This window comes from Amblyraja radiata, chromosome 24, assembly GCF_010909765.2.
Source record: "Amblyraja radiata isolate CabotCenter1 chromosome 24, sAmbRad1.1.pri, whole genome shotgun sequence".
Lineage (NCBI taxonomy): Eukaryota > Metazoa > Chordata > Chondrichthyes > Rajiformes > Rajidae > Amblyraja > Amblyraja radiata.
Window position 1 is genome coordinate 6,370,703 of NC_045979.1, and position 144,179 is coordinate 6,514,881.

At 43.6% G+C, this 144,179-nt stretch overlaps 2 protein-coding genes and 2 long non-coding RNA genes across 7 annotated transcripts; 3 read left to right on the plus strand and 1 right to left on the minus strand.

Annotated features, from left to right (window-relative positions):
• Positions 1 to 4,265: 4,265 nt before the first annotated feature.
• LOC116986721 (ras association domain-containing protein 8-like) lies at positions 4,266 to 33,118 on the plus strand. The gene is made up of 4 exons (XM_033042322.1): positions 4,266 to 4,485; positions 11,791 to 12,698; positions 29,766 to 29,892; positions 32,671 to 33,118. The coding sequence occupies exons 1-4, from the start codon at positions 4,383 to 4,385 to the stop codon at positions 32,778 to 32,780; spliced, it is 1,248 nt and encodes a 415-aa protein (XP_032898213.1). The 5' UTR covers positions 4,266 to 4,382; the 3' UTR covers positions 32,781 to 33,118.
• Positions 33,119 to 42,370: 9,252 nt separating this feature from the next.
• Positions 42,371 to 45,808, minus strand: LOC116986722. The gene is made up of 2 exons (XR_004415557.1): positions 45,766 to 45,808; positions 42,371 to 42,554 (listed from the first exon to the last, which is right to left on the minus strand). It is a non-coding gene; the product is annotated as an uncharacterized LOC116986722 (long non-coding RNA).
• A 195-nt stretch (positions 45,809 to 46,003) lies between these two features.
• On the plus strand, positions 46,004 to 94,199 carry bcas2 (BCAS2 pre-mRNA processing factor). Of its 4 annotated transcripts, XM_033042323.1 has the most exons (7): positions 46,004 to 46,155; positions 60,072 to 60,164; positions 71,984 to 72,054; positions 73,765 to 73,926; positions 82,113 to 82,163; positions 83,845 to 83,925; positions 93,677 to 94,199. In XM_033042323.1, the coding sequence occupies exons 1-7, from the start codon at positions 46,063 to 46,065 to the stop codon at positions 93,801 to 93,803; spliced, it is 678 nt and encodes a 225-aa protein (XP_032898214.1). In that variant the 5' UTR covers positions 46,004 to 46,062; the 3' UTR covers positions 93,804 to 94,199. The 4 variants fall into 4 exon arrangements, with proteins under 4 accessions (XP_032898214.1, XP_032898216.1, XP_032898215.1 ...); XM_033042325.1 differs by lacking the exon at positions 83,845 to 83,925 and having other exon boundaries at positions 46,006 to 46,155; XM_033042324.1 differs by lacking the exon at positions 82,113 to 82,163 and having other exon boundaries at positions 46,006 to 46,155.
• Positions 94,200 to 96,085: 1,886 nt separating this feature from the next.
• On the plus strand, positions 96,086 to 102,482 carry LOC116986592. Its single transcript, XR_004415520.1, has 3 exons — positions 96,086 to 96,164; positions 96,969 to 96,972; positions 102,469 to 102,482. It is a non-coding gene; the product is annotated as an uncharacterized LOC116986592 (long non-coding RNA).
• Positions 102,483 to 144,179: the final 41,697 nt, after the last annotated feature.

A 144,179-nucleotide genomic window follows, 5' to 3' on the forward strand; every position in this document is an offset into this window, starting at 1 on the left:
GGAGATGCTGCCTGTCCCGCTGAGTTACTCCAGCATTTTGTTTCCAGCTTGACTTGAATAGGTGTGGTTAGGACTCTGGGGAATGGCCATATTTGGGCAGTTTACCGGGAGAGCCAGGAAGTGCAGTTTCAGGCCATTAAAACCAAATACTGCATCATTTGCCACTATTTGTGGCAGCAACGTGTTGCACTAATTCCTGTCAAAGTAGCAGTACGTTCACTCCTGCAGTGTATTAATTAAATGACTGCTTTGACAGGTACAGCCTCTCTGCTGCTAATACAGTTCCTGAAGGTGCTGGCTCATACTGTGGATGCTGGATTGTGGATTTTTGACCTGACGAAGGGTCTCGACCCAAAACGTCATCCATTCCTTTTCTCCAGGCCCGCTGCGTTACTCCAGCATTTTGTGGCTGTCTGTCACACATTTCATCGGGAGACACAAAAAGCTGGAGTAACGCAGTTTATTTTATCACTCTTTGCACCTTTGCCCGGGTTTATGCTGAAAATGTATTTTAATTGTCAGTTTACCTCATGCCTGACATTTTAATCTATTTCTCTATTCTTTCAACCACCTACTGATCTCTTGAATCCATCGAAAGACACACAGTAAAATATCAGTCCTCCTGAAACAGCAAGACAGAGCAGGGAGGACTCCTAATATTCATTTGCAGACGAAAATCGAAAGGAAGCAATTTTCCATCATTAGCGCTCCTGATGCTAAGCTCTATGTCAGTGGTTACTTCCATGTTAGTGTTTAGCCCAGAGTTCAGATAAAAACAATAGATGATTCCAGTTGTAGATCCTGCAGCTGATGACAGAGCCTGCTCAAACGATTAGAGCCTTTGGATAACCACTATATTACATTTGCAGGTCTTCTTTCACACTCATAATCCCAGCTATTTACAATTTATACCTCATAGAGACAAAAAGCTTTGAGAGTCAAAGGTCAGTCTGCACAAAACAAATCTGCTCTTTCTTTGTTAATCTCTTGACAGCTGGGTAAAAAAAAAGATTTAAATCCAGGATGGTTTTGTCTCCAGCACTGGACAGGAAAAAAAGGGATTTAAATATTGGAGAGAGCCAGAATCCACTGTTGGACATGCATCAATTAGACAATGCGTGTCCGTTGACAAGTTAAGCCCTGACTTCTAAACAAACCCAGTCAAAAGCTGAGGATGCACTTGCATTATTCCATCTGTCCCACCGTGACACCCAGCCCATCGGATGCTCTCATTATTTAGCACAATACAGGGATGGAAGTCTCATTCACTCCCTCTAAAGGCTGCAAATGCTGGGATCCACTGAAAATTGAGGGGAAATTGTGTTGGTTTGTTATTGCTCTGCTTACTGAGAATCAAAGGCAATCTTTGATGTGTGCATTATTCAGGCAAATCAAACCGTACGTAAATATATCGGGTAATGAAAACGAAGAAATAATGGAGTGTAGGAGATATTGTTACAAGTTCAGAGAAAATGCAGATGAACAAAAGTGCAAGTACTGCTGCAAATTGATAAATTGGAAGCACAGGAATTCATCCTTAGCATATGAGATTAGGAGGGAGAGATAGATCAGCCATGATTGGATGACGGAGTAGGCTTGATAGGCCAAATGGCCTAATTCTACTCATGCCCTTATGAGCATATGGCAGATCCATTTGATAACAGCAGAAAATAAGCTGCTTTAGTTTGAGTTTAGTTTTAAAGACACAGCGTAGACTTCAGCTCCCCAAGTCCGCAACCAGCAATCACTCATATCTAGTTCCATCCTACACATTAGGGACAATTTACACAAGCCAATTAACCTACAAACCTTCACGTCTTTGAAATGTGGGAGGAAACCAGAGCACCCGTAGAAAGCCCACACGGTCACAGGGAGAATGTACAAACTCCATACAGACTGCACCTGCAGTCGGGATCAATCGCGGGAGTCTGGCACTGTAAGGTAGCAACTCTACCGCTGCGCCACTGTGCATGTTCTTGAATCAGATGGTCCAGGTTTTTAAGCTTTTGCAACTCCTGCCCAACGGGAAAGAGGATAAGACAGAATGGTGGAGAGCTGAATGGTCCTTGGTTGTGTTGGTTGTTTTCGCAAGGCAGTGTGAAGTGTAGATGGTGACGATGGGAGGGGTGTGGGTTGGGGGGTCGAGACTGATTTACACGATGGACTGGGCTATATTCACAACTCACTGCAGCCTTGGGCAGAGCAGTTATACTAATGTGTGATGCACCCCGATAGAGTGCGTTCTATGGAATAGATGAGTGTTTTGACCGTTGCATCAGATGAATGAACAATTATCTAATGATTTAGTGGAACAGTTTCAAGAGGCTGTCTCGCCGTCTCTCTGATTGTTTTGATTATAAGTCAGGGACGAGCTGCTGCTGTAATTAGTTTTTTTAATTTAATCTGTCTTTGCTGAAAGATGGACGTCTCTAAAAGAGGATCTGTATGGCTGATGAGATTTCAGATTAGAGAGAGGACACTTTTTGTCTGAGATGTCTGCTTAATTCCTGCACAGGACATGTGGAGAAGGCAGACAGTGTCAGCACAGACCTGCAGTTCATTAATTCCCTGACAGGGAGGGGAGCTGGGGCAGAGTTAAAGAATAATGACTCTCTTTGGAGATTTGCAGTAACCTTTAGACCTGTTCAGTCCTCCATACAGGTCTTCAGGGATCTAATCATCCATTGCCACCTGACACCATGTTGATTTTAACCCACATATTGCTGAACAAACATGAATTGGCACGGTTACCTTTTAATTTAGAGATTCGTTTAGAGATACAGCGCGGAAACAGGCCCTTCGGCCCACCGAGTCCGCGCCGACCAGCGATCCCTGCACTTTAACACTATCCCACACACTAGGGACAATTTTACATTTATACCAAGTCAATTAACCTACAAACCTGTACGTCTTTGGAGTGTGGGAGGAAACCGAAGATCTCGGAGAAAACCCATGCAGGTCACGGGGAGAAGGTACAAACTCCGTACAGAGAGCACCTGTAGTAAGGATCGAACCCAGGTCTCAGGATCTGTAAGGCAGTAACTCTACCACTGTGCCACCATGCCATCCCGAACCTCGTGAGTAAATCGGGCGTTGCCGAATAAACAGCAACTCTGGAACTACACAGGGAATAAATATCCTTTAACGCAACAAATAAATAGAAACTATGCACAGTAAAACTCCTATAATCCATTTTCCAATCATTCGGAAATCCCAATGGGGGTCGGCATCCGGCTCATAGTTTGCTGATACATGTTCCCTTCCGCTCACAAAGGTCCAAGGTGGACAGATTAACAGTGTTGTACTGGACTTCATATGTCAAGTCACCATCAGTTATCAGCTTGGCAACAATAGTTAGGTCATGTGAAACCTTACATATACAATCCCATACAGTTACACTGCATAGCTGTGTGGAATCAATAGCTCATCAGCAGGGAGGCATCAATACATTTACGGGAGCAGTAACATTGCAGCAAGTTATCTTCAGCACCACCAGAGGCGAGAAATACTTGCATGCAATTATGAAAACAACTCCTGCTGTGTGATTGAAAACCAGTTTCATCCAGAGTGCTGCAAATTTGTGCCCAGTTAGGTCTTAGTGTCCAGCAGGAACTTTGACCCCTGACCCTTCAGCGGCATTTGCATTTGCCCCAGTGTGGAGATGTGCCTCTAATGACATGGGCAGTGATGCCGCAGACAACATTTACCTCCAGAGAGATTTTTGACCTTCATTGACCTAATAAAATGATCGATGGATAACTTCAAAAACAATCTGATTTGACCAGCCCCTTCCACTTTCAGGATTAACATTCTGTATCCCCATGGTGACCTATGACCTCGAGTCCCTCCCCAGGCTGTAAATGTCAAAGACTAGAGGGCATTGCTGTAAGGCGCGAGGGAGAAAGTTTAAAGGAGCTATACGGGGTAAGTCTTCACACAGAGTCTGGTGTGTGCCTGGAACTTGCTGCCTGGGGAGGTAGTGAAAGCAGATATGATAGTGGTGTTTAAAAGGCTTTTAGATGGCCACATGGATATTCAGGGATTAGAGGGATATGAATGACATGCAGCAGAAGTGATTACATTGAATAGGCATCATGTTCGGCATGGACATGTTGGGCTGAAGGGCATGTTCCTTTGCTGTGTTGTTCTGTGTCCTGTGTTTTATTAGATGTAAGGTGTGTGTTCGATTATTGAAAGCAACAGAACGCTGTCCCATCTCCAGCAGCTCGAACTCTGACCTCGCCTGTCTTTTCATCCCCCAGATTTGACTTCACACTGTGAGGCATCGTATACACGGACTGAAGATCTTCATGAAGGTCTGACGTTGGGTGTTCGTTCCCTCCACCCTCTCCCCGTCCCACGGCCGGCTGGACCTTTGGAGCATGGAGCTGAAGGTGTGGGTGGACGGGGTTCAGCGAGTGGTCTGTGGCGTCAGTGAGAAGACCACGTGCCAGGAGGTGGTCATTGCTCTGGCTCAGGCAATGGGTAAGGAGAAAGCATTCCCACCTGGTACCGTGAGATACCACGGTGGCGCAGCGGTAGAGTTACTGCCTTACAGTGCTCACAGCGCCAGAAGCACGGGTTCTAACCCGACCACGGGTGCTTGTCTGTACGGACTTTGTACGTTCTCCCCGTGACCTGCGTGGGTTTTCTACGACATCTTCGGTTGCCCGTGACCTGCGTGGGTTTTCTACGACATCTTCGGTTGCCTCCCACACTCCAAAGACGTATGGGTTTGTAGGTTAATTGGCTTAGTATAAATGTAAAAATTGTCCCTAGTGTGTGTAGAATAGTGTTAATATACGGGGATCGCTGGTCGGCATGGATCTAATGGGCCGAAGGGCCTGTTTCAGCGCTGTATCTCTAAACTGTATTAACAAAATAGAGAGAGTACAGAGGAGATTTACTAGAATGTTGCCTGGGTTTCAGCACCTAAGTTAGAGAAAAGTTGAATAAGATAGGTCTTTATTCTTTGGAGCGCAGAAGGTTAAGGGGGGGCTTGATAGAGGTCTTTAAAATTATGAGAGGGATAGACAGAGTTGACGTGGATAAGCTTTTTCCATTGAGAATAGGGAAGATTCAAACAAGAGGACATGATTTGAGAATTAAGGGACAAAAGTTTAGGGGTAACATGAGGGGGAACTTCTTTACTCAGAGAGTGGTAGCGGTGTGGAATTAGCTTCCAGTGGAAGCGGTGGAGGCAGTTTCGATTTTATCATTTAAAAATGAATTGGATAGGTATATGGACGGGAAAGGAAGGGAGGGTTATGGTCTGAGTGCAGGTAGATAGGACTAGGTGAGAATAAGTGTTCGGCACGGACTAGAAGGGCCGAGATGGCCTGTTTCCGTGCTGTAATTGTTATATGGTTATATGGTAAACTAAACTACATTAAACTAAACAAACAAGAAGCTGAACAGCAAACATATCGGATAGCCCTCATCAGGAGAGGCTACAGGCGGGTGGCGTGGGAAGTGTAGCTGGGGGGTTAATTGTAGCCAGAAATGATGGCCCTGTTGTATTCACTGTGGATTTAACTCCTGTCTGCTTTGAGTTATGCATGGGGTGAGATCGAACATGGTATACAATCCAGGGTGGGACACAGAGAATTCTCAGACTGCACCAAACATTACTCACCCTGATTCCATTTTATGCTCCGCACATTCACATCCACTCCCCCACATTCATCCACTCACCTACATACTTAAAGCAATTTACAGTAAAACAACTACAATGCGAGACTTGGTGGAATCAGCACATGAGAGTCAATTCAAGATTCAAGAGAGTTTAATTGTGATTTGTACCAGCAATGGAACAATGAAATTCTTACTAGCTCAATAGACATCATATTTAGCTCGGGCAGCTTACAACCAGTGGTATGAATATTGATTTCTCCTCTCTCTCCGTGCCATCCCCCACCCTAGTCGGCCTGCTGCTTTCATTGTTCGTATCCCTCTGTTATCACCTCATCCACAGCCAAATGTGAACCATTCTTCATCATCGGCGCTGGCACTAATTTGTTCTGTATCTTTTCTGACCTCTAGTTTCCCTCTCCCATGACTCTGTCTGAAGAAGGGTCTCGACCCGAATCGTCACCCATTCCTTTTAGTTTCTATCTTTGCCCCCTCACCCCTCTTTCTTCCCCTGCCCCTCTTCTGTGCCCCACCTGGATTCGTACCTATTTCTCCTCTCCCCCTCTCCCTACATTCCTTCCTCTGGCTTCACAATTCGCAACTCCTCAATCCTTTTGTCTCACACCTGTTTTTTTTTCTAGTCTGGCCTTCTGGAAATGTCAGCTATCCATTTCTCCAGAGATGCTGCCTGACCCGTGGAGTTGCACCATCACTTTGTGTCTTTTTTTTGCAAATCAGCATCTGCAGTTCCCTGTTTATACATTTCTAGTCACTTTGATGGCAAAATCAAATGGCCATTTACCAGAAGGTAAATATAAGCAGGCTCTCTTGGGCTGCAGAATGGTTCTGCAGAGCCAAAACAATCATGGACTATCATTAAAATGGCACGTATCCCAAGTGTACTTACATGGCTCACACGACTCAGAAATAAGGACAGTAAATACTGGAAACACCCAGCGGGTCAGACAGCATCTTAGGTGGTAAAATGGCAGTTAACTTTTCAGGTTAAAGAAGGCCCGGATGTTGGATCTTCTGCATGAAATGCCCTCTCTTTTCCTCTTTCCCACAGGTGCTGCCTGATCTGTTGAGCGAGTCCGACACTTTCGGCTTCTATTTAGATTTCCGCAGTCTGCGGTATTTTTGAGTTTAACTGCGGGCAATTTGTGGTTGTAGAGTATGTTTGTGGGAAAGGAATTTTTCACACATCCAGTGGTATGAATATTGATTTCTCTAACATATATGTGTTACCCATATGTGAGAACATTGGCTGCGAGTCTATGTGTTGAGGAGCATTCCAAACATGATGATGATGATACTTTATTGTCACCTGTACCTGACGAGATGCAGTGAAATTCTTGGTTTTTGCATAAACAGTGGACGAAAGAGTCGCCACAAAGGCACCGACAAAGTTACAAAAAGTACTCACCCTCCTTCATCACCCACAATGGTCCCCCTTAGCTCTCGGCTCCCTCTCCACGCCGGGTCCCCCCTTGTTCTTGGGCCTCCCCCACCCCCACGCTGGGTTCCCCCATTGTTATTCGCGCCCCCCCCCCCATGCCGGGACCCCATTGTTCTCGGTGACCCACCACCATGCTGGCGCTTTAGCTCAAGCAGTCTATTACTCTGCCTTTGGCCATCTCCCTGAAAGGGGGCATTGGCTTCCTTCTCCTTCAGCACCGGGTAGACTGGGCAACAGTGGTTCACCAATTTCCCCAGCTCCAACCATGTTACGGGAGTATCAGATGAGAAAGCTGCTTCTATTGGCCGAGTGGAAGTGGACTTGGAAATGGTGAACAAAAACAGTTTTGTCAAGACCCTGCCCCCTAACACATCAAAATACATCTAACCCTCTGCCTGCATGGAGTCGATGCAGGCAGAAATAGAATAATTAAATGATACCCCAAGTGAGCATCTTTGTGGCACAGCAGTTAGTGCTGCTGCCTCACTGCTCCGGGGGGGGGGGGGGGGGGGGGGGGGGGGGGGGGGTCAAGGAAAGAGCGTTCACATCGCGGCCCTGTTTTCACCAATCTTCACTGTAGTGACAGATTTTAATATAATTTCAAGGGGGGGGGGGGGGCAGAATTGTTACTTAAAACGGGAGCATTCAATGGTCATACCATTGGGTTGTAAGCGACCCAACTGGAATATGAGGTGCTGTTCCTTGCCTGTGCCCTCACCCTGCCAATGGAGGGGGCAAGAGAGAAGATGTTGTTGGTAGAGAGGGATGCAAGGGGGAATGGGACTGGGTTTGCTCCCCTTTCACCTGCCCTGCAATTCTTTGAGGAGTTTGACTTTATTAGAAGACAAAACTGAAGTGGGTGTTTAATTAGCAGCAGGTCTAATCTGTTCCTCTAGTTGAGGGGACACCTTGGAGCCTCACGCTCTTAAACATGCCTCCACTTGCTGGCAGATAGAGACATGGTACGTCAGCAAACCATGAAGAGGGAACTTAATGCCATGTTGCCAATCTAATGTCGCTATGACTAGATAAGGTGGCATGGGCTCCCTCTGCTGGAACCAACAGCCACTGCAACTCACACGATCCCTGGTGCATCTTGGAGTGCAGTAACCCATTAGGAAATTAATTGTGCATATCACCACTTATTACGAATTACAGTCAGCATTAATGAGGAACAGAAAGGTTTGTGGACCATTATGGCATTCTGTTGACCATTTAATGTCAGTGTTTATTTTGAATGGGACCTTTCATCTGCTAATATGAAGGACCAAGTGAATCCTATATCTGCTTGTGGTGCTTGCCTTTTAGGTTATTCCTAAAATAATGTGTGGCAGAGCTGGAAATTCATAAAGGAAATGTTCACAATAGCAATCAAATCGATTACTCCCAAATGTCTTAACTCTGACATATCTGATATATATATAAATGACTTGTATGTAAACGTTGATGGGTTGCTTAGTAAGTTTGCAGATGACACCAAGATTGCTTGGGGTGCGGACTCTGAGGAAGGTTTTCAAAGTATACAGTGTAGGTCGGCTACAGAAATGGGCAGAGAAATAGCAGATGATGTTTAAACCGAGAAAGTGTGAGGTGTTGCACTTTGGGAGGACAACTGTAAAGGGAAAATATACCATTGATGGCATGACCCTTATCAGCATTGTCGTACAGAGGGATCTTGCGGTCCTTATATCCTGGAAAGTGACAACACAAGCAGATAGAGTGGTAAATGAGGCACAATGTATGTGCGTCTTCATTGGTTGGAGCATTGATTATAAGAGTCAGGAAGTCATGGTGCAGCTTTATAGGACTTTGGTTAGGCTGCATTTGGAGTATTGTGTGCAGTTCTGGTCATCACATTACAGGAAGGATGTGGAGACATGGGAAAGAGTGTGGAGGCAGAGGAGGTTTTCCAGAATGATGCCTGGATTAGGATGCATTGGCTACAGGGGATAGGTTGGACAGATTTAGATTGTTTTCTCTGGAACATCGGAGGTTGTGGAGAGACCTGATAGAAGTATGTGAAATTATGAGAGACAGAGATGGGGTAGACAGTCAGAACCTAACCCCAGGATGGAAATATCAAATACTCAAGGGCATAACTTTAAGGTGAGAGGGAAAAGTGTAAAGGAGATGTGTAGAGAGAGTTTTTTTAACTGAGGATGGTGTGTACCTGGTGCAGACCAATACGATAATGGCGGCAGATAATATAGTGGCATTTAAGAGAATTTTAGATTGGTCTTAGCATCCTGTTCAGCACAGACTCTGTGGGACGAAGGGCCTGTTATGTACAGTATTTTTCTATGTTTTAAGTCTATGCTCCCAAACAATGAGCACGAAAAAGCAGGGGCATTCACTGGCTTAAACAAGGTTAGATTCACCTGTGTTTTTGTTTCATTGACATACAACAAATCCCATATCACAATTTTACACACAAAGAGTCTCCTGAATGCCACCATCAACCCTTTTCCTAGCCAGCACCATTAAACTTACTATCCGAGATATTTATTTCTCAGCGAGTTTCACGGGTGTGAGTTCAAGATTCTCCTCAGACATAATAAAACAACTCAGATGGTGGAAACAGAAATAAAACCAGAACATTTTTTGAAATATTTCGCAGATCTGATGAAATAAAGTTAACACTTCAGGTTGAAGAATCTTTGCCAGAACATGTGCAGGAAGGAAATTCAGTTGCTGGTTTTCACCGAAGATAGACACAAAATGCTGGAGTAACTCAGCGGGACATACAGAACCAATGTTTTCAGGTTGAAGACCTCCCCTATCATCAGAACTCAGTGTTCTCATCAAACAGAATGTTCTGGCATGAAGGAATAGGAGACATTTTGGGCCGAGACCTTTCTTCAGACTTTATGTCAGAACATTCTGTCTGATGAGAACACTGAGTTCTGATGATAGGGGAGGTCTTCAACCTGAAAACATCGGTTCTGTTTCTCTTCCCACAGACGCCGCCTGCCCTGCTGAGTATTTCTAGCATTTTCTGACTTTACCACACCTGATGTTTGACACAGGGTACTGAGGGCAAACTGCACTACACCCAGATGGAATGTTAAATAAGATCCCAGCCACTCCCTTAGCTGACCATAACCATTCCCACGGCGACTTATTGAACTTATTAAATTTTGATTATTATACTTTTGCGTTTACAGGCCTGTTATGCTGCTGCGAGTAAGAATTTAGTTGTTCCACCCTTTGGTACACATGACTATTAAACACTCGTGACTCTGAGGAAAAACAGCGTAGTTTTCTCTGATATCTTGGTCAGTGCTACCCCTCACTAAATCATAGACCAGATTTATCTCACTGCTGTGGCCAGGGTCTTGCATTATAGAAAAGAGTAACTTTCAAAGCTGAGCACATCTCCACAGTGCCTCACTTTCCATGAACCATATTGGGTCATCTCAGCATTGCAATAGGTGCTTCAACAATAAAACTCCAATATTCCACTATCCGGTTGTTCGGGCCCTGATGATTCAGCAACTACCCACCCTGCTTCTCATCCTATCTCTTTGGTGACCCTCGAACTTTGCTGGCTTTACCTTGCACTAAACGTTATTCCCTTATCATGTTTCAATACACTGTAAATGGATCGATTGTAATCATTTATTGTCTTTCTACTAACTGGTTAGCACACAACAAAAGCATTTCACTGTACCTCGGTAAACGTGACAATAAACTAAACTAAAGTAAACTTTCCCTCAAAAGTCACCTGGTTTTGTTTTCCCCACCTCCTTGAGAATTTCCTGGCTTCATGTCCCCCATTCCAATGAAGCTTACCAGATCCACTGGAAAATGTATTATTCTGCTGCCGAATGTCTTTTAAAAGCGTGAATTAAAAGAGTGTCGGAATTGGAATTGGAATAATTCCTATGCAGAAAATCTGCTGGTTCAGCAACAGTATATGCTGAGCACGCTGGATTAATGGAGTTTTACTGTGAATGCAACAATGCTCTTCCCTGTGGTCTTTTGGAAGATTTGCCTCCAGGAGGAACATCCCACCGTCCTCTGGGAAGGGGACTCCACGGTTCTCTTTTTATTTTTTATTTTTTTATTATAAAAAAAAACAAAATGCTTTTACTCCACGGTTCTCTGGGAGCCGGCTGCCTGCCCCTTTTCCGGGGTACGTTTATGTCTGGGTGGTTTTAGAGAGGGACTACACCCTGTTCATGTCACTCTGGGGGATTTCTGGGAACACTAGGGGTGGAATACATCCTTAATAAGGGTGAGGAAATAGTTGTTTAATAGTATATTTGATATTGAAGAATATTTGTATTATGGTGGTGGGTTTTGTTTTGAATGATTTCATATTAAATAGTTTTGTAAATATTTGAATAAATCTGATTTTGGTTAAAAAAAAAAAGGTCCTGTGGGAGGGGTATCCCATGGTCCTGTGGGAGGGGTATCCCATGGTCCTGTGGGAGGGGTATCCCATGGTCCTGTGGGGGAGGTATCCCATGGTCCTGTGGGAGGGGTATCCCATGGTCCTGTGGGAGGGGTATCCCATGGTCCTGTGGGAGGGGTATCCCATGGTCCTGTGGGAGGGGTATCCCATGGTCCTGTGGGGGAGGTATCCCATGGTCCTGTGGGAGGGGTATCCCATGGTCCTGTGGGGGGGGGGGTATCCCATGGTCCTGTGGGAGGGGTATCCCACCATGATATCAACAGTTTTCCACTCTTATAAACAGGTCGCACTGGACGCTACATACTGAAGGAAAAGTGGAGAGACGTAGAAAGGCATTTGACGCCAGATGAGAAGCTCTTGCCATCGCTCAGTAAGTGGGGCCAGCAGGCCAAGGATGTCCAGCTGATTCTCAATCGCACTGGCCCCTCTCTTGGCCTGCGACCCGCTCCAGAGAAGGCCCAAGGGCCCGAGAGAAACATCCACCGCCAGAGTCTCCCGACGCTGGCACAGCTGTGGAATAAAAGCGACAGACGCAGCCACTTGAAAGAAGCCAAGAGAAAGTCCCTGAACTTTGCTGAAGGGGCCCGGGAGTGGCTGGAGTCCTTCGGGAAGGGCAAGGAGGCCAAGGCCAACATCAAAGATGCGGAGACTGGGAAGGAGGCCTCAGGTGTTGCTCAGTCCCCTAGAGAGGACTTGAATCAGCTGCTCCACGATCAAAAGGAGAAGCTGCAGAGCCTCCAAGCTGAGCTAGAGTCGACTGAGGCGGAGATCAGGCAACTGGCGGAGGAGGATGGCCATCCCGAGGTGAACAAGCAGATCATCAGCCTCCAGGATCTGGTCGGCACGAAGAACACCGAGGCAGAGGAAGTGGAGTTCTGGGAGAACGAGCTAAAAGCTGAGCAGCTCCATGGGGAAGAGCTGAAGGAGCAGATGGAGGAGGTGAGGATGAAGCTGGCGGAATGCGAGGAGAAACTGAGGCACTGCCTGCTGGAGGCGCAGGTCCTGGAGGCCGGCACTCAGGCTGCCCAGTCCCAGAGGGAACGGCAACAGGTCAAATCCAGCCCTGGCCTGAGGGACAAGGTTGTTAAAGCGAAGGAGGAGATAACGGCAAAATGCCAGGAGGCCGATCAGCTGGAGGAGAACTCGAGGCTGGTGGAGGCGGCCATTGGGAAGGTGGAAGATGTAATTCAGGTCAGTCTGTGCAAGGCTGTGGGGCAGGGGCAGTGCCAGTGACCTGCCTGTGTTTGTGTGGCTCACACTGCCATAGCAATTCCCCAAACAACCATGGCAGGGATTTCTTCTGGTCGGACTTTCCATTTTGTCTTTGTGCAGTATTACAGGGAGGACCATCCCTCAGTATATTCTCCATGGTAACAGTGTTAGAGAATTCTTGCCTTCTTCTCCTAAAGATGTGTGTTCATGGATACCAGGTCCTTGTTATCAGTGAGGTATGGACTTCCTGCAGATAACAAAACAGCATGGCTACCACTGATATCCTCACCTTTGTACCTGACATATACCCCCAAATATGAAATATAGAGCTTTAAAAGCTTTAACCGTCATCAATAAACACAATTAAAAAAACGTTATATAAAACTATCAAAGCTAACACTCTACTTACATTGAATATATGGAATTTGCACAGAAACGTAGAAAAAAGGTGCAGGTGTAGGCCATTCGGCCCTTCGAGCCAGCACCGCCATTCAACATGATCATGGCTGATCATCCAGAATCAGTACCCCGTTCCTGCTTTCTCCCCATATCCCTTGATTCCATTAGCCCTAAGAGCCACATCCAACTCTCTTTCCAGTGAATTGGCCTCCACTGCCTACTGTGGCTGAGAATTCCACAGATTCACAACTCTCTGGGTGAAAATGTTTTTCCTTATCTCTGTCCTAAATGGCCTACCCCTTATTCTTAAACTGTGACCCCTGGTTCCCCAACATCTGGAACATTTTTCCTGCATCTATCCTGTCCAATCCCTTAATAATTTTATATGTTTCTATAAGATACCCTCTCATCCTTCTAAATTCCAGTGAATAAAAGCCCAGTCGACCCATTCTTTTACAAGCAGGGTGGGGTTTTGAAACTACAAAGTGATGCCGTGACAACAATGACAACCCTTTATTAGAAGTGAACAGAGGAGGGAGCTAGCTACTTGATACAGGTGGTCTAGAAACTGATCACATTTATACAGACAGTGGCTAGAATTGGGGGAGTCCAGAACCAGGGGCCACAGTCTAAGAATAAGGAGTAAGCCATTTAGGCCGGAGACGAGGAAACACTTTTTCTCACAGTGAGTGGTGAGTCTGTGGAATTCTCTGCCTCAGAGGACGGTGGAGGCGGGTTCTCTGGATGCTTTCAAGAGAGAGCTAGGTAGGGTCTTAAAAATAGCGGAGTCAGGGGATATGGGGAGAAGGCAGGAACGGGGTATTGATTGGGGATGATCAGCCATGATCACATTGAATGGCGGTGCTGGCTCGAAGGGCCGAATGGCCTACTCCTGCACCTATTGTCCATTGTCTATAGATGCTCATTGTGTAGGTGTATGGAACCATACTTGTGGGACAATGAGAGATGGGACATGGGGCTAATCTTGCAAGTGTGTTGGTTCTGTGGGTTTCCCACAACACCCTCAAGATATGCAGGTTGCCTAGTTATTTGGCCACTATAAATTGTCCCGAGTGCACAGGAGAGTGGTAGAATCTGGGGGAATGGTTGGGGATGTGGGGGAGAATAAATAGAATCGGTGTTGGCGTGGTCTAAATAGGCACAGAGTCAGTGGATTGATGATCCTGTTTCTGTGCTGTCTGACCTTAAACCAATTGGATCAGGAGTGTGCAGTAAATACAAGCCAGTTCACCCCTAGTGCCTACCTGTTCCCCCTTCAGTTCAGCTCCCTGGGTCTGATTCAGTTGCCATTTGATTTCCCGTCCACCCCTCTCTGACCCAGAGGTGGCAACACCTCTGCCCCCAATTCAGAACAACCAGCTCAGGGTGATTCATGACTGAAACTGCAGTCACACTACTCTCTCTGCCTACATAAACTCTGCCCACTTCCACAGGCAAAGTCCCAGGTGAGGACGGCTTCTGTAGTCTATTTATCCAGTGCAATGAAATATAGATTATTTTGTTCTCTGGATGTGATTCCTTGTGCTTTATATGCTGCAATATAGTTGAGGGCTAAGTTTAAACATTGGTCTCTTTCCCTTCCAAACCCCACTCTATAACCATGTGCCCAACCATGTTATCAAAACTGAACCTGTGTACTTCAAACTGATACACAATTATTCCATAGTAATTAAGAGCTTGTATAATGTAACCATTGATTTTGCAACAGTCTGTATTACTCTTCGTTCATGGCAAGTTTCTTGCTAATGATCCTTTAAGTTTTAATAAAGCTGTGTTTTAATTTTCAAATAATCAAAACATCAATTCCTTCCAAAATCTTTCAAGATGTTATTGTTTAGATTGGATCCTCTCTGCGGGTTCTTCACTAATAAACGAAATTCTCCTAAAACAAAATGGTTCACCGAGGGAACCTTCTTCTATTTATGTTGTGACTGTGCCCTATTCTGGCATTTCCAGACGCTGTCCAAGGTGTTTATTCCTTCTGCAGCAGTCTGCTGATTGTTCTTAATGGGGCATCAAGACAAAGCCTACTTCATTCATCCTCCCATAAATGCTTTTCATCAAATTGGAAGCCCTTATTTTCTCCCTCCCTGTCTTAATGTCATGTTTTGCCTTCCATTTCCCTCTGTTTTGCTCTTTGTACATCTCTCCATTCAGGGCAGGTTAGTGAGTAAGCAACTATCTTCCTCATCATGCTGTTTGAGAGATGCCATGGGACATCCACAATTAGACAAAGGGATCACTGTTTCAAAGTAACGTGGTCACCCATTTAAGACATGTGATGAAGCACACATGTTTCTCCGAAAGAGTTGTGGAACGTTGGAACTCTTTAGCACAAAGGTGGTGGATGCAGTTATTTAATATTTTTGAAGCATAAGCGGCTAAGCAAGGGGGTGAAAGATGGGAATGCAGAACTGAAAATATAAGCAGATTAATCATGGTCTGACCAAATGTCGAAAGCATAAGAGACATCTGGACACCTGGTGGCGCTGTTGCTAGCTGCCTCCGCCCACGGTCTGGCTGTATTTTTTTATTTTGTTATGTTTAGAGTATGTTTCAGGTTTTGTTCGGTATTTTATGTGGGGGGAAGCGGGTAGGGTAAGGGGGAAACTGTCCTTCAGCGCCTTCCTGGTGAGGATGCGGCTATTATCCGAGTCGCGTCTTCGCCCCCCCCCCCCTCCTCGCGGCCTACCAACTAGATTGGCACGGCCTTTCCTGCTGGGACCGGACCAGAGGTTCAGCAGCGGCGGCGAGGCGCTGAAAACATCGCGGAGCGGGCAAGGCCTTCCTGGGATCGCCACTTTGAGCACCGGAGTGCTGGGCTGCTGCTCCAACATCGCGGAACTGTGAGTGCGGAGCTCCCAACGCGGGCGGCGCTGACTTTAACATCGCAGAATCCTGGGTCCCTTTGCCGAGGGTCGCCAGCGCGAATCTCCGCCTGTGGACATCGGGAGCCGGGGACTCTGGTGGAAGGTGTCCGACGAGAGGTTCCGGGCGAGAGGGCCTGAACATCTTGCCGCCCGTAGCGGTGACTACGGGATGCTCGGGAGGCCCCGACCATGGGTGAACATTGGGGAACATCGGCGAGAAGGTTGACTGGACTTTGGTTCCTTCCCTCACAGTGGGGAACTTTGCTGCTGCTGTGGGGATGTTTGTGTTGTGGACTACTGTGTTCTGTGTTTTGTGCTTTTTTTATTTATTATTTTTTTTGTATGACTGTAAGGGAAAAATAATTTTGTTGTCTCTTCATTGAAGACAATGACAATAATTAAATCAAATCAAATCTGCCCCTTTTGAGTCAGAGCGCTGTACAACACCGAAGCTGGCCCTTCCACCCAAGTCCTCCATGCCAATCAAGATGTGTACCTGAGCTATTCCCATCTGCCTGCATTTGACCCCTCTAAACCTTTACTATCCATAAGCATGTCAAACTGTTTTTGTTAAATGTTGATAGAGAGATGCACCTTGGACAGGTCCTCAAGTCCACACCAACCATCATCACTAACATACACTATTCCCATATTACTCCCATTTCTAATTCCACCACATTCTCATCAACTCCTCTCAGGATCGACAGTTGATCTACACCAAAGGTAATTTACAGAGGCCAAAGGGAAATAGAATGGCCATTGGAATTCTCTAATCAGGCAGATGTGGCCTCAGGTTAACATGCCGTTCAAAGGAACAAGAAATAGCAAGTGAAGGGCATCCACATCCGAGTGTGGGAAGGAATGAGTATAGAAGTTGAGAGGTCATGTTGCAGTTGTATAAGACCTTGGTGGGACCGTATTTAGAGTATTGTGTTCAGTTATGGGCACCATGTTATGGGAAAGATATTGTCAAGCTTGAAAGGGTTCGTAGAAGATTTACGAGGATGTTGCCAGGACTAGAGGGTGTGAGCTATAGGGAGAGGTTGAATAGGCTGGGTGACTATTCCTTGGAGCACAGGAGGATGAGGGGGTGATCTTATAGAGGTGTATAAAATTATGAGAGGAATAAATCGGATAGATGCACAGAGTCTCTTGCCCAGACTAGGAGGATCGAGGACATAGGTTTATGGTGAAAGGGAAAATATTTAATAGGAATCTGAGGGGTAACTTTTTCACACAAAGGGTGATGGGTGTATGGAACAAGCTGCCAGCAGAGGTAGTTGAGGCTGGGACTATCCCAACATTTAAGAAACAGTTAGACAGGTACATGGACAGGCCACATTTGTCCATGGAATATTGAGCAAACGCAGGCAGGTGGGACTAGTGTAGCTAGGACATGTTGGCCAGTGTGGGCAAGTTGGGCCGAAGGGCCTGTTTCCAAACTGTATCGCCCTATGACTCTCTGACCTCAGTGCATCAGGGCACATTTCTATGAATGTGCTGAACCACAGAGAATGACAGCAATGAAGCGTGTTTGAACCAATTCCTTCTCTCCAGAGATGCTGCCTGTCCCGCATAGTTACTCCAGCATTTTGTGGCTATCAAAGCTGACACTTCAGCAAACTCCAAAAGTCAGGCCCTGTCATTCAATGCAGTCCATTACTTGTGTTTTTTTTTAACATTTGCAAATTCGAAGCTGTCCTGAAAATCCCATAAAATGAGACTTCATTTTGCAGCACAAACTTATTGATCAGAAATTCCCATATTGTCTACTTTAATACATCCTAAAAATAGTAATAATTGATTCTGGTGCAGAAGGCGTCCACGGACTGCACTCAGCACTGATATGATAATGTTTTAAGATCATCTTTTGTCATCATCCACTCTCTGTTCAGTTTTATCTTCATGTGCGGTGTTATTGATTGCTTCACAATGTTCCCATATTTCTCACAAGAGAAACTAGAGGAGGTTATTTGGTCCAACAAGTATATGCCCTCCTTGTTATGGATGTTTGGGTAACAAACAATTGCCCTTATAGAATCACAAATCAGTAACCAAAAATTTAAGATATGAAATGAAATTTGCTCTTATGGGATTTGTGAGAAAAAAAGTAAATGAATAAATACAAAATATATTTTTTCAACTATCAGTTCTTGATGCATGCGCAGATTATATAGCTTCACGTTAAAGTAAAATGGCAAAATGGACTATTTTCTTGGAATGCAACCACATACCCCCACAACCCCATAACACTTGCACAGTCAGAGAGCCATGTTCCAGTTGAAATATGTGCAGTTGCCTGCCTTTTTGTTGAGGTTGATGGGAAAGTTAATTTTGGACTACCTAATGTTGATGAGGAGCTGAGAGAACAGTCTTGTAGTCCAGGAGTTGCGTGCCAAGCTTCCTCCAAAACCAAATGAACCGGCCATTCTTATGGGCGGCAGAGATCCGGGTTCAATCCCGACTACTGGTGCTGTCTACATGAAGTTTGTACGGTCTCCCCATAACCTGCGTGGGTTTTCTCCAGGATCTCCGGTTTCCTCCCTTACTCCAAAGACATATAGGTTTGTAGGTGAATTAGCTTGGTATAAATGTACATTGTCCCTGATGTGTGTAGGACAGTGTTAGTGTGTGTGGATCATCGGTCATCGTGGACTAAGTGAGCTGAGGAACCTGTTTCCATGCCGTATCTCTAAACTAAACTCATGTTGTTGGTTATTCTTGTGCAAGTTTGCCAATGTTAAGGGCCTGTCCCACATTGTGTTTTTTTCGGCGGCTGCCAGCATCATATCAGTGTCGCCAAAAGATTTTGAACATTTCAAAATCCAGCGGCGACAAAAAAAATGTTAAGACACTTGAAAAAACATTGCGCGTCATATGTCATCACGCCGCGTCACTGCCGCATCACGCCGCGAATTTTTCGGTGACCTGATACGTCAGTCGCTGAATAAATCGCCAAGTGGGACAGGCCCTTAAGGACAGTTTCTGTTCTTCAAATTGGCACAATGGCTGTGAGCTTTGTGATGTCAGCTACTCTTGGAGGATACTGCAGAAACATGTAATTACTTTCATCAGATTCAGTAAAAACAATTGTGATGAACAAGCTCACACTGCTTTCCCCATGTTTCACAAACTTGCAACATTTCCAGCAAGTCCGTCGGTCATCCAGCCATTCCAAATCTTGGTTCCCCTTCCCCGTCAGGGGATGAAGTGAACACAATGTCCTGTAGATCTCTGTACTCTTTACCTGACTGGAATAATGTTATTAATCAGCTGCCTGATGTCAGAATAAATGAGTCGGCACTGATTGTTCATTATACGCAACCTTTCAAAATGAAGGGTTACATCAAAGGTTTCTTCCATGTTATAAGGAGCCCAGTAACAGACCTGTCATTAGCCCATGAAATGAGATTCTTTAGTATTATATATTTATACATCGTAATGGGGGAAAGTTAACTTTCAGATCCAATGCATGATTTACAAAGGAGATTAAAGGACAGCTGATTAGGTCTAAGCTGGTGTGTTCAGCTCCTCATTACATTAAAGGCCCTATTCACAGCTGTGATCACTGGAATTTGGGGCCATTTTCACAGTTAGTTAAATAATAATGTAATCAGACCATTATTATGAAGATGATGAACAATCACTGCAACAGTTGAGGCCAAGGCTTCGTTCTGAATTCAGATAAAGCTGTACGCACTTGCCAGTCCCTTTCTCTTCTACCATTAATGCTTCTCTAAACTCTACTATTCAGATATTGGTAATACCCTGTATGGGAAGGAGGTACAGATGCTGGTTTACATTGAATATAGACACCAAATGCTGGAGTAACTCAGCGGGCCAGGCAACATCTCTCGAGAAAAGGAGTAAGTGACGTTTTGGGTCGAGACTCTTCTTCTGAAATACTCTGCTCCACTGGTGCAACTCCACTGAGCAGCACGATAGAGTTGCTGCCTTACTGCGCCAAAAGCCTGGGTTCAATCCTGACTATGGGTGCTTGTCTGTTTGTACTTTCTCCCTGTGACCAGCGTGGGTTTTTTCCGGGATCTCCGGTGTCCTCCCACATTCCAAAGATGTACAGGTTAATTGGGATAGTACGATTGTAAATTGTCCGTAATGTGTGTAGGATAGTGTGTGGGGATTGGTGGTCGGTGCGGACTCGGTGGGCCGAAGGGCCTATGTCTGTGCTGTATCTCTAAACTAAACTCATCAACAGCCTACACTTGCCATGCAATGCCTTCTAGCCCAGAATGAATACAGATGGACAAACATAGCCCATACCCACCAAAGACTTCCTTGAATCCGGAAGTGGCGGCGCTGGTAAACGGCTGCGGCTCGCCTGCAGTCCGTTTGTCTTTACTTTTTTATGTTGTTTTTTTTCGTTTTATCTAGTTAGTTTTTGTTTTTTTAGGTTGTGTTTATGTGGGGGGGGGGGGGGTGGGGGGTTGAAACGGGGCTTGCTGTCTCTCTCTTCGGGGGAATACGACTTTTTTATCGTATCCCCCTTCTCTGCCTCCGTCTGCGCTGAGGCCTGATGGCGGAGCTGGCGGCCTCGAGACTCCGGAAGCAGAGCCAGTCAGGACTTGCACTGGGCTCGCTCCCGTGAGGGCGGCCCAGCCCGAGGGTGGAACGGAACTCCCGTCGGAGTGGCCCAGCTCAAGGGTGGAACGGAACTCCCGGCGGAGTGGCCCAGCTCAAGGGTGGAACGGCGCTCCCGTCGGAGTGGCCCAGCTCGAGGGAGGAACGGCACTCACGTGAGGGCGATCCGGCTCGGCGCTGGAACGGTGCTCCAGTGGCTGGGACGGCGTTCTGGCGGCTATGACCTGAGTCCGGGGTTGAGCCGCGGGCCAGTGGCTGCGTCCGTTGGACTGGGGGGCGGCAGCTTCGACCACCCCGGGCCGCGGTGTTTGAGCCGGCCCGTTGCGGGGTTCGGTGAGCCGCGGGACTGTTGTACCATCGCCCGGTGGGGAATCGCCTCAGCGCAGAGGGAGAAGAGGAGGGAAGACACTGCAGCCCTAAGAATTTTGCCTCCACCACAGTGAGGAAGTGCTTGGAGGATACACTGTGGTGGATGTTAATTTGTGTTTAGTGTTGTTATTATTGTATGATTGTATGTATGACTGCAGGCACGAAATTTCGTTCAGACCGTAAGGTCTGAATGACAATAAAGGCATTCAATTCAATTCAATTCAATTCAATTCAATTCAAATTCAAAAGTCGAGAGGGCTCCCAACAATGCCTTCAATGGCACTTCCTGATACACTACCTCAGTCTGCTCTGAAGGTCTTTGACTGTTTGCATAAAAATAAAGTAAAATAGAGTAACTCAAATTATTGCTTATCATTTTACCCAGAGTGGGGATCACACATTGAAAAGAGTGGGGCTGTGGTCAATAAACATGCCCTCACTGGTATAAACCTGAGCGGCAGGATATGGAACTGGGTTGCACAGTGGCACAGCTGGTAGACTGCTCCAGGGTTTGTAGGTCCCCTCTGTACCCATGTTGGCTTCCTCCAGCTGCTCTTTTTCTCCCACATCCCAAAGGTGTGCAGATTGGTGGGCTAATTGTCCACTGTATATCACACTGAGCGTGTAAATGAATAGTGATGAGAAGGTGGGGAGAATATGATGGACTAGTGATGAATTTGAGTAAATGGATGGTAAATGACAGACTCAGTGAGCTGGAGAACCCATTTCCGTGCTGTACGAGTCTGTAACTCTGAAGCTACTGTACCATTGCTGACTTGGGCAATAAGTCATGCACTAGCCACCCAGCTCATCCTTAACAGTTACGTCTGGCTGAGTTTGAGTGGAAGGCTGAGATGGCCAACGCGCATAGAGCTCATGGTGGGCATTTGTACTGCGGTCTATGGACTGTAACCTTATTTCTTTCCCTCTGCTTCCTCACTGTGTTCATATAAATATCAACAGCTGGCATTTATGTTCTTTCAATGTTTCAATGTTATGAAATGACATAAGATCACAGCGTATACTACTGCTGGCTTATCCTTCTTTGTTGCCGGATATCCATTATCCATAATTATAAAGACATCCCTTAAGTGCCTCACACAAGGATAATCAGACAGAAGTTTGACCCAAGATAGACACAATATGATGGAGTAACTCAGCAGGTCAGATAGCATATCTGGATAAACGGAATTTGTGACTCTTCGGGTCGAGACCCTTCATCAGATTGTTTGATCGACCAACATGTTTACACAATCCTGACCAAGTCAAAAGAGGAGAGAGGACAATGATTTGGTTAAAGAGGTGAATTTTAACAAGCTTCTGAACAGAAAAGCAAGAGATCAGCAGAGAAATTCTAGTGAGTGATTTTTGAAACTTCCTATACTAGGCTGTGGTAATGGATACACATGAGGCCAGATTTGGAGGTAAATACCTCTTCTCAGCGATCTGTAAAGCTCATGGTAGTTGGAAACAATACAAATTTGTGAAACATTGCGAGGCAGTGTGAGCTATAATGTTAGAGAAATCCATCTTAAACACATTAATAGTCGATAGACACAAAATATTGGAGGAACTCAGCGGGACAGGCAGCATCTCAGGAGAGAACGAATGGGTGAAGTTTTGGGTCGAGACCCTTCTTCAGTCTGAGAGTCTGCAGAAGGGTCTCGAACAATTCCTTCTCTCCAGAAATGCTGCCTGTCCCGCTGAGTTACTCCAGCATTTTGTGTCTATCTTCGGTTTAAACCAGCATCTGCAGTTCCTTCCTTAAACACATTAACAGTGAGGGGAAAATTCACCATTTACTGGGTGCAAACAAGGTGATACTCACCTCCCAACATTCACTTCTAATGAAGGTCAATAGAATTAAATTTACCAAGTGTAAATGGTGGCAGATATTGCCACACTCATTCAGCGCTATTAACAAAAGATTAATATTTTTCTCTTAAGATCTTAAACGACAATTCTATTCAGCCTGCAATCAACAGACCTACAAATTGTATACTATGGTGATGTTTATTTTAAATATAGTGTAACTAGGACCTTGGATTGTCTTGTTACATGCTTGCAAATTCCCGTAGAGAGCAAAAATAAGACAACCAGTCAAATGTTAGCACAATTCTGCAGTTATATTTACTAAGATTTTACATAAATATTGAACATAACAAGAACACAAGAAATAGGTCACTCTGTCCCCCACATGCTCTGACATTCAATAAGATCATGGGCAATATTTTACTTCAAGTATCATTCTCCTCAAGTCTCTTGTTTGTTGTAACATGAGAACACTGCGTTGAATTTATTCAACTGAGCCTCTTGGGTAGAGAAGCCCCAAAATTCATTATGAATGAACGAATGAACACTTTATTGTCACATATGACAAGTCACAGTGAAATTATTTGCTTATGTATCACCACATTAAGGGCACTAACAGATATAGGAATATTTTTTATTTTCTCTATCCTGAATGACTGACTTTTTATATTAAGACCAGACACCTCACCAGATGGAAGATCCATTTCACATCTATTCCATCGAGTCTTGCAAGAATATTGTACATTTTAATGAGATCCCACGTTAGACTTCTAACCTCAAGAGAATTTTATCTCTTTCTGCTTAATGTCTCACACTACAGACCCACCATCCTATGAATCAACCTTGTAAATCTTGGCTGCATTCCCTTTTTTGCAATATACCTTTCTGTAAACATGGAAAACAAATTCCAGGTGCAGTAGCAGTAGGACTCTAAATAATTGGAGCAAAATGTACTCAAATCCTCTTGAGTCTGCAGAAGGGTCTCGACCCATTCCTTCTCTCCAGAGATGCTGCCTGACCCGCTGACTTACTCCAGCATTTTGTGTCTATCTTCGGTTTAAACCAGCATCTGCAGTTCCTTCCTTAAACGCATTAACAGTGAGGGGAAAATTCACCATTTACTGGGTGCAAACAAGGTGATACTCACCTCCCAACATTCACTTCTAATGAACGTCAATAGAACTAAATTTACCAAGTGTAAATTGCAGCAATAACACATTTGTACACAATATTCCAGGTGCAGCAGCAGTAGGATTCTAAATAATTGGAGCAAAATGTACTCAAATCCTCTTGAGGAAGTCTGACTGAATGTTATTGCCTTCCATCACAGTGATCACTGTGGTGGATGTTTATGTTAGTTTCTATAATTCTTTTAATTGTGTTGTGCTCTTTTAATTGTATGGCTGCATGGTAACTCAAATATCACTGTATCTTAATTGGTGACAATAAATGTGAATTTGAATTTGAATTTGATTGAATGCAAGGTGGCGCAGCAGTAGAGTTGCTGCCTTACAGTGCCAGAGACCTGGATTCAATCCTGACTACGGGAGCTGTCTGTATGAAGTTTGTACATTCTCCCCTGTGAGCTGCGTGGATTTTCTCCGGGTGCTCCGGTTTCCCCCCCACCTGCCAAAGACGTACAGGTTTACAGGCTAATTAGTTTTGGGAAAAGATTGTAAATTGTCCCTAGAGCAGCGTTTCTCAACCTTTTTACCCTTGTGGAACCCATTTTAATAATTTTCATCTCTCAGAGAACCCCTACATAAAACTTATTCTATATCTTTATTCATCTCTTTCTTTCTCTTTCATAAACTTAAAGTTCATAAGGCAAACATAATATATTTTTCTGATAACTGGTTTAAGCAAAAAATAACGCACATTTTTCACGTTTATTGACGATGCAAAAAAAAATTGAAATCAAACTGCTTGTTCAAAACTGAAGCAAAACATAAACTTTTCATAAACTAACAAAAACATACATAAACTTTTGATAAACTAACAAAAATACGCATAAACATACTTACATTTTAAAAATTCATATAACATCCCTAAATGATGGGTAAAAATTATTAAATAACGTGGGTGAATGAGGGACGGTACCTGCACACCAGGTAGCACAGACAGGACTGATGGAGACCGTGCATGTGTCTGTACTCGAGTGAGTCACTTGATGATACACAAATCCGTCACGTACGGCTCCTGTCCACTGACCACTGAAGGCCATTTCAAACTGGCGACGTATAGACGTTGCTAAATATGCTAAATAGGCGTAGTTAAATATGCCGTACGTGTATAATAAAATTATGAACATGAAATTAAACACAAAAATGACTCAAAAATGCATTTACATATGATTAGCCTATTTATCACTATTTGTCTCGGAACCCCTAGCGACCACTCGCGGAATCCTGGCGTTCCGGGGAACCCCGGTTGAGCAACGTTGCCCTAGAGTGTAGGAAGGTGTTATTGTACAGGGATTACTGGTCGGCGCAGACTCTGTGGGCCGAAAGGCCTATTTCCACGCTGTAAACTGTAACTATATATGGGATACATTTTGTTAAAGGCTGACAATATGATCTATCAAGAGTTTGTTTCCAATCATTCCTCAGGGCACTAAACAACTTCCTGGTGTATGAAACCTTGGCAGTTAATTGTTGACTTGTTTGTGGACTGCTAGGACATTAGCTTACCGGAACTGTTCTGGATTCCTTGGGAATTAAAGATTAAATTCCCAGATACTGCTGTCTGCAACTCAGGGGAATATTTTACAACATATATATTTGGATTCTGATTTTTTTCACACATGCAAATTGATTGAGTTTATTTGAAGGCTGAAGGTCATTGAGATGACAACTCAATAGAGAATTATGTCATTGAGCCTGAATTAAATAATTACACCTCAGTAAAAGAATCTGCTATGTGGTGTCTCAGGTCAATATTTAGCAAGATTAGTACCTTTAAAAACTCAGTGGTGTCATTATTTGCTGTGCTAGTTATTATAGTACTTCATCATATGAGTCTATCTAGGTATCTCAATGAGTAGCATGTGCTGTGGTGGGATTACTTGCAGAGAATTAAAATTAATTAGGCTAATGCATGAATGAAGCCTGAATGATGGGATGTCCGTGCACCAGTCTCCCACAGCAGCTGACAAACCCCAGACCAAACTCTCCAGACTTATTAAAAGTGCATATTTAGGGATATGTATATCCTGATTTCCATGGAAAGGAAAATCAGCTGGTGTAAAGCAGCCTGGCAATTTGGGCAATTGCATTCCATTAATAATGTATTTGCAGATGCTGTCTTACCAACGAAGGACACAGTATGCTGGAGTGACTCAGCGGGTCAAGCAGCATCTCTGGAGAACATGGGTAGGTGATGTTTGGGGTCGGGGCCCTTCTTCCTGCTGCTGAAGACTGAAGAAGGGTCCCCTCCTGAGACCTCACCTATCTATGTTCTCCAGAGAGGCTGCTTGACCCACTGAATTACTCCAGCGATTTGTGGCATTCCCTTTGATCTTGGATAGACCTCGTAAATCATGACTGCCTTCACTACCCTATCACCAGGAATGTTCTCCATAAGAAGATTCCAATGGAAAACTAGATTGGAAAGAATCAAGTATTGTCCTTTCAGTTCTGTAATGTAGAAACAAAACCAGGATATGGAGCCTCCCGGGCTGATTTACCAACCAACAACCACATTCACATTCTTTGTTCGAAATGTCGTGGCTTCTTCAATCTTATTCAGTTTCTAAGCTCCAAGTAGCCTTGATATTCATAGCTCTGTGGAGGGAGTCCTACATTTTCACTAATCTTTATGTGAAGAAGTGCAGTGCAATTTTCATTCTGAGTGGCCTGCCTCTAATATGACTTTATTCGCTTGTTCCTGATTTAAGAAATGTGCCAGGTGGAGCTCAGTGGATGCACTCTCATGTCTTTGCAGAACCCTGTGAATACAAGCTCGCCATGATAGCATGAGCAAAATTGGTTTGAAACTGAGGAAGTTCTACGCTACTGGAGGAGCAGATTTTTGTGGGGGACAGTGGAGGGGAAATGGGGGAGGGGTTAAGGGATGGGGGAAGGTGGAAGGGAAAAGGGAGAGGGGATAGAGGGAATGGAGGTGGAAAGGGGTGGGGAAGAGGGGGAGGGGAAAGGAAGGGGGAGGGGGAAGAAGATAAAGGTTTAGAATGAAATCCTGTGTGCTGATTTAGAATTAATAGAACATACATCCTATATATTTCAAAGTGGTGAAGGGAATTCTCTCAATATCATGAGCAATATTTATACCTCAGTCAGTTTCAGGTCATTGTTAGTGTGAGTTTGCTGTATAAAATGGGCTGTTTTGTTTCTGTTACAGTAATGTTCATACTTTAGCTGAACAAAAGTTTGTGAAGGCTACAAGATTGTGTGAGAGCCACACAAGACTTCCTTTCATTTACTTTCCCAGCAAACAAAATAATTTCCCCACATCTGCTCTAACAGATCTTATAACATTGTGTACAATTCAACCAACATACTCTTTCCATTTGTAAAATGTAAGGAAGTAAATTGTGATGTATATGTAATATAAATGCCAGTGCCCCTAATATAAATGCTTGTGCCTCGTGATTGAGGTCACGTGACCTTCGAGAGGTTTTCGTGGGTTGTTCAGATTAAAGCTTACTTACAAGATGTCGGACGTGTTGTCTTTGTGCTAGTCACAACAGGGCCTTACGTGGTCTCAAACTTTACATGGTGTCAGAAGTGGGATACAAACTTAAGTAAAGAATGGCAGGACTCAAGCCTCCGGGGCCACGCTCCATGCAAGGAAACTTGGCCAAGAATTATAAGGACTGGATAAGGGCATTCCAGCTCTACAAGGCGGCAACAGAACTAACAAATAAACCAGATAAAATTCGCTGTGCTAAATTCTTCCACGTAGCCGGGCCGGCAGCTCAGGAGATTTATGAGACCTTTGAGTTTGCCCAGGAAGAAACTGACAAAATACAACCGCTGAAGAATAAGTTTCAGACATACTGTGAACCAAAAAAGAACTTAACTGCCTCAAGATATGTCTTTAAATACACGTAATCAGCGGCGAGGGGAGACCTTCTCCAGCTACCTGACTGCAGTGAAGTCTTTAGCCAAAGATTGCGAGTTTGGCATTATCCATGACTCATTGCTGTGAGAAAGAATTGTCTGCGGCATCACCAGCCAGCCACTCCAGGAAAAACTACTACAATGCAATGATTTAACACTGGAAAAATGCAGTGACATGTGTCTGATAGCTGAAGCAGCAGCTGAACAGATGAAGCAGATTGCCCCAACCGCCATCGACACCGAAGAGACTGTTGATTACGTGAAATGGGACAGTGCCAGTCGGCCATGGGGCCGAGGCAGGGATTCGCGACCCAGACAACCACAGACAGAAATCAGTGATTCTGGTAAGGATACCATCTGCCGCTCATGCACCCGCAGGCATAAAGACAACTACTGCCCTGCTCAGTACATGAGATGTTATACATGCGGAGAGATTGGACATCTTTCCAGATCCCCCGACTGCCCGGTAAATAGAGCGCCCAACAGCCGCCCACGTCCCCGACAATATGACCGACTAATCAGACAAAAGGCCGGGGACTGGAGCCGTGACGTCCGCGACGTTGAGTTCCAGATGAACACTTCACTGCTGCCTGAGGCAGTGAACGACGATGTTGATGTCTTCTACATTGACACCGTGACTGATGCTGTGATTGAGTCAATGCATGAATGGGGACAGTTGTGCAGCATACTTCAATGAGAAGGCAAGCGCCGAGCCGCTGCCACGCCTGGAGCAACAACAACAGGTTTCATGCCAAACCAACCGAGTGGCAACGTGGCCGTATTGCAAGAGAAAACCTGTCCCCTCAGAGCTACGTCATCTCTACACCGGGCGGTACTGAGTTCTGAAGAAACAGGAAGGACATAGACCTGCGCACGAAGCAGCTGAGCCATGCCCTGGCAACACGCAGCAGACAAGTGCGAACACTCTCCCACAAGGAGGAACCCCTCTCCCAGAAGGAGCTAGTCTCCCAGATTCAAGAGAACTATCACAGCCCGCATCACAAGGTTCTGTGGTGGGGGAATCGGCTCAAAGCGAGCCAAGCCACACTCGCACACAACAGAAATACGACACAGAACGAGTTGGAAATACGACTTGCACGAGAAGTGGGCGATTGTCAAAACCCCCAACTTGACTTGTTATGTAAAATTGTTGGGCAATTATTTTATAGTTTTGTAGTATGAAGAGCATTGTGTTATTTGGGGTACTTTATCCACATTAAATTGATTAAAGGTTCAAGTTATTAGTTTTGACCAACGTTGAAGGGGGAGATGTTAGGTAATTTAAGGGAAGGGGGAGAATTGTAATTAAAGTAAAGGGGGAGATGTGATGTATATGTAATATAAATGCCAGTGCCCTTTAATATAAATGCCTGTGCCTCGTGATTGAGGTCAGGTGACCTTCGAGAAGTTTCCGTAGGTTGTTCAGATTAAAGCTTACTTACAAGATGTCGGGCGTGTTATCTTTGTGCTAGTCATAACAGGGCCTTACGTGGTCTCATATTTTACAAAATTATCTGTAATCTTTGTGTTAAAAACACTGAGTCCTGCTACCATTCTGGTGATGAGAGACTTTGCTCACCCTATTCATTCTGGCACAGTGGCCCAGTGCTAGCTACAGTCTTACAGTGCTAGAGACCCGGGTTCGTTCCTGAACACGGGTGCTGTCTGTACGGAGTTTGTATGTTCTGCGTGACCTGCTTGGGTTTTCTCCGAGATATTTGGTTTGCTCCCACACTCCAAAGATGTATAGGTTTGTAGGTTAATTGGCTTGGTATAAATGTAAAATTGTCCCTAGTGAGCGCGGCGATTGCTGGTCGGTGTGGACTCGATGAGCCAAAGAGCCTGTTTCCTCGCTGTATCACTAAACTAAACTAACAACTTATTTTTCCCTCATGCAGAGGAAACACTGTGAACTGGAAGATCTGACCAAAGAGCTCCGCCAGGCAAACCTCCTCCAGTTCATTCAGCGGACAGGCACTAAGATCAGCATCCTCCCTGCACAGGAGGGATGTACTGAGGTCATAGGTGAGTGCGAACAGGAGAAATTGGATCAAGAGAATGCCTTACTGACTGTCAAACTTACCCATCATTTAATAATCCTGCCTCATCCATTTTGATTCCCAAATGGTGCACCCGCCAATTTATGGAAAGGTCAAAATCTAATCTCTCAGTCTTGAAAATACTCAACAGCTAAAATCCATTCTGCTGGAAATAGAGAATTCCACAGATTTACAAACCTTTGTGGAGATGGTGTTCTCATCTCACTGTTAAATGGCAGATTTTTAAAACATCTATTCCCCCTCTATTTTTTGCGGGGAAAGTTTCTTTATGCGGTGGGTGTTAGGTATCTGGAACATGCTGCTGGGAATGATGGTGCAAGCAGCAACAATGGTGGAGTTTGAGAGGCTTTTTAATACGTGCATTGATTATGCAGGTAATGGATCATGAGCAGGCAGATGGGATTAGTTTAATTTGGCGTCCTGTTTGGCACAGACATTGTGGGCTGAAGGGCCTGTTCTTGTGCTGTACTGTTCTATGTTCTAGTTTTGAATTCTTCAGCTGGAGGAAACAATTCCTCTCAGAATCTCATGTGTCTCATTGAAACCACATGGGTTTACTACATTTACTTTGAAGCATATCGTCAGCCACTGATCCATCGTGTCTGCGATGCACTCACATCGATGTCAGGAAATCCTTCCACCGAGATGGAGATCAAAGTTGAAGGCGCATTAAAATCCTATACAATTTCAGCAAGACTTCCTCACTTTTACAGTATACCCAAAACACCTTGCAATAAAAGCTCTAATGTCCCAAACATTTCCATTTGTCTTCCTAATTTCTTGCAAATTAACATTCTGTGAACCAGATTAGCAAGATCACCCTGTGGGACATTTATAAGTGTCCCACCATTCAAGAAATAAATTATTTCAACCAAAGAGATTCATTTTTCACACACTATACCATGTGCTCATTCACATTAGCCATACACGTTCTCTTGCAGGCTTTTTTTTTTTCAGTCAGTTTAGTTTATTGTCATGTGTACCAAGCTACAGTGAAAGGTTTTTGCTGTGTGCTGTCCAGTCAGCAGAAAGACAATACATGATTCCAGTCAAGCCATTTACAGTGTATAGATGCATGATAAGGGAATAACGTTTAGTGCAAGGTAAAGCCAGCAAAGTCTGATCAAGGATTACCCGACGGTCACCAAAGATAGTTGTTCAGCACTGCTCTCTGGTTGAGGTAGGATGATTAAGTTGACTGATAAAAGCTGGGAAGAAACTGTCCCTGAATCTGGAGGTGTGCGTTTTCACATTCTATACCCTTTGCCTGATGGGAAAGGGGAGGAGTGGCCATGGTGCCTTTGTATCCTCCGATTTGACTGAACTAAGAGCATAATTAGCACATCCTGGTAACATGTTTTTCAATAATTATTATTCTAATTGGTCTGGGTCACACATTTGTTTGTTCACTTGGATCCCAAAAATGAATTTGGAAATGAATTTGGAAATCCTGCAGAGAGCACGTTTCCACACAAATCCTGATAGGAAGCACATGGGAAAATAAAAGCCTGTGAAATGTGTGAATCATTCGATTTCCACTTACAGTAAAATCTGGCCTGTTGTGAATATTTACAGTGCATTATTATAGGTTGCACTTCTTTAGGTTGTAATCGTAGGCCCGCCTCGGTCATGACTGACCATGGGTGATGCATCCTAGTTGTTGGCTGCTTGCTCCAAACCTTGGCTGGAGCAGCGTCGTTTGTGGCTGAAGAGACCAATGCGGGAGTGACAGTCTCTGTGGCAAAGGTCACATTTGTGTGTGGTCTCTGGTTTGTTGAAGTTGCTGCGCTCCTCTCTACGTGCCCGCTTGTCTGCCGCTGCTTTCAACAGTTTCTCTTCCCCCGTTTTGAGATGTTGGTTCAGGGTACCTCTCCACTGTAATAGATTTCTAGTATCTCAGACAAATCTTTACTTTACATCATTAAGTCTCGACACATGATCCAATATTCCTGAAGTTCAGCCTCTTTGATGTACATGCCAGGTTAATGCATCAATTCACAAGAGTTTTGTACAAAGAAGTACAAGTAAGTACAATGGGAGTTCAAAAAGGACATGGACATATTTCTATCTCCATGGTGATTTGAGACCTGGCTTGGACCTGGCTGTAATGATCCAATCAATAAGGTTGGTTTAAATAGCTATTTAAAGTTGTCTTTTGTTCAAATTACAGTTCAGAATTAAGGAAATATAGTCAGAGTGATACAGTATGGAAACAGGCCCTTCACCCCAACTTGCCCACACTGGCCAACATGTCCCAGCTCCACTCGTCCCACCTGCCCGCGGCGTTTGGTCACATCCCTCCAAATGTGTCCTATCCATGTACCTGTCTAACTGTTTCTTAAATGTTGGGATAGTCCCTGCTTCAACTACCTCCCCTGGCAGCTTGTTCCATACACCCACAACCCTTTGTGCAAAAATGTTACCCCACAGATTCCCATAAAATCTTTTCCCCTTCACCTTAAACCTATGTTCGCTGGTCCTCGATTCACTTACTCTGGGCAAGTGACTCTGGGCCCACCTGATCTATTCCTCTCATGATTTTCCATCAATATCACCCCTCATCCTCCTGCGCTCCAAGGAATAGAGTCCCGCCTGCTCAACCTCTCCCTATAGCTCAGACCCTCCAGCCCTGGCAACATCCTTGTAAACATTCTCTGTACCTTCTCTTTTAATTCTTTGATGACTCGTTTCTTGTATGAATGTAGGGTGTATTTTTATCTACCTTTGTTCTCTTCTTCCACAGATCCTCATTTCCATCTTGACTCCCTCAAGCGTGACATGCTTCCTGCCAAAACCAAGGATCTTCAGAGCTCATTGATCTCCACTTTTAACCAAGAAGGGATTTATGTATAACTCTTTCATCTTACAATGATTTTGATTCTTTTACGTACAGCAGGGGGTCACTCCAACATGCATGCCTTGTTCTAACAGCTTTAGCTCTGATGATGTTAATTGGTGTTAGATAAGAATACATCATTGAAGCTCTGAAGGTTTGAGAAAGGGACTTGCTTTCGTCTGAGTATGAAATGCGCTTCAAGGCTCGCATCACAAGAAGGCAACCTGTATCCTGTTGTATCATGGATTTTGATCTGGGACGTAGATTTGCAACTGAAATTCTGACAATAACAGCATATACATAGATAGATATATAGATATGATGATGAAAATGATGCTGAACATAGCATGTATATATTGAAGGTACACAAAAATGCTGGAGAAACTCAGCGGGTGCAGCAGCATCTATGGAGCGAAGGAGATAGGCAACGTTTCAGGCCGAAATTTGTGTACCTTCGATTTTCCAGCATTTGCAGTTCCTTCTTAAACACAATGTATATATTGAAACCAGCCCATTGTGAAGCACCAGCAAGACTATCCGAATTGTGCATTGAAATGAACTATTTGTGTACACCATGCTGAACAATTCATTTAATACCTATGGCACAGCATGTGGTAGGGTACACATCATTCTGACACCATTTTATAATTCATAACGTTCTGGACATGAAGTGTACTTGGTTCACTCCAGTGCACTTGAATATGTAATTGGAACCAAGAACAGCATTATATTGTTGTGGAAACAATATATTCAGTAGCTGTTTATATAGAGATCTGATATCGAGACTGTGACTAATAGGATGCATATTATACTTGAATCTCCATAAGTCTGACAATGTAATTAACAAACAAATTGTCAAATCCACTGCAGTGCAATGAGATCTTGTTTATGTATATGGATCAGTGCTGAGGTTGCATCAAATTTTATTCAGCACAGTAGATGTAGCATTGAAAATACTGTACATTAAGTAAATTTAGAAAATGTTACAAATACGGGAGTGCTGAGTGATTACAGTTAAAGCATTTATTTTTTCATAAATAAATTCCTAAGTTTTCCAACAGCAGGAGAGCGCTTAGTGTTATTGGCCCAGAAAGTACACGAATAAGCTTGTGAACATAAAGAAAGAAGCTCTATCATTACTGACAGGAATTAAGAATTATTTCTACCGTAATGAATATGTTCATAAGTGGAAGGAGCAGAATTAGGCCATTTGGCCCATCAGGTCTACTCTGCCATTCAATCATGGATGATTTATCTCTCCCTCTTAACCCCATTCTCCTGCCTTCTCCCCCATAACCCCTGACACCTGTACTAATCAAGAATCTATCTATCTCTCCCTTAAAAATATCCATTGATTTGACCTCCACAGCCGTCTGTGGCAATGAATTCCACAGATTCACCACCCTCTGACTAAAGAAAGTCCTCCTCATCTCCTTCCTAAAGGAACGTCCTTTAATTATCAGGTTATGATCTCTGGTCCTAGATTCTCCCGCAGATGAAAACTAGTGGAATAGGATGAAAAAATCCAGCTTTAGGTCAGCTAGTGCTACAGATTATATACAGTTCACTTCCATATATTCAACTGATTGCCCAGTTGATAGACTGATTCTTAAAACTAGTGTACTATATTATCAATCCAGGCTGCAAATGTGGAGGGAAATTTACAGCCAACGTTTTGGGTCTAGACCCTTTGTCTAGACTGAACGAGTAGAGGGAAAATATAAAAAGGTGGATGGAGGGGGGTGGTGGAAGGGGAGAGAGCAGGCAAGCTATAATAGGTTAATACAGGTGAGGAGGGTTTGATTAGCAAATAGCAGTTAGGTGGAATGAACAGTTTACAAAGAATTGACACAAATGCTGGAGCAACTCAGCGGGTTTTCTGAAGAAGGGTGTCGACTCGAAATGTCACCCATTCATTCTCTTCAGAAATGCTGCCTGCTCCGCTGAGTTACTCCAGCATTTTGTGTGTATCTTCGGGGTAAGCCTGCATCCACAGTTCCTTCCTACACAGTTTACAGAAGATCCTCCCCCCAACTGACAGTTATAATTGTTATCTCCACCCTTCCATCCCCCACCTGCCAAACAGGAGTCAGCAACCCCACCGACTAATCGACTCCAAACATTCATTAGCATCTCTACGAAGTGGTTAGAACTGATCTACCCTTCCACTCACTCTCCGCAGGGCCTCGCTGTTAATGCAGGGATACACCTTGATAGATTATCTGCAATGTCCAATGTGGATCAAGAGTTAAAAGTCAAGAGTGTTTAATTGTCATATCTACCAGAAACTGAATGATGGAATTCCTATTTGCAGTAGCATCACAGTTCTATAAACACAATTTATAGATAACATAAGTTCAATTAAAAAAACCCAATATTAGTGGTGTTTAAGAGGCTTTTAGATAGGCACATGGAAGTGCAGGGAATGGAGAGATATGGATCATGTACAGACAGATGAGATCAGATACTGCATCTCCACAATCTTTGAAGGAAGTAGAGGCATTGATAGGGTCTCTTTAGCTTTGCATCAGTGTACTGGACCAAAGGTACATCTTCAGAGATATGCACACCTAGGTACTTGAAGATATTGATTCTCTCTACTGCCTCCCTGTCAATGAAGACAAGTTCATGGATCATCAGCCTCGCTCTTCCTCAGACGACATCCAGCTCATTGGTTTTACTAACGTCAGGAGCAAGGCGGTTGTTCTAGCACTATCCAATCAGACTACTCTCTCCTATACTCCAATTCATCATTACCCGTCATTCGTTTAACAACGATTGTGTCATCAATGAAATAAAAGATGGCGTGTTTCTGCACTCTGGTATTTTTTACAGTAATACACCAATGCCACCTTTCACTTGGAGATGCAAGTAACTGGAATCTTGAGCAACAATAAAGTGCTGGGGGAACTCAACAGGCCAGGCAAATGTAGAGGGAAATGAACAGATGTTTTGGGCCGGGACCCTTCTTCAGACTCAAAATGTCATCTATCCACTTCCCTCCACAGATGTTGCCTAACCCACAAAATGCCTCTAGAATTTTGTTTTTTGCTCCACCTATCATTTACCAGCTCTTGTCCCACACCATCCCCTCACCTTCTTCTACTAGATATCTCTCCTCTACTCCAAAGATAGACACAAAAAGCTGGAGTAACTCAGTGGATCAAATAGCATCTCCGGAGAAAAGGAATAGGTGACGTTTCGGGTCGAGATCCTTCTTCATAAATCTCCTCTACTCTAGTATTGAAGAAGGGTCCTGATCAGAAACATTGTCCATCTCCTTCCATAGATCCTGTCTGACCTGCTGAGTTCCTTCAGCAGCTTGTTTATTCATCTAACTAATATGTTTCCCTTTCACTTGTCTTCTGTCTGATCTGGTCTTGTACTGTGGATCTTGAGGACTCTAACTAATATGAATCAAACTAGCAAGGCCATATAAATTGCAGCAGGGATTCAGCACTTTCAAAGCCAGTGCAATATTAAAGGCTCCCTAGCACCCAGGCAGGAGAATCAGAGAACGAAACAGTAATATGAAGGATTGTTTCTTATTGATGTATATATGGATTAATCCTGACTCCAATCCATGCAAATTTAGTGATACTGAAACCACATTACCTCACCAAATTGTGTAGTATGGACTTGCTTGAACATTTGTGGAAATATTAAGGAACACCATCTCATCTTTCAAGTAAAATATTATATATTTAAAACCCATTATTCTTTAACTAGATAACGGTATCTAATGATCAGTAGACACAAAAAGCTGCAGTAACTCAGCGGGTCAGACAGCATCTCTGGAGAAAAGGAACAGGTGACATTTCGGGTCGCGACCCTTCTTCGGACTCCACAGAAGGGGATCAGTGAGAGAGGGTGTTGTAGAACTCTCGTCGGAGAGAGGAGGAGAACTTCTTCAAAGTAGGAATATCTTGAGGAGATTTCATCCCTATCCCATAGCAGTCTGTAGATTAAGCACCCGCCTTCAATGGCATAGTTTAGCCACATTCATAGTCTCCTCATGACTATTATGCGCATCCCACAAGCATTCTGAACAGTAAAAAAAAAGATCTTCGCAATTAATCCTGAATGGTGCATACATTATTTTGACGTTCGGAACAGTACAAAGCACAGGGCTGAAAATTATATACAGCACCTTAAACTGGTCACATATAGCAGGTGCAGTGGTATCAACACATGCTCAGTTGATAATTGTCAGTAGCATTTAAAAAACAGTGATGGCCCTAGATCTTTGCTGAATAACAACCTGCTGCTGTTCAGTTTCAGTGAAATGCATTGAGCACCCTCATTTGCAGTTCTTCAAAGGCATACATTCATTTGGGGTGCGGCTGATTGACAGATTGCTGCATAATCACTGAAGTCTACTGAAAGCTAGTGGAGTTAACATGTGTGACAGTAGTGTCTTTCATTGACAGCAGAGAAGCAGTAGGATTCAGTGAAACTGTTGTCCAAGCCTCAAAACACAGCAATGTTCAAATGTTTGAAACAAATCTTATCTGAAGAAACCATTTGTTTCTAGGAATGACAGTTTACTTTGGAAAACTGCAGTATGTGTTTACCAGAATATTCACCATGGCAAAAAGTTAAATTAATGGGTCGGGTTGCACAGGCTAGGCATATTTTTATTTGACTAGTCTAAAAGGGCTTATTTGAAGTTTTCTGCAGATCCAATTTGATAAGGTAAATACATAGAAAACAAAATTGGGATTTATAATTTGTTGTTAGGCATGGGCATTAACATTTTTTGTAGAGTTGGGACTTTAAATGGCATTGAAACAAATCAACCCATGATTTAAAAGGATGTTGGAACACAGTGAAAGAGCTCAAAGTTTATTCCTGCTTCAGCATTGCTGCCTTAGTTCTATTGTACCTTTTTTCCACTGCAGAACTGGGTTCTTATTGTCCTCTAAGTTTCACCTTCCAGATAAGAAATGTCCTCCTGTAAGTCATTTAAAATATTCATCTCCACATCCATGCCTGTTTTCAGTCATGGTATCATTCAAACCTGTGTCTGAAATAAACTAGTGGGATGCAGCATATGGAGTAAGCGTATAGCCAAAACGTAAACGTATTTTTTTCTAGAGATTAAAATAATTCCTGTAAGCGAACAGTCCGAGTTGAATTGAAACCTTTCTTTTGAGCTTCAACCTCCAGAATGCCTGCTAATGGCATGGCCTTATTCTTGCTGTAAGCTGCCGAGAACACTGTAAGTTCTTACTCTCTGCAGCTAATTAGAGACAGAAAGGGACCCGAAGGTTGCCAAAACCTGACATGAAATTGACAGTGCACTTGGTGCATGTCTGCTGGGATCAATTTGAAGCAATCCAATGCAAATTGACGGTCAAATTTTCACTGAATAATATGCCCTGAATCACTATGCCTGGCAGACATTCTGATCCTAGCAGCACACAATGTCATATGGTCCACAATAAAATATATCCTCTGGGCTCTGGGAATTCCTTTCCCTCAAGGTAGCCGTGCAAATGAGGCATTCAATTGTATCCCACGTTGTGAATTTGAACCAAGAAAAAGATATAAGACATGATGATGTACATGCTCTGAGTATTGAATAGCTATTCAGTACTAGGCCAGCACTAGGTTAACGCAGAAACACACTTACATATATATAGATGTCCAGCTTCTCATATCTGCCTCTTATCATTTCATCATTTACAATTTAATGTTTACCAAATTTAATAATTTTTCCAGCCTTCAGCTTCCATTATGTGTGTTAAATAGGACATGATTTAACATGACTATTGCACCATCTCCCTTGAGGCTACTCAGCTGGCCATTGAACCAGCGTGGGGAGGAGAATGACCCCTCATCAAGGCTGCTACAGATCTCTTTCTCAACCAACACTCCCAATTATTTTTCTGTTGTCCGCACAGTAAAAGGAAGAAGGTCTGAATCCTGGCTGGTTACTTTGTTTTCTAGCCCAGCAGCACTCTTACCAATGAGATAGAAGATTCTGGAATCAAGTTTTTGATTTCAGAAATGTACTTTATTCATAACATTCTCAGAACATAACCACGCTACGTACATTACATCAGCGTGACAAAGATTTTCCTGCACAAACATTCCCGAGTAAATAATTGTTAAGCAACTTTACACAGGTCCCTGCCCCTTTGTGTATGCTGATGGTAGCACCTTAAATCGGGCTCTTAAGGAGGGTGTACCAAGTTTCAGCAACCCAGCACATCCCTCAATACATTGTTGTAGAATATGCCAGTCTGCAACCTTTGGTTGCTGGTTGCAGACAACCCCTTGCTCTGTTTCAGGCTGAATATTTTATCAGTAGCTTGTGATGTTCATCTTGGTAATTGTCCCAGGGAATAACCCTGTAGAACTCATAGCCCCGTATTATACACTTGTTCACGATGAAACTCCATTAGACATATGAGCAAAATTAGGCCATTTTGCCTATCGAGACAACTCCGCCATTCGATCATGGCCGATTTATTTATCCCTCTCAACACTCTCCTGCCTTTTCCCTGTAATCTTTGACGCCCTTACCAATGAAGAACATATCAATCAAAGACAGACACAAAAAGCTGGAGCAACTCAGTGGGTCAGACAGCATCTCTGGAGTAAAGGAATAGGTGATGTTTCGGGTCGAGACCCTTCTTCAGACTGAGAGTCGGGGGAAAGGGAAACGAGAGATGTTGACGGTACTTTGGAAAATGAATGGAAGATATGCAAAAAGCAATGATAAAATGAAGGAAAGGTAGAGAACCTATCAATCTCTGCTTTAATAATAGCCAATGTCTTGTCCTCCTCAGCGATCTGTGGTAATGAATTCCACAGATTCACTATCCTGATCCTTTGGCTAAAGCAACTCCTCATCTTCATTAGTTTAGAATAGGGTAGTTTAGTTTATTATTGCCATGAGTACCAAGGTGCAGTGAAAAGGGTTTGTTTGCGTGCTATCCAATCAAAGAAAAGACTATTCATGATTTAAATCAAATCAGCCAGTGTTCGGATAAAGGATACAATATTTAGTGCAAGAAAAGTCAGATTAAAGATAGTTCAAATGTCTCCAATGAAGTAGTGGGGAAATCAGGACCGCACTCTAGCTGATGAGAGGACCCATTGCTGCCTGATGTTGGAACAGTTGGAAAATGACTGTACCTAAATCTGCGGCTGTGCATTTTAAAACTTCTGTACCTCTTGCTTGATGGGAGGGGGAGATGAGGGAGTGACTGGGGTAAGGTTGGTCCTTGATTGTGCTGGGGGCCTTGCCGAGGCAGCGTGAAGTGTAGATGGAGTCAATGGAAGGGAGATTGGTTTGCGTGATGGTCTGGGTTAGGTTTTTAGTTTAGTTTAGAGATACCGCGCAGAAACAGGCCCTTCGGCCCACTGGGTCTGCGCCGACTATCGACCCTTGCACATTAACACTATCCTACACCCACTAGGGACAATTTTTACATTTACCAAGCCAATTAACCTGTACGTCTTTGGAGTGTGGGAGGAAATCGAAGATTTCGGAGAAAACCCAAACAGATCACGGGGCGAACATACAAATTCCGTACAGACAGCACCCGTACTCAGGATCGAAACCGGATCACCAGTGCTGCATTCGCTGTAAGGCAGCAACTCTACCGTTGCGCCACCGTGACTGCAATTCTCCGTAATTTCTTGGTCTTGGATGGAGCTGAAACTATTCTGTAATGCATCTCGATAAAATGTTTTTTTTGACGCATCTGCAGATGTTCTTGAGGGTTGTTGCAGACAAGCCGAACTTCCTAAGTCTTCCAAGGAAATAGAGGTGTTGGTATGCTTTGTTGGCCTAGGCTTTGATGTGGCTGGTACAGGACAAATTGCTGGTGATATTTATTCCAAAGGACTTGAAGCTTTCGACCGTCTCTAGTTCGGCGCCATTAATGTATACTGCGGTGTGTGTACTGCTACTCTTCCTGAAGTCAATGAAGGAACTATAAATGCTGGTTTACATCGAAGGTAGACACAAAATGCTGGAGTAACTCAGGTCAGGCATCTCTGGAGAAAAGGAATGTGACATTTCGGGTTAAGACCAGTCTTCAACTCCAAAAATAATCTCCCATCTACCTTATAAAATGAGATGGACTTGCACTTATTTGGCCCAATCCCTTTTGAATGCACAAATATCACTCCAAACCTTTCCTACTTCATTTAAAACATTATTTTAATTTTAAAAACTTTTACATTTCATTTTATCTGCTTTTAAGGTGTGGCATTGAATGAGCAGTAAATAACTTCATGAACCCACCCTTGAATGGTCAGCAGATTCCTCTTTCACACCAATACTGGAAGTCATTCCGTTGTTTCATTGTGCGCATTGATGGCTACAGGATGTATGGCACTGGGGAGATGGCAGAGATATTTAGCTGCAAACAATGAGATCCAGAATGATGAAGTAGACAGACAAAGAGAGATGTTTCATAACAGGGGTCATTGGGATAGGCCCATGTCGAAATTAAGCACCAAGAGAAAGAACTAGTAGATTAATTTCTGCACACCAAGTTTAATGACATGTTGTAGGGGGTGCCGTCGAGTATGGCTGCCCTGCCAACAGCTGTTAGTCCTTTCACCCTTTTTTTTCCTTTTTAGTGAGTTAAAAAGTGTTTGTTTTGGAGGTCTAGTCTTTTATGTGGGGGTTGGGGGAGAAGGGGGAAACTGTTTTTCTCAGTCCCTATCTGGTCGGAGATGCGGCTTTTCTCCGAGCCGTATCTTCGCCCCTTCCTCGCGGCCTACCAACGGGACTGGAGCGGCGTTTCCTGCCGGGACAGGCCAGGACTTCAGCTTCGGCACAGCGCTGAAACACCATCATGGAGCGGGCGATGTCTTACCCGGGTGGCCGTGCGGTGGGCTCCAGAGTGCTGAGAGCGCCGACTCCAACATCGCGGAGTTGCGGTCTGTGGAGCGTCCAGCTGCCGGGCGGTGCTGAACTTTAAACACCGCGGAGCCTGGGATCTCTCGCCGAGATTGCCAGTGTTGGAGCTCCTACCAGTGCGGCCCGTGGACTTCGGGAGCCGCGGTCTCCGGGTGGGAAGCGGCCGTTCCAGACACTCCAAGCTGCTGAGAGGGTTCTGCCGACGCCGGAGTTCCATCATCCGGCGAGAAGGGCCTGAAGCATCGGGCTGCCGTAGCGGCGACTCCGGAGGCCTCAATAGGCCCGACCATGGGTGAACAGGGGATAGGACTGGACTTTGCTGCCTTCCCTCACAGTGGGAATCATTGTGGGGGGATGTTTTTATGTTTATTGTTAAATTCTTTAATGTTGTGTCTAATTTTTATTGGTGTGCTGCAAATGGCAAGTCAAATTTCATCACACCAATTGGTGATAATAAATGTCCTTTGTAATGCAGGAGAGAGTATAATGACCTCACTGGTTTGGTCAAATTAAGAATGGAATCACCCATTACTACTTACATTGTCAGCACAGCTCCCTCACACGAAGCCCGAGCACTCACATGCGCACGTATACTTACAGCTATTTTATTATGGCATACCATTACAATGCACTTATAAGCAGTGCATCTTTGTTTAAATTATCCAGAGAGGCATTGTGAGGGGCTGTGGATGGGAAATGTAATTCCACCTGACATATACATTAATCTACCATAAAAGTGTATTTCACATGGTGAGACATCAGTGGACTGCAACCAAGCCAGGGGAATGGAATAGGCATAAAGACGTAGAGATTCAGCAAGTAAACAGGCCCTTTAGCCCATTGAGCCTGCATCGACCACTGACCAAAAAGCAAACTGCCAGAGGAACAGCGGGTCAGGTAATATCTGTGGAAGGAAAAGAACAGACAATGTTTAGGGACCCTTCTGCACACTGATGGAATGGGAGAAGTGGATGGAGGGCGTTTCAAGTTGGGAATGAATCAATTAATACTTTATTGTCACAGTGAAATTCTTGGCTTGCATGCCCAAGGTATGCAAATAGTCATGACACAAAGGGCACTTACAAAGTTGCAATGTATCCCCCGCGCCAGGTCCCCCTTCTCTCCCCCCCCCCACCCCTCGGCGGCCCCCCCACGGAGGGTCCACCATTGTTCTTCCACTCAGCAGAGGCTTCCTCACTCCCATGTGGTCCGTCGGTCGGCGCCATCATCGAGTGCCACACCGACTTCATCACTATTGCCGCTGGGTCCTCTCTGGACGCCTCAGTGGCGCCAACCCAGGCCCCAGCTGCTGGCTCCGACCCACGAAGCGCCAGCCTTGGTTTCTCCGTAGCCTGCCGGGAGGCAACTTCAGACAAATGGAGTGAGGGAAATGGACATGTGATGTTTTGGGTCAGGACACTTTTTCAACAATGATGCTGCCTGACCTGCTGAGTTCCTCCAGCAGTTTGTTTTTTGCTCAAGATTCCAGCACCTGCAGTTTCTTATATTTACAACTATCGTCCGTCTATTTTAAACAAATCCTACAATAATTCAAATTTTCTCTCCAGATTCTCAACTCCTTCCAGATTCTACCAAGTGTTTGACAGCACTGTTTTGAAAGTTGAGGGGGGACCTCATTGAAACTTACAGAATAATGAAAGGCATACAGTGGACGTGGAAAGGATGTTTCCACTGGTGGTGGGTCTAGGATCAGCAGTCATATCCTCAGAATTATAGGGCGCTCTTTTAGAAAGGAGGTGAGGAGGAACTTCTTTAGTCAGAGTGTAGTTAATCGGTGGAACTCATTGCCAGAGGGCTGTGGAGGCCAAATCAGTGGGTGTTTTTAATGCAGAGATAGATACATTCTTGATTAGAATGGGTGTCAAGAGTTATGGGGAGAAGGCAGGAAAATGGGTTAGGAGTCAGAGATCAACCATGATTGAATGGCAGAGTAAACTCAATGGGCCGAATGGCCTAATTCTACTCCTATAACTTGTGAACTACTACGGGATGCAGAGGGAAATAGCAGCACTCAGGTGAAACTCTTAAAGTCACATGGCGAACATATAAATTCCAGTGACAGCACTCGAGGTCAGGATTGAACCTAGGTATCTGGCTCATTGAGGCAGCAGCACTGTTAGCCTGACCACTATAAATAGTCTACAGAAGATGTCTGTTGTGACTAAGAATTTAGTCTGCCAGTAAATCTGTGAAAGATATCACTGAGAACCATGTCCAACCTTTCTCAAAGATTTGCACAGAGTTTGGAGCTCAGTTTTCCTATTTGGGAAATGGTGTGTATCTGCATTCCTGGAAGTTATGGGCCCAATCGTAATTTAACAGGAAATGACAGAGATATCAACCTCCACAGCGTTGGTGGAGGCCACCTAATATTGGTTATTATGTTGAACAGAAGCTCACATAAATGCCATCCATAGCCTCCCTGTTTCTATTCAGGCAAATGGTCTGCCATTTTGGATTTGACTATTGGCATGGACCTCAATGGCAGCATTGGGATCTAATCTCCCACTGTGAAGGTCATTTGATGTCCTTGCCCTAAGAGTGCAGAACAAAATTGTCTCTTGTTCAGAGTGACATCTCCCAGCAGTGTTGGCCCCAAGACTGATTCTGTTAATGTTGAAAATAGTCTATAATATGGATGTAAAATTAATGATACCATAGTTGGTCCTTTATTAATTTTGTGTGTTATGATACATTTCATTTAAGCTTTATTCGTTACATTTATGTTATACTAGGTACCGAGATGGCCACCGACAATAGGAAAGCCAAGAAGGGAACAGAGTGGGGAATGGAGTATATGAACAATTTCTTCAATGGAGTATATGAACAACACAAAGAGGTGGCATTGCAACTTGGCCAAGATCAATACAATCTCAATACAAATTCCAAGGGTCACGAGCAAATCTACTGGGCAAAAAGCTGAGAGGATTGGACTCGCTATTGTTGACAGGCCAACTGGATCCATCCATTGAACAATTGTCTGAGCTGCTATGTAAACAGTCAAATTACACATGTGCTTACCTTAAGCACATGTCCACATCATCTAGCATCCATTTACACTCATCCTATCCTAATCCCATTTTAATTATCCCCATTAATTTCCCACAGATTTTACCACTCACCCACAGTGGCCAATTAACATTCCAATATGCATTATTTTGGAATGTGGGAGGAAACGGATATGCCTTGGTGAAACCCATGTAGTTACAGGAAGGACATGTAAACTCCACATCGAAAGCATCGGAGGTCAGGATTGAATCTACTAAATGCGGCCTCCAGTTTGCCACTTGGTGAACAGTCAGTCTATTTTTAAGTTTCACACCGTCTTTGACTCCAGCTTAATGTTATTGGTGACACTTAAGTCACGCAAATACCCCCCAGGTATACCTTCAAGTCACGCAAACACCCCCCAGACACGAGGCAAGCAGCAATACAGTACTGATACAGTGCATGGGTATTTGAAGCGAAATGTTACACAGCCTCAGAAGGTACACAAAATTGCTGGGGAAACTCAGCGGGTGCAGCAGCATCTATGGAGCGAAGGAAATAGGCGACGTTTCGGGCCGAAACCCTTCTTCAGACCCTTCCCATCTCCCCCCCATGTCTGCCTGCCGCAAAGACCGCTCCCTCCGCAACTCCCTCGTCAATTCTTCCCTTCCCTCCCGCACCACCCCCTCCCCGGGCACTTTCCGTTGCAGGAGACTGTTACACAGCCTCTCTGGTCGATGTAGATGCAATCGATACCCGGACACTATTTTGAAAGCGAGAAGGGGACTTGTTATTGCTGTGTAGGTAGGGAAGCTGCTGATTTACACCGAAGATGGACACAAAATGCTGGAGTAACTCAGTGGGACATGCAGCATCTCTGGAGAGAAGGAATGGGTGATGTTTGGGGTCCAGACCCTTCTTCAGACTGATGTCTTCTACATCTTCTTGCTGCGCTGTCCTGTCCCATCCTCAAAACCCCACACTAATGTTGACACCATATCTACATGGTCACGCCGCTCGCTGTGCGGCCACGATGTCGAACTGTTCACATGTTGTGGGGCGGTTTGGGACATTTAGGAGCCGTTGGTGTGTGGGCTAACACTCACAGTTTGAAGACGCCGCCGCCATTACGCGCTACTTTGAGCAGGCGCATTGTGACCCGTTGTCGTGCGGCCGCAGCCACTGCGCATGCGCTCTGGAGCCTGGGGCCGGTTACGCGTCACTCCGTTTACCGGGCCAGCGGCGGTTGGAAGTGCGCGCAGACGCAGTGTGACTCGTTGTCGTGCGACCGCATGCGCTTTGAAGCCGTCTGCGGCGGTTGGAAGTGCGCGCAGGCGCGGTGGTTCAAAGAGCGCACTGCCGCGTGAATGCGCGCAGGCGCGGTGCGCTGATCGCGGATCAAGATGGCGGGTCCTCTTGCAGTCGCCGGTGATGTTGTGGTGGACGCGCTGCCCTACTTTGATCAGGGTTACGACGCTCCGGGTGTCCGGGAAGCGGTGAGTGTCGGAGCGGGGAAATATGGATTTGGATGATCGATGGGATGTGCGGGCCAAGTAAACCCACTGGGGTTGTGATGGAGTGAGTCTGGGAGAGGGACAAGGTGGTCAACCGGTACTGTCAGTGGCGCTGGAACTGGCCGGAGCAGGTGTGTGAGTGAGGCCAGAGGAAAGGACCGTACGAACAGGGTGTTCACGAATGGCGTTAAAAAGCCACAAGAGGTTATCCTTTAATTCGGGTGGTTTTTCCCATTTCCTAATTCCTACATGTGATTGAATTACCACCTTGTGGAGAAGTTTCGTCTCTCAATCTCTCTCCACAGGTGCTGCCTGGCCCGCTGAGTTTCTCCAACACTTTGTTTATTGCTCTAGGTTCCATCATTTACAGTCTCGTGTGTCAAGAGAGTCAAGAGTTTAATTGCCATAGGTACTGGCAATGGAACAATTCTGACTTGCTGCAGTTTAACAGGGCCATTAATGCCAATGACATACAAATAAACCTACAATATTCAATAATATAATACATTAATAATGTAATTCTAGGTAACCAGACCATAATAGCGCAAAACTCAAGTTTGTAGTACAACGAAAAAGTCCTTAGAAGATCATAGTCGCTAAGGTAGTGGTTAGTGTTGTGAGAGTCTGGTGGTTGCTGGCAAGAAGCTGTTCTTGAATGTGGATGTTAAGGCTCCTGTACCTGCTTCCTGATGGTAGTAAAGAGATGAGCGTGTGCCCATTGGGGTATAGGCCTTTGGTATTGGCTTCCTTTTTGAGGCAGGGCCTCCTGTAGATTCCTTTGATGGTGGGTGGATCGGAGAGATCGGTTAATGACTAGCAATCTCTACTGCCTCCATCATTCCTTGCCTTTTGAGTTACCAAACCAGATTGTGATGCAGCCAGTCATGATGCTCTCCACCCTGCACCTGTAGAAGTTTGATAGAGCATTCAGCGACATACCAAATCTCCTATGGGAGTAGATATGTTGATGAGCACATTGTCATTGCATATGGTGGACATTTAAAAATAAATTTGTAAATGAGGTGAATCAAACAAACAATCTTTATTCTGTAGATGGACACAAAAAGCTGGAATATCTCTGGATCAAACAGCATTGTTATGTAATGAGACCCATACACAGGAGTAACAACTCGTAGTCTTTATTGTAACACAAGCGGAGGAAACATTACATGTGATCGTCTTCGTAGTCAGCATCAAGTCTGATCGTGAGATGGTGAAATGCTGTTATCAATAGTCCAGGGTAGGGATGAAGATCCGGACTGGACTACATATGGAATGTGCAGCATGCGTGATATGTGTGGTGATAGATATAGTAAAGGCAGACTAATATGGTTAATCTACATCCTTCCTCTTAAGGAATTAACCCATAATAAAATAGATATAATAATCACATGCGAAATATATGGACCACTGATTACATGTGTTTAGCATTAGTAAGCTGAAGGGAATAACACCAAAGGCAGTTCAAACGTAATCCTGGTACTTTGGGTTAGGCTTGCAGGAGCGACTTGCATGTGTACGGTACAGTCCTGTATTTCCTCCCTTCACCGGAGATGAGATCGGTGGTAGAACAGGAGCAGGAGAATGAAGCAGCATCGCCGGCAACGAAACCGGAGACCTTGGCGGGGGTCGAGGTGGCGGGTCGTAGGCGAGACGATCGGATCAGGAGTGGCAGGCAACGGTGGTATGGTCGGGCCGGAGCCGTTGGATGGGGATGGAAGTATGCTTGTGCGGTCGGGATGGTACGGAGGTGGTGGTGGGTCATTCACAGGCAGGATGTGCTGCCTATTATGTCTGTAGATGCCGCCGTCGGCATTGACCAGATATGAACGTGGTTCGGGAGCAGTTCCAGATATTACACCGAGGCGGTCGTGACCCTTTTCTGTTTGCAGACGGACTACTTGTCCCTTGGCTAGTAGTGGAAGTAGTCTGCTCGTTTTGTCATACCATCTTTTTTGAACGTCGTGTTTTTGTTATTGCTTGGGCTGGATTTCGGATGATGTGCGAACGTGCTGTTCTAATGTCTGTTTTGCCACAGGTAGTGTGGCTCGGGTCTGTCTTGACATCAGGCGCTGAGCGGGTGAACCCAGTACAGGGTCACGGGAGATGTTAAGCAAGTCTAGGAAAATGTCAGATCCTGCTCTGTGGATCGTTCCATCACTGTTTGGCGCACCTTACAGCATGTTCAGCCAGCCAGTTTGACTGGGTATTCGGGGCTACTGATGCTCTGACGAAAGTCCCAGCGTTTAGCAAAGTCTTTGAATACTGGCTGATAAATTGACTGTCATTGTCGGAAAGTAGTTGATAGAGAGCCCCGTGGACAGAGAAGTGGCGTGCCAGCCTCTGGACTACCGCTGCAGAGGTGGGGCTACGGAATAGATCAATTTCAAACCATCCAGAGTACGAGTCGACTAAGACCAATACAATACAATACAATACAATTTATTGTCATTTGAGCCTCAGTGAGGCTCAAACGAAATTCCGTTTCCACAGCCATACAAACAAAGACAATTTCCTATAGACATACACACAATTTAATTCACACAAACATCCATCACAGTGAACCCACTGTGATGGAAGGCTAAGTCTTTTCTCTCCCCTGTTCTCCATTTCTCTCCCGATGTCCAAGCCCCAGGCGGGCGATGATAAGTCCCACGGCCATTTTAGGCCGTGCCGGGCGATTTACGGCCCCGCTCCCGGTCTAAAAGTCACAGTGTTGGAGCCCCCGGCGGGCGCTGTAATGTCCCACGGCCATGAAGCCTTGCCGGGCGATGTACGTCCCCACTCCGGGTCGTTCCAACCGCGCGACGCGGGCTGGAGAAGTCGCGTTGCTGGAGCTCCGGGAAGTCTCTCCACCCGGACCCGCGAGCTCCCGATATCACAGTCCACCGGACCTGCGGCTGCGTTGCTGGAGCCTCCGAGCCCCAGGAGTCGAGTCGCAGCAGCGAGTCACCACCGCTCCCCACGCTCCGAGGCCGGCCGGTGAGTAGTCCGCAGCTCCGCAGTCTCCCGAGCCCCCGGGTCGTTCAGGTTGGAGGCCGCTCCATGGTGCTAGGCCCCAACGACAACGGAGACCCGACAGGAAAAAGGTCGGGTCTCCCGGACAGGGAAGAGATTTTAATCAGTTTCCCCCGCCCCCCACATATACACATTTAAAACCAGTATTAAAAAAACACCAACACTACATTTAACTAGACAAAAAATTAAAAAAAGACAGACAGGCTGTAGGGGCCGCTGCAACGGGTTAGTCGCGCCGCCAACTTTCTTACCAAGTATTGTTTACCATGCCAATCAAAAATGTCAGTTGCCACAGTGGACCATGGGAGGCCAGGAACCGGGTGTGGGAGAAGTGGTTGCTCTGGTTGGTGTAGTGCCAAACTGTTGCACACCGCACAGGACTCTACCTTGTCACGTATATAATCAGTCATTCCAGGCTAGAAAAACATGATTTTCGCTCTTAGAATAGTGGCCGCTGTGGCTGGGTCTCCCCCATGGACGGCATCAAAGTATTTTTTGTGTAGGGAGGCAAGAACTACAGCTTTGTGGCCCTTTACGATAATACCATCTTGTAGTACTAGTCGTCACAAATGGAGAAGAAGGGCCGAATTGGAGTGGTAGTCTGTATTGCTTCTCCGGCCACCCATGCTGTATGACAGAGGAGAGTAATCGTAAGGTATCGTCAGCAGCAGTCTGGGCTGCCAGGTCTTCCAAACAGGATGAAAGAACATAGGAGACCATCATGACAATGAAGCTGTCATCATCTGTTGGTGGTTTCTTGCAGGTCTTAAGTGGAGCTCGCGACAGGGTGTCAGCCAATTGCATGTCTTTGCCACGTTTGTAAATCAGAGCAATGTCATACTTCTGTAGCTGTAACATCATACATTGGAGATGTGCTGGAGCAACGTGTATCGGTTTGTTCAGAATGCTGATCAGTGGTTGATGGTCAGTTTCAATTGTGACTGTTTTTCCAAAGATAAAGTCATTGAATTTCTTGCAGTAGAAGACCACGCAAGCAGCTCCTTTTCAATCTGAGCGCTTATGTTGTTCCTTGTCAGTCATATTGCGAGAAGCATAGGCAACAGGCCGGTTGGTGTCGCCGTTGTTTTGGAGGCAGGCTGGGAGGCAGCGCAAGTTAGTGCAACAGGCAGCTTAACATCGAAGTAAGTGAGGGTGGGGGCACAAGACATCTGTTGTTTAAGAGTGTCGAACGCCCTCTGCTATTGAGACCCAGTCTGATGGATGAACAACAGGAGCAATCACACCTAGAGTCTCCATCCTGTTGAGTTATTTTTGGACGCGATCCCGCAGAGCATGGGGAACACGGTGGGAAGGACCTCTGGGTCAGTCGTGATTGTGCACTTGATGGGAAGCTTGCCAAGCTAGTCGTTGAAGAGATCTCCGTATTGTGAGAGAAACTGTTCAGTGGAGCCATGTGCGGAAGACAGTAGATGAACCTCTGTACCCAAGGTGACCAAGCCTAGGTCATAGAAACATAGAAAATAGGTGTAGGAGGAGGCCATTCGGCCCTTCGAGCCAGCACCGCCATTCATTGTGAAGATGGCTGATCGTCCCCAATCAATAACCCGTGCCTGCCTTCCCCCCATATCCCTTGATTCCACTAGCCGCTAGAGCTCAATCATTACAGGCATCAGTGCCTAGCAGAGAAGTCACTTTCTCTTGGACAATAAAGAAGCTCAGATTACATACACGTGACGCTAGATGGCACTGTAACTCGACTCTTCCAACAGGGTGAACCGCACCACCCCCCCCCCCCCCCCCCCCCCCATAAGGGAGTAACGTAGCAGCAGTTTGTTTGATGAATTGAGCATTCCGCATCCTCTGGAGCTCACATGAGGTTAGAACGTTGCAACTAGTTCCAGTATCGAGTTTAGCAATAACATTCGCTCCATTAATGAGGAGGGTGACCATGAGATCTCGGTGTTTGCAAGACAACTCCGACAAGGAATGTATGTTCATACTCAGTCCATCGATAGCAGGCAGCACATCCTTGTTAGGCAGAGGGATTGCTGTTGGAGTTACGTGGGAAGGTTCTGGCTGTAGCAGGTGTACAGATTGTTTTGTCTCTACTCTGTTCCCACACGAGCGACAGCAGCGGATGAAGTGATTTCTGCATTTACAGTAATGGCAAATTTTTCCATAGGCAGAGAACTGTTCACAAATGCCAACATGTGAACCTCCACAGTTCCCACATCTATCTATCTATCTATCTATCTATCTATCTATCTATCTATCTATCTATCTATCTATCTATCCTATTACTAAAACTCTCATCTTGACCACTTCCAATCTGCGTTGTTTTTTAATTTGCGCAAAAACGGTACCCAATATAGCTAGGATTATTTCGCCGCCGTACTCACTGTTCTCCTCTGCTCCAAGCGCACCAAGTTTTGTTCCAATCGGTGGAAGATTACAAAATTTATGAAGGTTTAAAAAATCGTGAGATCAGCAGATTGGTCTTCTCGCCTGTCAGTCGCCATGAACGTAACACCCCTTCCAGCACCTGCTGGAGAATAAAACCACGGAGGCGGGGCTAAGTCCGTGAACACGTACAGAAGCCGCCGGTCCAGAGGTGCCGCGTATAAAGCTGAAGCAGCAGAGTGAGGGCTGTTTTCTGTGGGCAGGGGCGGGCTGTGTTTGCGGGCGGTGTTTCGCCCTTTCCAGAGTGAGGTCTGCATCACGGATAAATTCATCTTGCACATAATCTCTATAATTATAAAACTCTGATCTTGGATGTGTATTAATTTATTTGTGTATTTGTTTGTTAGTCTGTGATTCACATCTCCTCGAAAACACGACATGCTAACGGTGAAAATTTTACATATTCCGATCGAGATTTACGCCATGACGTCAAAAATTGCCTTATCTGAAAATTTGATTCATTAATTCTTGAGTTATTTATTTAAATTGTTCACAAATCTGAAATATTTAAAAAAGTTTCCGCTGGGACGATCTGAACACCCGTGGGATTTACCTGGGCTAGAGCCTAATGGAATCGGCATGCACGTCGAATGGCTTCAGTACAAGCCAAATTGAGGAGAATAAATACACAAATGTCTGGCATTGCATTCCCATGATGTGCTTCACAGATATATACGGTGAAGTCCTCTTCGAAGATGCTCCCACGCTCCGCGAGGTCGCCATCAAACACAAGCAGTTCAGGCTTACGAAACGTAGCAGCCATAGCGAAATAACAAACAGAATGGAAAAAACAAACTGGAACCAAACTAGGCGAGTAAGGGGTCCAAACTTTCTGACACCATGTTGTGTAATGAGACCCATACACAGGAGTAACAACTCATAGTCCTTATTGTATCACAAGCGGAGGAAACACTACATGTTATCGTTTCCATAGTCAGCATCAAGTCTGACTGTGAGATGCTGAAGTACTGTTATCAATAGTAGGGATGAAGATCCAGACTTTACATCGGGAGCCTGGGATCTCGCGATGAGATCGCCAGTTGAGCTCCATTCGGCGCGGCCTTGTCGACCCCGGAAGCCACGGTCTCGAGTAGGGAGGCGGCCGTTCCAGGGTTCCCATGCCGCTGAGAGGACGCTCCCGACGCCGGAACATCATCACCCGGCGAGGACGGCCTGGAACATCGGGCCTCCGTAGAGGCAACTGTGGAGGCCTCAATAGGCCCGACTATGGGTGGACATTGGGGATGGGACTGGACGTTGTGCCTTCCCCCATAATGGGAACCATTGTGGGGGGATGTTTTTATGTTAAAGCTATTTATTATTGTTATGTTTGTATTCTTTCTTATGTGCTGCATTGGCAAAAGGAATTTCACTACATCTAGGTGTATGTGACAATAAATCAACCTTTGAACCTTTGGACTGGACTACATATGGAATGTGCAGCATGCATAATATGTGTGGTGATAGATATAGTAAAGGCAGACTAATATGGTTAATCTACAAGCATCTCTGGAGAAAAGAAGTAGGTGACATTTCAGGTCGAAACCTTTCTTCAGAGTGAATAGGTTTTACCTAAAATTCAGAGAGTCAAGTCAAGTCAAGTTTATTCGTCACATACACATACGAGATGTGCAGTGAAATGAAAAGTGGCAATGCTCGCGGACTTTATGCAAAAAGACAGACAAACAACCAAACAAACTACAAATGGAACAGACTCACATATTCTTTTACATATTAAATATTGTGGGCGGAAGGAAAAAAGGTGAAAAAACAGCAATTAAAAAAAAAAAAGCAGTAGAGTGGTATAGTAAAAGTTAGTCCCTGGTGAGATAGGAGTTTACAGTCCTAATGGCCTCTGGGAAGAAACTCCTCAACCTCTCCGTTCTCACAGCATGGCAACGGAGGTTTTTGCCTGACCGTAGCAGCTGGAACAGTCCGTTGCAGGGATGGAAGGGGTCTCCCATGATTTTATTGGCTCTGGTACAGTGATCTTAATATAACAGCTGAAACTGAAACACTCTTCCCTTGCTCTGTACTCTATGAAAGGAGCGGAACCATGTGTATACATATGACTATCTCTGCAGTCAATCTGCCAGGATTCAACAAGGTGTGATCTAGAGCTGAGTTTTCTATTGCCCCCTGTTGTTGCTCTGGCCTCATAAAATAGTACTTTTATAAGTTGTCTTCTCCTTTTCCTGTGGTGTTTGTGTCAACTATTTGAAACAGTTTCTAAAATTAAAATGTTATCATTTTGTTGCATTTCCAGGTGATTACATATTTTCAGTAGGTGCAATGAGTTCATTGCTGTTGTTGGACATTCTTTCTCGAGTGAGACCATGACATATAGATTATAGTAATAATATAGATTATATAATTATACTATAATCTATATTATAATATATATGGTGAAGTTCTCTTCGAAGACTATTATAATATAGATTATTATGTTGCAATGTGGTGGTTGATTCGACCAATCTAGGCTCAAAGGTTCCTTTCACACAGGTGACAGGTGTAGGCTTTCACAAGTAGCATCAGTGGCTCTTGATTTTTAAAATGATCTTTTACTCTTTGCTTCCCAGGATTTTGTGTCTATTTCCAGCAGGATAGAATCCAGTTCTGTTTCAGCTGGCTGGGAAAATCTGAAACAAGATTTTGCAAATTGGAATGAAGGGATATGAATCAATGATTAGATCAGAGAGATGGGATAGACATAAGGAGATTAATAAAATGGAACATGCTTTTATTTAAAGCCCTTGAGCCTGTTCAGCAGCTCTTAGATTGGTCTTGAGCTTCATTCACCTAATTTAATAGACAGTTCATTTCTGATATTTTGATTCTAAGTGTAAACCCCCAATCCCTAGCCTGCATTTGGATTATTTCCATGGATTAAAAATGAGTCAGAGGAATAGATGGCAGAGGCATAACTACAAATATTTAATAAGATCATACAGGAAAAATTGGGGGATCACTTGGAAGCTGTGGGTGGATGGAGGAATAAAGGGATTAAGTACAAAGTAAAAGCTGCACCAAAGGTTGTAAGACGGACACCGACAAGACTAAGGGGCTAGAGATGGACTTTAGGTGGAGAGGAATACCCTTGTCCCCTGTCTCCATCAATGGTATGGATGTGCAGTTTACCAGGGAGTACAAATACCTTGGAGTGTCCCTGGACAGTGAACTGCACTGGTCCAGGAAGGCTAGAGGCCCTGTACAAGAAGGGACAGAGCAAACTGTACTTTTTGAGAAGGCTCAGCTCCTTCAACGTCTGCAGTAAGATGCTGCCGAGGTTCTACCAATCATTTGTAGCCAGTGCCATCTTCTTTGTTGTTGTGTGCTGGGGCAGCAGGGCGAAGGCCGCAGGCTGCAGTAGGACTGGCTCCATCCTGGGGGCGGAGTTGGATTAATGAGAGGCGGTCTTAGAGTGAAGGATGCTCCTCAAAGTGTGGAGCAGCTTGGATAATACAGCTCACCCCCTCCATGACACACTGATCAACCTGAGGAGTACCTTCCGCAACAGACTGGTTCCAGCAAGATGTAGGACAGAACGCCACAGGAGATCCTTCTTCCCTGTGGCTATCAAACTGTACAACTCCTCCCCCTTCTGTCGTGGGGTAGACTGACCCGCCCCCAATCTTTGCACATCCACAATCCTTCCCACTCGTCACTTTAATTTTATGTTTCATGTATTTTGTGTTTTATGACAGTTGGCAGATCAATTTCCTTCCTGAGATAAATAAAGTTCTACCGTAAATAAAGTATCACGTTTAGTTAGACCATAAAGGAATCCTGTCACTTGATTTGTAGGATTGCATCAAAAAATAGGAAAGTCATATTATACATGTATAAGACCATGGCAAGGCTACACTGGGTCTCTTAAGAGGAAAATAAACCTAACTCATTATCTGATCGGGGTCTTTTGAAATATTGATAGAGTGCGGAAAGAGAGAATGTTTCCATTTGTAGGAGATGGTGGGGGGTGAAGGACAATTAAACACTGCCAGTATAAATAGGTGTGAAGAAACTGAATAGGGAATTCATAAGAAACTTACTTACCCAGAATTGTGGAGCTTGCTACAATGATGACTGGGTGAAGAGAATAGCATGGGCATATTTTAAGAGGATACTGGACAAACATAGAAGAGAGACAAAAGTGGCTTGTGCTGATAGGTTTAGTTGAGGAAAGGCCAGAGGAGGCTTAAGTAGAGCATAAACACCAGTGTGGGACGACGGAGTCTGGAGCCTGGGTCAGGAGGGGACCCGGAGACGTTGGGAGGGGCCCCGGTGGCGATAGTGAAGAGGACGGTGCGGCGGTCGATGAGGGCACGGACCGACGGATGAGGGCAGACCACGTGGGAGTGAGGACGCCGCTGCCGGGGGGAGGAACAAAGGAGGATCCGGCTTGGGGGAACCGCACGGAGGGGGAAGAACCATGGAGGACCCGGCGCGGGGGTGCTTAGTAACTTTGTAAGCACCCTTTATGCGGCGACTATTGCACACCATGGGTATGCAAGCAAAGAATTCTACTGTACAATAAAGTGTTCATTCATTCAACTTTCCCTATTTACCTTATAGCTGTGCCCTCTAGTGATGGACATTTCCATCCTGGGGGAAAAAAAAGGTTCTGATTGTCTACCCTATCTATGCCTCTCAAAATTGTATATACATCTATCAAATCTCCCCTCAACCATTGACCTTCCAGAGAAAATGATCCGTCTATCCACCCTCTGGAAGAAATTAATTTAGAGGGAAATTAAAGGAAAATGAAAAGCGGAGACTTTGCAGGTTTGCTTCAAGAGACTTTATTGCATCATGGAGAGATGGCGGCAGTTAACAGCTCACCAGTTCTCTGACTTCACAGCAGAATTAGCTGACAGTTATACAGTGCAGTAAACAACTTTTTACTATTGTTAGATACTACTCTACGGAAAATGCTATCAACTATATGGGTACCAATTATTTATTTTTGTTTGTGTCAATCTTATTCAACAAGTTCAACATGGTTAATACAAGTCAAACACAATACAAGGACATCTTGGCATTATTCTATCTCATCTTTTATGCGGCCCGCGTCACCATCCCTTCTCCAAACCAATCAAAAGCCCCCCCATTTACAGTAACATTTCTATGCTACTAGCGGTAGGGGGTGCGGGTGATCCACTGTAACTTCTCACAAAGGAAAAACAAACCTTATCTCCTCTAATATTTCATGTTTACATTTACCATCCACACTTCAACACATTCCCAGACAAGAGGTAGTATATTTAATCTTACTTTGCTGATTCCCACGAACCTCTTCTGCACCTGGTCAAGCGAGAGCTGCCTATTGTCACATCCAAGCACCCTTTTGTTAGCTTGTTCAATTCCAATCAAAATTAAGTAAGGAAAGATATTAATATTTTCTTCCACACTCTCCCGGTAGTTGAAATCCTTCAAACCAGGTAGCATTCTGGTAAACCCCCTCTTCAAAACTCGACATCTTTCTTGTAATGGGGCAACCAGAACTACAAGCAATACTCTCAATGCTGCCTAACCAATGTTCTTTCGACATAAATTGCTGTATAACAACCCCAAGGAAACCACAATGAACATCAACAAAGAAATGTGTACATAGCCTTTTATAACTTTACCAAAGCTTTGATTCTGAATCTGGAGGCAGTTTGGAGGATCATCCTCAGATTGACTGCCCTCAAAAATTTGTTTCCATGTTTGCTGCATGATCTCATTTGAACTATCTCCAATTCGAGCCAGGCAAATGGGGATGCGATTTAAAAATAAAGTATCTAGAAATTTCTCATAGAGAGGTGAACCTCAAGAATTTGTTGTCCCAGAGAGTTGTGCTTGGTCATTGGAAATATTTAAAGTGTAAATTGGATAAAGTTTTGATCAGGGGATTAAGAACAATGGCAATCTGGCACAAAGAACAATTGAGGCCTCGGATACGTCAACTATGGTCATATATTAAATTGCAGGGAGGCTTGAGGAACCAGGTGACACCCCACCCCTTCCCGACTCCTATTTTCTCACTTTCTTGTGTTATGATGGAATGTAAGGCATGTTTCTGACCAGTGAGTCTACTGCAGACGCACTCTCTGTGCAGGGTGCAAGAAGGGTCTTGACCCGAAATGTCACCCATACCTTCTATCCAGACGCTGTCTGTCCTGCTGAGTTACTCCAGTGTTTTGTGTCTATCTTTGGTGTAAACCAGCATCTGCAGTTCTCTTCCTACAACACTGCGTCATGGTTGTGTTATTGTTCCAACGCATTTTGTCAGCTTTGAAAAGGTTAAATGTTTTTAAATATATAAAAGATACATGGTGGAAGACTTGACTAGGTTGTAGCTTGTATTCCAAGAGAGAGAGTCAAGCCCATGCTTGTTTCAGGCTGGGGTATATTGAGGCAATGACCGAGGCCGTTGAAATTTCTTGGCCCGAAAGTATCATCTGATAAGAGACAGATGCCTTTGAAATGTCTTGGAAGTACCAACTGATAAGATGCCTTTGAAATGTGTCTACTAATTGGTAAGAGACAAGCTCAGACGTGCCATGTGGTCAGATTCAGATTCAGATTCAATTTTGGTGGTGATGTGTATTGACTGTATCCTTGAACATGACTAACATCTTTGGAATGTGACTAAGTGACAACACAGTATAAAACACCATGCAAAACTTTGTTCATTGAAGTGGGAGCACACGGGGAAGTCAAGTGTCTTTTGCTTACTTGACTGGTGTTTCCCCGTCACTTCCGCTGGCCAATGATCAGTAAAGCTTGAGTTGGTCAACCTAACATTTTTGTGAGTTGTCTGTTTATTAAGAAGTGAACCTTATCAGCTTCATGGCACAATATTTTTCCAAATATTATATTCTAATCAGTATTACAAATGGGGAACTACTCAAACTACATCACCTCAACTCCAGAGCCAGGGTCACACTAACTGTGTTCACCTAAAGGCATTACAGTTGCTTTGACATTTAATGATGTGCATTTAAACAGTAAATCAATAGATGTTTGAAGATAAAAAGCAAAACGTTAATTTCAAACTCAAATTATAAACATTGTCTTATTATAGTCATCTGGATATAATTTTGGAAGTTTTATCCAAAATCTGTGCAAAGTTGTTCTGTGCTCATGAGATCATTATGGCTAGATTGTAATAATAAAAAAACAGTTGAAATCAGTGTGCACTTATCCTTGTTATAATTTTAGAAACGACAAAAATAGCAGCCTAATTCCAATTATAATAACTTCAACATAAAATGGAATAACTGGAAACATAATAAATCTAAGCTAAAGTGTAATAATGTCCAGCCAGATATTTTGACATTTGTGATTATGTATGCAATTATACTGTACCTTCTGTTTAAATAAAGCAGAATATCTTTTCTGTGTCTTGGTTTTCCCAGGCGTTGAATTTAGTATTAGTGATGGTAGAAGTTTTACTCTCCAAAAGAGCAGACTGTCTTTGTGCTTGAAATTGTCTTTGTACCAGGACCAACCCCAGATTTATTTTTTTATGAACTAAGGGATTTTTTTGTGAATTGAATTGGAAAATATCTTCTATGCAATTTACAGCAGAACAGTTAGTTCATGTCATCATGTCATTCATGTCATCACTATCTCTGGAAACTAAAATTGGTTTCAATTAAGAAGGCAAAATCTCACTCTCAGTGCACTCGATGTCCTAAACCACCAGGGAAGCAACTGCTTGTCCATGTTTGTTTAAGAAAGAACTGCAGATGCTGGAAAAATCGAAGATAGACAAAAATGTTGGAGAAACTCAGCGGGTGAGGCAGCATCTATGGAGCGAACGAATAGGCGACGTTTCGGGTCGAGACCCTCCTTCCTACTCAATAGGCAACGTTTCGGGTCGAGACCCTTCTTCAAACCCTTCTTCAGAGTCTATTCCTTTGCTCCATAGATGCTGCCTCACCCGCTGAGTTTCTCCGGCATTTTTGTTTACCTTCGCTTGTCCACGTTTAATCTGCTCTAATGGCCAAACTATATTTCATAGATACAAAGGGGAAGAAAAAGCTACAACTGCGACAATCTGAAATATATAACAGTATTGAAAATTGTTGAAAATGCATTGGGGATCCATTGTCATTTGTAAAGAGAAAAGATAGTTTAGTCTTTGGGCATAGATCATTTGTAATAGTTTTTTTTAAAATCCCATTTACTCCAATGTCCCTTATCCGGTAACTCCCACTCACAAATACCCAAATAAAAATCTTGGGTAGAGCTGCCACTTCCTGAAATGAACAAACTTGGCACGGGCAAGAAATTTGCTCCATTGAATAGAGTGAATAATTGTGTCTTGGGTTGCATACATTTGATTTCAGCTTTGTTCTGTGTGTTAATTTAATCATCAGTCTACTATAACATTATACTATTGCATTCCTGTTAGAATTGTCGGGGAGTGTCCATAATATTCAGAATCTCATTGTTTTATTCATATCTTTCAGGCAGCTGCTCTTGTGGAAGAAGAGACCAGACGTTACCGACCCACAAAGAATTACCTGAGTTATTTGCCTACTCCTGACTATTCAGCATTTGAAGTGAGTCTGAGTAATACAGCACGGAAATGGGTCCTTTGGCCTAACTAGTCCATGTGACCAAGATATGCATCTAAGTTAGTTCAATCACCTGCATTTGACCTGCATCTTAAACTCTCCTATCCATGTACCCTGTCCAGATGTCTTTTAAACGTTGTTATTGTACCTATCTCAACCGCTTTCTCTGACAGCTCAACATCCTGTGAAGAAGTTGCCAATCTGATTCTTTTAAATCTTCCCCCGCTCACCTTAAAATTATGCCCTCTGGTTTTTGATTTCCCCTACCCTGGAGGAAAAAGACTGCAGTCATCTTATCTATGCCCCTCTAATAAGGTCACCCCTCAGTCGCCTATGCTTCAAGGAATAAAATTCTATCTTGTCCAACCTTTGCCCTAAAACGCAAGCTCTCAAGTCTCGACAATATTTATGTAAATCTGCACTTTATCCATAATGATGTCTTTCTTATAGCAAGGTAACCAAAACTGTACACTGCTCCAAATGCGCCATACCAACATCTTGTACAACTATGGCATTTTATCACAACTCCTATGATCAGTGCCCGAACTGATGAAGAAGGCCAGTATGTCAAATGCCATCTTCACCACAATATCTAACTGTGATGCCACTTTCAGGGAACTACATACTTGTTCCCTCTTCTTCAACACTCACCAGGGTCCTACCATTTACTGTGAAAGTCCAACTCATGTATAACTTCCCAAAATGCAACACCTCGCACTTATCTGAACTGAACATCATTTGTCATTCCTCAGCCCACTTACCCTACTGATGAAATATCTTCAATACCACTTATTTTATAATTTCATCTGCAAACTTACTAACCATGCCATGTGCATTATCATGCAATAATTTACACAAGCAATGCACCGAGTACCAATCCCTGTAACACACCACTTGTCACAGACCTCCAGTCTGGAAAAACAACCTTCTATCTTCACCCTCTGCTTGCTAATGCCAAGCCAATCATGTATCTAGTTAGTTACCTCTTCTTGTATCCCATGCAATGTAACCTTCCAGACTAGCCTACCATAAGGGACCTTGTCAAAGGCCTTGCAAAATTCCAAATAGACAACATCCAACACCCTGCCCTCATCAGTCCTCTTGGTTAGCTCTTCAAAAAACTCAAATCAATTTGTGAATCATGATTTACCATGAACAAAGCCATGCTGACTATCTGTGATCATTCCTTGTCTATCCAAATGTTGGTAGATTCTGTCTCTCAGAATCCCCTCCAGTATGTTATCTACCACTGATGTCAGACTCACCTGCCTGTAGCTCCCTGGCTTCTTAAGTAAATGTAGAACATTAGCCACCCCTCAGTCTTCCAGTATGTCGCCTGTGGCTAAAGCTGTTCCAGATATCTCCGAAGGGCCTCTGCAATTTCCTGCGTAGCTTCCCACCAGGTCAGACGATGGACATGGTTGGGAGTCGCAAAGTTATCCACATTAATGTGCTTCAAAACTGCCAATACCACCTCTTTGGCAATAGGTATATAGTCCCAAAGTTTACACCTCGTTTGCCTCTAATCCTTAGTTCTCATTATCTTCATAGTAAAAACTGGTGCGAAATATTCATTGTAAATCTCGCCCATCTTCTGTGGCTCCACACAGTTTTAAAGGGCCCTGTTCTCTCCCTAGCCACCCTTTTATTCTTAATATATACTTGATGAATCTCTTGGATCTTTTTATCTTGCTTGCAAGATCCATCTCATGGTTTTTCCCTCCTTATTTCCCTCTTATGAGTGCTCTTGTATGTTTATACTTGTCGAAGGACTCGCTGATCCTGGCTGTCTAAAGTTGATGTTTGCTTCCTTTTTCTGACCAGAGCCTAATATTTCTTGTCATCCAGGGTTCCTTAAACTTGCCAACATTGTCCTTTACCCTCACAGGAACATGTTGTCCCTGAACTCTTGCTATTGCACTTTTGAAAGTTTCCCACTTACTAGACAATCCTTAATCTGCAACAGTCTCATCCTAGCGATCTCTGCAAGTTTCACCTGAGGAGGCGCTGTCCTGTACGGCTGCCTGTCCTGCAGCTGTCCGTTTTTTTCACTTATTTTTTATTATTTTTAGTACGTTAAAGTGTGTAGTCGGGGGGTCTAATCTTTTTATGTGTGGGGGGTGGTGGGGGGAAGGGGGAAACTGCTTTTTCAAGTCCCTACCTGGTCGGAGAGGCTGCCTTCCTCCGAGCAGCACCTTTGACCTGTCCTCGCGGCCTACCAGCGGGTCCTGGAGCGACGTTTCCTGAGGGGACCTGGCCAGAACCTCGGCTTTGGCGGCGGCACAGCGCTGGAGCGCTATTGCGGAGCGGGCGATGCCTTTCCTGGGTCGCCGCGCTGGAACTCCAGTATGCTGGGACCGCCGATGAAAACATTGTGGAGCCGCGGTTCTGTGGAGCGGCCAGCTGTGGCGCTGAACTTTACATCCCGGAGCCTGGGATCTCTCGCCGAGATCGCCAGTGTGTGGAGCTCCGTTAAACGCGGTCTGTTGGCTTGTAAGCCGCGGTCTCCGGTAAGAAGGTGGCCGTTCCTGGCACCCCAAGTCGCTGGGGGTTCTCCCGACGCCGGAGCACCATCACCCGGCGAGAACATCGGGCGTCGTGGCGGCGACTGTGGAGGCCTCAATAGGCCCGACTGGGTGGACAAGAGGATGGGGACTGGACTTTGTGCCTTCCCCCACAGTGGGAACCAACTGTGGGGGGATGTTTTTGTGTTTTGGTGTTGAACTTCTTGAATGCTATGTTGTATTTTTATTAGTGTGCTGCAAGGACATCTGAATTTCCCCTGAATAAGGGGATTAATAAAGTAAATCTAATCTAATCTAAGTTCCCACCTTGTAACTCCAAAATTTGCATTGCCCCAATTTAGAACTTTAGCTTGTGGACTTGTGCTAACTTTTTCAATACTGTTCAAAAACTAATAGAATTATTCTCACTGATCTGAAACTCCAGCCCGAGTGACAATGCAGTCACTCACCACCCTTGTTCTGAAGATGATGTCCCGTGTTGTGCCCTCTCTTCTGTACATATATTGATTAAAGAAACATCCTTAGAGTCATAGAGAGCGAGTTATAGTGTGATACAGTGTAGTAACAGGCCCTTCGGCCCAACTTGCCCACACTGGCCAACATGTCCCAGCTACACTAGTCCCACCTGCTTGGTCCATATCCCTCCAAATCTCTCCTATTCATGTACCTGTCTGTTTCTTAAATGGTGGGATAATCCAAGCCTCAACTACCTCATCTGGCAGCTTGTTCCATACACCCACCACCCTTTGTTTGAAAAAGTTACCCCTCAGATTTCTATTAAATCTTTTCCCCTTCACCTTGAACCTGTCCTCTGGTCCTCAATTCGCCCACTTTGGGCAAGAGACTCTGTGTATCTATCCGATCTATTCCACTCATGATTTTGTACACCTCTATAAGATCACCCCTCATCCTCCTGCGCTCCAAGGCCAGCCTACTGAACCTAGCTCACAATCTCTAGTCCTGGCAACATCCTCGTAAATCTTCTCTGAACCTTTACAAGCTTGACGATATCTTTCCTATAACATGATGCCCAGAACTGAACACAATATTCTAGATGCGGTCTCACCAACGTCTTATACAACTGCAACATGACCTCCCAACTTCTATACTCTATGCTCTGGCTGATGAAGGCCAATGTACCAAAAGCCTTTTTGACCACTTTATCTACCCCTCTGGAAACCAGTACCTTCGGCCCGCAACACCCATACTAGCGCAACAGAACCCCCCCCCCCACACTCTTCTCCTTATCGAGTCCACACACAAGATTAGAAGTTGTTCAGCCAGAGCTGAACACACTTCTCAGCATCTGCACAATGGTGTCTGTCTTGTGCGTCTTGTGCGTGGTGGTGGAAAGATTGGTTGAAACAGGGCCGAGACGTGAACGCTCTTTCCTTGACCCCCCCCCCCCACTGGCGAGCAATATTGGAATTGGTGGAGAGGTGGAATATTGCGTTGGTGACCAGTCCTCCCGTGTGATGCTGGGACCCAACAGGTCCCACTTAGTCTAGTTATTATTAGAGCTAACTGCGACCCCCCCCCCTACACATTTGCTCCTCTATACTGTCTGCTGACTATAGGGATGGGACCAATAATACGGTCCCATCAAAGATCATCTTCTTGTTTCTAAGTTTTACCAATATAACTATTTGGATAATTCCCTCGACTATTTTCTCCAAGCACTGTTATGTCCTCCCTCATCAAAAGACAATATCTCTCCTGTACAGCCAAGGCCTATAGCGTCTTCAGTTTAGAAAGCGGAGCTGCTAGTCCTGCCTTTCACTCAGCCGTGTTTCTGCTATGGCTATGACACCTTTGTCCCCTGAACCAATCCATCCTCTGACTTTGTCCTCCTTGCCTGTTAAGCCTCTTGTATTGAAATACATGCTGTATACACAATTGGTCTTTCTTCTGTCTTGTCTACTAAAAGTTGAGTATTAGATTTACCCCCAATTATTTATCTGCTTCCTTTCTCCCCAGGGATCCATCCCCCGCCAAACTAGTTTAAACCCTCCTGATTGTTTGTAGCAAATCCCCCTCCCAGGATATCATCTATCTCCAGTTCAGTTTTTTAAGTTTAATTTATTATTATCACTTGCACCAAGGTACACAACAAAAAAAATGGTTTGCTTGTTATCCAGTCAAAGAAAAGACTGTATATGAATAAAATCAAGCCATCCACAGTGCACGGATAAAGGGTACAGCATTTTGTGCAAGATAAAGTCTGATTAAGGAATGTTCAAATGTCTCCTTGAGATAGAGGGACATCAGGACCACACTCTAGCTGACGAGAAGACTGTTTGGTTGCTTGATAACAGTAGGGAAGCAACTGTCCCTGAATCTGGAAGTATTGCGGATTCAAACTACTGTACATCTTGTCTGATGGGAGAGGAGACGAAGGGGAGTGGCCGGGGTGAGACTACTCCTTGATTATGCTGGCAGTCTTGCTGAGACAGCATGAAGTATAGATGGAGTCAATGTGAGGAAGTTTGGTTTGCGTGATGGTATGGACGACGTCCACAATTCTCCGCAATTTCTTGTGATCTTGTTCCCAAACCAGGCCGTGATGTGTCCAGATAAAATGTTTTCTATGGTGCATCTTTAGAAGTTGGTGTGGGTTGTTGGGGTTAGGCTAAACATCCTAAGCCTTCTAAGGAAGTAGGGATGTTGGCATGCTTTCTTGGCCATAGCTTAAAATCAGATGTAACCGCACGTAAGCTGGGGAGCGCCTGTATTCCCTGAGGTCCAGTCCCCCTCCACTTTCTCTGCCACTTACATTTGTTTTTCTCTTCCAGTTTTGAGGAAGAGTAAATAGTAATTCTGTTTCTCTTTCCATTGACCTGCTGAGTGTTTGCAGCACTTTTTGATTTTTAGTTTTCTAGTGTCAGCAGTTTTTTTTAATTTAAATTTGAGCCTTGCCATGTTTCATGAATGATGATACACTAATGACCAGAAAGTGGTGATTTGTGCCTTTGATTGAGGAATATATTTTAGCTAGGACATTGCAGATAACTTGACTTCTCTTTGACATCATGCCAGAGGGCATTTTATTTCCATCCACTTGGGTGAATCTTGGCCACTCCACCAATAGATGGCGTCACCGACATTGTCATTCCCTCAGTTAAACAATGATTGCCAACCTTAATTTTATTACTCTAGTCTCTGGGGTGGAAGCATTTAATCTATTTCCCTCAGCAGTGCATACTACGCGCTTATTTGATTTTCGTCCTACTTTAAATGGTATCTCTATTAGCAGAAATTTGCTTCCATTCCAATCAAACATTATTTGCTTGTCCCTAGTATTTCAAATTCCCCACAGATCTGTTGCCATCTGCAATTAGAGTGGTTCTATGCCCACAGGTTATGATGTTTATGAGCATCGTTGGATTTTGCATAAACGTAGGTATAATGGAAGTTTAGTTCTTAAAATAAATATGATGTGTACCAATTTTAATATTGTGGTTTTATTACCACATGTATCCAGATACAGTGAAAAGCTTTTGTTTGGCAAATATCCATACTATACATAGTACAATCAGGGAGGGACAATGGCACAGCGGTAGAGTTAGTACCGCAATTCAGATTCAGATTCAGAAAACTTTATTGTCTGTCGCAACAGAAAATCCTCTTTGACGTGGCTCCACATACAAACATACGGGAGCAGCGCGCCGCGAGTCGCTCACAGAGTAGCGTCCCGCCCCTTGGGTTGTCTGTACAGAGTTTGTACGTTCTCCCTGTGACCGCGTGGGTTTACTTCGGTTGCTTCGGTTTCCTCCCACATTCCAAAGACGTGCAGGTTTGTAGGTTAAACGGATTCTGTAAATTGGCACTAGTGTGTAGAACTAGTGTGAATGGGTGATTGTTGGTTGGTACGGACTCGGTGGGCCGAAGGGCCTGTTTCCACAAGATCTCTAAACCTAATCAAGCCATATGCAAGTACAAGCAGTGGTGCAAAGGGTGAAATACCAGAATGCTACAACATTGTAGCAATACAGTTACACAGATAGTCCAATGTCTGCAATGCAGTTGGTTAGGAGAGAGATTGGGCCTATGCGTATGGGAGGATTGTTCATTTGTCTGATAAGAGGGGAAATGCTGTTCCAGAATCTGGTGGTACATGCTTTCATGTTTTTGTATCTTCTGGCAGAGGGAAGAAGAGGGAATGACCAGGGTGAAAAAGGTCCTTGATTGTATTGACTGCATTGCTGAGGCAGCTTGAGGTGTAGATGGTGTTGAGAGGTGAGAGTCTGGTCTGTATGATGGACCGAACAACATCCATGCCTCTGCAATTTCAACAGAGTCAAGTCAAGAGTGCTTTATTGTCATATGTCCCAGATGGGACAATGAAATTCTTACTTGCTGCAGCACAACAGAATATGTGAATATGTAAACATGGTACATTACGAGGTAAGAGGAAAAAAAAGAAAAAGTTCAATAAATAACAAATATAGTGCAATAATAATAGTCTTTTGAGTTCAGAGCTCAGAGCTTATTTGTTGTTGTGTTTAATAGCCTGATGGCTGTAGGGAAGAAGCTGTTCCTGAACCTGGACGATGCAGTTTTCAGGCTCCTGTACCTTCTTCCTGATGGCAATGGTGAAACAAGTGTGTGGCCAGGATGGTATGAGCCTTTTTGAGGCAGTGACTACAATAGAACCCTTCGATGGTGGGGAGGTTAAAGCCGGTGATGGACTGGGCAATGGTCACAACTTTTTGTTGTCTTTTTCGCTCCTGGACGTTCAAGTTGCCGAACCAGGCAACCAGTCAGAATGCTCTCTACCGTGCACCTGTAGAAGTTTAGGAGAATCTTCTTCGACATGCCGAATCTCCGTAATCATCTCAGGAAATAGAGTCGTTGATGTGCCTTCTTTATAATTGCATCGGTGTGCTGGGTCCAGGAGAGATCTTCGGAAATATGCACACCCAGGAATTTGAAGTATTTGACCCTCTCCACCATTGTCCCATTGATGTGAACAGGATTGTGGGTCCTCATCCTTCCCATATCAAAGTCCACAATCAGTTCCTTGGTCTTACTGATGTTGCGAGCCAGGTTGTTGTGCTGGCACCATTTGGTCAGTCAGACGATCTCACTTCTATACTCTTGACTCGTCCCCATCTGTGATTCGTCCAACAACAGTGGTGTCGTCGGCGAACTTGATGATGGAGTTTGCACTATGTCCGGCTACGCAGTCATGGGTATAGAGTGATTAAAGCAGGGGGCTGAGCACGCAGCCATGAGGTGCTCCAGTACTAATTGTTACTGAGGATGACGTGTTTCCGCCAATTCGAACACTGTGGTCTGAGGATGAGGAAGTCGAGGATCCAATTGCAGAGGGAAGCGCAGAGACCCAGTTCCGTGAACTTGGTAAACAGCTTTTTTTTGGTATCAAAAAATTATTTATTTAAATTCAATACGTTACAAAAACCAAAAAAACAAAACCGTGGTGACATACCCTCCACCATGTTACAAAAGCATCAAACAACTATTTTACAAATATTCTAATAACTACTATACAACCCCGGTAAAGGGGCAAGCATCTGGCTCAGGCAAAGCCCTCTTCCGCCTGGCGCCGTGACTCGCGGATGGCCAGCTTGGCCAGGCCTAGGAATGAATGAATGAATGAATGAATACGTTTATTGTCATTGCACAATACTGTGCAACGAAATTCCATTACATCTCCTCCGGTTAAAAAAATACAAACACGACAACCATTAACACATATGTACACTTATTAGTAAAAAATAAATAGATATTTTAAAAGAATTTAAAAGAATTTGGCGGCATATTTCTTGGAATTACATTTTGCTTCCCCAGCATTCTCTGTTGCAACCCAACCAGGACATCTTCAGCCCTGCCTACTCCCTAAATCCTGTCACCAGTCCTTCGGTCACTGGCAGCAGAGCCACTCCTCTCCTTGCGGACCCTGGGTGCTCCTTGCCCTCCGGACCCTGGCTACAAGGGACCCTCTACTGGTCCCTCTACCCTCAACAGGAATGACGCTGCTCTTGGTCTTGTCGTCCTTCTCCAGGTCGTCCAAGAAGGACCTGAGCTGACGCCGGTCGTTCCCCTTCAACCCCTTGCCCCTCCCCCTCCTTCTGAGGATGAGGTTCAGTGAGCTGGTGAGCCGGTGTAGGTTTGGCCACTGGAGGGAGGCAAGTCTGGGCCGATGTTGGGCTCCTTCAGTGGCCTGGATGAACTCGCAGATTTCCTCCACTGGAATGGATGGAGTGGCGTCGAGGGGAGCGAGAACATCCACCCCCCCCCCTCCTCTCACCCCCCCTCCTCTCACCCCCCCCCTCCTCTCACCCCCCCTCCTCTCACCCCCCCTCCTCTCTCACCCCCCTCCTCTCTCACCCCCCCCTCTCTCTCCCCCTCCTCTCTCACCCCAGCCTCCTACTCCCCCTCCCCCTCTCCCCCCCCTCTCCCCCCTCCCCCCTCTGTTCTCTGCCCCTCTTCTCTCTCTCTCTCCCTCTCCCCTTCTCTCTCTCTCTCCCTCCCTCTCCCTCTCCCTCCCCCTCCCTCCCTCTCTCCCCCTCTCTCCCTCTCTCTCCCCCCTCTCTCCCTCTCCCTCTCTGCTTCTCTCCCCCTCTCTCGCCGTGTAGGGTGGGGTTGGGGTAAAAGGAGCGAATTAATAATATTAATATAATATCATGGGGGATGGTTAGTGTGTGTGGGGGGTGGAGTTGGTTAGTGTGTGTGTGGGCTGGTTAGTGTGTGTGTGACACCCCAGGCCACCCCCCCCCCCCCCCCCCCGCAACGGGTCCCACTTGGTCTAGTAACTAAAAATCTGATCTTGTATGTGTATTTATTTGTTTGTGTGGAATCACATCTTCACAAAAAAATCTACTCGGTAACGATAACATTTTTACATATTCCGTAGACATTTTTCCTGTCGAATCCAAAATCTACTATGAAAATGTCATGCTTTATTTCTTGACATTACTGAAAATGCTTAAAAATACTTTGAATTTGATGTGGTTTTTACTGTTAAAATCATTCCTCACAGCTTCCAACACACTTCGATACGAAGTTGCAAGACAGGAACACTGGCAGGAACACTCTGAACTTTTCAGCTCAATGGCATCTCACAGCAAGTGCACCCGACATTTGCAACAATGTTGCCATCATAGCTGCTGGCAGGACAGGAGGGGGAGGGTCAATTTGTGTTGCAATTGGGGAGGTGCAATTGGGATTATTTTTTCAACTCCAGTGCTGGGGTAGGCTCACGAGCTATGATCTTGGCTGAGGAGTGCTTGAATCTTACCTTCGGCAACGGGTTGAGTTGGAGTGCTACGGTTAGGAGACGGGTGCGTTGGGGGAGCAGACCCCAACGGGTCTGCACTTGGTCTAGTAGGTTATAGAAGTGTGATGCCAAGTAGCAATTTTTCAGTGGAATGTATTGGACTGCAGTTTTGAAAGCTATTTTTGTCTTATTCTCCTTATAGATTTGAACAAAAATATTTTGCCTTCCTGGTTATTAGCAACCCCACATCTCCTACAATCTTCCTCGTTTACTGCATATATTTCTGTGCCTTTTCCAAAGGAGAAAGATATGTTATGGTAGCAGCTCTGTTGTTCAAATTTAAAACAATCTCTGACCCACCATAACCTGTTCCCATTCTGGGCCTTAATTTTTCTGTCTCTGGCTAAAATCCATTACTGTGTGGTTTCCACTCTGCCTACCAATTGATCATCTCATGTTCTCCCTTAGTGCCTTTGTGCATATGCATTAGAAAAAGGTTTGTGTAGGAAGGCACTGCAGATCCTGCTTTACACCGAAGATAGAAACAAATTGCTGGAGTAACAGCAGGACAGGCAGCATCTCTAGAGAGTAGGAATGGGTGAGAGTCAGGTGAGAGGGAAACGAGATATTATCTGAATGGTGGCCGACTAGGAAAAGGGGAGATGCAGCGAGACCTGGGTGTCATGGTACACCAGTCATTGAAAGTGGGCATGCAGGTGCAGCAGGCAGTGAAGAAAGCGAATGGTATGTTAGCTTTCATAGCAAAAGGATTTGAGTATAGGAGCAGGGAGGTTCTGCTGCAGTTGTACAGGGTCTTGGTGAGACCACACCTGGAGTATTGCGTACAGTTTTGGTCTCCAAATCTGAGGAAGGACATTATTGCCATAGAGGGAGTGCAGAGAAGGTTCACCAGACTGATTCCTGGGATGTCAGGACTGTCTTATGAAGAAAGACTGGATAGACTTGGTTTATACTCTCTAGAATTTAGGAGATTGAGAGGGGATCTTATAGAAACTTACAAAATTCTTAAGGGGTTGGACAGGCTAGATGCAGGAAGATTGCTCCCGATGTTGGGGAAGTCCAGGGCAAGGGGTCACAGCTTAAGGATAAGGGGGAAATCCTTTAAAACCGAGATGAGAAGAACTTTTTTCACACAGAGAGTGGTGAATCTCTGGAACTCCCTGCCACAGAGGGTAGTCGAGGCCAGTTCATTGGCTATATTTAAGAGGGAGTTAGATGTGGCCCTTGTGGCTAAGGGGATCAGAGGGTATGGAGAGAAGGCAGGTACGGGATACTGAGTTGGATGATCAGCCATGATCATATTGAATGGCGGTGCAGGCTCGAAGGGCCGAATGGCCTACTCCTGCACCTAATTTCTATGTTTCTATGTTTCTATATGGAAGGGTAAGGTGTGAAAATTACATATCAAAGCAGACTGATCAAGGAAATGTAGAATGTTAAAAAAGTTAACAGTGGTTTGACATTGCTGTATGGTTATGGAGCAAACGTTTTAATTGTGGTGATCTATAATATATTAGATGGCTGAAGTAAATTAACCCAGTTAAGAAGAGGTTGTGTGGTTCTGTCATTGTTTGCCTGTGGGCCAGGATGAGCACGTATCTGTTGCAGTTAGTAACTCCAGTTTAAAAAGCAATAATTTAATCGTTAATCAAATAAATGTAATTTGAGTAATCTGATATTTTGAACAATCCATAGGAGACAGATAACTCACTGTTATATCTGCCCTTTTGCTTAAGATACATTTAAAATCATGCTGATTCAAGATGGGCAAAAGGGAAACATCTTCAGGTTGTGTATAGGAATCAAAATAGTAAAAATCCTGATTTGATATTTTACTAATGTACCAGCTCTTGCAAATTATGTGATATAACAACAAACTGGAATAGTAACAAACCAATGGTTAATTCTGCCATTTTATCATGTATGACTGATATATAACACCATAGGAAAATAGTTTTGAATAGAATAGTTATGCATGTCATAAAAGATAATCAATTTTATTTAACTTCCTTTTATAGACTGAGATCATGAGGAATGAATTTGAACGACTTGCAGCTCGCCAGCCAATGGAACTGCTTAGTATGAAGAGGTGAGTGAACAACAGACCTAAACAAAGCACGTTACTAAAGTGTGAACTTGTACCATCGAGAACAATAACTGAGAATGATTTGAAGAAGTTCATTCACATGGAATTGAATTCTGATCAGAAGAGTCTGTGAAATCCATACTTCACCCTATGATCTCTAAAGTGTGAATGATTGGATGAATAAGCGGATAACATCTTTTTGTGCAAAATGAGGCCATTTTAGCTTCCCGTGTGCCAGCTCTTTGAAACATTTGCCAATCAGTTGCATTTTCCAGCTCTTATGGCAAAGCCAAGCCTAGTGTCCCCTTTTGAATTACTTTGATCACCAGTCAGTGGATTCCAAATCCTCTTAATTCACTGAAGAAATATTATCTTCTCACTTCAGGCTCTTTTCCCCATTAAATGGTAATGAGCCTTCTGTCTGGAGAAACAAGTGCTTATGTATTCTTTCAAAGCTTTTCATGCTTTTGATACCCTCAGCTCGTGCTGTTATCTTCTCTATTACAAGAAAAATCTCAACTTCACTTTGAGTAATAAATGTCCTGGAGCCTTGATACTATTGTAATAGATCTCCCTTGTACCCTTTCCAAGGCTTTGATATCTTTACCAAAATGGTGCCTGGAACTGGAGGCACTGCCTCAGCTGAAGCCTGTGATTTTTAAATGTTTTGGTATCTGGGTGCTTGATCAACCTGTGTTTTAGACCAAAGCTAGATACTAAAGAAATTTGCTGCAATTGTATTAATTTTGTCCAGTCAGCCAACTGTTACCTTTGGTGTAAAGTTTTCAGTTCTTGGTTTAAAGAAACGGCTGATTAAAATAAAATTATAGGAGCAACAATACTTAAGCTGCCGATCTGAATTTTAAAGTGAAAAAATTGTGTTAACAACTTGATTTACATATTAACACATATTCTTTCTGTTCTCTTCAAGTCTCACTCTCTAACTTAAACATACTTGTTTTCTCTCGATTCTAGTTTTTTTTAATGTGTTTTATTAGAAGCAATTGTACAAGGAGAAAGTAATCGACATAACAGTTATACAATTTTCGTACTGCTTCAGTTTTAACATTTTATAAACTAATAACTAAATTGGAAAAAGAGAAAAAGGAAAAAAGGGAAAGAAAGAAGAAAAGAAAGAGAAAGAATTTCGAGAAAGACACAAAAAAGAAAGAAGGAAAACCCCAGAACTAACGAAGAAGTGAAAGAAGCGGAGATATCCCTTCCATATGCCCGCTCACCCAACCCTAGCGTCGGTTTTGAGTTTGTGTTCAACCATTGTGTTGTTGAAGAAATTCAATAAAAGGAGACCATATTTTGAAAAATTGATCTGGTTTGTCACTCAAGAAGCCTTATTTTTTCTAGATGTAGTGTCTCAGTCATTTCTGTGATCCACATCTTCACTGTGGGGACTGTTATCTTTTTCCAGAATTTAAGTATACGTTTTTTCTCGATTCTAGTTTTGATGAAGGGTCTTTGACTTGAAATGTTAACTGTGTTTCTGTCACCAGAATGGGATTTGATTTGGTGGGTACTTCATTATATCATAAAATGTATATTTGGTGGTATACATTTTAATGTATACACTCAAGGGGAATTGACACTTGCGAGATATGTCAGCAGCAACTGAAAATGTCCAGTATTCAGTGACGAGGAAGAAAACAGACAAAGAAAAGAAACCTTTACAGTCATTGTATTTTTTTAATTGTTTTACAGGTACGAACTGCCTGCTCCATCTTCGGGACAGAAGAATGATATCACTGCTTGGCAGGAATCTGTGAATAACTCCATGGCACAACTTGAACACCAGGCGGTGAGAATCGAGAATCTGGAGCTGATGTCACAGCATGGGTCAAATGCATGGAAAGTCTATAATGAGTACGTATGTTTGATTGGAATAGAGTAGCACATACCATAGAAAATGTAGCGCAGAAGAAATCCACTTAGCCTGTCTTGCCTGTAGTGGAATTTTAGGATCTCAGCTTTAATTCTATTAATCTAAGTAGCAATACAAATGTTTCTTGTCTACTTGTAATATAATTATTTTTTTTACTTTCTAAAACGTCATTGATTTGTGAATGCCCAATTCCCTACTTGCCCCTCCAAGAATTCTAAACTAGCTATTCACTACATGTTATCCTGCAGCATTAGGAAGATATCTGACAGTCGAAGACATTGCCTGTAAGTAAATCCCCCAATATTGTGATCAGAAACTCCAGTGCTGATCAGAAATAATACCCGCGTGGACCCTGAAGTTCCCAACTGTGAGTCAGCTCAATTTGGTCTACTGAATGTCATTGGGAGTGATGGTCATTGCCTCATGTGAGGTGTAAATTTTAGTTGCTGTACACAAACCCAAGCATGAATGTTATTCAGATCAGACTCCATTCATTAACAAACTTCCCCATATTCTGAGGAACTGTGAAGGGAACTGAAATCTCTGCAATTATTAGCAAGCATCCGCACATTTCACCTTGTGGTACCGGAACCCTGAAGCTGATTGGGGGCTGGGAAATGTTGTTACTGGGTAGTTTATGTAAACAATTACAGTGCCTGCAAACAATGCTGATTTGAGTATGAGGTAGGGTTTTTGTTAAAATTGTTAAAATTGCTGCTTTGATCTTAATTGTTAAAATTGCTGCTTTGTGCAAAGGTGTATCAAATTTACCAGGAAGGACAAGAGATTGAATCCCTGTGCTCATTGAGTTGGTCTATCTCTTATGAATAGCTGCAGTGTTATTACATTTAAAAACACACAATGCAGGAGCAACTCGGTGGGTCAGGCAGCATCTCTGGAGAACATGGATAGGTGACGTTTCAGGTTGCGACCCTTCCCCAGACTGGACTCCAGCACCTTAGTGTCTTTCATCTTGTAAACGAGCAACTACAGTTCCTTTTTTCTATGTGTCATTACCTTTAGTGACAGTAGCAAATCCCATTTTTGTAAAAGGTAAGAATGGTCAGTCAGGATTTTGAACAGAATGAAAGAGCTGTGTAGAAAACACGTCCGCTTATAAGGTCTGAAGAAGGGTCTCGACCCGAAACGTCACCTATTCCATCGCTCCATAGATGCTGCCTCACCCGCTGAGTTTCTCCAGCATTTTTGTCTACCTTCTGCTTATAAGATAGCATGTTTGGCATAATTGGAGAAAGTTTTGGTGAAACCTATATTAATCCAGTGCGTACATTTGTAAGAAGGAAATTGGAGTCAAGTTAAAATACATTAATTGAATCAAGTTGTACAGCAAGGAAAATCTCCTTCAGCCTAACTTGTCTGACCAGGATGCCTATCTTAAATTAATCCTATTTGCCTGCATTTGGCCCTTATCCCGGCAAACCGTTTTAATCCATGTACCTGTCCAAATATGTTTTCAACGTTATAAATGTACCTGTCCCTGCCATCTCCCAGGCAGCTTGTTCTATGTACCCATCACCCTCTGTGGAAAAACCTGACCCTTGGATCACCTTTTAAATCTTTCTCCTCTTATCTTGAATCTATGCTCTCTAGTTTTGGCCTCTCCTGCCCTGGGAAAAAGACTGATTACCCTATCCATGCCCCACTCTGTCCATAATTTTATAAATCCCCAGGCCACCCCTTGCCATCCTCTGCTTCAAGGTAAACAGACCCACCCTATCCATTTCCTGCTTATAAGTTACGCCCTCAGTCCCGGCAGAAGTCTTGTGTGTCTTTTATGCACTCTCTCTAGCTCAATCGTGACTTTGATATGGCGACCAGAACGGCACACTATAGTCTAACCAGCATTTTGTGCAAGTGCAACAAGCCATCTTAATTCTGGTAATCACTACCCAGCTGTAATCTTAGATGGTTTTGGAGTCATTTGAAAATCATGTCACCAGAATTCTCATCTAATTTGTTAACACATATGATAAACAGAAGGGGATTCCGCGCTAATCTCTGCAGCACACCACTTACACAGGCCTTCTATCTGAAAAGTTGAATTATCACTGTCTACTATCACAAAGCCAATTTTGTACTTACCCTGGATCGCATGTGTCGCATCTGGACCTGCCTACCATGCAAGAAACACATCATTATTCTGCCTGAAAGCATATGCCTGTCTTTTTTATTTTATTCCCACCTTCCAGAAACGGTTGTTTTACATGATGCATCCATTTATTTATACTGCTTTGAATTAGTTCTACACTGGAGGGCAAACCACATCATGTGACTGTCCTGTCAGTCTAGGCATGTTATGGTTCCAATCACTATAATTCACCATTTCATTCCTGTTCCAATTTGTCTTTGTCTTTCTTGCATGGTTTCCACAAAGCTCAATACAGGTTTGAGGAACAGACTCGATTGTTCCAGACTGAATAATTGAGCACATGATAAGAAGCACTTCTATTTTCTTTGCCGATTCCCTTTATGCTCCTTTGGTAATTTTGATCAGTATTTTATATTTGTTGGCATGTCTCCAGTGTCTCTAATAAACTTCTACAGAAGCACCATAGAAAACCTACTGTCGGGTTACTTCGTAGCTCTTGCCAAGACCGTAAGAAATTGCAGAGTTGTAGATGTAGCCCAGTCCGTTACTCAGACCAGACTTCCCACCGTCGACTCCATCTATACTTCACGCAGCATCAGAAAAGCAGCCAACGTAATCAAAGACTTATCAAACACCGGTCATTCCTTCTGGCCGCTCCCATCCAGCAGAAGGTACAGAAGCTTGAAAGCTGACGCCACCAGACTCGGGAACAGCTTCTTTCCCACCATTGTCAGGCTTCTGAACGGCCCTTCTATAAGCATAGATAGTGTTCGATTTACTTGTACCCGATTGAGGACATCGGACTTTCTCTAAGAAACCAATACAATATTGAGAACTACAGTGCATTCAGAAAGTATTCAGACCCCTTCACTTTTTCCACATTTTGTTATGTTACAGCCTTATTTTTTAATTTTATATCATCAATCTCCCCACAATACCCAAGAATGAAGAAGCGAAAACAGGTGTTTGGAAATTTTTGCAAAGTAATTAAAAAGAAACAACTGAAATATCACATTTACGTAAGTATTCAGACCCTTTGCTATGACAGTCAAAACTGGGTGCATCCTGTTTCCATTGATTATTCTTGAGATGTTTCTACAACTTGATTGGAGTCCACCAGTGCTAAATTAAATAGATTGTACATGATTTGGAAAGGCACAGACCTGTCTATATAAGGTCTCACAGTTGACAGTCAGAGCAAAAACCAAGCCATGAAGCCGAAGGAAATGTCTGTAGACCTCCGAGACGGGATTGTGTCGAGACACAGATCTGGGGAAGGGTGTAAAACAATTTCTGCAGCCTTGCAGGTCAAGAATAGCACAGTGGCCTCCGTCATTCTTAAATGCAAGAAATTTGGAACCACCAGGACTCTTCATAGAGCTGGCCGCCCGGCCAAACTGAGTAATCAGGGGAGAAGGGCCTTGGTCAGGGAGGTGACCAAGAACCCGATGGTCACTCTGACAGAGCTCCAAAGTTCCTTTGTGGAGATGGGAGAACCTTCCAGAAGGACAACTGTATCTGCAGCACTCCGCCAATCAGGCCTTTATGTTAGAGTGGCCAGACGGAAGCTACTCCTCAGTAAAAGGCACATGACAGCCCGCTTGGAGTTTGCCAAAAGGCACCTATAGGACTCTCAGACCATGAGAAACAAGATTCTCTGGTCTGATGAAACCAACATTGAACTCTTTGGCCTAAATGCCAAGCGTCACGAATGGAGAAAACCAGGCACCACTCATCACCTGGCCAATAACATACCTACGGTGAAGCATGGTGGTGGCAGCATCATGCTGTGGGGGTGTTTTTCAGCGGTAGGAACTGGGAGATTAGTCAGGAGCGAGGGAAAGATGAATGGAGCAAAGTACAGAGAGATCCTGATGAAACCCTGCCCCAGAGTGTTCTGGACCTCAGACTGGGGCAGAGGTTCGCCTTCAAACAGGACAACGAACCTAAGCACACAGCCAAGACAACGCAGGAGTGGCTTCGTGACAAGTCTGTGAATGTCCTAGAGTGGCCCAGCCAGAGCACAGACTTGAACCCGATCAAACATCTCTGGAGGGACCTGAAAATAGCTGTGCATCGATGCTCTCCATCCAACCTGACCGAGCTTGAGAGGATCTGCAGAGAAGAATGGGAGAAATTACCCAAATACAGGTGTGCCAAGCTAGTAGTGTCATACCTAAGAAGGCTTGAGGCTGTAAACGCTGCCGAAGGTGCCTCAATAAAGTGCTGAGTAAAGGGTCTGAATACTTATGCAAATGTGATATTTCCGTTATTTATTTTTAATTACTTTGCAAAAATTTCTAATCACCTGTTTTTGCTTATTTATTATGGGGTATTGTGTGTAGATGGATGATAAAAAAAAAGAATTTAATCCATTTTAGAATAAGGCTGTAACGTAACAAAATATGGAAGAAGGGGTCTAAATACTTTGCGAATGCACTGTATATTCTGCACTCTGTATCTTCCCCATTGCCTTACCTATTGCACTTGAGTTTGAACTGATTGTGCCTATGTAATTGATAAAAAAAACATCTATTGATGCTCCTGAACTAATCATCAGCGATGTAACCTGGGGTCATTGGGTATTTCGGGTCTTTCAACATCAGACACCCCTACCCAGGCGACCCAGCTGCGGTTGATCAGACCACGACTTGTGTTCAGGTGGCATTCGCTCCTCCCCATGGACCTCTTCTCCTGATCCAGAGCCATCTAGAGGCCTTCTCCGCTGCCTCTGTTGTGTTCTTGATGGCTCTTCTCCTCTCCATTCCGTTGATGCCCAGCGCACTCAAGGCTTTGTAGAGCGCTTGCCCTGCAAAACCTCTGCAGCCAACCTCGATGGGCATACACCTTGCCTTTCAACCCTGCTTACGGCAGTCTACGACCAGCTCTGTATGGTATGTCTTATCTGTTTGGATAGCATGCAAAATAAGGCTTTTCACTGTACCTCGATACATGTGTCAATAATAAACCTAAACCTATTGTGAGATTTTTGCACAAACATTCCCTTTGTCGTTCAAACAGTCTGGCTGTCAACTGTGTCAGAGATCTTTTGTTTTCTTTGCCCTTCCCTTTTTCTGCATCTCAGCGTGTTTACCCGTCAACTACCTAGTCATGACAAAACCTTGACCTGAAACATGCTCTTCAAGTGCTTTCAGACCTGCTGAGCACTTCCTGTTTGTGTTTTGGAAGGAAAAAAAATGTCCATGGACAAATCTGCAGTATTTCTTTACAGCCATAGTTCCGATTCAAGTTGAAGTTAGAAACATTCTTAGATGTGCCCATTTATATTTACTCAAAATAAAAACAATGGGACATATATGCAGGAATATATAATGATTAAATGAGGACGAGAGATGGCAGATACTGACATCAGAAGCAAAAAATCTTCGGGGTTGAGCGACCTGTGAGGAAGTGTAACAAAATTGTCAACTCTTTGTCTCGAGATTCTGCATCAGGACTGGGAGTGGACAGGGAAGCTTGCCAGTGTAAAGAGGGGAGGGGTCAGATGGCTCAGTAAGTGACTGAACGGGCAGATGAAGCCCAGTGGGGAAGGGGTGAAGTCAGAAGATAGGCAGGAGAGTGAAAGGTGGAGGAAAGAACTGCAGATGCTGGTTTAGATCAAAGGCAGACACAAAATGCTGGAGTAACTCAGCAGGACAGGCAGCATCTCTGGAGAGAAGGAATGGGTGACGTTTTGGGTCAAGGCCCTTCTTCTGAAGAGGGATTTTCTGAAGAAGGGTCTCTTCTGAAGAAGGATCTCGACCCGAAACGTCAACCATTCCTTCTCTCCAGAGATGCTGCCTGTCCCGCTGAGTTACTCCAGCATTTTGTGTCTGCCTTCGAGTGAAAGGTGGAAGCAGGCAAGGAGGGGAAACAAGGTAGATGGGAGGGTGAAGGTGGAAACAGCTGCTGAAGGTTGATAAGTGGGGACGCAAAATTTACCAGTGCTAGAATTTGATACGGTGAAACTGGGAACAGTTAAGGGAGAGAGATAAAGGGCAAGAAGATCTGGTGGGAGACGTGTTGTGTAGTAGGTAAATGGATTTGGGTTGGGGTGAGGAGTGGGCGTGTATAAAAATGGGTGATTGGGTGGGACATGGGAAGCAGCAAATGTGGGAGGACCAAATTTGGATCGGAAATGACAAAGAGGGGGGAATACAATCGAGATTCTTGTTGAATTGCCATACGTACCAACAATAGAACAATGAAATTCTTACTCGCTACAACTTAACAAGTCTGTATATGCAATAGCACATACATAAATATATAATAATATAATAAACTAATAATCGTAAAATTATGTAACCATAATAGTGCAAAACCTAAGTCAACAGTGCAAGCAAAGACATGGTCAATAGAAGATCATAGTTGCAGAGGTTAATCTTGTTTAGTGTTCAAGAGCATAAGGGTTGCTGGGAAGAAGTTGTTGTTGAAAATGGTGGTCAGTTTTCGGGCTCCTGTCCCACATTGGAGGTAAGGATTACCTGAAATGTGAAAATTCAACGTTCATGCCATTTGGGTTATGGACTACCCAGGTGGAATGTGAGGTGTTGTTCCTCTATATGCATTGAGCCCCACCCTGGTTGTGGAGAAGGCTGAGGTCGGACAGATCAATATGAGGAGTTGAAATGGCATGGAACTGGAGCTCTGACTGGCTATTATAGATAGAGCATGGGTGCTTTGCAAACTGCTCATCTAGTTCTTGCCCTTGTCGAGGAGGCCACATCAGTTCCAAATGCAATAGACAAGTAGACAGTAATATTGTCTGCGGAGGGCGCTCAGCATCGCCAAGGACTGCTCTCACCCCAACCATGGACTGTTTACCCTCCTACCATCCGGGAGGCGCTACAGGTCTCTCCGTTGCTGAACCAGCAGGTCCAGGAACAGCTTCTTCCCGGCGGGTGTCACTCTACTCAACAACGTACCTCGGTGACTGGCAATCACCCCCCCACCCCCCGGACACTTATTATCACTTATTATTATTTATTCAAATCATTTGCTATGTCGCTCTTCCAGGGAGATGCTAAATGCATTTCGTTGTCTCTGTACTGTACACTGATAATGACAATTAAAATTGAATCTGAATCTGAAGGTTGGTGGAGCCGTACATGAATATTTGCCTCAACTGGAAGAGCTATTCGGATCCCTGAATGCAGATGAAAGAGGAAACATAGTGGGGAATGTTGCAACTCCTACAGTTGCAGGGGAAAGTGCTAGTTGTTAGGAAGAGGTAGGTGGGGTGCGATGAGTGGACCAGGTAGTCACGGAGAATGCAGTAATATTGAGTTCCTAACGCTGAAATGTGTTTGGGATGATGTCTCTATTTAGAATCATTCCAGTTCCTTGTAAATTCCACTTAAGTTAAAGATCCTTAACTTGACTTTAGTATGATTTTAATAAAACATTTTTAATAAAACATTTGAGGAGTTAAAATGAATGCATGCAGCAACGTTTTTGAGCTCGAGTATGGTACAAAGTGCAGTAAAACTGCAACAATCTAGCATTCTTGGGACTTTAGTGCTTAAACTATCTGATTTTCTGGGCTATTGGTACTTATTCTTATAATACACTTCTAATTCACTTTATTATTAGATGTTATACAACATGGAAACAAGGCTCTGGTAAGTGGAAATGAACATGGGAACTGGTGTTTGCTGAGTTGAAAGGGAGCCAATGTACCAATTATTATCTAGTAAGTCAGTGCCTAGCCATTTGGGAATGCAGAATAGTCAGACAGCACCATAAACATAACCATACTTGATTGAGACTCTTGGTGCCAATGATTTGAATGAGGTTTCAATAGCAGATAAGCAGAAGCAGGGTTGAGCAATAATATGAAAGTGGAACAAGGTTGTCTTTCTGATAGAGAGTATATATAGAGGTCATAAACTTTGTACCCTCAAACAATTCCCAAGGAAAGAGAGTTAGTACCCAAGGTGAAAGAGAATTCTGGACATTTCTGTTTGCCTAATTCGTAACTAATTAGTTGGTAATCAAACAATTACTTTGCATAGTCTTAAGTTTCTTCTTTCCCTTCCTTTCTTCCATTCTTATTAGCAATCTGGTACAGATGATTGAAAATGCTCAGAAGGAACTGCAGAAGCTCAGGTGAGTATTTTGAGCTGTGCTGATTTGTGTGTGGTTGCTGCTTCTGTGCACCTGTGTGATTTATCAGTCCTCTTCATTTCTGCAATGAAGGGGATGGTGAATGACTCTTTGCCCTTGGGTAATGGAAATAAGAGATTTACAGTCTTGCAAGGGTGGATCTCTTCTATCCATAACGCAATCTTTGGCATGTGCATATTTTTGAACTGGCTGCAGGCATTTGATTGCAGATGCTTGCAGGATAAACCACAGAATCATATAGGATTAAATTGTTTTATAACCATCATATTTAATCTTAATGATATTGTGAAATGCTATCGCATTTGGTGTTTAAAGTCCTTCAGAATGTTCTGCTGCATCTGCTTCTTGGGTGTATTGCATGAAACTTTGTCGTCTGTTCCTTGGAAAAATGATTGTGATAATGCCTTGCTTTAGGAGTGTTCAACACATTGTTGTGTTATATCTGGAGTTCTAAGTCTCCCTGTAGCTAAGCCCCAAACTGTTTGTTTGTTCATTGCTGACAAAATTGCTTGGAAAGTTGAAATTATAATTAAGAAAGGCGTTGTGAGGGATGGTACCAAACAGAACAACAATGCATTTAAACATCTTTGCAAACCTGCCTGTATGGTACTATATTTGTACGGCATGTTTGGTTTTGAATGTGAATTGTGAAATGTATTGAATACATAACTTTGAGCTTTTCTGCTCGATTTCCTTTATAGCTAAGGGACTAAGGGAAAATAATTGTTCGGCACGGACTTGTAGGGCCGAGTTGGCCTGTTTCCGTGCTGTAATTGTTATATGGTTATATAGCTGTATAAAGTAAATCCTTTAATTCAGCATGGCAAATAAACTCTTTGTTGACCAGAACAAAATGTTGAAACTTGGACTCTCTATCCTGAATCTCATCAGTTGAACTGAATTTCAAACAATTAAGTAGATGCTGCTGAACCTGTTTGTAGGTGTGACTGATTCATCAGGAGTGAGGAAGTGCTTTCACCTGAAGGGCTGATTTTTGATTATTTTTCTCTAAGATGGTATGATGTCTAGTCTGCAAGCTGCATGCATTTCTTGGCATATTTCCTAAAGCCCTTATGCCCTCAGTATCTGTGGGAAGATTTTTTTTTAAGTACAAGGTTTTATGAAATTATTTATGGCAGTGACCTCATAAAGGAGTGCTTAAACTTTTTTCCTTCCATCGTGTACACAAACTTTTTTTCCCACTTCAGTACTGAAGGTGTAAGAAGGAACTAGAGACGCTGATTAAACCGAAGATAAACACAAAATGTGGGAGTAAAGGATAGGCAGCATCTCTGGAGAGAAGGAATGGGTGACGTTCCTGCCAAACGTCACCCATTCCTTCTCTCCAGTGATGCTGCTTGTCCTGCTGAGTTACTCCAGCTTTTTGTGTCTATCTTCAGTACTGAAGGTGTTGTCTTTAGCATGAAGTATTGTAGGTCATGTCCAGAGTCTTGCCAGCTTGGCCACAGGTCACATTTGAGCATAAATGCTGAGTGTCACCAACCTGTACCTGGTATAAGGGAAGAAACAGGCCAGCTTCATGCACAAGCACTTGAAAATCCTCTTTGATTTTCAGCTTTTTTTTGAGGAACATTTTTCTTTAATCTACATTACCAATTTCCTAATTGTGTGTACATCTAATGTGCAATTCTGTTTGATTCAGAAAACAAATTCAAGACCTTAACTGGCTGAGGAAAAACGACCAGCTTGCTGCTGGCTGTAAACTTCGAGAAATGGAATCCAAGTGAGTGAAATAATGTTGGAATGTAGAATTTGCTGTACACGTTGATAGGGTGATGAGTAGTTTTGGCAGCCTGATGCGTCTTAACATATTTTTGCAAGTTTACTTATTTCGTGGTTCGAAAGCTGCCAGTAGGAAAGCTAATCCCTACACCAGATTTGAATATGATCAATTGATTCAGGGAACAATTATTGTGCACACCCCTTTCATACAGCAGACAGATATTGTGCCATGTATGGAGCTGAAGAATGAATTCCTCAAACATAACAAGACTATTAACTATAAATATGCAAAACAAGATATAAATAACCTTTTTTTTTAAACCGCCACAAGAAGTCCTTTTTCCCCTGTGGCTATCAAACTGTACAACTCCTCCCCCTTCTGTCGTGGGGCAGACTGACCCCAGAATACACTGAATGTGGGATCAGTGTTGATCACAAAGTAAGAAGATAGTATCATCACTCATGCAGCTGGCCAGGTCTTTAGAGATACCATGCCATATTTGCATTAGATGGTGAAAGATAACATGCAGTGAATGGTAGGGGGGTGGGGGGGTTCCTAATTTATCTTGACTTAAATTTGACCAGTTGCAGATCTATCTGTCAGTGTCAGTACTTGACATGAGCTGTGCATTTCTTGTAACAAGTTCTGCCTTAACATGAAGGTTGAGATCCACCGCCACATGCTAAATGCGATAGATTTGGTACATTTCCTGCAGTCACAAATCTGGGCATGCATGAGGTGCTGTGGACCACTGGCATGGTCTGCAATGTTATAGCTCTGCAAGTCCTTCATTCTGCTATTGCTGTTAAACCAGTCCTGGATCAATGCTGAGTACACGTCCCATGGCAGGATCAGTACCTTCTGTATCTAATGTTGAGATGCCAACTTGGAGCAATTACAATACAGGACTTCAAATATGCTCAACAGCAGCAGAAACATCCTGCTACAGACAAGGTTATGTAATTCCCCCCCCCACACACACACACACACATCAAATCAGAGCTTGCTGCAATCCTTGCACAACTATCTCAAATGCATGGAGAGAAGTGGACAGTTAAATGAATAATTCAAGCATAAGGCCCCACAAAAAAGCAGGAGATGAGGATGAAGAATTTGCAATCCTTTCCCAGGCAATTTCCTTTTTAAAGGCCAAACTTCTGTGTTCTATTTTAGTTGGTTTGTTTCATTTGCTGAATTTTGTGAGCCTGGAGATTAAGAGGGGGCTGCGTTTAATGCAGTCTGGCTGCTGGTGGACGGAATACTAGGTCTGAAGGATTTAAGTAAGTGTGCCATCCTAGTACATGTCTATATCCAGAGTTCCTAGAGAAACTGCTGGTAAACTGGGATCTTGAAATTCCACCACTGGTAAAATGAGGAATCCAGTGTGGATGCCTTGGAATGGCAAAAATTGAAAATCTACAAGGATGTTTGAGTGGAGCGATTGGACTTACAGTACTGTGCATAGTCAATCCAGACATCTCCAACCGCAGTGCAGCTTCTGATAAAACTGCAATAGTCACAATGAATAGCTGTGTTTTTAATATGAGAATAATTATGTTTTTTTTGTTTACATGTGGTCCTGCTATGCAAGTCTGCATCCCATATAAAATAACTTTGGCAGGCTGAATAAAACGGCTTAATGCGAGAAATATCTGTTTACTCTGAGTGTTGGTGTGCAGTGGCTATATTCATCTTCAGCTGACAAATAGTATTACATTTGGAATGCTCTGGGTAATGTAAATTGAAAACTTGACATCCTTGAGGATTAGTACTTGAGTAATTGCAGAGAAAAAAAGGTGGTGATGTATACAATGGTGAAAGAAAGATATTCTGATGTTGTTTTTTCAAAATGTTCTTTTTCCAAAAAGTGTGTTTTATTTATTTTGGAAGCCAATGCAGAAATATGTGGTAGAAGTCACGTTTATGAAAAAGGAAGTCAAATCCACAAGATGGTTCAATTAGATGGTCACGGAATTACCAGTGTGGAATGAATGGTGCAAGAGCCATGTGCACAGAGAACCAGCAATGAACGTGCAGTGCAGCTGCAGTGAAATGGCAGATTCCAGTGCATAGTGCAGTGATGGGATTAATTGAAAGGTCAGAGCAAGTTAAATGGTTCCAGGATGGAAAGGAGGAAAGAGGTTAGATAGATTAAAACAAACTGCGAGGACTGCTGATTCGAATGAAACTAGGGGAAAGGAAACTAAAAGATCAAAAGCAACAAAGAGACAGTTAGATTAGTAGGCTGGGTGTCACGGACAAGATGGTTAAATGAAAGAATTAGGATAATAGATGTTTGGATCAAGAGGAACTGGTGGTTGATGATAAATGAAGAGGTGTGGAGGAATAGTATATGAGTGTGGAGGAATATAATTATAAATGAGAGGAAAGGATAGATTAAAAGGAAGAGAGTGGACAGGTAAAGGAAAAAGGAATCATTGAGAGGATAGTTAGCCTGACAAGATGGGAGGCAGAACAATGGACAGGCCAAATTTCCAAATAATAGAGCTGATCAATGAAATGGGGGAACAGTGGATAGTTAGACCATTGGATGGAAAAGGAACAAGAGGATCTAATTAAATCAAAACTTGGACAGAAGATGGAGGCACAGGAGACTGCCGATACAGGAACCTAGAGCAGAGAAAGGAGAGCTGATGGAGGAACATCATGGCCTCTGTGGAGGAGAATGGGCATTCATTATTTTGGGTCTAATCCCCATCTCCGCATTCTTTTTTTTTTTTGACCAAAGATATTTGGGTTGTAAGAAACTGGGAGAGGAGTACTAACAGTTGGATTTGAATGGGATACAGATTGTACAATTGAAAGGCTGTGGACAATTCAATATAATGAAGATGTATAACATCTGAAATTATAGACTAGTGGAAGAATGCAGCATGTTTGGCTGATTTCAGGCCAGTGACCTTTCATTATAATTGGATAGATTAGATGAAAACGTTTTTACATTTCAGGAAAGTTGGACCTGGGTGTAGGAGAGAGCAGAAGCTATATGATGGGGTGGAGAATGAGCGAAGAGGAACAGGCTAGGATACAGTGGTTGCATTAAAAGGATCAAGGGCACAGGCAAGGATATGTACTCCAGCTTTTTGTATCTATCACATGCAAGGATAGTTGGATTACAAGAAACCTGGCCAGATCAAGTTTTTATTATTGAAATGAAAAGGGTTCTGATTGGACTATAGTGGAAACGTGGAATCTTGATGAACAGAGGAAGTTCATCATAGATAGTTAATGTTTGGGTTATTGGAAAATAAGGAATGCGAGGTTGGTTGGAGTATTGACAAAGGTTGATGGGGATGAAAGCAATTTGAGTAGGTGACTCCAGTGGTTTTTTAAATTTCAGGAGATATGAGAAACATGACAGAAAAGTGTCATTTATTTGGTTGAAACGAACTAGCTAAATATAGAAAAAATACTATCTCCAAGATAACCTTTGCTCTAAATTTCTTAATGAGCTGTTTTCTGATGTATGGCCTTTGTGCATCTGGCTACGTTGATCGGTTCTAGCCAACTAATCGATCCTTGTAAGATAAGGTTGTGCCAAGTTGGACAACAAACGTCAAAAGGTTAATTCTGCATTGAAGGTATATCAAATAGTAAATCATGTTTATATTATTTCTCAATGATTCTTGTATTATAACCCACGTGAAAAATAATGCTTGCATGCCATCTCCCACCACCTCAACAACCAAAAGCTAGGTTATCTACATAGTATTTGTGCGTGGTTCAACATCAAATAATTTGTTTGCTAATTATCACATGTCTTGTAATGTCTTGCTACAGTAAAGGTGGTAATAAATGAGAATTATTATTGTGCAATTTTGTAACTGGATCCAAATGGCTAAGTTACATAAACTGTGTAGATAAATTTTGGAGCTTTTGTCTAAATCCTTCAAATTCCTCTCTCAATGTACGGTTGTTGTCCTGCACAATGATGCAAACTTTAGATAAGGCATTGATTTGGACAACATTAAAATACTGTTTTCTCATGAATCAGATGCCCTTTTCTGTCAGGTGGTAATCAAAAGATTAAGGTTGATCTACTGTTTAGTTCAGTTTATTGTCACGTGTGCTGAGGTACAGTGAAAAGCTTTTGTTGTGTGCTAACCAGTCTTATTTACCTGCTTCCGCACCTTATTTTGACCTGTCTCTTTTGTGCTTACTAACTTTTTGTGATGCAATTCTGTGGATAACATTTACTCTGTTGTAACATACCCAAATTGTTTTTCAGGCTGGTAAATATAGGCAGTCTACTCAAGCTTTCTGGACTGCACAGTGAACCAGTAGCTGCTGCCATATGTTCTTTCCAAAGCAGCCAAATTTAGTCCATTGTAGAAATGGTATACATGATATCTATTGTGTTGAAGTCAAACTAATTCAGAGCTTAGCAAATGACCACCGAACCCCTTTTTTTCATTTGTGTAAGAATAATTTCCTAACAATATTTGAAAAGCACATTGCGTGTGGGTATAAAAAGCACGAGGGCTTGGTTTAAGGTGAGAGAGGAAGAAGTTTTAAAGTGGATCTGGGGGGAAATATTTGTACATGGTTGTTATTTGGAATGCACAGTCAGAGGTGATGGTGGAATAGAAAACATTTATAATGTTTAATAGGCATTTAGAAAATTAAATAGGCAAGCAAAGGTGGGTAAATGGGACTAGTAAAGATGGGCCAAATGGTCAGTGTAGACATTGTGGGCTGAGGGGCCATTTCTGTGCTGTATGACTGACACAATTATAAGGAGAAGTGTAAAATGATACCTACCCCATCACAATTATACCTCTTGAAATCCTTTGTCTTCTTGTGTGTACCTAGTTGCTTTTATTAATTCACTCATTCTGATTATGTGTTGCTGCAAAGGCTAGTGTTTTGGTTCTCGCCTACGCAACAGTGGTGATGGGCCACCTTCTTGAACTCTTGCAGTCTTTGTGATATGTAGAGTGTTACAGAACTTTGCCCATGTTGCAGTGAACACTTTCAAATAGGGATGATTCATGATTAGCGGCTCCCATGGGGCCAGCAGTCCATCCAGGTGATGGGGATTTAGATGGTGCCGTCTTACAAACCTCGGAGTTGCTACCATGCACTGTGTAAATAAAGATGCAGGTTGACTGCAGGAGTTGGTCATATAATGCCATAAGCCTGGTCCTGCAGTCAGTGAGGCCACAGCTGAACCGACCATTCACCTCTATTCCACTTGCGTACAGGATCCCCTTTATTTTCTTCTTTTCTCTATAGTCCAAAATTCTTGCTTTTTAATCCTAAATCAATGCCCTGACTAAACTTGCCTTTCTCTCAAGCTCGCTGCAATTAATTCTATGTTTAAACAGAATCACCTCAGCTTTTAAAACGGCAATGAACGTAGACCCATTGTGCTCAGTCCTTTCTCATCGGCCAACCCCTTCATCCCATTAACTTTTGCTGTACTGCCTTAGTTCAAGTGTATCCTTCATTCAAAGGGATCAAATACCACAGTTGTGCATTAGCGATTGTCTCACTGTATAACTTTAGTGAAAGTCTCCTACTCTTAACTTCATCTAACATCGTTCCCCTCTGCCACTTGGCATATTGAGATCACATACCAACTTTCCTTCTCGGATGAGAACACCCGGATTTGTCCAAACACCATAATTAATTAACATCACATTCTTTCAATACAATTCTATTTCTCACACTAATGTGGAATACATTGAATTAATTTACATTGTCTACTTTGTATTAATTTACCATCCTTTTAACCACTATTTAAAATGCCTAAATCCCTCTGCACTGTATTCTTCATGGAATGTATTTTTGCGCTTATTGTTACAGTGTCTGCAAACATATGCTGGTCTTTTCAGGCAAGTCGTTAATACATAGAATATAGTTGAAATCCCAGCATTTACCCCGGAGTCATCACCTCTAGTTCAACTTGGCAGCTTGAAAATTGTATTTTATCCCTACTGTCTATTTTATGCCTGGTGATCAATTATGTAGCACTGCGAATGTGTACACTCTGCCATCAAGGTGAACCAGTGCTGGAGGAGATTCAGTATTTAGCTGGGTGGATGGGGTGTTATTTAAACTTTGTCCTGAGGTTACGTGAGTCTAATGGGTGCTACAATGAATGTGGAAGTTTCTCCACTTGCTGTGATGCTTTTGATTTTCATCTTAGATATGGTGGAAAGCCTTTGGGAAAAATTAGCAAAGTAATTGCTCATTAGGATATTTACAACATTTGATTTGCATTTGTCATGCATATTGTAATTATGAGGACAGTTTAAGCTATTGGGAAGGATTTTTTTTGCAGAAAATAACCTCTGGAATATTCTCCATGTGTACAACCTACATGATTGTGTTGTCATTATTCTGATCATTTTGAATATAAATGGAATCTGACTTATTGAGCAAAATATTAACTACAAATAGTGCTTGGTCTGCCAAGGCCTGCTGGATCCTGACCATTTTAACTCCCCATTCCCATATTGACTTTTCAGTCCTGGGCCTCCTGCATTGCCAGAGTGAGGCAAAGTGGAGGAACCACTTTGAAGCTTACAAACCAACGATATGAACATTGAATTCTCCAATGTTAGGTAACTATATAATTCTATGCTTCACAATTAGCATCCTTTCAATTTTTTTGTCTCACACCTTCTGTCTTGTCATCTCTAACTTTTGTCCAATTTAAAAGCCCCCCTCGCTTGTATCAAATTATTACCTGCTTTGTCACTTTTAGCTTGCTTTCTTCCCCCCCCCCCCCCCACTCCCCCCAAATCTGTTTAAAGAAGGGTCCCAACCCAAACATCACCCATCCATGTTCTCCAAAGATCCTGCCTGACCTGCTGAGTTCCTCCAGCCACTTTGTCTTCTGTTAGTTGAGTGTTTTGGTTAAGGGATGCAAGGTATATATTGTTTGTTGTTCCTATACAGGGTGGTATCTGTAAGCAGACATAAGCTCCATGTGCTAATTTCTAACATTTCTGTCAAAAAGTTTGTTTTTGCGCAAGGTGAGGAAATGGTGTAAAGGAGCTAATTTGATAGGAAAACACATAATTACAAGACTCCTGATCAATTACCAAAAGATGATTTGAGTATTTTTGCTGCATCCTGCCTGTGGTTGTGGCACAGCAGAAATGCATTTTTTAGCTGCAAAACAATGTCCGCACAGTTCAATTGTGCATGCTACAACTCGGCACAATGGACCAGCTGAGTCTTTGCCTTGTTCATTGGCACATTGGCAGTTAAGGTAGTACTTTTCCAGAGTTCTGTCTGATATATTCCAGCAGAGCTTCACCTGGACAATACATGGGAGTGATATCAGTCAACTCATCTGCTTAACTTATGCATTGTTTCCCAGTGGTACTGCAGTTTGCATAATTTAGTACATTTGGATGTTGGGGAATGTTGAAAAAGATAAATGAAAATGGGAAATAAAAACATGCTTCACATGTTGAACTATAAACCTAACTAAAAAAAGACCTTGGAACTTGTTACTGAAGGATCTGCTGAAGGAAAAAGAGCTTAGACGTTTGCAAACTAAAAACAAATTGAATCCAACAGTTAAAGGAGAATGTTTGAAAGGCTGTGATAAGTGGGTGGAACGAGTGTATAACCATCAGTCTGCATCTTGCATTTTCAGATGACTTATTTGGCTAAGTACTTTCCTTGTGATGTGAAGGGTCTCGGCTTTTTACAGCATTTGTTAAAGGAGAGGCTTGTTGTCTATTGTTGCTAGTTTGTTTTTTTAAGTTTATCAGCTCCCAGATGCTCACTGGCAATTGGTAGTGTGTGATAAAGGTCAGTTGCATTTCACAGGTCCTAACTTTCCGTCCTGTTCTTTTCTGTTCTAACCAGATAGGCCCAGTGCTAAGAACCGCACATTGGGAAAGAGTGGAAAAATTCAGACAAGGTCCCATCTTTAGGGAAATAGATATAATTATGTAGGAAGGAATTGCAGATGCTGGTTTAAACCAAAGATAGACACAGAAAGCTGGAGTAACTCAGTGGGTCAGACAGCATCTCTGGCTAAAGGAATAGGTCGAGACCCTTTTTTCAGACTGAGAGTCTGGGGAAAGGGAAACAAGAGATATAGAACAAATGAATGAAAGATATACAAAAAAAGTAACAATGATAAAGGAAGCAGGCCATTGTTAGCTGTGGGCCAGGTGAAAATGAGTTACAGACAATTACATTCACCAGGACGACTGGGAAACTAGTGCAATGACCAGGGTGGGGGAGGGACGGAAAGGGGGAGGATGCAAAGGTTTCCTGAAGTTAGGGAAATCAATGTTCATACCGCTGGGTTGTAATAGCCTACGCGAAAGATGAGGTGCTGTTCCTCCAATTTGCATTTGATCGCACACTGACAAAAGGAGGAGGCCCAGAACTGAAAGGTCAGTGTGGGAATGGGAAGGGCAATTAAAGTGTTTGGCAATTGGGAGAGCAGGTAGGCCCAGGCGGACCGAGCGAAGGTGTTCAGCGACACAATCACCCAGTCTACGTTTGGTCTCGCCGATGTATAAGAGTCCACACCTGGAATAACGGTTACAGTAGATACTATTATTGAGTTGGCTGTGGCCAATTATAATAATAATCATCACCATGGTCATTAACTTGTGTGGAAATGTTGCAGTCTAGTAAATGAGCCAAGCGTTGAGTACAGGTAGTTCTGCTATAACGCGTGCTTTCATAACGGAAGTTGGATAAACATGATTGATGAATTTGGGGATCTCTTTGTTGCAAGCTGAATTGGTTATCACACGATTTGGATCAGGAACTAGAGAACCACTTCAGTTACTTTTGAAATTTACAAGCAGAAAACAAAGCTGTCTTGGAGAGAATAAAGTCTAAGAAAATCACTTTCTACATAACATCCCTGTAGTATTCAGACACCATTGTCTCTTAAAGCAGCTGCTACTTTCACCCTGGGTGGCCATAGAAATTGAAAAGGATCACTTCTATTGATTCTTGTGCACAGATATTCTATTAAACAATGTGCCCTACAGCTCTAGTATTTTTAGCTTTCTGTAACAAATATAAATGTACCTATTAAACAAACCTTTAGTTTTGAAAATCCTGTGGGGGAAATAACTTTATTATAGTGAGTCTGAAACTCTAACCCCTAACCTTCATTTTCCCCATTGACACAATTGGTTTTGTAATTAGTTTAGTTTAAAGGTACAGCATGGAGGCAGCTTCTTTGCCCACCGAGCCCGTGCTGACCAGCGATCCCCGTACAATAGCACTACACTCAAGGGACAATTTACAATCTTTTACCGAAGCCAATCAACCTACAAAACCTGTACGTCTTTGGAATGTGGGAGAAAAACCGGAGCACCCGGAGAAAACCCACACAGGTCACGGGGAGAACGTACAAACTACGTACAGAGAGCACCTGAAGTTAGGGTTGAACCCAGGTCTCTGGCGCTGTAAGACAGTAACTACTGCTGTGCCACGGTACAGCCCTAACTGGTTTTGTAATGGTAGTGAAAATAACATGAGGTTGCTTTGGGCTGCAATTATTCCAGTATAGCAGAACTACCTGTTTTTTTAAACAAATATTTGAAAACGTTCATTTGGTTTTGCATGTATTGAGAATGTCTGATGCAAATACTGGGAATTAAAGTGAGCCATGGTGTGTTTTCTGAGCAGATACATTAATCGTCTAAGCAAATGAGCGATCAGTCTTTATCCCAACAGTAACAATAAATCTAATTTTCAAGATTAAACAGCTCTCTTCACTCTTCTGTTCCAGCTGGGTAGCGTTAGTTAGCAAGAACTACGAGATTGAGAGAGCGATTGTCCAGCTCGAAGGTGAAATAAAGAAGATGAAACAACAGCAAGGGGATGAGAACAAAGAAAATATTCGACAGGACTTCTGATGATCAATGGAGTACTGACTGCATATTGTTCAGTGCTTGTCTTCAAAGTGAATTATTGTTCCCATTTATACAATAGTCATGGTAATCATGTAAATGGGATTTGGTTTTTGTTGTATTTCATGTGTGTTTTAAACTGAGTAGAACAGTATTCTTAAGCTCAATTTTGAAGTGGCCCAAAAAACACTTTATTTTCTGTCTTCTCCCCATGTGTTAGATAATTGCCTGTTGTGTACTTGCAGCAATTTGGGTTGTTTATCCTTTTTGACCAACACACCAACTGTGGTTTCCAAAACAGTCTACTTCTCAGGATTAATTATCTGTCGTAAAATGTTAATAGAATTTGTATTACATTTTTATAGTTGAATATTTGCAAATAAAATGCTGAACGTGTTGAGAGCTCAGAGTGCTTGTTATTGCTATCTAAACAGGTTAAATACCTGATTATTCACAAACTGCCATCAGTCTGGGAAAAGTCATTGGGTGTCCTTTCATCAAAATGTATTTGGAGAGCATTGGTGAAACTTGCTCCAGAACATCCTGTCTACCTACATGAGTTTGCTAAGAGCAAATACATGTGTGACATTCATTTTGTGTAAGGATATGCTTCTGTGTTAGATAAACATTTAGCTTGGGAGCTGCTGAGCAAATATCATGTGGGGTGGCTGAGGTATTTTGGATGTCAACTTTAGTCTTGGCTGGGTATGCACATGGGGTGGCAATGCCTCACTCTGAGAGTGGACAGGGAACACTGCCTGCAATTGCCCTCTCCCTGGTACTAGTTTCAGTGCCAGGATCAGATGGTGACATTTGGCCATGAGGGGGTGGATAAATGACTCGGCTGAGATTGGAGTGGTTTTTGGGTGGAGACTCATCTGATTCAGTGTCAGGACTGGTGTTCTGCAAAATATTTAGGCTGGAACAGGTCTGTATGGGGAGAAAAATACAAGGTCTCAGACTGGGTTCAGGGTTGAATTTACTGTGGGCACTTTGGGTTTAAATCTGGGTTTTAATCATGCACCAAACAGAGCTCAGCAAAAGTGTTTCAGATTGCCTCATAGAAATTGTGCCCCACTGATCTAAGGGATCATTTAGTCTGGGATGAAGAGGAACCACTGAGGTTTGCTTATTTTTGGAATTCCGTACCACTGAGAGCTGGAGGTTGTGATGGATTTTGAAGTAATTAGGAGTTGTGAGGATCATGCAGAACTGTGACGTTGATCAAATGTGCTTATTGAACAGCTGAGTATGCTCAACGGATGATACTGCCTACTCTTACCTCCACTGTCCTCCTGCATGAAGCAGCATTTAGTAATTTCTTCTAAACAAAAAACAAAATAACCATCCCAAAAAAGTGCAGACCCAAAACAATCCTGGGAATGGAATTGGAATCATTAGAGGTGGTCTTGGAGGGGAGGATGCTCCTCAAACTTCAGACCATCTTGGACAATACAGCTCACCCACTCCCTAACACACTGGTCAACCTAAGGATAACCTTCAGCAACAGACTGGTTCCACCAAGATGAAGCACAAGAGCCTGCACAAGAGATCCTGTTTCCCTTTGGCCATCAAACTGTACAACTCCTCTCCTGTCGTGGGGTAGACTGATCCCAACCCCCAACCCCCACCCCCACCCCTCTCCTCACTAGTCTGCACATCCCCATGTTGGCAGACCAATTTTTTGCCTGGGATAAATAAAGTTCTATTTTATTACGCGTTGACTGTGCCCTAATTTATTTCAAATAATTCAAAAGGATGGGCAAGACTATTCTTTTGAAATCGATGCCGACTTTATTTTCAGTTTTCAGATTTTCTTTCTTTGAATACCAATTTCATTATTCCTACTGCTAACGGTAAACTAATTGGTTTTCACATCCCTCGTCTCATTTATTCAGTACTGGAAACACATTAGGTGTCCATAAATAAAATTATTATTATTATTATTAATCTGCCAATCTTTTGCCACAAGTCCCTTTCCTATCCATTTTAACTTCTATATAGTAGTGCCTTTGCTCTCTTCTGTTTCCTTTTAAGAAAACAGTCCACACAAATCATGGGCATCATCTGATCATCAGATCATTATGAGCATAATCTGTGTCTGATTAGGTTATTCATGATCTTTCACATTTCATTATTCAATCCCTCAATATCACATTTGATATCTAAGTCATGCCTACCTTATCAATCTGCTTGTGAAAAGAAGAGATTGGTTCACATTTGCATGCAGTATATTTCTCTCAATTGCCCTGTCTCTATCCAAATGTTTCTTTTGTTTTGTGGTCTGTGTGAAAGAGCTAATAGTCAAATCTAAGATGGAGTCGTTCTTCTATAAAAGCATGATCTAGTAGACAAAAGAATGGCTTGGTGCCAAGTCTGAATGACTTTGTAAATTATATGGAACACAAATGGAGGGCAGGTTGTCTTTTCCATAAAGGCATTAAAATGGCAGCATGCAGTAATAACATGTGCTTCATTCAAGGTCATAAAGAAGACAAGATTGAAAAAAATAGCTGACGCTCCAGAGATAAGTAATAACTTGTTATTGGATGAGCTTGATTTGGACCCAGCTTTCCTATATTGTGAAAGGCTACAGAATTTTTCAGTCATGCCATATTCAGACTTGGTAGGAGTGTTTTACTGATTAAAAAATGTATAATTGTGCTAACTTTCCTTTGTTCAGTGAGTGGAGCCCGAGAAGCACTGTGCAACGTTTGTGCTCATTGTAGATCTTTGCCACTCCCGTCTGATGAATCAATTAAAGATTGCCATGGTTTACCATTAACAGTTTTTGTTGCTATCTGCTTTTTAAGAAAGGAACTTTGACATTTGGCATAGTAGGCAGATGACTGAGTAAGAGGGTGTAGTTGACCGGGATTTGAAGGGGAGAAAACTGAGCTCTAGTCGGACCCTTTGCGTCTGGCCTCCTGAAGAAGCTGCCGGTAAAAAAAACTCTTCAGTCTGAGGTTGGTCTGGTTCCAGACAAGATCCTTAGAAGCAGACAGCGATGGCAAGACCACTTGTGTAAAGGATTGCCTTGTGTATTAGAAATGTATAAAGGATTGGGCACAGCAGACTAAAGAGGTTTTGTCACAATTAAAGGATTGGACACGGCAGACTATAAAGTCTTTGTCACTAATGTGTATTGGAAAGACAAGGTGTCTTGAAAAGAAGTGTATTGAAAAGACAATGTGTCTTGAAGAGACAGTGTTTTGAAAAGACCGTTGTGAATTTGTTACCAGAGAGAGTAGCCAGATTGGACTTTACAGACTGCAAAGGTTTGTTACAAATAAAGGATTGGGCTTAACAGGCTGAAAAAGTTTGTTACAATTTGTGTACTAAGAAGTGATGTGGAAGCTTGGATAGACATGGAAATAATTTGGATATGAGTGACGGAAAGACGGCTGTACAACATGTGTTATTTGTTTCATAAGAACAACAAGGATTATAGAATATTGAATTATAAATTGACCAAACATTTGAGTAATGTGTCTTGGCCAGTAGGAGGCACATGGAATGTGGAGACTATTGAAGGCAGAGAGAGAGAGTGAAGCAGAAAGAAATGGGTGGAGATGCGAGATAGTGGTTGGATGAATTACGCCTGTAAAAGAGAAATTGAATTGTGGAATAAAGACAGAGCTATTAAAAGAATGGAAAGAACTTCAGATGGAATGCCAGTGGGCAGAGTAATAGGAGATAAGGGCTAAGGCAGAGAAAGAAAGCGCTGATAAGAGTTCGGAGAACAATGCCGGTACCAGTAAGTCCTCTCGAGGTCCTATCGAGATCCTATGTCTGCAATGGCGACCCTATCTTTAGAAGAAGGGGGAGGTGGCCAATCATAGCTCAGACCACTCCTATTTTGAACATTAGCCTGCCTACCATTACATTAAACTACTCCCTTTGTTCATTTTAAATTCTCACTACAACAGAAGACTACTTTTGTAGACCTTCCCGGTCCCAGTTCACAAAATCTGCCAGGGGAATTTTCTAGCTTGATAATTCTCCAAATTGGTCCCCACAGAAACAAAGATTCTTTTAAACAGAACGGCTTTTGTCAGATAAGGGATGGGAATGTAAACTTAATACAGAGAGACGTCTCTAATGTTTTGCACGATTTTTTTGGAATGAGGGAGGTTGCGCCACTTTGGCTAACTCCTCTCGGATTAAATTTGTGTACCCGATGTGTATTTTGCCTGTTTTTTGCACTAATTTCGTTTCAATGTTCGAAGGTTAGTATTTGTTAAAACTGAAAAGCTATTTCAAAAATATTCTAGGAAGTTCTTTCAAGTTGTCACTCATCCAAGTACTGGCTCTTATCTGATTACACAGATCTCCATGTTCTTTCGAGTTGTCACTCATCCAAGTTCTGTCTCTTATCTAACTAGAGAGTTCAGTGTTCTTTTCAAGGCTATGCTGCCAAGATACTGGCAGCTTAATTTTCCTGTGTTCAGGATTTTTATTAATGCCATTTTTATACTTTTTAGTTTCACCATGTAGAAATTACAGTAGTGTTTACATAGTGCCCCCATTTCAGGGTACCATAATGTTTGGGATACAGCAATGTCATGTAAATGAAAGTAGTCATGTTTAGTATTTTGTTGCATATCCTTTGTATGCAATGACTGCTTCATGGACATCACCAGTTGCTGGTGTCTTCTCTGGTGATGATCTGCCAGGCCTGTATTGCAGCCATGCAGCTTATGCTTGATTTGGGGACTAGTCCCCTTCAGTTTTCTCTTCAGCATATAAAAGGTATGCTCAATTGGGTTCAGATTGGGTGATTGACTTGGCCACTCAAGAATTGACCATCTATTAGCTTTGAAAAACTCCTTTGTTGCTTTAGCAGTATGTCACAATGAAGAAGGGTTTCGGCCCGAAACGTTGCCTATTTCCTTCGCTCCATAGATGCTGCTGCACCCGCTGAGTTTCTCCAGCTTTTTTGTGTACCTGTTTGGAATCATTGTCTTGCTGTAGACTGAATCGTCGGCCAATGAGTTTTGAGGCATTTGTTTGAACTTGAGCAGATAGGATGTGTCTATACACTTCAGAATTCATTATGCTACTACCATCAGCAGTTGTATCATCAATGAAGATAAGTGAGTCAGTACCTTCAGCAGCCATACATGCCCAGGCCATAACACCCCCACCACTGTGTTTCACAGATGAGATGGTATGCTTTGGATCTTGGGCAGTTCCTTCTCTCCCCCATACTTTGCTCTTGCCAGCACTCTGATATAAATTAATCTTCGTCTCATTTGTCCACGTCCTTTTTCCAGAATTGTGGTTGCTCTTTTAAGTGCTTCTTGGCAAACTGTAATCTGGCCATCCTATTTTTGCAGCTAACCAGTGGTTTGCATCCTGCCATTTAGCCTCTGTATTTCCATTGATGAAGTGTTTTGTGAACAGTGGTCATTGACAAATACACACCTGACTCCTGAAGAATGTTTCTGATCTGTCGGGACAGGTGTTTGGGGATTTTTCGTTATTATAGAGAGTCATCAGCTGTAGAGGTCTTCCTAGGCCTGCCAATCCCTTTGTGATTAGTAAGCTCACCAGTACTCTCTTTCTTCTTAATGATGTTCCAAACAGTTGATTTTGGTAAGCCTAAGGTTTGGCTGATGTCTCTAACAGTTTCATTCGTGTTTCCCAGTCTCGTAATGGCTAATTTGACTTTCATTGGCACAACTGTGGTCATCTTGTTGATAAACAGCAATAAAAGTTTCCATAGGTGATGGAAAGACTGGAGGAAAGACTAGATGCTGAGAATGCTCTTATACCTGCATTAAGGAGGCATTTAAACACACCTAAGCAATTACAAACGCCTGTGAAGCCATGTGTCCCCAACATTATGGTGCCCTGAAATGGGGGGACTATGTATAAACACAGCTGTAATTTCTACATAGTGAAACCAAAATGGCCTTTAATAAAATCTGACAATGTGCACTTTAACCATTTGTGATTTTTTCTATTACAAATCTCAAATTGTGGAGTACAGAAGCAAATAAATAAATGATGGGTCTTTGTCCCAAACATTATGGAGGGCACTGTAAGTAGCGGTTGACAAGTTAATGGCAACAGTTAGAGCGATAATGCAAAGGAGATAAAATGTTGCAGAAGAGAGCTCAGCAGGTGAGGCTGTGAGAATGGAGAACAAAAAATGGAGCCAATATCACAGACTGATTGATCATGGGACTTGTTGACCTCTCGCAACCTGTGCTCCTATGCTGCTCCATCAGTTGTCAGGCTGGCTAGATAACCCAGCTCTGACTCGCATTCAAGGTAAGGTTCAGCATCCCTCACCCCGACAACAGGATAAAGTCGGAAGAAAGATCTCGACCCGAAAAGCCACACATTCCTTCCATCCAGTGATGCTGCCTGTCCCTGAGTTACTCTAGCTTTTTGTGTCTGTCTTCAGGATAAAAGACAAATTGCTCCTCACTTCTTGATGTCGCTTGGAGGGCTGTACATGTGTACGGACACTGGCCGAGAGTAAAGTCTATGCTGGAGGGGCTGATGTAGAGGGAATCTCTTTCAGTGCTCTACTTCCCCTGACCCCTAGGGTTGACAGTGGAAATCAGCTGACAGCAATTCATAGAAACATAGAAATTAGGTGCAGGAGTAGGCCATTCGGCCCTTCGAGCCTGCACCGCAATTCAATATGATCATGGCTGATCATCCAACTCAGTATCCCGTACCTGCCTTCTCTCCATACCCTCTGATCCCCTTAGCCACAAGGGCCACATCTAACTCCCTCTTAAATATAGCCAATGAACTAGCCTCGACTACCCTCTGTGGCAGAGAGTTCCAGAGATTCACCACTCTCTGTGTGAAAAAAGTTCTTCTCATCTCGGTTTTAAAGGATTTCCCCCTTATCCTTAAGCTGTAACCCCTTGTCCTGGACTTCCCCAACATCGGGAGCAATCTTCCTGCATCTAGCCTGTCCAACCCCTTAAGAATTTTATAAGTTTCTATAAGATCCCCTCTCAATCTCCTAAATTCTAGAGAGTATAAACCAAGTCTATCCAGTCTTTCTTCATAAGACAGTCCTGACATCCCAGGAATCAGTCTGGTGAACCTTCTCTGCACTCCCTCTATGGCAATAATGTCCTTCCTCAGATTTGGAGACCAAAACTGTACGCAATACTCCAGGTGTGGTCTCACCAAGACCCTGTACAACTGCAGTAGAACCTCCCTGCTCCTATACTCAAATCCTTTTGCTATGAAAGCTAACATACCATTCGCTTTCTTCACTGCCTGCTGCACCTGCATGCCTACTTTCAATGACTGGTGTACCATGACACCCAGGTCTCGCTGCATCTCCCCTTTTCCTAGTCGGCCACCATTTAGATAATAGTCTGCTTTCCTGTTTTTGCCACCAAAATGGATAACCTCACATTTATCCACATTATACTGCATCTGCCAAACATTTGCCCACTCACCCAGCCTATCCAAGTCACCTTGCAGTCTCCTAGCATCCTCCTCACAGCTAACACTGCCCCCCAGCTTAGTGTCATCCGCAAACTTGGAGATATTGCCTTCAATTCCCTCATCCAGATCATTAATATATATTGTAAATAGCTGGGGTCCCAGCACTGAGCCTTGCGGTACCCCACTAGTCACTGCCTGCCATTGTGAAAAGGACCCGTTTACTCCTACTCTTTGCTTCCTGTTTGCCAGCCAGTTCTCTATCCACATCAATACTAATAATAATAATGGATGGGATTTATATAGCGCCTTTCTAATACTCAAGGCGCTTTACATCGCATTATTCATTCACTCCTCAGTCACACTCGGTGGTGGTAAGCTACTTCTGTAGCCACAGCTGCCCTGGGGCAGACTGACGGAAGCGTGGCTGCCAATCTGCGCCTACGGCCCCTCCGACCACCACCAATCACTCACACACATTCACACACATTCACACACAGGCAAAGGTGGGTGAAGTGTCTTGCCCAAGGACACAACGACAGTATGCACTCCAAGCGGGATTCGAACCGGCTACCTTCCGGTTGCCAGCCGAACACTTAGCCCATTGTGCCATCTGTCGCCCACTGAAAACTGAAATACTGAACCCCCAATGCCGTGTGCTTTAAGTTTGTATACTAATCTCTTATGTGGGACCTTGTCGAAAGCCTTCTGGAAGTCCAGATACACCACATCCACTGGTTTTCCCCTATCCACGCTACTAGTTACATCCTCGAAAAATTCTATAAGATTCGTCAGACATGATTTACCTTTTGTAAATCCATGCTGACTTTGTCCAATGATTTCACCACTTTCCAAATGTGCTGCTATCCCATCTTTAATAACTGACTCTAGCAGTTTCCCCACTACCGATGTTAGACTAACTGGTCTGTAATTACCCGTTTTCTCTCTCCCTCCCTTCTTAAAAAGTGGGGTTACGTTTGCTACCCACCAATCCTCAGGAACTACTCCAGAATCTAAAGAGTTTTGAAAGATTATTACTAATGCATCCACTATTTCTGGAGCTACTTCCTTAAGTACTCTGAGATGCAGCCTATCTGGCCCTGGGGATTTATCGGCCTTTAATCCATTCAATTTACCCAACACCACTTCCCGGCTAACCTGGATTTCACTCAATTCCTCCAACTCCTTTGACCCTGCTATTTCCGGCAGATTATTTATGTCTTCCTTAGTGAAGACGGAACCAAAGTAGTTATTCAATTGGTCCGCCATATCCTTGTTCCCCATGATCAACTCACCTGTTTCTGACTGCAAAGGACCTACATTTGTTTTAACTAATCTCTTTCTTTTCACATATCTATAAAAACTTTTGCAGTCAGTTTTTATGTTCCCTGCCAGTTTTCTTTCATAATCTATTTTTCCTTTCCTAATTAAGTCCTTTATCCTCCTCTGCTGGTCTCTGAATTTCTCCCAGTCCTCCGGTAGGCTGCTTTTTCTGGCTAATTTGTACGCATCATCCTTCGCTTTGATACTATCCCTGATTTCCCTTGTTATCCACGGATGTACTACCTTCCCTGATTTATTCTTTTGCCAAACTGGGATGAACAATTTTTGTAGTTCATCCATGCAGTCTTTAAATGTCTTCCATTGCATATCCACCGTCAACCCTTTTAGAATTAATTGCCAGTCAATCTTGGCCAATTCACGTCTCATACCCTCAAAGTTACCTTTCTTTAAGTTCAGAACCATTGTTTCTGAATTAACAATGTCACTCTCCATCCTAATGAAGAACTCAACCATATTATGGTCACTCTTGCCCAAGGGGGCACGTACAACAAGACTGCTAACTAACCCTTCCTCATTACTCAATACCCAGTCTAAAATAGCCTGCTCTCTCGTTGGTTCCTCTACATGTTGATTTAGATAACTATCCCGCATACATTCCAAGAAATCCTCTTCCTCAGCACCCCTGCCAATTTGATTCACCCAATCTATATGTAGATTGAAGTCACCCATTATAATGGTTTTGCCTTTGTCGCACGCATTTCTAATTTCCTGTTTGATACCATCTCCAACTTCACTACTACTGTTAGGTGGCCTGTACACAACACCCACCAGCGTTTTCTGCCCCTTAGTGTTTCGCAGCTCTACCCATACCGATTCCACATCCTCCAAACTAATGTCCTTCCTTTCCATTGCGTTAATCTCCTCTCTAATCAGCAACGCTACCCCACCTCCTTTTTCTTTCTCTCTATCCCTCCCTCTATTCGAGACTGAATCTCAGCAAGATCGACCCTTTGAGGAGATGAAAGGTGGAAAACTGGCATGGCAACAAAAAAGCTTGGACCTGACAAGATGGAGCATAGCTGTGATCTTTTGATCTAATTTCTCTTTTAAGACTGAGTGGCTTAAACAGGAACCTGCAGATTCCCCATGGCAACCTAACTGGACAAGGCCCTCCTGTTGTGAATGAGAGCATGCCATTAAATTGTCTGAATCGACTCCCCTCAGTGATCAAGAGCCAATCTGCAAACTTGTACCATCAGTGCCAATGCGAGGTGAAAGATGTCCTGGGCACTCAGCATGTTCCCAGTGAAGAAGCAGCAGGAAGCATTACAGAGGCATACAGTAAACACGCATGCAGACACGTCTCCGATTAAAAATCCACTGCTCACAAAATTCAGTGTCAAATGCACACGTTAAGCATTCACTCAATGATTGATGTCCTTCCTGCATAGCAAGTATCCTGAACACTTTGAGAATTACGAATGGTTTGTGGGGAATGCCTTTATGATTAGGCCAAACGGAAAGTGGAGGAAACTCAACAAAAATGTTAGGATTTACAGTAATTTATTTATAATAACAGCAACTTTTATTGATATAAGGGCTTTAGCAAAAGCTTTTCACTACCTTGGTACACCAGGCCGCATAAAGTAGTATTAAAACAAAAAGGAAGAAAGCTTGCTCACGGAGATAGGTTATAAAGAGGGCTTTATGGAGACGGAATAGTGGCGAGATTCATGCAGTGAATTCAGAGCTTAGCACCTACTCAGCTGATGGCATGAACGGCAGAAGATTTGAAATTAGGGAGGTTCAAACGGATGGAACTGATGAACACAGATACTTCAGGTGTGGAAGATGTTTCAGAACCTTGCCGGTTCCTAACCCAAGCTCCTCCAAACCCAGAAAGAGGTATTGTAATGGGTCTACTTAACAGGCCACTGAAAGAGTCATTCGTTTTCAGCAAAGATCATATAGCAAGCAAGATAAATCACTCGACGAAAAAGACGTAGTACGGTCATGGGCAATTTTCGGCCCTATTTCCGTAACCGGCTTCCGTCTCCGCACCAAAGATCCCATAGGATACTCTTGCAGAGATGGAAGCCGGTTACGGAAACATCCTCGTAAAAATAAGAGTTATTTGGGAAAAATCTTCTCATTTTCAGAATTATAATTTACAAACTGTTCCCCCGCAAAGCTGATTACACTGCGAGTCGGGTCGGGTCGAGTTACTGAAATGGATGAAAAAAAGGCCCACGTTCCGCTCCGTTTCGTAATACACATCAGGCCATTGCATTTCGAAGGAGTGGTCTATCTTGCTTGCAATAGGATCTTTGGTTTTCAGTGGATTTAGCCTGTTGTAGCGGCACCTAGTGGTGGGGTGGAGAGGGCAGAACCCTCTTCATTGGTTGGCGCGGTCATGTGACCGCGGGATATTGTTTTTTGCGGGCTTTTGGGGTTTGTCAGTTAGTCAGTGCTCCGCCCAGCAACAGGAGCTATTATTGTTAGTGCAGTCAGGCAAGCGTACTTCACGGGTTTTCGTTCGTTTTTATTAAAAGTAAAAATAATTTTGCTCGACCCATCTGGCCTCACTACATTTGGTGACCCCGACGATCAGAATGTTTTTTGGATTTCTTCTCGCCATGTACACCGATGAGAACTTTGACGACTCGCCCGCCCAGCAGAATGCGGTCGCACTTAAACTGCCCGTGTTTTGGGCGGCGCAGCCTCATGTGTGGTTCACATTGTGATCATGGCTGATCGTCCCCAATCAATAACTCACCTCACCTTAAATGGCCTCCCCCTTATTCTAAGACTGTGGCCCCTGTTGAGGGATTCCCTGGTTTCGAGCTTCAGCCAGGAACGTGGCTGCACACTCAGGTCTCCCACCAGGAGGCTTGTAAGGATGAACAAAGGGTCGGATGCAAAGATAGTTGGTGAGGAGATTATTCAGGGGTGTTTTGGCTGATGAATCAACTGGATAAAGCAGTAATGGATAATAGACAGTGTTGACTGTTGTGCCCTTAATGAACTACTGTTATGCACTTCTGAGCCATAAATTATGTTGTAAAGAAGGAAGTACGGCACATCACAATTACTCATTGCTGCCTGACTAACAATGGTGTTTTACCTCTTCATGGGTTAATCCACAGTTATAGAGTCATGCAACCATAGTAACAGGGCCTTCAGCCCACCATGTCCATGCCAACCAGCAATTACCCATTCACACCAAGCTCATTTACCAGCGTTTGGTTTGTGGCCATCTCAGCATTGTTGCTTCAAGTCCTTGCCTAGATATTTTCCAAATGTTGTGAAAGTTTCTGCCTCTCGCATCCCCTCAGGCAATGCTTCCAGATTCCTAGCATCAACTGGGTAAAAAAGTTCTTGCTCAGCTCCTCTCTAAACTTCTTACCCCTTACCCTTATGCCCTCTCATTTTAGACACCTTCTGCTATGAGGAAATGTGTTCTACTATCTACCCTATACATGCCTCTCAGAATTCTACACACATTTTGTTAAATGGTCCACTTGTCAAAATGCCCCACAACATATATATCGGAATAGGCACATTAGAAATCAACATAATTGTGCTTGTAAGGAAGTCTTTTTGTTGGTTTTTGTACAACTGAAGCATAAATTGGCTCCACAGTAATCCCCGATCTCAACAGCGAGATCCAGACCAGAACACAAATTACATTAGTCAGCTGATGAATTATACACAGGCATTCTCCTTCATTTGGGTTGATTTAGGTTCAGGGGCTCTGATCTAATCACTCACCCAGTTTTGAACCTCAATGAGTTGCAGAGGTGTAATTCTAATTGATTCCCGGGTGTCCTACCAGCTTAGCCTTGTTTCAGTTGAATGGTTGAACGCACCAGTTTGATGCTGATTGCGACAGTCTCTTGTCAAACGGATCAAGCTATCTCACTGCCTTAGACGAGAAGTCCAATCTTTCCACTAGATATAAAAGCTATGTACAGTCAGTGGATCAAGTATGATTATGCTAAGCAAAACTCCGAGTGCCTGTGCATTTAAATTCATTTTGCTCATAAATACAAGAAAATAGACTCCTGCTTCAATGAAAAGGTTGAGAATTTTAGGCCTCGCTCTTCAAACTGCTCTGTGGTAAGTTTTAATTAGTGCAGCAGCCGCACCCTGACTTATCCATTAATTGGGAAGGTGAGAATAACTCCTGAGACTGCGGGATATTGAAAAAGCAATGAAATTGGTGCACTAGGCAGGATAGAAAGCATTTTTCTGTAAAGAGAATGGTAGGGGAACAAATAGAAAACCTTCAGTTGCTATCCAATTCTCAGGAATGCTGGGATCCCTCAAAAAGATGGGACACCAACTTCCTGAGGTGCAATATTCTATGAAATTAAGATAATTCTTCTTGCGACTGTTAGGTAGAGAGTGGCAGGCATTTTATTCACAACATTGATGGATGGGATACACGTCCTAAAGCAAAAACTGTAAATGCTGTAAATCTGAAATAAAAATAGAAAATGCTGCAAATATCAGCAGGTTATGCCTATCAATTACCATACCCGCCAATTCTCCTGCCACCTATACACATTAGGAATAATTTACATGGGCAATTAAGATCCCAAACTATTTCCCAGTTCTGATGAATGGTCATTAATCTGACCAGATTTGATTCAGTTTCCCTTTCCACAGATGTTACCTGATACCATTGTATTTTTGTGTAGGAAGGAACTGCAGATGCTGGTTTACACCGAAGATAGGCACTAAATGCTGGAGTAACTCAGCGGGTCAGGCAGTATCTCTGGAGAAAAGGAATAGGTGATGTTTCGGGTGGAACCCCTTCTTCAGATTGCGAGTCAGGAGGGAGGGAAGCTCGAGGTATGGAAAGTTACAAAGAAAAAAATAATGAAAGGCACAAAAAGAATAAATCAAAGCCAGCAACAATGATCAGGGAGGAGGTGCTTCAACCTCATCTACTGCATCTGCTGTTCCAGGTGTGGACTATATATCGGTGAGACCACGCGCAGACTGGGCGATCGCTTCACTGAACACCTTCGCTCAGTCCGCCTTGGCCTACACGATCTCTCAGTTACTAAACACTTTAACTACCCTTCCCATTCCCACACTGGCCTTTCTGTCCTGGGCCTCCTCCACTGTCAGAGTGAGGCCAAACGCAAATTGGAGGAGCAGTACCTCATATTTTGTTTCAACAACTTCCAACACAACGGTATGAATATTGATTTCCCTAATTTCAAGTAACCCTTACATTCCCTCTCTCTCCACGCGGAAACCACTTTCGACCATTAGGGAGAGTGACCAAAACCTCCGGTGACCTAATGGAAACCTTGGGTGGCGGGCAAGGTCACCAGAGGTTGCTGATTAGGTCTCCTAAGTGGGACAGGGGCTTTACAGTTCTCGCAGCGCTGGAGACCTGGGTTCGACCCCGACTACGGGTGCTGTCTGTATGGAGCTTGTATGTTCTCCCTGTGACCTGTGGTGTGTAGGATTGTGTTAATGTGTGGGGATCGCTGGGCGGTGCAGACTCGATGGGCCGAAGGGTCTGTTTCCGTGCTGTATCATTAAAACTAAAAACTAAATTTAAGAATTTTTAAAATAAAGTCATGTGAAACACTGTACCTTTTAAAGTCAGTAATTGCTAGATCCATGTGCCTTATAAGATGATCAATCATGTGTTGATGTTTAAATGCACACATTATGAAGCCCAGATAAACTCGTATGTTATAACCAAATTTGTCAGTGTCACACAACAAATTTGGGTCTGCTGTTACGAATACATCAACTACTAATGTGCAATTAAATATAATTAAACTAATTGATTCAAATTTCACTCAATTAGAAGCACTTCTGACTCTGCAAGGAATGCACTGTATGACCATGCAATCTGCATTATCTCCCATCTGCAGCCTCCCCCACTGAATGATGCATATTTATAGGGGCAGTTTTGTGACCTTAGGATATCACATGAAGTACATTTGAAGTGCAGTCAGCGTTGTAACATCGGAAACACGGCAGGTAATTTACACACATCAAGTTCTACGAACACACAAGGTAAGGAAACAGATGATACATTTTTATTAAGGGTAGCTGAAGGGCAAATAATGGCCCAAGTATCAGCAGAACATCTCACATGTTCTTTGCAATAATACCATTCATTCTTTTACATCCACCTAAGAAGGCAGGTGTCTGAAACATCCCAATCTTTGGGATTTATTAGCAAAGGTGTTCATGCTTAATGCTGTTCCAGACATGACAGGATGTTAGTGTTTAGATGTACATGGGCTCACATACAACATCATGACATGAGAGGGAACCTAAGTGAACTGAAAAAAGAATAAATGCCTTTGCAAAAACAACCACTTGTTTCCATGACGTAGAGCTTAGAAGAAGGCTGAGAGCAGGGGTGTCAAACTCATTTTAGGTCACGGGCCGGATTGGGCAAAATGTGACTTCATGCGGGCTGGATCAGTTGTGTACGTGCGAACGCACGCTTGCGTACTCCTACAGCTTTCGGTGCCTTCGTTTTTTCAACCTGCTCTCATGTGTCTCAGTCTCTGCTCTAACTACAAAGTGTTTCACTTTAAGAATGTTGTTTCTTATGAAGATGATTGCCTAGCAAGCATTATTTTTATGATTGGTATTAACTCGTAGACTACAAGAAAGTTGTGATGAGAGAGAGAAAAAACAATGCTATTTTAGCTCAGATTGTTTTGAGAGCCACACCCTTTCCATTAATAAACCATTTGAAATCGAACACTAGCAGACACAAACATAGACCTAACAAAACAAATTGTAAATGTAGGCTGCACAACTGCACCTAATTTATATTAGCCTGCTTTCTGCAATCAAACTCAGACAAAGAACACAGTTAGCCTCTAATTATTATTGAAACTATCACATATACAATAATAGATAGTCAGAAAATGAATGAATCACAATATTATGACACAATATTTCATGATGCATTTTGCTTACATGTGGCAGTGCATCGAACAGTGTCACTCATTTTTCACTTGCTGCTTCCAGACGCCTGACATCTCTTGTCTTTAACCAGCCTGTCAACATCAGGGATCAGTTTCTGGGCAGTTGTGATTTTCATGATATTTAGATGTCTGGGTGTCAGCTATGAGCGCAGTTTGAATTTGTTAATGTTCATTATGGAGAGGTGTCTGGTCTGGGGGGTGTCTGGTCTGGGCGGAGGGGGCGGCTGGTCTGAGGTGTGTCTGGTCTGGGGGGGAGGGTGTGTCTGGTCTGGGGGATGCCTGCGAGCCGGTAGTTTGAAACCCCTTGGCTTAGAGTAAGAACTAATTTTTTTTTTTTTTTTTTAATTTTATTTTATTAGAAGTTAATACAATACAAAACAATACAGTGGCACCTAATTTTATGTGCCAACTATGTCATACCATAATCCATTCTATGTACAACCTCTAGTTTTATGTTATGAGAAGGAAGTAAGCAAGACAAGAAAAAGAAAACAATAGAAAGGGGAAAGAGTGGAAAAATAGATGGTAGCGAGTAGAAAAATGTGAAGTGGATATAAAAAATAAAAATAAAAAAATAAAATAAAAAAGAAAAAGTGGAAAGTAGAAATAGAAGAGAAGGCCCCTTAAAAGAGAATTTTTCAAATCTGTATTCGGAGATGTAGATCTATCCACGTCATGAACTGAAATCAGCAATCCTTATGGTACCGCTGCATCACATGAATCCAAAAAGTCGATGAAAGGAGACCAACTCCTCAAGAATTGGTCATATTTATCTATTAGTCGGAGTCTTATTTCTTCAAGGCATGCTATGTCCATCATATTCCTAATCCACATTTTAACAGTTGGTATGGTTGTATTTTTCCAAAATTTAAGTATCAATTTCTTTCCAATTATTAACCCATAATTAAAAAAAACATTTTGGTCTTTATTTAAATTGGTATCTTGTCCTATTATTCCAAATATAATCCATTCCATTTTGGGTTCCATTCTTGACTTGAAGAGCTTTGTAAATATATCAAATATATCACTCCAAAATTTATTCAACTTTGTACATCCTACAAATGAATGTGTTATATTAGCGTTTTGAAACAAACATTTATCGCATCTGGGAGAGACGTTTGGATAAAATTTATTCAACCTCGTTTTTGAATAATATAGTCTATGTAATAATTTGAATTGAATTAAACTATGTCTTGTATTAATAGAACAGTTATGTGTATTCATCAAATACTTTTCCCATCTATCCTTCGAGATCTTTATCATTAGCTCATGTTCCCAATCTTCCCTTAGTGCTTCTGTTGAGGGTGATTAAGAGTAAGAACTAATTGATGGATAGAAACATAGAAACAGAAAATATCTGCAGGAGTAGGACATTTGGCCCTTCGAGTCAGCATCGCCATTCAAGATGATCATGGCTGATCATCCAAAATCACTACCCTATTCCTGCTTTTTCCCCATATCCCTTGATTCCGTTAGTGCTAAGAGCTATATCTAACTCTCTCTTGAAAACATGTAACATGCTGCACATGCATGCGTACTTTCAGTGACTGATGTACAAGGACACCCAGATCGGTCGCACATCCCCTTTTCCTAATCTGACACCAATGAGATAGTAATCTGCCTTCTTGTACTTGTCACTAAAGTGGATAACCTCACATTTGTCCACATTATACTGCATCTGCCATGCATCCGCCCACGCACCCAACCTATCCAAGTCACCCTGCAGCCTCATAGCAAACTCCTCGCAGCTCACACTGCCACCCAGCTTTGTATCATCCACAAACTTGGTGAAGTTACATTTAATTCCTAGTCTAAATCATTAATATATGTTGTAAATAACTGGGGTCTTGCGGCCCCAAAATTCCATAGATTCACAACTCTCTGGGTCTTGCGGCCCCCCACAAGTCACTGCCTGCCATTCTGAAAAGGACCCGTTAATTCCTACTCTTTGCTTTCTGTCTGCCAACCAGTTCTCTATCCATGTCAATACCTTCCCCCAATACCATGTGCTCTAATTTACACATTAATCTCTTGTGTGGGACCTTGTCAAAGGCTTTTTGAAAGTCCAGATACACCACATTCACTGGCTCTCCCTTATCTATTCTACTTGTTACATCCTCAAAAAATTCCAGATTAGTCAAGAATGATTTCCCCTTCATAAATCCATGACTTTGACCGATCCTGTCACTGCTTTCCAAATGCGCTGCTATAACATGTTTATTAATCGACTCGAGCATCTTTCCCCACTACAGGCTAACTGGTCTATAATTCCCTGTTTTCTCTCTCCCTCCTTTCTTAAAAAGTGGGATTACATTAGCTGTCCTCCTGTCCACAGGAACTGATCTAGAGTCTATAGAACATTGGAAAATGATCACCAATGCATCGATTATTTTTAGGGCCACCTCCTTGAGTACTCAGGGATGCATTCCATTATGCCCTGGGGATTTATCTGCCTTCAGTCCCAACAGTTTAACCAACACTATTTCCTGACTAATGTGGATTTCCTTCGGTTCCTCCCTTCCACTAGATCCTCAGTCCCCTAGTATTTCTGGGAGATTGTTGTGTCTTCCTTAGTGAAGTACCAAAGTACTTGTTTAACTGATAGGGAAAACATTGGCAGTTTTTGCATTTCTTCTCTCTTCCTCACCAATATCCCCCTCTCTGCATATTAGACAATAGACAAAAGGTGCAGGAGTAGGCCATTTGGCCCTCTGATTCATTGTGATCATGGTTGATCGTCCACAATCAGTACCCCGTTCCTGCCTTCTCCCCATATCCTTTGACTCCACTATCTTTAAGAGCTCTATCTAACTCTATCTTGAAAGCATTCAGAGAATTGGCATCCACTGCCTTCTGAGGCAGAAAATTCCATAGATTCACAACTCTCTGGGTGAAAATAGCCTACCCCTTAACTGTGGCCCCTGGTTCTGGACTCCCCCAACATTGGGAACATGTTTCCTGCCTCTAGCGTGTCCAATCCCTTAATTATCTTGTATGTTTCAATAAGACAACCTCACCTCCTCCACTCTAGCACTGAACACCGGCGTGCCACAGGGCTGTGTGCTCAGCCCTCTCCTCTACTCCCTCTTCACCCATGACTGCGTCCCTAAGTATGGCTCCAACGCCATCATAAAATTTGCCGATGACACCACGGTGGTAGGACTGATCAGCGACAACAACGAACCAGCCTATAGGGAGGAGGTCCAGAACCTGGCAGCCTAGTGTGCCAACAATAACCTCGTCCTCAACTCCAAGAAGATGAAGGAAATCATTGTTGACTTTAGGAAGACCAGAGGTGGCAGACATACCCCCATCCATATAAACGGGACTGAGGTGGAGCGCGTCTCCAACTACAAATTCCTCGGGGTACATATCTCAGAGGATCTGTCCTGGTCCCTCAATACCACCAAACTGATCAAAAAGGCGCAGCAGCGCCTCTACTTTCTGAGGAGGCTTAAGAAAGTTCACCTGTCCCCCCAGATCCTGTCCAACTTCTACCGCTGTACCATCGAAAGCATCCTGACCACCTGCTTCACGGTATGGTACAGCAGCTGCACCGCAGCCGACAGGAAGGCACTGCAACGGGTGGTGAAAACCGCTCAGCACATCATCGGTGCCCCGCTCCCTGCCATGGATGCCCTCCACCGAAAACGGTGTCTGAGACGGGCCGGGAAAATCATCAAGGACCCCTCTCACCCTAACCATGGACTGTTTGCCCTCCTCCCATCAGGGAGACGGTACAGGAGCCTCAGGTCTCGCACAAGCAGGCTGTGGAACAGCTTTTTCAACAACACCATTACACTGCTGAACTCAGAGTCCCGTCGCTAGCTATCTTTAGACTCTCCCATTTGTATACAGTTATTTGCCTATGTACCAGTTTTAATTCATCCACAATCCACACATTGTTAACCAGTATTTTTTTTTTTTATTGTATGCTTATTTTGTATTTTTATTTTTACTCCTACTATCTTGCACTATGACTATGACCAGACGCTAAACTGCATTTCGTTGTACCTATACCTATACTCGTATTTGTGCAATGACAATAAAGTTGAATTTAATTGAATTGAATTGAAGATCCGATCTCATCCTTCTAAATTCCAGTTCCCCATTCCCTCCATTCTCTCAACATATGACAGTCGCTCCATTCTCTCAACATATGAAAGTCCCATCATCCCGGGAATTAACCACATGAACCTATGCTGCACTCCCTCAATAGCAAGAATATCCTTCCTCAAATTTGGGACCAAAACTGCACACAATACTCCAAACGTCTCCCAGGTCCCAGAGGTCATCACAAAGCTGGTAAAAGCTTACTTCCAGGACCACCAGTTCTGCGTCACAACACAGGACAACACCACCGCCTGGCAGCACCTTGAGGTAGGCATAATGGCAGGCTGTACCATTTCTCCTCTGGTTTTCACCATGGAAATGGAGCTCATCATTCGAGCATCACGATGGGTGGTCGGAGGGGAACGCTTGAAGAGTGGGCTGCGTCTTCCTCCAATCAGTGCGTACATGGATGACATGACCACAATAACAACAACAAAATCATGCACCAAACGCCTGCTGGATAAACTCCAGGAAAACATCAAATGGGCACGAATGGAGATTAAACCCAGCAAATCCTGCAGTATTTCCATCGTCAAAGGCCGGCTCACTGATGAAAGGTTCCGCATCAATAACGAGACAATACCAACTGCCCTGGAGAAGCCTGTCAAAAGCCTTGGGCGATGGTACACCACATACCTCAAGGATGCAGAGCAGGTGGAACAACTCAGGCAGGATACAATCAGTGGCCTCAAGCAAATCAACAACACTGCTCTCCTAGGGAAGCTGAAGCTTTGGTGCCTTCAATTCGGTCTACTGCCCCGACTCATGTGGCCAATTACCATCTACGAGGTCACTTTATCCCATGTCAACCAGCTGGAGAGACTGGTGAACTCACAAGTGAGGAAGTGGCTTGGGCTACCGAGATGCCTCAGCAGCATAGGGCTTTATGGGAATGGAGCCCTCTCTCTGCCAGTCTCAAGCCTGGTGGAGGAATACAAATGTGCCAAAGTGAGGCTGGACATGACACTAACAGAATCCCGGGACCCAATAATAAGAGGTGTCGCTCCAACCCTAGCAACAGGGAAGAAATGGACTCCAGCAGCAGTGGCATTGGACGCAAAATCCGCCATCCGATACCGGGACATAGCGGGTCATGTCCAACAAGGCCGAGGGGCCTTTGGCCTGGGAGCATTGAAACCTACCTGGCAAAAGGCTACTCCAGGTGAACTTCGGCACCTGGTGGTGGAGGAGGTGCGCCACCAGGAAGAAGCAGCCAGGTGTGCCAAAGCCATATCCCAAGCCAAACAAGGCCGCTGGATGAGGTGGGATGGTGTTGAGAGGAGGAAGATCACATGGAGAGAGCTGTGAACCATGGAGTCAAATAAGTTGAGCTAAATCTAAATCTTTGGCTGGGAAAGGATCCAGCCTGCCCCCTGTGTGCAGTTCCAGCAAACCTCAAGCACATCCTGGTCGGTTGTATGACCAGCCTAACACAAGGCAGATACACCTGGCGACACAACCAGGTGCTGAGGTGTTTGGCAGCTGAACCATCCTGCGGAGGAGCCATCTTGGGGAACGGCTGCTAGCCAGCAGCTGTCCGTTTTAATTTGCTTTTTAAAAAGTTTTTAGTGAGTCCTGTTTAGTGATGTTTGGAGAATGGACTTTTTAATGTGGGGGGTAGGGGTAGGGGTTGGGGTCAATTTTACTTCTAGGTCCCTACCTGGTCGGTGAGGCAGCTTTTTCTCCGGGCTGCCCGTCGACCCGTCCTCGTGGCCTACCAGCGGGCGTGGAGCGCCGTTTCCTGGCGGGGACCGCCCAGCACCTCAGCCTCGGTGGCGGCACAGCGCTGGAGCGCTATTGTGGAGCTGAGCGGGCGATGCCTTGCCTGGATCGACGCGCTGGATCGACTTGCTGGAGCTCCGGTGAGCTGTGACCGCCGTGTTCAACACCTCCGGGCTGCGGGGCTGCGGAGCGGAGCGGGCGGCGCCGATTTCAACATCGGGAACCTGGGAGCTCCAAACCGGCGCGGCCTTGTCGGCTTCGGAAGCCGCGGTCTCCAGCTAGAAAGCGGCCCTTCCAGGTGGCCCAGCCGCTGAGAGGACTCTCCCGACGCCGGAGCAAGACCACCCGGTGAGAACGGCCAGGGACATCGGGCCTCCGTAGAGGCAATTGCGGTGGCCTCAATAGGCCTGACTTTGGGGTGAACTTGGGGTTGGGGACTGGACATTGTGCCTTCCCCCACAGTGGTATCCATTGTTGGGGGGATGATTTTTTGTCTGTATGGTAATCCTGTTAGTCTTTGTCCAAGATGGCTGCCGTGAAGAGAGAGTGGACGCTGGCGCACTTTAGCTGCCGCTGCTCTCTCTTCACATTGTGTTTTTGATTTTTTGTTTTTGGACTGAATTCTGTTTTTAATTTGTGTTTCTGTGATGTCTTTATTATTTATTTTATTCTGATTATATGTTTATATTCCTGTTAACCTATGTAAGGTGTCCTTGGGATGTCTGAAAGGCGCCCAATAAATAAAATGTATTATTATTATTATTATTATGAACTCGAGTGCAAGAGAGTTACCATCAACGCCATGCCCATCAAACATTCCCGCAAATACCATCCTTCATCCGGGAAGGAGAGAAACGGAGAACTAACTCCTCACCTCTCAACTCATGCCCACTGAACACAGCCAGGGACTGGGAAATGCGTGTTGACCTAGGCCAGAGGCTTTGGTTACCAGTTGAAATCGCAGCTACCTGCGACCAGACCTCGTTCTCTGGCCCAACTCCTGTCGGCGTGACCATCATTGAGCTGACGGTCCCCTGGGAGGAGGCGGTGGATGAGGCTTATGAAAGAAAAAAGCTTCGATATTCAGACCTTGCAGCAGAGGCAGAGGAGAGAGGTTGGAGTGTAAGGGTGTGTCCAGTGGAGGTGGGGTGCAGGGGCTTTGTAGCCAGTTCCACCACAAGGCTCCTGAGAGAAGTAGGAGTCAGAGGGCAGGCACAAAGGAGGGCAATAAAAGAACTTGCCAAGGCCGCCGAATGGAGCAGTCACTGAACGTGGCTGAAGAGGAAATATGCTGTCTGGGCTGCCACGTGACCATCTAGAGGCTAACAATAAGACACACACCCAGGTCTGGTCAACCTGCGGTGGGCCTGCCTCGACTGAGGGTGTCTTGTGATAAAAGGCCGAAACACCCAGTGACGTTGAGGTACACAACTAAAGATGTGTCTGATTGGTAGCAAAATCACCTAGTGGTCATCCCCAAGAATGTCAATTGTAGGGAAAATCTTAGGGATTGTAACATCCAGTCCTACTAATCAATCCATCATCCCGGGAATTAACCTTGTAAACCTACGCTGCACTCCCTCAATAGCAAGAATGTCCTTCATCAAATTTGGAGACCAAAACTGCACACAATACTCCAGGTGTGGTCTCACTAGGGCCCTGTACAACTGCAGAAGGACCACTTAACTCCTATACTCAACTCCTCTTATTATGAAGGCCAACATGCCATTAGCTTTCTTCACTACCTGCTGTACCTGCATGCTTACTTTCAGTGACTGATGAACCAGGACCCCCAGATCTTGTTGCACTTCCCATTTTCCCAACGACACCATTCAGATATTAATCTGCCTTCCTGTTTTTGCTACCAAAGTGGATAACCTCACATTTATCCACATTAAACTGCATCTGTCATGCATTTGCCCATTCACCCAACCTGTCCACGTCACCCTGCATCCTCATAGCATCCTCCTCACAGTTCACTGCCACCCAGCTTTGCTGCCACTGCCACCCATATTGCTTCTCGTATCCTTAAAGATTCCCACTTCCTCTCTTGATATCATGGGCTGACAGAGGAAACGGCTCCTTAGATCGAACTGGCTTTACCGACTGACCATTCTTCATCTAGGTGGATTGACCAGAGTGTAATCTCAATAGGTGGCCATGATGTGCTACCTGTGGCTGTGTACTAATGCTCTAGCCCCTGCATCAATAAGCAGTACCATTCCACACTCTCTGAACACGTTATCCAGGTGAACGTTCTCCATACAATGCTGAAGAAATACTGTTTAATCAGAAATCATCTCTAGTGAATGAAATGCTAAACCAAGATCCTAATTGAATTCTCAGTTGAATGAAAAAGATCTGATGAATTCCTAAATGAATGCAAATTGTCCAATTTTCAGATGAATGCAAAAGATCCTATGGCACTATTTCGAAGAACAAAGGTGTTCTGTCCAATAATTTCCCCTCAATCAACATGATTGAAACATGTTATCTGGTCTGATTAAAGATAGCTCGAAGGTCTCCAAGAGGTCAGGACTGATTCTTGCTAATGAGAGGACCATTCAGTTGCATGATAACAGCTGGGAAGAAACCGTCCCTGAATCTGGAGGTATGCATTTTCAAACTTCTGTGCCTCTTCCCTGATGGGAGAGGGAGACACGAGGGAGCGACTGAGGTGAGACTGGACGTTGATTATGCTGACCAAAGATCCTATAGCGGAGCAAGATAGGCTACTCCTGTGAAATGCAATGGGCTGACGTGTAGTACGCTACGGAGGGGATCCTGGGCATTTTTCCCCGACCATTTTAATAACCGGAACCTACCCGACCTGACCCGACTCGCAGTGTAATCAACGTTGTGGGGGAACAGTTTGTGTGTGTGATATAGGGTTAGATTCATAATTCTGTCAGTTCGTACTTCTGTTAATTCTTGTCAAGAATGAAATTTGACTCTGGTAATTGTCTTTTTTAATGTTTTTTAAATCATTTCTTTTTAAATGGCTCACAAGCTGTGTTTGAGTTGATTCTGTAGTAACCGGAACCTACCCGACCCGACTCGCAGGGTAATTAACATTGCGGGGGAACAGTTTTTGTGCATGATATAGGGTTAGATTCATAATTTTGTTAGTTCATACTTCTGTTAATTCTTGTTAAAGAATAAAATGGTTATAAACACATATACATGAATGTGATATAAATGTATATAATCATATAACATACACAATTATATTTCGTCTGATTTTTATATCCAATGATGAACTTTATTTCAGACTAGACAAGGGACATTAAATAATAAACATTGTAAACCTCCCCGCAACTTCACACACGCTAGGTCCTATCCCACCCCTCAACTCTCCCCCCCTGGCACTCCCTCGCCCCCCCCCCCCCCACTACAATGTCTCCCCCCTCCTATGCTGTAGTCCCTTAACCCACCAGCCCCCAGCCCCTACCCCACCTCTCTCCCAAATATCTTATCGCGGAGCTCCGCTATAAGATCTTTGCTCTCTCCCTCCCCCGGCCCTACCCAACCCTCCTGCGCCACCACTACCCCACTTGCACTACTCCCTTCCACTCTCCCCGCTGCCCCGGGCCGCGCACCCCCTCTCCCCGCCCAAGTCAAAGACTTGCGAAGATACGGAAGCAAAGATCCGATCTTTGGCCGGAAGCAAGATGGCGAAGCAAGATGGCGGAACAAGATGGCGGAACAAGATGGCGGAGGCTGGTTGCTAAAATGGGTCCTATAATCACCCATGACTCTGCCCATGACCGCACTACGTATTTTGCGTAGGAGTAGGCCATCTTGCTTTGCTATAAGATCTTTGATGCTGACGGCCTTGCTGAGGCAGCGTGAAGTGTATAGTCGATGGAAGTGAGGCTGGCTTGTGTGATGGCCTGGGCTATGCCCACAACTCTGCAATTTCTTGCCGTCTTGGATGAACTGTTCCCAATGCAAGCTGGGATGTATCCTGATAAAGTGCTTTCTATGGAGCATCTATAGAAGTTGGTGAGGGTTGTTGGGGACATGCCAAACTTCCTAAGCCTTCCAAGGAAGTGGAGACATCAGCGTGCTTTGTTGGTTGTAGCTTTGATGTGGTTAGTCCAAGGCTAATTACCGCTGATATTTATTCCTATTAATTTGAAGCATTTGACCATGTTTTTCAAATTTCTTTACAAATAAAAAACTGAAAAGTGTGGCGTGCAAAAATATTCAGCCCCCCTGAGTCAATACTTTGTAGAACCACCTTTTGCTGCAATTACAGTTGCAAGTCTTTTGGGGTATGTCTCTACCAGCTTTGCACATCTAGAGACTGAAATTTTGGCCCATTCTTCTTTGCAAAATAGCTCAAGCTCAGTCAGATTGGATGGAGAGCGTCTGTGAACAGCAATTTTCAAGTCTTGCCAGAGATTCTCTATTGGATTTAGGTCTGGACTTTGACTGGGCCATTCTAACACATGAATATGCTTTGATCTAAACCATTCAATTGTAGCTCTGGCTGTATGTTTAGGGTTGTTGTCCTGCTGGAAGGTGAACCTCTGCCCCAGTCTCAAGTCTTTTGCAGACTCTAACAGGTTTTCTTCCAAGGTTGCCCTGTATTTGACTCCATCCATATTCCCATCAACTCTGACCAGCTTCCCTGTCCCTGCTGAAGAAAAGCATCTCCACAGCATGATGCTGCCACAACCATGTTTCACAGTGGGGATGGTGTGTTCAGGGTGATGTGCAGTGTTAGTTTTTCGCCACACATAGCGTTTTGCATTTAGGCCAAAAACTTCAATTTTGGTCTCATCTGACCAGAGCACCTTCCTCCACATGTTTGCTGTGTCCCCCACATGGCTTGTGGCAAACTGCAAACGGGACTTCTTATGGCTTTTTTTTCAACAATGGCTTTCTTCTTGCCACTCTTCCATAAAGGCCCGATTTGTGGAGTGCACGACTAATAGTTGTCCTGTGGACAGATTCTCCCACCTGAGCTGTGGATCTCTGCAGCTCCTCCAGAGTTACCATGGCTGCTTCTCTGATCAATGCTCTCCTTGCCCGGCCTGTCAGTTTAGGTGGACGGCCATGTCTTGGTAGGTTTGCAGTTGTGTCACACTCTTTCCATTTTCGGATGATGGATTGAACAGTGCTCCGTGAGATGTTCAAAGCTTGGGATATTTTTTTATAACCTAACCCTGCTTTAAACTTCTCCACAACTTTATCCCTGACTTGTCTGATGTGTTCCTTGGGCTTCATGATGCTGTTTGTTCACTAATGTTCTCTAACAAACCTCTGAGGCCTTCACAGAACAGCTGTATTTATACTGAGATTAGATTACACACAAGTGGACTCTATTTACTAATTAGGTGTCTTCTGAAGGCAATTGGTTGCACTGGATTTTATTTAGGGGTATCAGAGTAAAGGGGGCTGAATACTTTTGCACGCCACACTTTTCAGTTTTTTATTTGAAAACCATTGAAAATCATTTTCCTTCCACTTCACAATTATGCGCCACTTTGTGTTGGTCTATCACATAAAATCCCAATAAAATACATTTACGTTTGTGGTTGTAACGTGACAAAATGTGGAAAAGTTCAAGGGGTATGAATAATTTTGCAAGCCACTGTATGAGGATGCGTCTGCATGTCCAACACACGTCTCCCTAAACAGATCCTGTACTCTCAATGAAGGAAGGTCGGCGAGCCCCCGGCAGGCCAAAGAAACGCTTCAAGGACAACATCAAGAACAGTCTGAAGAAATTCCACATCACATCAAGCAACTGGGAGCACACTGCACTGGACAGGCGCTCCTGGAGGAAATCCATGCAGGAAGGAGCTGAACGTCACGAAGCGGAGCTAAGCCGTGTCGCAGAGACAAAGCAACAGTACCGTAAGGGGAGAGAGAGAGAGAAGGGGGCTCGACAACTACCAACCACTGCCAGTCTCCACTGCCCACGTTGCACCAAGGTGTGTGGATTGCGGATTGGCCTCTACAGACCCACAAGTAGACGACCCTATGTAGAGGAGAGGACAGTCATACTCGTTCCGAGTGCTGCTGATGATGATATAGGGCTAAGGATGCGTCCTTGCTGGGCCCCAGTTTTGTGAATTATCGTAGAGGATGATTTGTCCCTGGCCAAGATCAGCCAATTCAATATAGACCACAGTTAAAAGATGAGACCTTCCCAATGGGCTTCAATGCTGTTATCAGGCAACTGAACCATTCTACTGCAATCAGAGTGCAGTCCTGAACTATTATCTACCTCATCGGGGACCCTCTGACTATCTTTGATTGGACTTTACTGGGTTTACCTTGCACTAAACGTTATTCCTTTATCATGTATCTGTACACTGTGAATGGCTGGATTGTAATCATGTATTGTCTTTCTGCTGACTGGTTAGCACGCAACAAAAGCTTTTCACCATACCTCGGCACACGACAATAAACTAAACTGAAACAATGCATTTAGCCAATAACTGCCAGAAAACAAAGTAGAATCATTCTAACCAGGGATCCAGGTCTGAAGAAACATACATCCTGCAATTATGCAGTTCCCGTAGATGCACATTTATGCCTTTTAAGACATTTATACATTTTGATAAATGCAAACTATTTGTTATATGAAGAATGTATACTTCACTTAGTACAATGAGTTTATCCTGATCCATTTAAAATGTCAACACATACATGGTTCAGGCACAGAGTACCTTAGCCATAATGTCTTTTCAGCGATGGCCGTTACTCAGTAATTCATTTCAATTGCTGAATTTGAATTGGAACTGTCTGTGAAGCCAAACGTAAATTGGAGGAACAGCACCTCATATTTCACATGGGCAGCTTCCAACCCAGCGGCATGAATATTTATTTCTCCCACTTCAAGTAACCCTTGCATTCCCTCTCTCTCCGTCCCTTGCCCACCATAGTCGTCATATTAGTTTCACTGTCGTCCTGCTGTGTGTCACTATTTGTATTACTCTTTGCCACCTTCCCCACAGCCAAAAATGGACCATTGTGCTGGCTTTAATCTGTCTAATTGCATATCTTTCATTAATTTGATTAAATATGTACCTTTACATGTTTCTCGGTTCCCTCTCCACTTAGTTTGAAAAAGGGTCTTAAGCCGAAACGTCATCTATTCCTTTTCTCCAGTTATGCTGCCTGACCCGCTGAATTATTCCTGCTTTTTGTACCTTAAACAATAGTGTAGATGGCTCAATAAGTATATTGGGACATATTCTTAATCAAAAAATATATTTCTGGTTCCACAATGTTCCAATTTTGGAGTATATACTCGATTTGCATATGGCACAATTTGCAGATGACACAAAACTGGGTGGCAGTGTGGGCTGTGAGGAGGATGCTATGAGGATGCAGGGCGACGTGGACAGGTTGGGTGAGTGGGCAGATGCATGGCAGATACAATTTGTGGATCAATGTGAGGTTATCCACTTTGGTGGCACAGGAAAGCAGATTATTATCTGAATGGTGTCAAGTTAGGAAAAGGGGAAGTACAACGGGATCTGGAGGTTGTTGTTCATCAGTCAATGAAAGTAAACATGCAGGTACAGCAGGCAGTGAAGAAAGCTAATGGCATGTTGGCCTTCATAACAAGGGGAGTTGAGTATAGGAGCAAAGAGGTCCTTCTACAGTTGTACAGGGCCCTAGTGAGACCACACCTGGAGTATTGTGTGCAGTTTTGGTCTCCAAATTTGAAGAAGGACATTCTTGCATTTGAGGGAGTACAGTGTAGGTTCACAAGGTTAATTCCCGGGATGGCTGGACTGTCATATGTTGAAAGAATGGAGCGACTGGGCTTGTATGCACTGGAATTTAAGATGAGCGGGGATCTTATTGAAACATATAACATTATTAAGGGTTTGGACACGCTAGAGGCAGGAAACATGTTCCCGATGTTGGGGGTGCAGAACCAGGGACCACAGTTTAAGAATAAGGGTTAGGCCATTTAAAATAGAAATAGAAGGGTTTCGGTCCGAAATGTTGCCTATTTCCTAGCTCCATAGATGCTGCCTCACCCGCTGAGTTTCTCCAGCATTTTTGTCTACCTTCAATTTTCCAGCGTTTGCAGTTACTTCTTAAACAAACGGTGAGGGACTTCAGGCTTCAGTGCCTCCTGCCCGATGGTAATAGTGAGCTGCTGAGTGTTTCCAGCATTTCCTGAGTTCAGAATTACAGCATCTGCAGTATCGTTGATTTTCATTCCCAAGGTTTGCATGCCTGACATTAAATTCTTAAAACAGATACCCTGCATCAAGCCTTGTCATGGTAACAGATCACAGGGCGGGCAGAGTAAGGGATCCAATGATATGCTCAAAGCCTCCTTATAAAACAAATTACAACATCCCCACTGTTGGAATCCCTGGCCCACTTCTGCTGAAATTGGAGAGGTATTTGCGATTGTACTATGAACTTTGAGTTCATGCATTGGCCTTAAGGTCCTGGAATGGAGGAAAGGTCATGTCCACTGGGTCAAAATTAAGACATCGGGACTAGTGTGTAACACAACTATGAAAGAGCAACTGTGCAGGATAGCGAGGTTTGACATTTTTTTAAATGATCAATACACTGAGTAGAGGATGCAGTTTGAGAACTAACTGGAATTGGTTTGAGGAAGATTTACATTATTTGGAGGTTTTATTTAAATTGATGTGTAGTTAGGGAAACCAGCCAAGACAATTGTTGTGAGATAGATTTTGGCAGTATTGAAGAGTAGTGTGGAAGAAATTAATTTAGAGGGAAATTAATGGAAAATGAAAAAATTGAGACTTTGCAGATTTGCTTTGAGGTTTTATTGAATGATATCATGGAGAGATTGCAAATTCTCAAAAGGCATCTCAGGTTGTGGTAAATTATCAACTTTTGCAGGCGTCTTCCCTCTTTTATTTTGTTGACACACTAGACATGTTCTTGCAACCATATCAATTATGACTGTTACACCTGGTGCAAACCATTGCTGGGACAATGCGTGTGCCATCCCCCCTGTAGGAGCCATTCATGCTTAGGCTCGTTACTATTGGCATATTATATTATTTGGTCTAGATATTTCTAGCAGCATTGTTTTGAACGATTGGGGGTGGGCATTTGATATGTAGATGGGAGTTACATATATCACAGTTAGAGAGGAGTGGCCAGATCAGACCAGCCACGGGAGTTGGAGAGAACACAGTTCTTACAAGATAGTAGGAATTTGTACTAGAATAACGAGCATCTGGTATGTTCATCTTTTTGTCTCGACAACTACTTCAATAAAGAACCAATAAAACTGGAAATAATGACTGAAAGATCCGTTCTTTTGGCTGCGTAAGATTACTCCCACATTCCCGTGTAGAAATGGCAACGGAAAGTTGGACATTGAAAAAGTTAGAAATTGACATTACACCCCCTTTTCCCATGTGAGCCGGTCCATGGGATAGGCGAGACAGGGACAAAAATAGGCTCCTGGAGCAAACTACCCGACCATCAGGGTGGACCCAGCCAATGGGGTCTTGATAACACCCTGCTTTGCTCCAGGAATTATTTTCCAGGAGTGATGCTGGGCTCTGGGCATCCTGTAACTGGGCTACTTCAATGCTTTGTGCTGCAGACTTAATTTTAACCACTTGTAATTGCGGGGTTTGCCTGAGGGCTACATAATCAGCTGATCTGCTTCCCTTTGATACATCATCATCCGATGGTGTATGAACTTTGCATTTAATAACTGCAATTTGCCGTGGCAGTTGAATAGCATCCAATAAATTTAAGACCAGTTTATCATGCTTAATAGTCTTTCCTGTTAATGTGATGAATCCTCTATTTTTCCATTACTGCCCAAAGTCATGTACAACCCCAAACGAATTGCGAGAATCCGTGTAGATATTAGTACTTTTATCTTTTGCCAATATGCAGGCACGAGTCGGGGCGTACAGCTCAGCTGCCTGAGCAGACGTTTCTGCCTGAGCAGGCATAAAGCATATGCCTCCAACACTTGGTGTGGCCTGACCACTGCATATCCTGTCATCGCTAGGTCGGTGGGAAGAGCCATCGGTAAATAGGACCAAGTCAGGATTATCAATGGATGACTGTAAGTTCAGCCGGGGATTGGCAGACAAGCAACAGACAATCATGGTCACATCATTCTTCTGGCAGTGGTACAAAGGTAGCTGGGTTTATAGCAGGCAATCATTGATAAATATAGTTCGGATATGATAAAAGGATAACTTCATATCTTGTTTTTCTAGCGGTTGTGAAATGCTGTGTAGCTGCTGAGTTCAATAATAACATCATGGCTTAAGGAACAGTCACTATACACACAGGTGATCAAGAACGATGGGGAACGATTTTTCTATCGTAGCTGTTGCCGCTACAGCTCGCAAGCAGGCTGGCATGCCATTTACTACAGCTGGTAAAGCCACGGAATGACCAGCGGAATGGACCCCAGTCGCAAACCCCTTTAATTAATTTACATAAAGTTGAAAGGGCTTTTAATAGTTTGGCAATCATAGTGCCGGAGCAGTAACCAGAGCGTTCTTTAGATTTCTAAACGCCTAGTCTCATTCTGCAGTCCATACTACTCTGGAGGGCTCAGTCTGCAAGGCGGCTGAGTGCAATGCTGTATCTAGTTCCCTGTAGGCATGGATCCATTGGCTGCAGTAACCCACCGTGCCTAAGAAGGAGATAATGTCCTACTTCTTCTTCGTGATCAGGATGTTCTCTATTGCCTTTATTCTATCTTTTCCAAGTTTCCTTCTGCCTTCCCGCAGCTGGAATCCCAGATACTGTACTCCAGGCTGGCAGATCTGTAGTTTTCCCAGGGACACTTTATGCCCTCTTTCTGCCAAGCGTTGCAGCAATCTTTGTAATCAGGACCCGTCACAGAGGCTACAAAAAGGTCATCAACATACTGGATCAAAGTAGACATCTCTGATAATTGACATTCCTCCAGATCATTTTCACTGCTGCTGCATATACGGCTGGGCTTTCAGAATACCCCTGGGGTAGCCTAGTCCAGCTGCATTGGTGATCCTTGTAAAAGCAAACAGGGACTGCCTGTCTTTATGCAAGGAAATTGAGAAAAAGGCTGAACATTGGTCAATTCCAGTAAAGGCGACGGCTTTTACTGTAAAGGTGACGCCAATTACTGTAAAGATGACAGAATAATATTGGTGTCAGGTACTAATGGGTCTGTCCCACTTAGGCGACTTTTTAGGCGACTTTTTAGGCGACTGCAGGAGACTGTGCAGTCTCCACATGGTCGCCCCATGTTCGCGGGTTATTTAAAAATTGTTATGTTGAAAAATTCGCAGCGACTAGAATGAAGCCGCCATGGAGAGTAGCGAGAATTCTCGTGCCGTAGGTGGGTTGCCAGGAGGTCCTAGTGGGTTGCCAGGAGGTTGAAGGTTCTCTTAGGTTTTCGTAGGTTGTAGCCGGTGCTGACTGGTGAATTTCATTGGCTCATTGGGAAAAAAAACATAAGCAGTAGTTTTCAGAACCAAGGATAACCGACCGGTGATGTTAAATTTCCGCCGAGCTTCACAGCCGTGTATCTCTGGCTTCTTAAAAGTTGTCTCCACTCCTTCTCCCCCCTTCTCCCACCTCTCTTCCCCCTCTTTTAAAGGACTTACCATACACTGTGCTTTTTAGCTTCTTAATTACAGCGCCAACCTTCCTGTTCATCGCGGTGTGTGTCCGTATCACCGTGTGAATTTCACTCGGACAGCGCTCTCCCTGCTTGCCCTGACCCCGCCTGCATAATAGGTTGGTGAAGGAAGCGATGTGTGTGTGTTTGTTTCACTCTGACAGTCGCCGTTCCAGTTGCCGGTGGGACTGTACCACTTAGGCGATTTTTCAGGTGACTGCCGGTGACTGTCACGTTGCCGGCAGTCGCCTGAAAAATCGCCTAAGTGGGACAGCCCCCAAAAAGGAGCAATAGGGATCACTATTTTGTTAATAGCTCTCAGGTCTTGGACAAAACACCATTCATTACGTCTTCCCACTTTCGGGATTGGCAGGATAGGAGTATTACCCGTGGATACACTGAGGAAGAGTTGGAGTCAGCTGATGTTACAAAGTTGGTAGCAGGTAGCAAATGGGTACAACAGATGTGTGACAGACCGTGGTGCGTGTCCGATGGGACTGTGGGCTTTCTCCTCCTCAGAGGCAGTGTCAAGTGCCTGACTGGGCGTTCTGCAGGAGGCAGCACGAGGCAGCTGAAAGATTATTCAACCTTGGGAAGAGTAGGAAAGGTGACAGGTGTTGGAGGGCTGGAATGTTTTGAGGGGAGGTTATTATTGCGTCAAAGAAAAGATCTGAAGACTAATGCCCGGAAGAGTAGTAAGAATAGACAAAAAGGACAAATTAGAGCCAGTGTTCTTAAGATGAGACATTAAGGTTGCTCAATGGCCTGAGCACTGAGGCTTGTACTTACATGAAGCTAATGACTTCCTGTGGCTGTGATGTAACAACAGCTTTGGTACTTAGAATCCCAGATGGAAACAAGCTAACCATTGGTACTTGTTTTCACCCAACAAGCAGCTATCAATGGCCTGTTTCCTTTATCTTTGTTACTTTTTTGCATATCTTTCATTCATTGTTATTTATCTCTCTACATCATCGTCTATATCTCCTGTTTCCCTTATCCCTAACCAGTCTGAAGAAGGGTCTCGACCCGAAACGTCACCCATTTCTTCTCTCTAGAGATGCTGTCTGTCCCGCTGAGTTACTCCAGCTTTTTGTGTTTGTCTTCGGTTTAAACCAACATCTGCAGTTCCTTCCTCCACTAACCATTAGTACTTGTGAATTTATCACCATCGATAAATATAAAAGTCTCAATAACAAAGTGTTAATTTTCAACTAACCATCTAATAATCAAGAATAGCTGGTGATATGCGTGGCAGTTTCTTTTTAATTTTCAATGACGTCCAGATCAATAAGATCTGTATAGATTAGATACTATAGACTGTAATTTAACTCCCCGACTGTCACAGATGGCTGATCAAAAGCTTCAGCAAAAAGCCTCTGTTTCAACTAACTCAGCGAAGATTAGCGATCAGTTCTCTGCTGATCCCCGTCTATGGTCTAGAGCGAGTATTTTTAATTCTGAACCATCAAAGCAAAACTCTGATAACTCATATTAATAACATATGTAAGTTATTAAGTGGGTTATTGAAATAGGAACCAGAGAATGTCAGTTATATTTCTGGAAAGAGGAGGATAGTGAGAAGTAATGGTGAGGAGTTCACGGCATTTGGGTTGATCTTTAAAGAAGGGAAAATAATGAATCAAATACTTCATTCATACCCCAAAATGTCTTCTATTCTTAATTATGAGGAATCAGAAGTTCTGATGATGGAATTAAAAGATAAAAGAGAGGGAAGTCAATTTAACAAAGAGTTGGTAGAAACTGAAAAAGGAATTCAGTTTTCAAACGGGTGTAGTGGTGGTGTTGATCAAGGAGGGACAGGCAGTCAGGAAAGGTCAACGTCACCTTCATAAAGCTGGGCCGGTGTGTTCATCTGTGTGGAAGTGTGTGAGAGGAGTGGGAGGCTGATGATAGGCCTCGGGGATAAATTGTTATTAAGCTGAAATGTCTGAACAAATTAGAGGCGCACATGTTTGGTTCCAGGTATTAATTATACAAGCTTATAATTAACAAGATTAAGGAGGCGTAATGGAACAGGGGAAGCTTCAGGCGGCTTGAGTGTAGGTTTGAAGAATGCTTAAGTCTTGTGGGAAGTTCAACAACAAAGCACGGGAAGAGGCTCACTGACAAATATTTTCTTAGGTTCACCCAGGCATGCAGGAAATTAAAAATTAATAAAGTGGCACCAATTTTCTGAGGTAATATCAGCAGCTTATCCCCACATAATTGAAAGCAACTTTGGGAATTTCTGTGCAAACATGGCATTCCCAAGATTACTGTCAAAGTGCATTTCAAGAAAGTGTTCCAGGAGCAGATTGCCAAGTTGTGGCAATATTCCAGCACATACACTGCAAAATCCTCTTGTAGAGCATGCAGCAGGTTAAACTGATGGACAACTACATTCACCAGAGGAATGAGTGTTAGGGGCAAAGATAAGTATTGGGTAATTGGCATTGTTTAGGTTTAATTAAATGTTTGTCGTTGTTTTCAAGCGTATTTAACTTTCTTTTGTTATTTCATATTTTCTAGAAGATTGACTTAGAGATACAGCATGGAAGCAGACTCTTCGGCCCATCAAGTTCACACTGACCGACGATCACCGAAGGATTCTGACCCAAATGTCACCTATCCATGTCCTCTAGAGATGCTGCCTGACCCGCTGAGTTAGTCTAGTACTTTGTCTGTGATGAAGACTCAACTGGACTAGTTCTATATTTTCCCAGTTTCACATCATAGAAACATAGAAACATAGAAAGTAGGTGCGAGAGTAGACCACCAGGTCCGTCGAGCCCGCACCGCCATTCGCTCATGGCTGAACACTAAACAGACACACTTACCCACAAACAGTAGACACAAGACACAGAACACAAGACACTACCCTCCCCTTTATACCGCTATCACCCCTCTCCACCCCAAAAACCTCGTGATCTCCTGGGGGAGGCAAAAAACCGGATAAAAACCCAGGTCCAATTCGGGAAAAAAATCCGGGAAATTCCTCTCCGACCCCAATCTAGGCGATCGACACTTGTCCAGGAGATCACTCAGGTCTTACTATACTAACCATACCTAGGTCCATATCCCTGCCCTCTCCCCGTAGCCCCTTATCCCCTTGGCAGCTAAAAAACCATCTATTTTAGTCTTAAATATATTTAAAGTTTCTGCTTCCACTGCTCCCTGGGGCAGTGAATTCCATAAATTAACCACCCTCTGGGTGAAGAAGTTCTTCCTCATCTCAGTTTTAAAAGAGCCCCCCCTTATTCTGCAACTATGTCCCCTAGTTCTAGTTTCCCCGATCATTGGGAACATCCTCGGTGCATCCACCCGATCAAGGCCCCTCACGATCTTATATGTTTCAATGAGATCGCCTCTCATTCTTCTAAACTCCAAAGAGTAGAGTTCCAGCCTACTTAACCTTTCCTCATATGTCAATCCCCTCATTGCAGGAATTAATCTTGTAAACCTTCGCTGCACTGCCTCCAGGGCTAGTACATCCTTTCTTAAGTATGGACCCCAGAACTGTACACAGTATTCCAAATGTGGTCTCACTAATACTGTGTACAGCTGCAGCAAGACCTCCGTGTTTTTATACTCAATCCCCCTAGCAATAAAGGCCAAAACTCCATTGGCCTTCCTGATTGCTTGCTGCACCTGCATACTAACTTTTAGTGATTCATGTACTAATACCCCTAGATCCCTTTGCGTTGCATTACAACGCAGCTCCTCCTCATTTAGAAAATAACTTGCCCTATCATTTTTTTTCCCAAAGTGAATGACTTCACATTTATTAGTATTAAACTTCATCTGCCAAGTTGTTGCCCACTCACCTAGCTTATCTATATCCTTTTGCAGACTCTTCCTATCCTCCTCATCCCCTACTTTTCCTCCCATTTTTGTATCGTCCGCAAATTTTGATATATTACACTTGGTTCCCTCCTCCAAATCATTTATATAAATTGTGAACAACTGGGGTCCCAGCACCGACCCTTGCGGAACCCCGCTAGTTACCGGTTGCCATCCCGAGTATGAACCATTTATCCCCACTCTCTGCTTCCTATTTGTTAGCCAATCCTCTACCCATGCTAATATATTACCCCCAATTCCATAATTTTTTATTTTTAGCAATAGTCTCTTATGTGGCACCTTGTCAAAAGCCTTTTGGAAGTCCAAGTATACCACATCCACCGGTTCCCCTTTATCCACCCGGGTTGTTACTTCCTCAAAGAATTCGAGCAAATTCGTTAAACAGGACTTCCCCTTCACAAAACCATGCTGGTTCTGTCCGATGAAGTCATGTTTATCCAAGTGCCCCGTTAGTGTTTCTTTAATAATTGTCTCTAACATTTTACCCACCACCGATGTTAGACTAACCGGTCTATAGTTACCCGCTTTCTGTTTACTTCCTTTTTTAAATATAGGTGTTACATTGGCCATTTTCCAATCCACTGGCACCGTTCCTGCCTCCAGGGAGTTTTGGAAAATTATCACCAATGCATCCACAATCCCCACCGCTATCTCCCTCAAGACCCTTGGATGTAATCCATCAGGCCCAGGGGATTTATCCTCCTTCAGTCTCATTAATTTCCCTAATACCACCTCCTTGGTGATCTTAATAGTATTTAGCTCCTCCATTCCTACCGCCCCCTGTTTATCCAACGTTGGAATATTTTTTGTGTCTTCTATGGTGAAGACTGATACAAAATACTCGTTTAATGCCTTTGCCATTTCCATGTTCCCCACCAACAACTCTCCAGTCTCACCCTCCAATGGACCAACGTTCACCTTAGCCACCCTTTTTCTTTTTATATAGCTATAAAAACTCTTACTATTAGTTTTTATGTTGTTTGCTAAATTCCTTTCATAGTCTATTTTCCCCGTCTTAATTAATCTCTTAGTTATTTTTTGCTGACCTTTAAATGCTTCCCAATCCTCTACCCTCCCACTATCTCTGGCTACCTTATATGCCATTGCCTTCAGCCGAATACTATCCTTTATAGTTTTACTGAGCCATGGCTGACTGTTCTTACCCTTACCCCTTTTTTTCTTCATAGGAATAAATTTTTCTTGAAGGTTATACAGTAGACCCTTAAACGTACACCACTGCTCATGTACCGTCTTATTCTTGAGTCTGCTATCCCAGTCAACTTTGATCAGCTCAGTCCTCATACCTTCATAATCCCCCTTATTTAGACTAAGCACCCTAGCCTGAGTTTCAACCTGCTCCCCTTCTATTTGAATATGGAATTCGACCATATTGTGGTCACTTGTTCCCAACGAGTCCCTAACTATGACATTTTTAATTAATCCTGCTTCATTACACAGGACCAGATCCAAGATTGCCTCCCCCCTTGTCGGTTCTGTGACATACTGTTCTAGGAACCCGTCTCTAATACATTCTATAAATTCTTCCTCTAGTCTACCCTGCCCAGTTTGGTTTGCCCAATTAATATGAAAATTGAAGTCCCCCATGATTACAGCAGTTCCCTTTTTACATGCGTCAACTATTTGCAGATTTATGTTCTGACTAACAGCGTCACAGCTATTTGGAGGTCTATAAATTACACCCACTAGTGTTTTTTTCCCCTTGTTATTCTCTATCTGTACCCAAGCTGTTTCACTATCCTGATCCTTCAACGCAATATCCTTCCTCTCTATTGCCGTTATTCCCTCCCTTATTAAAAGGGCCACCCCTCCTCCCTTTCTTTCCTGTCTATCTTTCCTAATTGTCGAGTACCCCTCTATATTTAACTCCCAGTCCTGATCCCCTTGCAGCCATGTCTCCGTAATGGCCACGATATCATAACTATATATACTTAATTGCACCGTTAATTCATTTATCTTATTACGAATACTCCGTGCATTTAGATAAAGCACTTTCAGATGATTTTTACTACCCTTCCTTTCCGTTTTTGCCCCTTTTACATCTAGAGCTTTATCTTCACCCATTATGTCTCCTGTCACATTTTGACTTTCCGCTTCCCCACTGATACCCTGCTCTATTTCCTCTACCCCTGCCGTTATTACCCCCCTTGATACCTCCCCCCCGCTACTTAGTTTAAAGACCTCTCTACTGCCCTAGTTATATGATTTGCCAGGACCCCAGTCCCAGCACCGTTCAGGTGAAGTCCGTCCTTACAGAACAGATCCCCCCTGTCCCAGTACTGGTGCCAGTGGCCCAAGAAACCAAACCCATTATTCCCACACCAGTCTTTGAGCCACGCATTCAGCTTTTTAATTTTACGTACCCTCGCCGATTTGGCCCGTGGCTCAGGTAGCAATCCGGAGATCAGTACCCTCGAGGTTCTGCTTTTTAATTTATTCCCTAACTGCTCAAACTCCTTCAGCAGATCCTCCTTCCTCGTCCTTCCTATGTCATTGGTCCCCACATGGACCACGACCACTGGATCCTCCCCCTCCCACTGCAAATTTCTCTCCAGCATCGCAGAGATATCCTTAACCCTAGCACCGGGTAGGCAACACAGCCTTCGGGACATGTTCTGCTGGCTGCAGAGAACCTTATCTACCGCCCGAATAATACTATCCCCTATCACTACGGCATTTCTTCTAACTCCCCCCTCTTGAATGGCCCCCTGATCCACGGTGCTGCAGCCAGGTTGCTCATCCCTCCCACAGCCCCTGATCCCGTCCTTACATTGAGTAAGAGCCTCGGTCATGCTCGTCAGGGACAAGGGCTGTGGCTCCTGCCGCATCTCCTCCTGGTTCCCCCTACCTGCCTCGCATACACACTAGGGTCCATTTACAGAAGCTAATTAAGTTGCCAACTAGGGACAATTGACAATTTTTACCGAAGCCAATTAACCTACAAACCTGCACATCTTCGGAATGTGGAAGGAAACCGGAGCACCCAGAAAAAAAACACAGGGTCACAGGGAGAACGTACAAACTCCGGATGGACAGCATCTATAGTCAGGATCGAACTCAGGTCTCTGGTGCTGTGAGGCAGTAATTCTACTGCTGAGCCACTGTGCCGTCCTGATAGGTGCGATATCCTTGAATAATTTTTGAATGATCGCATGTCAGGGATATTCTTCTGGCCTGTCTGTGGTAGATTGTCTCCCTTCCCTGTTACACCTCTTTATCTGTGCACTGTCCATGGGACTTCAGATTCCCTCCTGCTCTATGGTTGCTCCTGTTACATGGTAGCCTACTAATAAAACGGGATGTGTAATGACCTGCGGGAGAAAGTGGATGCTTCCCAAACAAGGTTTGGTGCTCTGGCAATATAGAACAAAAATGTTGTACAAACACCAGACACAAATTTGTGGAGGAACACAGTGGGTCAGGCAGTGTCTGTTGGTGAAATGAACAGGTGATATTTTTATTTTTGCTCAAGATTCCAGCATCTACAATTCCTTGCATCTACAGTCATTTTGTTGTTGGAAGTTCAATCCATGGCATTCCGTTCTCTCTATTTTAGACTAAGGGGGTACAAACCCTCAAGAATAAAGCTGGGCGGGGGGGGGGGGGGGGGGGGGGGGGGGGGGGGGTTGTTGGAGTGAAGGACATGCAAGTATGGAATGTGGAAGGAAATATGCAGCACTGCAGGTGCCTAAATAATCAGAATCAGAATAGTACTTTATTTCAGAATTGGAATAGTACTTTATTTGCCAAGTATGTTTTGCAACATACGAGGAATTTCATTTGCCAAGTAATTCATACAAATAAAAAGCAACATAACACACAAAAACACATTTTAACATGAACATTCACCACAGTGACTCCTACACATTCCTCACTGTGACAGAAGGCGAAATAAAGTTCAGGTCCCTTCAATAATTGCAAGTAATTGGTATGGTATGGCATTGGTTTATTATTGTTGCATGTACAGAGGTACCATGAAAACTTTGTGACATATCCAGTCAAATCACATTTTACATGAGCACAATAAAACATACACAATTATAACAGTGGTGCAGAAAATCCGAAGGATCCCGACCCAAAATGTCACCTATCCATGTCCTCTAGAGGTGCTGCCTGACCCACTGAGTTAGTCCAGCACTTTGTCTTTGATGAAAACTGAACCGGACTGAGATTCTGTAAGTTCCCATCCAATTCTCTGCTGTTGTAGCAGCAGCCAATCTTGAAGAAGCAACAACCTCCAGAAGTTGGAAACGAGTTGCATTTATTATCCTTACATTGTGCATTTGCCCCCTTTAAGTTCGACATTCTGAGGTCACAGCTGCAGGGCAAAGTGCTAACAGATGTGTGATCCTCCATAGATCAATAGAATAGTATGCATTGAAACTGGCACGATGTTTCATTGCAGCTGAGAATCCTTCAACACCCTTGCAAAGTTCACATTGGAATTACAATCTTTATGGCAACGTTTAAAACACTGACACAGTGCCGTGCTGTTTTGTTGCCAATGTATGATAGGAAAATAATTTCCAAGCTTGTTTCAAATACTTTTAGTTTAATTATTAATGATTCCTCAAAGACACAATTAACAAAATGTTACTAATGCTGATTAGTTGCTTTTCAGGATGTGATCAGCTTTGAGGCCAAAATCTTCCAAGGCAATAATTTTAAGCTAGCATTGATAGTGAATTGGGTAGTCTTTGGCTGTGGAATGACACCAATGCGTTGATAGAGTGGGCAGAGGGATGGCAAATGAAATTTAATCCTAAAAGTTGTGAGGAGATGCATTTTGGGAGGGCAAAAGCTAGGATAGACGTAATGAATGGTAGAGCCCTAGGGAGTACTGAGGAACAGATAGACATTGGCCTACATGTCTGAGGTAGATCACAGTATAAGAATGCTTACTGGTTATATGCTTCAGTTGCCTGATCACAGCTGGGAAGCAACTGTCCCGAATCTAGTGGTGTGTCTAACTAGGATGTTAGACACATAATGCTGGAGTAACTCAGCAGGACTGGGAGCATCTCTGGAGAGAAGGAATGGGTGACGTTTCGGGTCGAAATGCTCCTTCAGATCCGTCAACTGCTCCTTCTGCAGTTGAGGGGGGTGGATGTGAGGGAGGAGCTTTAAGGCCGGCAAGCTCGGATCTTTACCTCAGAATCCTCCCTATTCTCTGCTGTTATTGCAGCAGCTAGTCTGAAGAAGAGTCTCGACCAGATACGTCACACATTCCTTTTCTCCCAGTGATGCTGCCTGTCCTGCTGAGTTACTCCAGCATTTTGTGTCTATCTTCGGTTTGAACCAGCATCTGCAGTTCCTTCCTACACATTTCACTAGGATGTTGCCTGGGCTGGAATTTTTCAGTTATGAGGAGAAACTATATAGAGAAGGAATAGGTGACGTTTCGGGTCGAGACCCTGCTTCAGAATGATGTCGTGGGGGGGGCGGAAAAAAGAAAGGAAGAGGCGGAGACAGTAGGCTAGTGGGAGAGCTGGGAAGAGGACTGAAAGGAGGAAGAAAGCAAGGACTACCTGAAATTGGAGAAGTCAATGTTCTTATGGCTGGGGTGTAAACTACCCAAGCGAAAAATGAGGTGCTGCTCCTCCAATTTGTGCTGGGCCTCACTCTGGCAATGGCGGAGGCCCAGGCCAGAAAGGTCAGATTCGGAATGGGAGGGGGAGTTGAAGTGCTGAGCCACCGGGAGATCAAGTTGGTTATTGCGAACTGAGCAGAGGTTTACAGTAAAGTGGCCTTTTCACGGGGCGACTTGACGCAAGAGTGAACCAGAGTTTAACATCGTGGGAACCTCGTGCGATAACAGTACGGCATTCGTGGACCACCGTGGACCACCGTGGCGCTAACGGCAGGTAGTCGTGTAACTTGGTCACTCGGGAGAAAATTCAAGAAAGTTTGAATTTCTCCAAGAGTGACTTGTGCACTTGTGGTTGAGCATTGCAACATTGTATGAACATAGTGGCCAGTGCGATATCCGTGCGATATCCGTAATAACTCTTGCGGGTACCGTGGGAACTCCTGCGAACGGTGAGTAACTGAGCAGTTTGATTGTCAGTGCTTGTTTTACCTCATTGTTAAATAAATATATTTTTTACTATCAGATTGATGTCTGCAATTCTTCATTAACACATCACTACAAGATGAATGTCTCTAATGTTATAATCCCTCTCATGCTGAAACACAAAATAGTTGAAGGGAGGTGAAATAATCACATTTTCATTCTTTTTCATTTTTGAGTGTTCAGGTACCTCACTTGCTGAGCTATTTTACTCCAGCAGTTTGTGTCTCTTTTTGTCTAAAGCAGTTTCTAAGACTGTAGGAACTCCGCGGGCCAGGCAGCATCTACGGAGGGAAATGGACAGGCGACCCTTTCTTCAGGCTGCCTTATCTCTCCCCCCCCCTCCCCCCTACTCCCACCCACACACACACATGCTGGAGAAACTCAGTGGGTGCAGCAGCATCTATGGAACGAAGGAAATAGGCAACGTTTCGGCCCGAAACGTTGCCTACTTCCTTCGCTCCATAGATGCTGCTGCACCCGCTGAGTTTCTCCAGCATTATTGTGTACCTTCGATTTTCCAGCATCTGCAGTTCCTTCTTAAACACAAATGCACCGAGTTCCTCCAGCATTTCGTGTTTTGCTCAGTATTCCAGCATCCGCTGTCTCCCGCGTCTCCAATAAAACAAAACTACTGTCAAAAGGGTGAAGAATAGGGGCAGAGATAGACACATTCCTGATTAGTACGGCTGTCAGGAGGTTATGGGGAGAAGGCAAGAGAATGTGGTTGAGAGGGAGAGATAGATCAGCCGCGATTGAATGGCGGAGTGGACTTAATGGACCGAATGGCCTAATTTTGCTCCTATAACTAACAAAGATAGTAATTGTTAGGGAAATGTAGTTATTAAAGACGAGGGGGTGCAGAAATGGGCAGTCTGGGATGGCTCGCGAGATACTTGCATAGAGGCACAAAAGTTAAAGAAAGGGCAGATAAACAGAGAGGGGGGGGGGACTTCCCTCAGTGCCCATCTGTTACCATTAATTGGACAGTTCGGTCTGTGAAACGCAACACGCCAACCCCGACATCCAGCCCGGTGGTCAGTCCTTTGAAGATAGACACCAGTTGCTTGGAGCAACTCAGCCGGACAGGCAGCAACTCTGGAGAGAAGGAACTGGTGGCGTTTCGGGTCGAGAGCCTTCTTCAGACTGAGGTCAATCCCCTGCATGGATAACAGGAGTCCCAGCCAACACGACAATCGCCCGCTGCAGTCTCGGAGCTTCCACTGCGAAAACGGTGCCTACATTTGAGCACTTATGTAACTGAACCATCCTAACACCAACCACAGACCATTCCTGAACTACTACCTACCTCATTCTAGACCCTCGGACTATCTTAGATCGTATACTCACTGGCTTTATCGAGTTACAGTGTGGAAACCGGCCCTTCGGCTCAACTTGCCCATACCGGCCAAAATGTCCCATCGAAACTAGTCCCATCTGCCTGTGTCTGGTCCATATCACTCCCAACCTGTCTTATCCATGTACCTGTCTAAATGTTTCTTAAATGTAGGGATGGACCCAGCCTCAACTACCTCCTCTGGCAGCTTGTTCCATACACCCACCACCCTTTGTGCGAAAATGTTACCCCTCACTCAGATTCCTATTAGATCTTCCCCCCTCACCTTGAACCTATGCCCTCTGGTCCTCGAATCCCCTCTGTGGGCAAAGGACATATATTACCCTGGACTCTGTCTATTTCCCTGCCTGTTCGTCTCATGGTTTTGTACACCTCTCAGCCTCTGTCCCCAGTGTGGAGTTAAGGGCTTGTTTATGGGCGCCCTGGGCTGAGAACTCTGGAGGATGGGTTTTAGACTTTATCGGGAATCGAGATAGACCCCGTAATGCAGGAGCAAAGAATCGCAGACGCTAATCTGCATTGGAAAGACACAATATGCGGGAGTAACTCAGCGCTGAAGAAGAGTCCCGACCCGAAACATCATCTATCCATGTTGTCTAGCGATGCTGCCTGACTCTGGGCAAGAGATTGTGCATCTACCCGATCAATTCCTCGCATGATTTTAAACATTATCTTGCACACAGCGTTGTTCCCTTCACCTTGTATACACCATTTATGGCTCGATTGTTACTATTTATTGTCTGTCTACTGACTGGTTTAACGTTTGAAAGTTTCACCTCTCAGTAGATAATAAAATAATACAACCATCACGGTCAATGTGAGACAAAGTCTTTATTCCTATTTGACAAAATAAAAAGACGACTTCTTGCACATATTGAGAGAAGGTGCATCACACCAAACAACATTTGTCTAAAAAAAACCAGATTATTCTTCAGCTCATTAAAGAGCTCGGGTGAAATTCTGACAAAGTTTGTGAATGCACTTTTATCCTCTTCGCACAGCACATTAAGCAGCTGATCATATTGTCCAAATTGAGGTCTCCGTTGAAAGATGGGCTTCACCCAGTGAGACTTCCTCTTAATTCTCTTTTTAATTAATCTCACCCTTCTGCCTTCACGCAAGCGTTCTCGATGCACATAGTGGGCTGCTGCATACAGCGCGTCAATGAAAATAACCACCATCCTGTACTCGAAAATACTTAGTATAGGCATGTCTCCAAATGAGCCAATTCAACCAATGGAGGAATATAGTGTGTGAAAAAAACCAATATAGTGTGTGAAAACAAAGTAACATCATTTGTGCCACGTGATTAACAACACTACAGTTCACGATGTTCATTCAAGATTAACGGGAAAGCTCGGGAGACGGACAAGTCACTCGCACAAATAACAGAAATGTCGAGTACCGTGGGAACTCTTTATCTACCCCTCGTTATATCATGCGAAACTCGTGCTGGACCACGACCACTTCACTCTGGTGACATCTTGCGTCAACTCGCCCCGTGAAAAATCCCCATAAGGGCGAAGAGGTTCAGAGACGTCTTGAGGAAGAATTTGTCATCCTGAGTACAGTTGAAGTCTGGAACATGCAGCCTGAGAAAAGTACTCTCTGAATATTGCAGAAGTATTTCGGTGAGCTTTTGAAATTCATGGCAGAGAAGGCCAAAGCCCCACGGGCTTGTCTCCGTGTTGCATGCCTCTCTATGAAAAAGACCACCATAACAGAAAACTGGTACAGCTTGAAATACTCAGAATGTCAGGGAGCATCAGTGAAAAGGGAAATATTCAATTAACTTTCAACAGATGTCGAAAATATTGGGGACAAACAAGTTTTAAGTCACAGAGAAACTGGGGAAGGGGATGAGAAGTCAAGGGAAGAAAGCAGGAGAGAATAAATGATGGAAGATGCAAAACAAAATGGAACAAAGATAAGTAGGAAAAACAAAGAAAATTAAAGAAAGGAGAAATGAGGAAAGATCTTGAATAAAAAATATACAAAACAAAAACCTGCAAAAACTCTTCAGACTTTCTTAGCGTCTAGATTCATTAGTATTATGCTCAGTAGTGTTTGCACCTACCTTGAATCAAAACATAACACCCTTGCCTCTCATGTTGTCCCCAGGGATGATATTACTTCCCTTGTTTGAGGGGCGTCCTCACTGAATTCTGCCCCCCAAATTCCAGCAGCTGAAGGACCCTAGACTGTGGTCGTTCCCCAGAGAGCCTTGGCGTTGGCTGCACCGAGCTTCAGTGCTTCCCTCAGCACGTACTCCTGCAGTCTGGAAAGGGCTAGTTGGCAACATTCCCCGACGGGTGGTGAATCTGCGGAATTGTTTGCCGCAGACTGCTTTGGAGGCCAAGTCTTTGGGTATTTTTAAAGTGGAGATTAACAGGTTCTTGATCAGTAAGGGTGTCAAAGGTTATGGGGAGAAGGCAGGAGAATGGGGCAGAGAATGAAAGAAAGATCAGTCTTGATTGAATGGCAGAGTAGACTCGATGGGCTGAATGGCATAATTCTGCTCCTATCACTTATGAACATCTTGTTGCTCTGGGAGGCCAAGAAATTTCAGGCAGATCAAAGTACGCCTTTCACCAAGTTGATGATCTTCCTTGAGGTTCTTGATGTCCGTCTCCCAAGGTGTTCCTCGGGACAGCCTGTAAATCAGAGAGTGTTATTAAACACCTTGACAACCAAAGGATTCCTCAAAGCATTTACAGCTAATAAGTATTATAAAGATAAGACCTTCTTGTCACGGAGACACAGTGGCTGTTCATAGTGCTATGTGAAGAGCATTAATTAGTGGACCATCCACAGAATGACCCTCAATGACTACCAATATATTATCAGCCCAGTGAATTGTTAGAGCTTTGGAAAAATGCAGAATTGGAGGAGATATTCGAACCTTCGGATTTGAACTGACGCAGTTCCCATGATGGTGAACTAAAGATAAGCATCTTGCAAAAAAGTTCACCACTGCTGTTTATTTTCCATTATGTAGGAAGATTGTCCACACAAGCACACACACGTGAAATATGAGCCACATCATATGCCATGTTGTGAAAGGTATCAGCATGTTTAAAGTCAAAGCCCCATTGGAAATATGGAAAGTAAACAAACTGTGACGTCAAACATCATGCATACTGATTTAACACCAGCTCGTTGAAATTGGATCTCAACTATACAGTTCACACACTGTAAAATTAGCGGCCAGCGACAAGATCAATCTATCCATCATCTTATAATATACACTCTATTTAAAGGATTCATCAGCTACTTCTAGCTTAGTTGCTAATTGATTTATTTCAAATGTTGTTTTGATTACACTACCATTTGGCACTTTTAAGGCCTATCACAAATAGTGCGGCAGGATCTGATGGAATTTGTTTTGACCCAGCAGTATGAATGTTGAATTCTCTAATTTTAGGTAACTTCAACAAATGCTCCTCTCCCCCTTCCCCCACTAAAAGTCAGTGAACCAGTTCCACATTTCACAATGATTTATCCCTCTTGGGATCACCAACAATCAGCCTATCAGGGAACCTCCATGCCTCAGGTCATCTGCTGCCAGTCCTGATTTGTCCTGTTTTTCTTCTCACTTCCAGTCCCCCCCACAATCAGTCTGATGAATGGTCCTGACACGAAACATCACCTATCCATGTTCTCCAGAGAGGCTGCCTGATCCGCTGTTACACTCCAGAATTTTACGTCTATAACTGGACCTAGCTTTTCCTATAGTGACAACAAGCAGCCTATTATAAAACAAGCTATTATGGTTACTGGAAATCCATGCGTTATATTAGCTTTAGTGCTAAATCACATCGTACAAACTGGTACTATCTTGAAATAAGCTAAAAAACAGCGGCATTAAAACTGAATGCCACTAAACAAGGAACTGCAGGAGGAAGCAAAGAGGCCAGGTGGCACTGGATGTGTTGTCAAGGCTCATTTTCACTCAGGTGGTTTACTTGAAAATTCATCAGAGCAAGATAGGCAGCCATTACTGATCACACACGAACAGCAGCCATTACAGATGAGACAAGAACTTGCCACCATTTGAACTTGGAATGCATGTGGAAAATTTACATTGCAGCACATGTTTTTCCGGCAGTGAGTATCTGCATCAAATATAAGTCGCACCATTTCCCCTTGACCTTCACTACTATTGTCACTGCTCCTGACAGAAACATCCCTGGAACACATTGACTAACAAATGACTTGAGGCACTATAACTGTGGTTGCTGAAGCATAGTAGAATTTACATATGCTAGCATCAATGAAGTAAAAGATAAATTTCAGACAGAAATGGAAAAAAAAATTTGTGTTTCTTTCTTTACTTTCTTTCACATAAATTTCATAAGGGCCAGAATTTTTGAAGCTTTTTGTTAGTTTGGTTGATTTTTTAAGGGGGGATTTCCATTATGTTGTAATGCAGGGGACGTGTGTATCTTTATTCCATTGTGCACCAGTAGCAGTGTAGCTGCTTATCTTCATCATACACGTTAGTGTTCATCAGTGCAAGTTATCTCTAACTGTTGCAAGTCACTTGGATCCCTTGCTAATGCAAAAAGCTAACCGACAACACAATTAGCACTGCTTGGATGCTGAGATCATCGCAAGTAGGAAGGAATGGAAATTTGACTTGTTACCTGCACCGATTCAACACAAATTAATTTTAGCTGCCTTCAAATGAAGACCCAAAATATCACCCATTCCTTCTATCCAGATGTTTCCACTAGTGGAAGAGTCTAGGACTAGAGGTCATAGCCTCAGAATTAAAGGACGCTGCTTTAGGAAGGAGGTGAGGAGGAATTTCTTTAGTCAGAGGCTGGTGAATCTATGGAATTCTGCCACAGAAGGCTGTGGAGGCCGTCAATAGATAGAGCTGCGCAAGTCTGCTAAGTTAAGGCAGAGATAGATAGATTCTTGATTAGTATGGGTGTCAAGGGTTATGAGAAGGTAGGAGAATGTGGTTAGGGTGGAGAGATAGATCAGCTATGATTGAATGGCAGAGTAGACTTGATGGGCCGAATGACCTATTTCAGCTCCTATCACTTTTGACTAATGACCTTATAAGACTAATGACCTGTCCCGCTGAGTTACTCCAGCATTTTGTGTCTATCTTCAAATTATCACCCTAATTTTCTGTAGTTATTGTATGTTTTATCATTAATATTCCCATATATGAAAGACAGTGTCATAAAAATAAATTGCTGGGACTCTTTTGTGACTTTATTCAACATTTATCAGCTGCTGTGCAAGTTCCCTGATGGTTTTACAATCACTAAATAAAACCCAATAATATGTAGCTATCTTTTCTGACTGAGAAAGAAAGTGGATGGAGAACTAGGGAAAGAAGAGAAAGCAAAAAGGTAAACTGGATTAAGATGTGCGGCAAAACTCAATTTAAGGGAAGCTATTCCTCAGCACTTTTTAGAAATAGCAGTGCTATTTCATTTATTTTAATTGATTCATGCCATTCTTATAAAACTGTCAACTGCTGGGTATCAGATCCATGGGTTTTTAGCTGTATTTGGCACACAATCTATCCATTTCTAGATTTGGCAATTTTCGCATATATTTTCTCTGACCTCAACCCTTACTTTGTCTCTTATTTTTCCAAATTCCTTTTTGGGTGTCTTCCCAGGCATCTCTGCTGATAGTGTGGTCTGATTGAGAATGACAGATTTATGGGGCGTTACATTGGTGGCATAACCAAGTTCTCAGACAGCTGGCATCAATCCTGGAACAGAGGCGAAAGATCACAAATGCTTCCCCACAAACATCGGCAGGAAATGTCCACCATAACAATTGTACCAGCAGGCCAACCTCCAAAGTGCCAGATAACATCAAAGGATGCAAGCATTCTGCAGCCTGCTCGGGATTGGAAAATGGACGTGGACTTGGAAAAAAAAGGCTTGTGTTTCCCTCAGACATTGTG

Bases quoted from the DNA above. Each gene is read 5' to 3' on its own strand.
- LOC116986721 (XM_033042322.1), top strand. From the start codon at position 4,383: ATGGAGCTGAAGGTGTGGGTGGACGGGGTTCAGCGAGTGGTCTGTGGC. The intron at 4,486-11,790 runs GTAAGGAGAAAG...TCTTATAAACAG, and splicing joins TGCTCTGGCTCAGGCAATGG to GTCGCACTGGACGCTACATA. The intron at 12,699-29,765 runs GTCAGTCTGTGC...TCCCTCATGCAG, and splicing joins AGGTGGAAGATGTAATTCAG to AGGAAACACTGTGAACTGGA.
- bcas2 (XM_033042323.1), top strand. From the start codon at position 46,063: ATGGCGGGTCCTCTTGCAGTCGCCGGTGATGTTGTGGTGGACGCGCTG. The intron at 46,156-60,071 runs GTGAGTGTCGGA...CATATCTTTCAG, and splicing joins CTCCGGGTGTCCGGGAAGCG to GCAGCTGCTCTTGTGGAAGA. The intron at 83,926-93,676 runs GTGAGTGAAATA...CTTCTGTTCCAG, and splicing joins CTTCGAGAAATGGAATCCAA to CTGGGTAGCGTTAGTTAGCA.